The sequence below is a fragment of the Topomyia yanbarensis genome, chromosome 3 (genome assembly GCF_030247195.1).
Source record: "Topomyia yanbarensis strain Yona2022 chromosome 3, ASM3024719v1, whole genome shotgun sequence".
Lineage (NCBI taxonomy): Eukaryota > Metazoa > Arthropoda > Insecta > Diptera > Culicidae > Topomyia > Topomyia yanbarensis.
In genome coordinates this window covers 157,338,895-157,483,073 of record NC_080672.1, presented here as the reverse complement: position 1 = coordinate 157,483,073, position 144,179 = coordinate 157,338,895, and the positions used below count along the sequence as shown (strand labels likewise).

Sequence of the window (144,179 nt, the reverse complement as noted above, 5' to 3'; positions counted from 1 at the left end):
AACATTGTTTTATTTTTTCATATCGTCGATTTCAACCACCAAATATTATGTTGAAAAAGATCTCTGTTTGGTGCAAAGAAGAGAAGATGAACTGCTTCATTGTTTATTATCCAGAATAAATGTCACATTAAGCGGTGCTGCTGCACGCCAAAGAAAGATCTTACTCTGGAGTAAAGGCAAAATGGAAGAAAAATCGAGAGTGCAAAGAGAAATCGATCTTCAAGATCAAAGCCATAAATATTTATTCCGTTTGCCAAAAGTGCACCGCATTCGGAGTCTTATGTTGATTTGCCCCGATTTCCGCTGCTTTTCCCCCTTTAATAATCGAGTTTTTCGGTTTTCTCTTCGGATGGCTTTTATTGTCAATACACCATGTCCATTTTACTTTTCTTATAAAAGTAATATTAGAATTCGCTCAAACTTTCAACACTTGTTTTGAGGCCCCGAGCTCTGAATGTCACTACGAATTGGTACAGTAATATGTGTATGCAATATCATCTAGATAGCAATGACAATTCCTAATAAGGCTAGTTTCAAATGAAAGATTTCATAAGCCAATTTAGCAAATCCGAACGCGAAAACATTTTGTGAATTTACTAAATAACGCTTGAGATATTTCTCAACAAAATTATCTGTAAGTCCACCGTAAAGATGAAGAGATTTTTTTTCCAAAGTTCATACTTTCATAAACGTTGCGAGTTCTCAAAAGTTTGCTAGTATTTTATAGCATATAAATATACATATCACTATTTAATCCACCTACTATGACTATGACTCAAATTCGTGTACCTCTAATGTATTGATTTAATATTGTTTCATAACAATTTACACTATCGAATATAGGTATTATTTTGTAAACACAGTCGGGTCTCCTACTACGCGGATTCCTACAGCGCGGTACCCGCGTAATAGAAATCCCAAAGCTTATGGGATTTGGACTAGTTGGGGCTGTGGTCCAATATTTCGTCTGCGTTAACATTTAGCGCCATGCTTTCTTTGGCAAAGTTATTATGCTTACTTAGACCTACAATTTAAAGTAAATGGGTATACAAATAATTGAAAACTGGGTCGCCAAGGGTGCTTTCAACGAGAGTAAATAAATCAAGCCTCTCGTCGTGAATGTGACAATCATTGAATAGGTTTAACATGAAATATATCGAAACACGTTAGTGCGAATGCAAATGTTCAACTAATGTCAAAATCATTCTTTATCCCAATAACGAGAATATTTAGAAGGGTACTTCAGTAAAATTGCTCGAGAAACCAAAGACTACCATATGGTGACAGACTAGTTTGGGATACTCTCACTATGTGGCGATAGTGAGCGTACCATCTTTTCGCTTACGTTTTGTTATTTGTTGATGGCTTTTCATGATTCTGCTATCAATCGATTCAGACAATTGCGAGCATATTTTATTAGCCCACTATTGAAAAGTCCCTAAATCTGCAAAAATGGGGAAAACATTTACAATTTTCACAAATTTTCGTAAGACTTTCCCTAGCACAAACCTCAAATCGACACTCATAAGTGTCCTACACATTTCATCGCTTTATATAAAAGGAATGATTCCGACCGGATTCCTTCATTGCCAAGCCTACTCTGCTGACAGAACGAGTTAGTTGCTACTGGCAGGATAGATGTTACATCTTTCATTTGAAACAAGCCACGGAAGGGGAGCGTTTGTATATGTGTACTGGAAGGATGTTGTTCGCGGTTCCAAACGACGATGGCGGTACAGAAGCGAGATGGTGAATTGCTGGTTTATACCGTGCAGGCAAGACTCAAATCGTTCAATTGGATTCTTATCTGTATCACCAGACATATTAATCAGCAAACTGTCCTTATTGGGACGTATAAATAATGGAAAAAGAACCGAATTAGAAAATTTCTTTTACTTACTTGTATTAAATTTGCGCTTGTTAATTCGGTACCTTAACCATTATAATATAAGCAAATATTCTTCAGATAAAACATTTCTTTCAATGTATGCAAAATTTGAAAGAAATCGGTTAAGTAGTTTTTGAATGGCAGGTAACACCGCAAATCGTGTTTTTTACTGAGATGTTCTACAAAAATTTTCGTCGCCGAGTGGCTTGTCAATATTTTTGCACGAAAAAATTACAGAATGTTATTGAAACGATGCATTATGATACACAAAAGTTTTGGTAAATTCGCTTCACCCATTTAAAAAAAATTCGCAAAAAATGATTTTGTTTTCTTGCTGAAACCCTAATATGTTTTTCCACATATCGAATCGTTTCCGAGTTATCAGTGATCGAAAAATGTTCAATTTCATGAACTTCAAAAATTCAAAAACTAAACACTTGAAAAAAAATACCATATACAGTCAAAACAAAAACAACGTGTCAATTATTTGTTTTAAGTCCATAAAATGCTATGTCATTTAGGGATGGTCCCTAACCCCTTAATTGTCTATAATTTACTTATTTGATTCGAGACTTGAACCTGTGCTCACCCTCTAGTATAGTATGTACTACGGATAACTTCGGTGAACTAATGATATCTCATCACACTGCTAGGTGGATGAAATCGAGATTTTACTTGGGAACTGTTTCTACCGAACACTTATTTGTAGCCCTTCCTATGCTGCTATCTTTTATTTCGATTCAACATATTATGTATTAAATTTATTTGAAAGCTTCAATGCATTTTTAACGAAGAACTACACGAGAAGTTAGACGCGTTTGGGACAGATAAATTATGCTTGCACCCTTTATGCGGCGGGAATCGTCGGGCTCTGAAACAGCATAAAAAACATACTTCTTTTTCCTTTAATGTATCTTTAGTTGCAGAACAGGAAGAAAGAGAAATGTGATTTTGATTTGAACTTGGCGATAAATGGCGATCGTTTATTTTATTGATTTAGAGCTCGATCGGGCTCCAGATGATTGCCGCAAGAGAGAATAAATATTGAAACTGGTTCATCAGTTACCGTGAAATACCGAACGGTATACTCGGGAATGTTCACTGGCTTTCTCTGTAAATAAGCATTTATTGAGCAAGAAACGGAAAAGATCCTAACTTTACCTATAAATTTAATAAGTTCAATATTAGGGATGATGGTGGGAGGGGGCGGGGGTTGTGAACCGAGGCGAATTGCGAGCTCTAAAAGCTAAAATTTGTAGTAACTATCATTAAATATGTCTATTGACATGACGTAACTTTCTCATTGACAAACGTGGTGATAACTTAAGTTCTTGTTGTTATTGGTGCCCAGGGCCGTCGAGAGCGGCGGCGGGCCCCAAGGCTAGTGTTACTGACGGGCCCTTCTCAACTTACTTATTTGAATCTTGATTAGAGGACTTGTATATATTCATTCATATATCAAACTATTTTGCTGTTGCTAAAATTGCTATGGTTACGAGTTTTTCAATTAGCGGGTTCCCGGGTACTCTTTTGCCCGGATAAAAATGTACACAATGGTTAACAACCTTATTAGAGGTATATGGAGATAATCCGTGTATTCGCACCACGTTTGTGTCATCACCTTTATATATACAGAGGTACTGACTTCATGTTGCCACATTCAATGATATATTTAATTTTGCGCAATAAATGCTTCTACTTGATTATTAGTCTGAAAAATAATCAGTACACTATGTCCAACTATGAAATTGTAAGGTATAGACATTGATCATGTTTACCTCCATTTGCAAATTTGATATTTTTAACTTCTCCAACAGGTGATTTTAAGAGACACCTCGAAAAGTAAACAGGAATACAGTTTGACCACAGTACGGCCATTTTCCGCTTTGATCGTCATTCATTTTTATTCACGTACGACACAGTAGGTTGAAGTAGGGGAGACTGGGGCTAGTTGGCGGGGTTTTTTGGTTTCAATTTTTATCGCCAATTTTTTCAAAGTGTTTGATGCATTGTCTCCATTTTTAGAGACAAAAATATGTGACGCTGAAAACCCGCTAACTTACCCCGGCCCCGGGGTAAGTTGGCGGTATGTGAGTATACGCCAAAAACTAAGCAATCAAATGGAGATTCAATTACTTCAAGGGTCCTTTTGGAACGTGCTGAATGTCTTTTCGAGAAAACTGTATATTAACCGACATTTGCTATTATATTTCAGTTTCAATACCCCGGAATTTTGACTTTGACGCGTACTCCCTATACAAAAGAAAATTTTCGAAATTTTTTATGCCGCATATTTTATTAAAAATTATTTAAAAAATTACTTTTGTTTGTGGATAGATGTAATATCTAAACGGATGCTCTTTTCACGCGCTATCGAAAAATATAATCATTCGGGAAATAGATTTAAAATCACTTTAAATAACGCAAAGCATTTAAAATTTAGAACATTTACGTGGTATACTCGAAAACACAATATCACCCACAACTTCCACCAAACAAATCGTTTTGCAACAAAAACACATTGGATAACGGGTTTTACCTAACTTGAGGTACACAAGAAGAGCCAGCGCTATATGTCTAATTGAAACAGAGAAAAAGGGATTCCGCCAACTTACCTCAACCGCCAACTAGCCCCGGGCTCCCCTACGATATTTTGCTTCTGTGGTTTAGACAAAATGATACACGGGTAGATTTATCTGTTGGTAGCGGTGGAGCAGTTTTTAGCTTTTGTTGTTAGCAAGAATAAGGTAGCAAATTCAGCTCGTAATTCTCGTTTAACCCTACAACGGTTTCGTAACTTTTTCTATACGTAAACGGTTTTGTGGGGTACATTCGTACCCCAGAATTAAAACCACTCTAATATGCCTAGTTTTTATTGAATTTATAATTAAATTAGATAGTTTTATTCAAAAATAAGCCAATCAAAGCAGCCTTTTCAAAAATAATCGTGCTTTGCAAATTTTTTATTCACATTTTCATTTTTATACAATTTGTCCTAAAAATACGTCATTATCCCTTTTTAACCTTAATATTGCTATAACTTCGGAAGCTTCTAACCGATTTTTACTATCTATACGGCGTTGTAAATATTATTAAATTGCCTTTTGAACAAATAGTAAATAATTCAAAAACCGACCAAAAAGTGCATTTATTCCGATGCTTGTTTGAACACCAAATACAAATACAATACAAATAGTAAATATACAGCAATATGCAGTAACGAAGTTAAAATAGGCGATGAAGGAACAGATCAGTGCATTGTACGTTCCAGAACTTGGGCTACAGAAGATGAGGAATTGAGTGGTGCGTAGTACATATTATATACAAATCATATTTTGACATCAAAACCAAAAAATACTATTACGATCCAAGCGCCTTTTCTAGTTACTTTGCTATAGTAGCATTATTAAATCAAATAACAGATTTAATTGTTCAGCAGTGTTGAAGCCTATACAATTTCACGCAAGTTACTATGTATCGATATTTTGCTTATAAAAAAGATATAATAAATTTTCCGAATTATATACACATGATAAAACATTAACGTAAACGGTTTTGTGGGGTACATTTGTACCCCAGACAAATTTTAAGCAGACACTGCTAGGTAATTTAAGTGAAACAAATAGGTTGCACCAGCTTTAATGGAAGTTTAATAATCAAATTGATTTATGATAAAGTTTGCTTGCAGTTAAAATAAACCGTAACGGAATAACAGGGATTGCAAATAGCTCTGGGGTACAAATGTACCCCACAAAACCGTTATAGGATTAAAAATATAGAACAACCGAGAAAATTTTCTAATCATAGCTTTCATGAAGGTTTTTTTGGAAAGGAATGTGACGTTTTAATGTAGAAGTCGGTTTTAATACGCTGTTGGAATATGCAGTAATAGACAAAAAATGACACAGAACGCAGTAATAAGGAATTAAACGCAAATAAAACAACTGCGAGTACAGCGGGCAAACGACTGCTAGTACTGGTGACTGAATTGAACTGATTTGATTTCCTTATTTGGCACATAGCAATTGGCTTCTTATGGATATCACAAACATCTCTAGCGACGCCCAAAATTAGTGTTCCATCTTAACACAAAGCATTTTTGGCGAAAAATTATTTTAACGTGCTATAAAAATACAAATATACAAATAAAAATTTATTTCAATTACCGGTTAATTAAGGTCAGTCTACCTTCTCATCCCTCCCGGAGTCCAAGCTAAAATCGTTCCGCCATAGATCCCCGGCAAAAACTAGCCCCACTGTGGATAAATTGTGTTGCTATTGTTTTTTTGGAAATGTTCTTTGAGACCAGCTATTCGAGAAGTGAAACAATTACTAAAAGTGAAAAAGGTGCTCAATGTGGCAGGAGATAATATCCTACAATTGCACCATATAAAACATTAATGACAGTCATTCGTTACGCGAAACAACATACAACACGCCAACGAATGCGGCCACGTTAACTAAAGCATCCCCGTATATATAGACAACGGCTCTAAACAGGTGCGCTTACACGATTTATCTCTGCCCACTCCTGACATGGCGATAAAAAAAAGTTTATATCAAGGTACGGAGAAATGGATTTAATAACATTGAGGAACATTTTCCAGGGTAATTCTAATCCTTTTCCTGTGGTGAGAATGCTTGTGAACAAACTAATTCCTTTTTACAAAACCATTTTATGCATATTAACCGAACATGGAACATCTCATCAGACAACACCGGTTATGCACCCAGGGCAGATTCCTATGCGCAAATTCTCCAAAAAACACTGCACCACCTAAAACATTGTACAGAAGTAGCTAAGAAAAGTCCGCCTACTATAACCGCTAACAGCACATCGTTATCTTATGCCAAACCACAAAAAGCTTCAAAACCAAGATTTGTGGATCTTACAGAAACAAATATTCACTCAATAAAATACTCCCAGTGTCTGCAATCCAACAACCGGTACCACCAGTAAAGAAACGAACGCAGAAGAGGACGGATACGTCCGTGTGCTTGCATTTCTGTTTGGCGCTGTTCTCTTCGAAAATACATTGAATTGGCTTCTGAACGTTTTGTAAAGTATTCTGCCAATTCAAACAAAAAACCTCGGTTTTGTTGACCTAGTACATAAAGTAGACAACTCCTCTAAGAACGTTTGTTTTAACAAATGTTAAATATATCGTCGGTTGTCACGGTAAAGATGGACACGTCTATCGATACCAGGACACATGTTAGTGAACTCGGGTGATTCGTAGTTATACTGCCTAAGCTCGACCCTCATTAACAGAAGACAAAGATTAAGCCCGTACGATATTAAGCCTGTTCTAATGACCCTGCCACTTCTAGTTTTCCGATCTGTTTACTTCACATCCTTGCTCTCACTTGAGTACTATGGCTCTAATTTTCATAAATTTCCCTACCCAGTAATCTCTAGCTAATTGAATGTCGTTAAAATGTAAAAAGAAAATGTGACTAACATAGTCGAAATAAAAAAGGAAAAAAGTTAAATATAAAATAAAGCTCTGGTATCCACAATTTCGAATTCTCAAGTTATTAGATTAAAATGTCTTTCAAATTTTTCTCCGCTTTCATCATATGACAATTTAATAGGGTGAATAATTACAAAGAAATTACAATTCTTATTTTTCTTGCTCTTCTATGAATACCAGACGTTTTCACCCATCTTCCGGATAAAAATTCGGGCCCCCAAACGCGACCCGGGCCCCAGGGCAATTGCCCCGGCTGACCCCCCCTCTCATCGGGCCTGTTGGTGCCGTTCCAATCATATCGGTCCCATGTTCCAAAACATCAAGTTGAGAAAAACGCTATACAAGTTCTTTTGATTAAGATAAAACTATACCACCAGCATCCCGTTTTCCCGTATTTCCACTATAAAGACGCATTTTCGATAACTCATCACGAAATGCACCTTTTGTTATCGGGAAATTCATTTCTTTCTCATACATAAAGGTTATATCATCACTCTGAAAAAAGGTACAATGGGCTGCTATTGATTTTGTTTCGATCGAAGCTCCAATTCTGGAGTTACAGGTTGAAGAGTGCGGCCACATAGCAAATTTTCCATATAAATTGGCACTGCCATGATATCAAAATGATGCAAAACTCGTTAAAATCAAAAATTAAAATAATTTTGATGCCAAATGTCTTTCAAATACCTAAAACATTGAGATTTGATTATTGGAATAGGATTTTTATTAATTGTTTTTGACGGTATCCACAAACATTTATTTGTTCAACGGTAACGTCATTATGGTAGGCGCCACTCTAACCAACGGCTTCAAATGGGTAGGGTGATAATAGAAACATGCCCAACAATAGACTCATTACCCTATGTAATAGACAGTTTCACAATTATATTGCACAGTTTTGGATCATAGTTTTGAGAAATGAGAAAGGCACATTCGCACCACAAGTTGGATTAAAGCAGGATTTTTCATAATAGATAAGGCTAGTCTTTGATTGGCCAGAAAGCTTTTCCTGTACTTCTAAATGAACACAAATCTAAAAATTATTACGAAATCATTGATCTTATATATAATATTAGTTGAATATAAATTTCTGATGCAAACAAATATTTGAGTAATTTCGGCGAGGTTTTTCAATCAAATTCTCCTATGTGTGGAAGTCTACTTACAGTCGCGTGAGCGAAACAGAGCAGCTTTCCGTTCAAATTCTCAAATCAACCGAGCAATTTTTATGGAAATTTTCTCCATCACTTTAGGGAGAAGGTAGACGTTGATAAACAGTACAAGTGCCTCTTCATCAAGGACATCTTTCGTTCGTATTCATCATTTGTTATCGGAACAGAGTCTAACTCAATAGGAAATTTATGCACGGTTCGTCTTCACCACATAACTGCGCTTTTCATGTCTCCAATAGCCGAAAATTTATAGAAATATATTCTCGCCCGCATGAAGCACAAAGAGGGTGGTTGGACGTTTATCGGTAGTGGGATCTTTTCGAATAGACTCCAGGAAAACAATTTGATGTCTTTGTTGCTTAGTTTTCCTTCCCCAGTGCCTTATTCTGTACACAGGGTGACTGAAAATTTGTGTTCAATCTGGAAGTTATTCAAACGTTAAAGTTTTCTTGGAAAATAAGCTGCGAAGGTTGTATACAAGACATGACTACAGTTACATTGAAAATGCAGCATGAATAGCGAACACCATGCGCGAATTTATTTCATCGTATCATTTATCACGGCGCACACGCATTATGTTGTTACGTTCAATGTAGGGTAAACAGGTCTAATACGCCCCCTTAAGCAAAAATAGCTATATATCACCATTCCACACTATGATCTCCGCACGAACTACTCTAATATATTGTTATATTAGTTAGAAATTAGTACCCGTTTCATTTTTTATTAAAAACATCCTAATACAAGTATTATTAAACATTCTCAAAGATGCCTAAATTCTAGTTTTTTTCTTTCACCCAAGGCAAAATGCCCCCGGTAAAAGTGTAATATGCCCCACAACAAGAGGATGGTATACCCCACAACAATGGGTGTGGCGTTTTGACCGGTGATGAGCTGTTGTCAATGCATGAATAATTCTACACGCACACATAGCTTTAAGCCAAGCTAAAAACTAAGTTAGTAACTATAATATTCTAGTAAGCTACTTGAAATAGTTCTATCAAATCCGACTGTTTCTAATTGGTTGTAATGCTATTGGAAAAAGTAGGAGCTTACATCAAAGTAGCTCTTTTGAAACTTTTGAGTATATTGTTGTTTTGCAATATATTAAAAATACCAAACTAACATAGTATGTTAATTTCATGAAACGATACTGTTATCAGTCATTTTTACTTTTTAGATAATTCAGGAATCCTCGAATTGAAGAAGGGTATTTTGCCCCGGTGGGGCGTATTATACCCTTTTACCCTAATTGGTAAGGATACAGAATTGCGTTGCGTTGCATAGTGACGATAATTTCGGCGGATTGCACACTGACTTCATCTTGTTTAACTGATGATTATCTAATAAGAGTTGCTTAGGAAGTGGTAAGTAAAAATTCATGCCAATCCGACCCATATTAAAACCTCAACAGCATGATAGCCATCATAGCCGGCCGCCCCACCTCCATCGCTCAGGGAGAGGATAAAGGATAAGGTAGACGGGAAGTGTTGATGCTCCACCTACTTAACGGAGGGTAGACGACTCATCAGACTCTTACATCTAGGTGTCGCCGGAGTTGGTGGTTTGGAAGGGTATAAGGTCTAGGATTCGCGATGCGATGCGACCTGTACAGCATGGTTTATTAGGTAGTAGTTTCGTTGGTTTTCGAGTACACGATCACTCGAAAAAGGAAAGATTGTTTAGTGTTTGGTTCTTTTCAGACTCTGGGTAGCCGGCTACCGAGAGTATCCTATTTTTTCCAAATAAAAGCAATTTGAACTCCACACAGCCGGCCGTGAGAGTATTGCCTAGAAAAGTTAATCTTATTTGCATGATGGACCGGATCACTATTTATTGCGACAGTGTTCAGACAAATTTTGTTATTCCTTCTCTTCGATATATTTATTGAGTTGAAAACTACCGAGTGATAACACGTTGTACAAAGAGTTATAATAGCTCGAAATGTTATAAATCAAGGAAAGTATTCCCTATTTTCCATATCGGATTGTTTGTGAAATACACGCATACGAACGATAATATCGAACATTGAAATGGAATACAAAAGATCTTTAATCTGATGCACGGGCTTGCTAGCAATAACGGAACCTGAATTGTTCACTGGTAACGATACAGAGTTCAGCTTTATCAAACACAAAGTAATAGCAAGCGAATAATAATCTAATTCAATTCTTTTCCATTATATACTCTATTTTTTCGGTTTGCTTATAACTGTCTTGTGATTCAAGTCACGAAAATCTTATGAAACGATTCAAACCTTGTCACCAAAGCTCATGCACAAGGTGTAAACCAGCAATTTACCATCTCGCTTCTGTTGTATCATCATCGCTGGCAAACTAAAATTTACAAAATCGTACACACAGATGAACCCTCTTTAGCAGCTCATGTACATTGACTACATGTGAAACATGGCAAGCTCTTTTATCAACTTTGCGGTGTAGATGGAAGACTCACCTTTTGTACAATAAACGAGAATATTTTCTTCATCCTTTTTGATATGGCTTTCGCTTAGTGACAGGCTTACCACATTCACTGATATTCAAGAAGGTTTTCGAAAATTTCGAATTTATAGATTATTAGTAATTTAATGAATATTTGCTTTTAATGTTATTGTAAAGATACAGAATTGAACATTAACAAGTACAAAGTTACATAAAGTTAATAGAAGGAGTTTTCTAATTCCATTCTTTTTCCATTTTGTGTTTATCCTAATAAGGACGTTTTGCTGATAACTGTATTGTGATTCAGGTCGAGAATTCTATAAAAAGATTCAAACCTTGCTGCCACGATATAAACGAGCAATTCGTCTCACTTTTGTTGTGCCATCATTGCTGAGAACCGCGAATAACAAAATCCTTCCAGTACACATAGACAAACGACCCCCATAGAAAATCCTCCCGATTTTCCCACCGACTTTCTCGGTTTGCGTCGGTTTAATCGGCTGACTATACCACCAATTAATCGGTAGATTATTGTACCGACTTTTATGGGCCATAAGAGTTAAACTCTGTTAAACTCCCATAAGAGTCGGTGCACGACGCGACAACCGATTAAATATGACAGACGAAATCTGTTAATTGAGTCAGTCTATTTCAACTAATTCGGTCGATTAGTTGATAGTTTAAAGCTGGAACGAGTTTACACAGGTTAAATCTGGCGATTAATACATTGACGAAAATTGTTCACCGGTGAAGCCCAACTAGTCAGTTAATCAATCGGTCGACCTCGAAGCACCTGTCGACTGGGAAATGTATCAACTGTTAAACTTTCTATGGGGTTTCCTATCGTAACTCATGTCAAATGAGAGATGTAACAGCTATTCTGCCACCATTATTGCAACAATTAAATCTATACCGGGAGTTGAAAAATCTTTTCCGTCTGTACTTTTGCATAGAAACTTGTTTACCTGATCCTGATCAGAAACACACAACAGAAATATTTCAAAACCATATCTCCTATTGTTATTTGTTATAAATTTCTGTTTTTTTAACTACTAACGAGACCTAATTTATAACACAATATGTTATAAAAATTGTGATCTGTTATAATCTTGTTATTTCGTTCTGATCGGGATTCTGCACCAAAACAATAAGGATGTGTGAAAAAATCATTTGATGTACATATTTTTCATTCGGTATGACGAGCTGAAACTGACATTATGATGCGATTTGCGAAAAACCTGCATACAGAAAAGCAATGACCATCTGAATTACAGCCGAGCACATGCTCTATTTGATTTGCTACAAACAGATTTCTCACATTTCGCCTCCTAATGTTAGCGACAGCTCCAGCTCAGCTTTTCACCGTCACTCTATCAGCGACCTAATTCAATATTTTCCAGCTATTTACTGGGTTTTCAGTGTTTATTTATTTTATGCTGCTGCAAGCAAAAAAAATCTGCACCAATCCGTACCTTTTGTACAAAAATCTAGATATAGATTACTATACCGTACAGAATCTGTTCCAAAAATCTTTACCTTTCAAGATACTTGTACCACCACTGCCTGCAACCTGCAGCAGCAGCCGCAGCGATAATCTTACTCGCTCTGCTGCACAGAATCAGTGCATTAAAGTCTGCTCTGGTAAGATTCGTAATGTATGGAGAACCAGTGTTGGGAAAAAATCAAAATATCAATGTTCACAAAAGAATCTTTTCATCGCCGATTTTCTAATAAAAAGTTCACTGATATAAAATATCGCTAGGGAAAAAATCGTCAGTGAATTTCAAGAGTGCCGATATTTGGGAACATTATTCGGCTCAAGCAAATATCGGAAGAAGAAAAGATCGCTTGCGAACTTTTATATCGGCAAAAATATAGAAAAAAGTTCGCCTTATGAAAACATCTTACACAATCTTCGAACAATTGATTCCTGAGGGATTTCCAAAGTTTCCAAAAACCTGTAAATTAAGATGATACAAAAAACCTCGCGCTTCAATATTGCGGCGACAGCTCAATGAGATAAAGCGTCAGTCTACTTTTAGTCTCAATGAAGCTTCAGAAGACGGCATGTAAAAATATAAAACTTTTACCAATCGACATAATTAAAATAGGAAAGAGAAAAGATTTCTTTCTTCTTCATACTTAATTCGCAATGATGCTGATCTTAATGTGACGGAAATGGATCCATATAATTATCATGTTTTCTAATTTTATCGAAAATAATTGCACACTACCCTGAAGCAGCTCAATCATTTCATTCAAGATTACCAAAGAAGGTGGTTTGCATTAAGTTAACATTCCATCGTTCTGATACGCATTCCAATTTTGGACAGTAACTCCAGCAGATGCGTTTAGTATATCGTCCCAATTATAATCCTAATTACCAAATTTAAGTTGTACATATACCCAAGAAAAATCTTTAATAGAAGCTGATGCGATGCAAACTGAGTGACGAGTTATCAAATGATTCAGTGATGTGTGCTCCACCCAATCGGCATCTTCTGACAACTGCTTTTAAAACAGATATACATGCAATCAAACGAGTATGAAAACTTTACAATTTCGACGAGAACATTTCAAATGGGCCGATAAACAAAACGTAAACAATTCCGGTAAATACTTACTTCAAATGGACACTAACAAAGCTTTATACATACCTTAAATAAGCCGCTTCTGATGCCTGGCTGTTGGGGAAATAATGGATTATCGAAAAGGCACATAAGCAAAATAACTTGTTTTGCTTATGTTCCCTTTCACTTCCCCTCAAAAATTAACGGCTCATAAACACCAAACAACAAAACAGAAAAATTTGTTTATGGGTCCTTTTCTTAATGAAAAAGACTATACTTGAAAAGGGAACAAAAACATCGCAACACCAAGAAAGGGATCAAAATAAACGTCACATAATCATTTGCTGTAAACAAAAGGGCTCACCCGCACGCACTATAAGCTAACGTCTCGCCGAAAAGGGATTATGGGAGAGAGCACAAAACCAGTGCGATGTTTCAAAAGGGACCAAAACATTTATCTACAAAAAACGTTCAAAATACAATTTTTTTAATAAATCTGTTATATTATTCGGAAAAAATGGTTAATTTAACACGGCATTGAGTTGTTTGGTCCTTAAATCAAGCTCCTGTTCATAAATGGGAATATAAAATACGTGGTAATTTTTCGGACGCCATTTTCTCAACATGAGCATATTGTATATAATGCCTTTTGAAATGTTGACGTCGATTTTACCTTTTGTTTTCAAGAAAATGATCAACTTTTTAATTTTTTTTCCATATTCCCGGGATCCCGGGATTTCTCGGGAAATTTCATATTTATTTCCCGAATCCCGGGAAGCTGAAAACCGTCGGGAAATGGAAGCTCTAGGTATGGCCTAAAGCAGAGCTGCTAATTTTCAATAGGTTTGTTTAAACTGAAAGAAGGATCGAATCTCAAATCATTCCCAACTATGTTCAATTCGCAGTTTTCGGTTGCATCATTCATTCAAACAGCCGAGCTGCTCAATTATTTTCTATTTATTTTAAATTACATTGACCCTGTTTTTCAAGCAAAACTACTTTGAACATACATCTTACTATTCATGTTTCCTCGAAAACGCCAAACATGTCACCACTGGCTTCTACAGAGCAGATGACGGCTTTGGTTGGTGAATGAAGAAGCATTAAGTTGAAATGAAGTCGTAGTCATGATATGATAATCCTGCCAACCTGAAGGTGAATGATTGAGGGTGGCTTTGAATTTGAACCATGGTTGGGTGAATTGAACTGAAGGTTGGCATTTGAAAATGAAAATTCGCATCTCTGGCCAAATATAAAAAGTCGTTTTAATGAGTAGATGTTTGTCGGTTCTAGTCCTGATGCTACCCGTTAGTCATTTTTTGTCTAGTAAGGCTTAGTTCCCTACACATACAAGCAAACGGGATATCAATAACAGTGGGAAAATGGTACACAGCAAAATGCGTCAATGACGATGCTGAAAGGCCAGCTGGGAAAGGCACCCGAAATCATCACACTCATCATGAGTGTGAAGCTTATACATGCATTTTTTACGATTCAATAAGTGTATGTCATCATAGCATTAGTAGTAAATAAGTGATTTTAGCGAATAGAAGTTTTTCGGCTCTAATGTGGGAATCAGAGGGTCAGATTGTTTTCTAGAAGTTTCAGGCCATGAGTTATTTATATCAGTAGAGTAGAGAATGGACCAAAACAAAATGAAGCGCAGCAATGATAAAATTGTGTGTGAAGGGTGGGGGATGTAAGTTGTAGGAGAAAAGGAATCTTTGTGAGCTTCTTCAGCCGCAAATTGATACGAGGCCAAATACAGCAAACTCTCTTTGTATGTGAGTGTGCTCCATCGAATTTTAGAGCGTTGAGCTCACCTTAAACTGTGCACGAATATCTCCATGTTCAAAATGGTTTAGGGAGCATTCGAAAATTACGTAACGCAAAAATTGCCCAAAATTGACTCCCCCCATCCCCTATGTAACAAATTGTCACCAATTTATCTATACCCCCTCTCCCATTTGTCACAAATTGTCGAACCTCCCCCCCCTCAACGCGTTAAATAATTTATTAATAGTCCCTTGCTTTTGGGAGATTGTGAGCACAAAAACAGAAAATGTGAGCGCGCTATTTTGGAAGTATCATACTACCACATGACATCTCATTGATATAGTCATTTTGGTTTATGTAGCAGTTGTAGTTTTATGAATTTACTTAAAAATGATTTTTTCCTAAAATTTTAAAGCTTTTTAACATAAAAACGCCACTTGTTAAGACATGTCTTTCCGTACTGTTGTATTCAAAGTCGGTATTCTATCATCCTTGCCGAGTCAAGTACCAAATTCTGCTCACCCTGTATTATAGCTTGAAAAGCCACAGGCATCAAGTGGGAATTCCGCTTCTCGTTATATGAAAGCACGCACAATTCAACAGTCTCCCTTTCCATTGGAAACTTGATTATGTATATAAGTTTATTATCCTCGAGTGTGGAAGCTGATAAATATTTATGACCTGATAATGCAGAGATTTTTTGCTTCCTTACAAATAGTAAATGATGATGAGTGGTTTGTATGTGTGGAAAATTGTGGAAATCTGGTGGTAGGTTACTCAGTTTTCCTTGCCCTACTTTCTTTCTTTCTTTTACTCTCGAATAAATTATAGGGTGAATTTCAATCTGAATTTATGTTCTAGTGTAGTATGCCCAATTTGTGTTGAATTTATTATAAAATTGGATAATTTTATTCAACAATAGGGTTACCAACCGTCCTTATTTTAAAGGACATGTCCTTATTTTCGAGGTTTTTGGAAAGCGTCCTTATTTTAATTCAAATTCTTTAGTTTAAAACCTTGGCATATACAGGGTGGTTCAACATGATGTTTTTTAACAGGACATGTCATGTTATTGTAGTTTAGTATTGTTTGCCACCACAGTATGCTTACCATTTTCAAATTATTCAATTATATATCGAAAATCTGCGATCCGCGAGAAATGTGTTTCGTGCACTCCGACCATAATATGGTTGACATAATCGGCCAACTGACTCCACTATTCGCCATACAATCAAAGATTGTTGCAGTTCTAGTTACTGGATGATTAGCAAACAAATCGACCACATCCAGCACGCATTGAAGAAAACATAGCGGCGGTGACATTCCCAAGCATTAGAGACCAACAGAAACCGTCTAATTAGCCAGATATCACTTGAAATACTCGAATCCGTCATCGAAAATTGGACCAGTCGAATGGATTACCTCAAGCGCCAACAAGGTCAACATTTAAAAGAAAATGTTTTCAAACAATGGTAAAAAATGTTCTTTCGATTGACAAATAAACATTTCCCGATTTACTCCATTTTTTCAAATTTTTGCGAGATCAAAAAAACGTCATGATGTTAAATTCCTGTATTAAATTATTCAGATCAACTTTATTCCAAGAGAATCAATTTCAAATACTTCCAGCGATTGTTTTTGTTAATGAATACTCTCTGCGACTCATTCCAACCAAAAGTTCTTTTACTCAGAAGTAACCAGAATTTGTTGAATAGCTCGATATGAGGTTTGGCCAAAATGGTTATCTTCGTTCAATATTGGCACTACACCGTTCCAATTTGTCTCGATCAAGATTCAACGTCTCAGTTCAACTGCTGGAAAATAAGCTAGAATCCCGACTTTTTCAGAATTCTGGCTCAAGTGACAAATAATTATAGTTCCAATTCCGAATAGAATTGTCCTTAATTTGCTCTCAGTCCATTTGGTAACCCTATTCAACAATCATTCGTAAAGTAGGGAAAAGGGTATAATACACCCCACCGGGGCAAAATGCTCCTCTTCACTTCCCAGGACTCCTGAAATTATCTAAAAAGTAAAAATAGCTGATAAAAGTATCGTTTCATGAAATCGACGTACTAAGTTAGTTTGGTATTTTTAATAGGTTGCAAAACAACAATATACACAAAGTTGCGAAAGAGCTATATAGATGTAAGTTCCCACTTTTTACAACCAATTAGAAAGAATCAGATTTGATAGAACTATTTCGAGCAACTTACTAGAATATTATAGTTACTACCTTTGTTTTTAGCTTGGCTTAAAACTATGTGTACGTGTAGAATTATTCATGCATTCACACAGCTCACCACCGCACCGGCTAAAACGCCCCACTTATTTTCGTGAGGCATACTCAGCGATTGCTGTGAGGCATACTATTCTCTTGTTGTGGGGCATATTACACTGTAACCGGGGGCATTTTGCCCTGGATGAAAGAAAAAACTAGAATTTAGGAATCTTTGAAAAAAATTTAATAGTACTTGTATCAGGATATTTTTAATAAAAAATGAAACGGGTCTTAATTTCTAACTAATAAAACAATAAATTAGAGTAGTTGGTGCGGAAATGATTGTGACGATTGTTGAAATATAGCTTTTTTTGCTTAAGGAGGGCGTATTAGACCTGTTTACCCTAGCCTGTACAAAAATATTCGTGTTTTGTCCCTTTTATTATGTAATATTTCATTTTTGACATTAAAAATGTCTTACTCCACTATCTGGGGCTAGGTGTCATTCTAAAATCTAAACTATCTCCCATGTAACGAAACTATGTAAGGTTTGCACGCTTATAACTCCGATATTACTAGATGGATTTTATTCATTCATACACCAACCGATTCAGAAACACCTAACTTAAATATTGGTAATAATTTAATATCTCCACAATAAAAGTAGACTTTTGGAAATTGGTAAAATTAAAAAGTTCACGAAAAACGGGAAAATTACCATTCGTGAGGCAGATTTCTCAGACACAGCCGTCAAAAGAGGGCAGCTTAGTGACTCAATGAAAGACGAAAAGTCATAAATAGAAGCGACGCATGTCCGTTTAAATCAGTTGTTGCTCTTATCCCATACGAGCGACATCGTCTCCGGGCGATGCAATAAGCGCTATCGATTTTCGGCAACGTTGGCATTTGCACACACTCGCACCTAAGTGACTAAACCATATACGGTTAGTTTATAAATAGAGGTGACGCGTACCCGTTTGAATCAGTTTTTGTTCTTACGTCGAACGGGTGAGATCATGGCTGCAGCGTCTGGGCACTACAATAAGCGGTAGACGCTATGCATTTTCGGCAGCGGTGGCCGTGTGCGGATTTTTCGGGTACCAGCACGGTGTCACCTGTCACAGAATGATTTGCAAAGTGGGTGGGTGGGGTGGTTTGGATTTAATTCAATACGGTGTGTGCTGCTTAAGAGTCTTGCGTTTGAAAAAAATCTCGAGTACTTTTTCAAATGGACGTAAGTAACATTGATAGCCTCTCTTTGTTTACTTTCTCTTTCGTTTATTACGACGTCATTACAACACTTTGTACTAATTTTCCAGTACATATCGAAAGCCGACGGTTTTTACTACAATATTATGCAAAGAGTAGAGTAGTAAATGTTGAAATGACCGAGTAATGAACAGAAGAGAAAGACCTCAAAGAGAATCTCTCATTGTTACTTACGTCCATTTGAAAAAGTACTCGAGAAATATATTTATTTTATGCATGCGTGTGCGTTGTAACTTGTTAATCCATGTTTACGGCGCTTTATAGCTGCGTAGGGTAAAGAGCCTATTGGTTTTCATATGTTTCATATTTCGGTTATATATTTTTTATCGGTAAGGCATCTGAAAACGTGCTTCTGTAGTTATTGCACCGTTCAGCAGCGTAGTATTTTATGTAGGTGAGTACACTCAGGTTTTTTTACGCGGATTTTGAAATTTACGCGGTTTTCATTCACGCGTTTTTTTTTTAAATTTACGCGGTTTTCATTTTCACGGCCTGTATCCCCTGTGTGAAAAAACTTGAGTGTAATTGCATCGGAAACAATCACATTCCCAGCAGAACTTTTTGTTTTCTAATTTCAAACACTTTTGTTTCGTACTGCACACAATGGAAAATTTCAAAACAGAACTTACCGTCCCAGCAGCAGTTTAAGCGGGTGTTCTTTTTCGATTCAAATTTAAGCCATGTCTTAAGCGTTACTGGACTTAAAATTGTTTTTCCAGTTTATCCAGTCAGAGTATTTGTCCTACACTATGTATTTAAAACACAGTTCTAATTGCGTTTTAAAGTTTACAACAAATAGAACGGTTGGGTACACAAATTTTAATTTTAAAATAAATCTTTTTTTAAATTATGAAACAAACCGCTGTACTGAAGATATAATTATGTCAGTCCTATTACCACATAAAACACCTATATAACATAAAACGCTGCAGAATTGGTTTAATAATACAATGTTTACACTACAGAGTTATAACACGTTTTAATAATTAGCAACAAGAAAAATGTCACCAAGATAGCATAAAAACCCGTTTTAACTGGTAGTGCGAACGTTGCATAACAAAGTTTTTTTTTTCAAATAATTTCATTTTTTCCACCACTAATCGATCAAGAAATACTTAACCTTAAGATTGTTTACTTAAGTTCATTAGTACATTATTGAAAATTTAAATGGAAAATGAAATTTCATATTTCATGGAGAATCTGTATATTTCCGTTGGCGGGCGTGGGCTTCCTCATCACAGTTCTCAATATGGAACATTTCTTTTGAATATATTTTCTGGACAGACCAGCCTATTTTTACTAGATGGATCAGCCAAATAATGCCAATAATCTAGTGAGATACTTGATTAATTAAAAGATTACCGTTGAAAGACCTTCAATAAATTATGTTTTAATGGGGAGGGTATATAGCAAATTGTAACATATGAAAACAGGCGAGTGAGCTAGAACGTGAGTCGATATGTGTGATAGATAAAATTCATTTGCACGCTCTTGAAAAAGCTACATTTTTAATGTCACCGTGGTCGTGTCCTGTACACAACCCTTTAATTATTTTTTTTTTTGGAAAGGAATGTGACGTTTTAATGTAGAAGTCGGTTTTTATAACACAAGGCTTTAACATACGTAAACATTCCCTTTATTCCTTAATATTTCTTATATTGTAACGACATATAATTAGCAAGGGACTGGAAGGTGAAGTATTTTTCAAATATTAAGAGCAAGGATTTGAAGTAAGAAAGTTTAGAAAACGTGGAGTAGGGTCAATGAACAAGCTTAGAGTTTCCCGGTTACTTAGCTTTTTGTCTTCTGCAGCGCAGTAGTCAGGATCTTTTGGCATTAAATGCGAATCACCTGAGTCTGCGTCATGTCCGGACAAGCGTAAAGTCAATTTAATGACCTATGCTGTCGGAGCCGACCAATATATTTCTATAACTCCGGTAGTTTCTAACCAATTTTAACCATCTATACGGCGTTGTGAAGATTTTTAAATTGTTATTAATTGTTAATTATTAATCATTCGAAAACCGGTCAAAAAGTGTATTTATTCCGATGCTATTTTGAATACCAAACGCCAATACAAATTGTACCAATACAGCAATAAGCAGTAACGCTAATAAAACAGGAAGGCGTCGAAGGAACAGGCAGAACCGGTGCATTGTACGTGTATATCAGGTAAGTATGCTCCAGAGCCTGGGCTACAGAAGATAACGAATCGAGTGGTGCGTCTGTATACAAATCATATTCACGAATGTGTTTTGCCTCTTTCATCCGCAAAAGCAAAAATTCTAATAACAATCCAAGCGCATTTTCTAGTTACTTTGCTATAGTAGTTTTATTATATCAAATAACAGATTCTATTGTTCAGCAATGTTGAAGCTTATGATATTTTACACAAGTTATCGATATTTTGCAATTGAAAAAAGATATAATAAATTTTCCAAATTATGTACACATGACAAAACACTAACGTAAACGATTTTGTGAGGTACATTTGTACCCCAGACAAACTTTAAGCGGGCACTGTTAAATTTGTCAAGTGAAACAAATAGGTTGCACATACTTTAAAGGAAGTTTAATGATCAAATTGATTTATGATTAAGATAGCTTCTAGTTAAAATAAACTGTAACGGAAACGGAAACGGAAATACGAATTGCAAATAGCCATGAGTACAAATGTACCCCACAAAACTGTTCTAGGGTTAAAAGCCTCTAACTTGAAATATTTTAAAATTTGTATTATTTCCAATCCTTTTTTTTGTTAGGGGAAACTTTGCCACTACGACCACTATTCAGGTTATCTTTTGTGGCTGCCACTGTTTGCTCTACATGTTACAAAATGCCCGAATCAAATGTAGTTGGAAGCGAGTTGTTTCTTTGTCCACATGTGTCGTCCCAACCGGGTAGTACATTATTAATGTAGCTGAGGATCCGTTTGGGACAGGTATGCCATATCTTGTGAGGCGTCATAAGATGCCTTCCGAAGTATCGCTCCCTTCGAAAAAAAATAGTGCTGAACAATGGCAGAGAATATGTTCCGAGCTCTCGGGCTCGTAGTTACAAAATCGACAAATGTCATCTTGATTTTTGCCAATTTTTTTCAGATGATACTTAGCAGGACAATGTCCCGTAAATAAACCTGTGATTATACGTAAGTTTTTAGATCCATTAGTTTTTTGGCTCTCGTTGTATCTGGATGTATGAATTTCTTAGCTTGTCGAGCGCCTTCTACGTTACGCCAGTCGATTCCTTGGTGGCCAGGTACCCAGAATATCATTACTTTATTCCGAGTTGCCAGTTATTGTAGAGATGTAATGCACTCCCAAACCAGTTTGGACTCACATTTCGACGACCTTAATGCCAGCAGTGCTGCTTGGCTGTCCGAGAAGATTGCGATTTTTGCATGTCTGTATTTTCGTTTCCTACAGACCTCCGAGCAGGTGTATATTGCATATACCTCTGCCTGGAAAACTGTAGGCCACTTTCCCATTGACATCGCTTTTTAATTCTGGGTCCGTAGACTCCCGAGCCAGTCAGCTCACCCATTTTAGAATCATCCGTATAGAATGATATTGTACCTTGAGGTAGTATAGGACCCCGCACATTCCACATCTAATGTAATTTCCAATCCTTCTTAGAGGCTATTTATATAATTGATAATACAAAAAATTAAAGTAATAGTCATTGAGAGAAGTTTTCAATTTTACCATTTAATTTTAGTAATTTCCGTAAATGAATTATGATTGGATTGATTAAAACATAGTTTGTGTTAATTTTATAAAATAAGTTGACATTTTCAGAAAATTACTTCAAATTACCTGGAATCAGAATCGCCATTAAAGCACCCGAAATTATATTCGTCGACGAAAAAAGAGTAACGCATACATTGCGTTATAAACAAATAGTTCATGATATGATGCACAGAATTCATGGTATATTTTCATAACACGAAAAAACACATATTCCGAAAATCACTAGTCAGTTTTTTTTATTTCCGGGCCGGGTGATTGATAGTTAAATACTGTCTCCTAAATACTTTCAACAAAGTCCTTTTGCCTTTCTCATATAGGAAGGTTATGCAATCACTCTGAAAATCGTCAACCCGAGCAAATTCTCATGGGTTCAGACACCATAAAACCCCTTGAAAAGGCCATGAATATGGTCCGTGCCAAATTTCAGAACCATCAAAACAGTGCTGCATTCGGTAACCGAAAACAGAAAACCTTCATGCACAGTCGCAAGCACTCAGAGTCGACTCTCTGTCAGCATAAGTTCTCACACTGAGAGAGCAACACACAACTGAATTTCGCACAACGTGAGTACCGCTGCGAGATATATTCTGTCTTCTTGCTCTTTTGCTCACTTGGTCTCGACTCAATGTGACTGAAAGAAACCTGTCAGTGACAGTCATTTTTGATTATTGTCATTTTTTTATTTTGGCAGGGGAAGTTATTTGAAATAAAACATCTGCTTGATGCAGTTCATGAATTCAAATGCTATTCCGAAATTTGTTTCGTTGCTTACCGGAAACAATTCGAAGAAAACCAAAATACAATTGAGGCCGCTGGTATTTCGTTCAAAAACATTAACCAAGCTGAGTCATTCGTCTCACGAAACAACATTTAGCACACCGCCGAATGCGGCAACGTTAAATATAGCATTCCCGTATACATCGAAAACGACGCTGTAGAAGTTCGAGTGCATGATTTGGCTACGCGTACCCCGGACAGCGTGATTAAAAAATGCTTGCAAAAATTCGGAGAAGTAGACTCCGTTACACACGATACATGGAGGAACTTTTTCCCGGGCATTCCTAACGGTGTTCGTGTGGTGAGAATGCGTGTGACCAAGCCAATTCCCACGTACATAACCATCACCGTGTTATCAAGCGACGTTGTTCCCATTAATCAGACATCACTGGTCACGTACCCAGGGCAAATTCCTACATGCCAGTTCTGCACGAAGATGCTGCACCTCGGAAAACCCTGCGCAGATACTGTTAAGGAAAATTCCACCAATCCAATTAAAATTAGCACACAACCATCTTAAGCTAAGTCACAAACGGCTGCAAAACCAACTTCTCCGGATCAAGCAGCAACAAACATCAATTCTATCAATTCGATAGCGTCTACTTCTATCAATTCGATAGCGTCTAATCTAATTAATGTTGTCTAATGCCAACAACCAGCAACAACTACAATGATGCGAAAATAGATGAAAACGGAGACACAATAGCAACCAATACAATTAAGGCACAAACAAGACACAACCGATAGAGAACAGCATGCGAGTAGCACAGATGAGGACATGGACGAGTACGACAACGAAATCTTGGTTCAAGGGGATGGATGTGAGTCGTGACTTCATTCGTGTGATGTCCCGACTCATGGCAAACCATTACACGCTGGATGCACATCTCCGGCGTATTGAACTCGTGGATAGTGGTACCTACGCTTATGGTGACGCCTATCACGATATCGAGCACGTTGTATGGGCGTGCACAAAGTACAGTTCCGCCAGGTCCCTCGCATACACCTTCCTAAAAACCATCAATATACAAATTTAGCTGCCCCTTTTATTTTTTTATCGTCCTTAGAGTGTCCTCTTCCGCCTGTACCATACACCCATGATGCGACTCCTGTCGTCTCACATCATCACAAAATGCAAAATTCCCCCCTCCCCCATATAATTCTACGTCATTTATGGATGGTCACTATCTATGTTTTTGAAAATACCCATATGGAGACGCCCTGTAGATCATGAATCTTCTTACAAATTGGTAGCCTAAACAACATCATAATACAGCAAACGTAGCGATTTTTACTAATTTTGTCAACCATTTCTGCTATCCGATGTGATTGGCAACTATTATTAACGTGTACATTAACCCTTTAACGACCAACGCCTTCAAATGAGTTTACATATAAGTAGTTGAAAAACAGAATTATGGAATTGCAAAACTGATAGCAGAAATGGATTCAGCAAAACAAAATTAGTTAAAAACCCAATTTTGAGCCACATAATCCAATTTTTATAATTTTGTCACAGCTTTGTATGCACAAGTGCCACTGTGTGGCTGGACAAATCTAATCCAAACCAATTTCAAATGAAAGACCTAGCACCCAGACAGAACGCAATTAATTTGTTTTTGATTTTGATATTTAGTTTTCAAGATATGAATGTTTGAATGTACAAAACAAGGGTTTTTTTAATTTAACTGTCGAAATTGAGGACATAGATAAACACTTTATATATTTTTAGACAGCGCATACGAATATCCTTCGAACGAGGTATAGATTGGACGAAGAGCGAAAAAATAGCTTCTCTTTTTCCTTTTTTTATTTCGACTATATGTAGTCACATTTTCTTTTTTACATTTTAACGACTTTCAATTAGCTAGAGATTACTGGCTAGGGAAAGTTATGAAAATTTAGAGCCATAGTCCTCAAGTGAGAGCAAGGATGTGAAATATACAGATCGGAAAACTTGAAATGGCAGGGACATTAGAGCAGGCTTAATATCTTACGGGCTTAACTGTTGTCTTTTGTTCATGGGGATCGAGCTTAGGCAGCACAACTACGAATCACTCACTTTATCATTTCCCATAGCTAGAAGTAAGACCAAAAACTTGCAATCTATTGTTAACACCAAGACAGCTAATTTTAGGTCAATAGCATTTTCGGAAAATTTGATTGATGCTATATGCCCTTTCCTTTGATATTATTATATATTCCTGAGTATAAAAAACACGCGCTCAAGCACATTCAGAACACCCACAGGTGTCCCGCAAGGCAGTCATCTGGGCCCGCTTATTTTTATTCTGGTTATTAACGATATCTGTAGTCGGCTCAAGTCTGGGAAATTGCTGTACGCGGACGATCTCAAAATCTTCCGAACTATCGCTTCTGCACTTGATGCCGTAGTGCTTCAAGAAGATACCTGTACTAGAAAAACTCTAGAAAGAGAACTGCGGAGACTCCATTTTGGATCGATTGGATTCACGTTTAGCTGTCAAAAAACGAATCCAATCGAACATTGCCTATCCTTATAACATTGGACGTGTTGCCATACAATGCCGGGGCATACGTTGGCAAAAATGCTGTTTATCTCTCCGCAGTTCTCTTACTAGTTTTTCTAATCTGTACTATTCAAGAATGGTGCACGCTTAACGGAATGGAAGCCAACGTTAATAAATGCAAAGTAATCAGTTTCGGACGCTTGCTTACTCCAGGACGTTATGAATACAGCCTAAAAGGAAGAACAATTGAAAGCGTCGACTCGATCCGTGACTTGGGAGTGCTCTTCGATAGGAAGTTGAGCTTTTCCGACCATATCACCGCGACAACTGCTAAGGCTTTCGGAATGCTGGGCTTCTTAAAGCGGAACACGGCGGACTTCGATGATTTCTACACACTGAAAGCACTTTACTGTGCCCTGATCAGAAGTATTCTAGAGTATGCTGTGCAAGTGTGGGCATCATACCATGCCGTTCAAATTGACCGACTAGAACGTATACAAAGATGTTTTGTGCGATTCGCCCTCAGGAAACTTCCATGGAATGATCCAGTTGTGTTGCCTCCTTATGCCGATAGATGTCGTCGCTGTTGTGCTATCTTATGACAAACGCCATTTTGGGGTAAATTGAGTTAGATATGCCACATTACTCATCTAACGAATCTCTACAAGATAGCGTTTCCAGAATTTTTAAATTTTACTTGGTTACAGAAATATAGCGAGAAAAGTGATTAGAAATAGTGAGTTTTTTGCTTCAAATCATTATATCTTGGGATTGGCTCAAGTTATAATAAAATTTTAGTTGCTTTTATGTGTAAAAATGTCGTAGGAACACAATGGCATAATAATTTTCAAAAGAAAAATACATGTATTGGGAGAAAAACGCAGTTTTAGCTTTAAACTGGAAATATTGCCTATTTGGCAACACTGTAACTAAAAAAAACTATTTCTTCTAGATTTCCTTCAAAATGCATCTAACCGATTGTTTATAGACCAAATGAAGCCAAAGATATGAATAAAAGTTAATAATTGGTGGTTTTTTCTATGGAAAATTTTCCATGCACGGTTATGACACGCCATACAAATGTTGTCATAAATACACACCTATGACACGTGTGAGTGCGACTTTTGTTTATATTTTTAGTGAAAACTCGCAACATAGTCAACCGATCTTCGTAATATTTGAGAGATTAGTACAGAATAGGTAGAAGCATCAATTGTCTTCTCTGAATTGTTTCTACCATTTATAAGTTTCATGATATTCAATCTCAAACTTTAAAAATCCTTTTTCTCGAAATGTGCAAAATGGCGCTTGTCATAAGATAGCACAACAGCGACGATGTATGCTACTCGGTCTGCAGACTCTGGCGACTCGCCGTATCTTCCTGCAAAGAGTTTTTGTTTTCGACTTGCTGTCAGGTAATATCGACAGTCCCGATCTTCTCTCGGGCGTTAATTTGTATGCTCCTCCTCGAGTTCTTCGTAACCCCACTCTGTTGTGGAACCCTAGACACCGTACTTCATATGGACAAAATTATCCACTCGAAAGATGTTGCCGCAGATTTAACGAAGCTTTTTCAGTGTATGATTTTAACGTTTCCAAGCATAGATATAAGTTATTAATAAGAAATATATAGTTTGAAAATGTGTCTGTACGGTGTATACCGAAGATAAGAAATAAATAAATAAAGATATTGTGGTTTTGCTGATTAATCTCCCTACGAGTGAGATATTTTCATAAATTTTCTTCTAAGTGATTATATTGAAATGATGCCTTCAGTAAATTTGTAGCTCTTACTTTTGCGAATAACTTTACTGAAAACATCAAATATCTATTTTAAGTACTTGAAAAGTTATGGCTTGTTATTTGTGAATTACCCTGTCACTTATTTATTTTTCAATATAGTAATAATACATTAAAATAAGTCAAATATTATTTCGATAAAACGAATTTCGTATTTCATTTTCCTATTCACAACCACTAGAAATAACCACCGAACAATTCCAAGTTCTCTGGATGGAACTTGATCACTTATCGGCGCAAAAAAAAATTATTTGCACGAACCTTCTGACTTAAACCCGTCGGATCGATCTAGAACATATCCCGGAAAATGAGAAGCGAAATAAATAACTCCAAGCAGCGGCGTTGCCACGAGGAGGTTTTGGATTGATATAATTATTAATTAATTATTTCTAATATTATAATAATAATTATCTGATCAGTGCATTGATAATCTATTGTTTTAAACATCATGAGGTCTTTTGAACTAAAATGGGAATGGTATCCTGATCTGTAACTAATCTATTGGTCGTGATATCACAGTTGTCTAATCAAATTTCAAATGTCAATTCGAAATATCTGCATGAAAACATTTCAATAGAAACTCGGCCCGGAGTCCTCAAATCAATCATAATCCTCAGATTTCCTATCATATTGAACTCACTTTTGAAGAGATATACCGAAATATGGATTAAGATCATTTTTAATAGGAAGCGAAATTGGAATTGATTGAATGTCTATGAAACATGGAACTGCATAACTTTCAACATTTGCTGAACATGTTTTTATTTTGGGGATTCGTAGAGTTGAGACGAAAACATAATATGATTAATAACGAGAATAACACTTTCCGAAATTCAAAGGAAATTTTTAAAAAATTGTGTTTTCCGTTTGACTCTAGCAGGTTATGATCGATTTTTATGAGCAATTAATTTTTGTTCTAATATCAATTATATGATTAGGTGAAATAAATGTTCGAAAACAGTAATTTAAAGTAAAGAACACTTCGAAACCGCTAATTTCGGAGAATTTAACAACGTAAAACAGCTCTTTTCTGATAAAATAATTTGGCGGTCAATTCTTCTAGAAGCAGTTATGGAGAATTTACTGCTCAAACTAATTTAGTTCGAGAATTAATGTCTTCAGCAGTTCAATTTTCTAGAGTTCTATTATAAACCACTTTGTTGAAGACATGAAGGCTCCATATTTTCAGGGTATCAAAGTATTTTAGTCTATTTGTAATTACCTTTAAAATAAACTATTATGATTTCACAGTTTATGATAAATCTCTTTAACTGTTAACAATTTAAACAATAAACTTTACATTTTATCCAAAGCTTGCGTTTATCAAGCTCACAATAAATATTTATTTTAGAAAAAATAGGTTTCAGAACATTTCGTAAATATCATTTTATAGCTCGATATACCCCCTACATATAGTGTTCATGCCTTCAACAAAGTTGCCCTAGTAACAATTGTGGTTTTATAATAGTTTTATAGCCTCTCACAAAACTTAGATTGCTCTTGTAGCGTGCTATAAAACTTCAATTGTTACTTGGGTGTTTTAAATGACTGTCTCAACATATTCGCTACAGACACGAAGTCTTCTACTATTTTTTGAAAAATAAATTCTCCATAATTTTAAAACTTCAAAGATGGCGAATTCGAAATTATACCATTTTGACAGTAACACCGGTTATCAACAAACCCCCGCCAAACCGAATTTCTAGCCCCGATTTGATCAGCCCCAGGGTCTGTTTTCGATTTTATCATCTATTTGACCCAATTTTGCCAGCCCCATATGAAAATATGTTTTATGGGCTCTAGCAGACGAACAAGGCTGATTTCGAGTGAATCCTTTCTTGAGCATATTCTTCTTATTTTAAATATGCAAAAATTAAAAAAATCAATCTACTTTAAATTTTACGCTGGAAGACCCCTTTAAGGAAAATATATTAAATAATCATAACTAGTTATGAGACTACAGACTTAGTTTATCGAAGAGTTTCGCGAAAAAATGTTCACGTAATGATAATTTGGCAACAAGATTAGAAATAATAATTCAAATCAAAGATACTACTGGAAAGTCACTTTTAGAAAAAGTCGATATCGAAGTAAAGTTTGAACTATGCACGCATGCACTTCAGAGCCAGCGTGATATCAAGAGCAGCAATTTCAGTTTTTAGCTCTCAGTCGCGTTGGAAATTTGAGTGAACGCTATTGAGAGTATGCAGTGCATACTATGCACTTCAAATAGATCCTAAAAATCCCTTTAGGAAAATTCAGTTTTCCCTACACAGTAATTGATTGAAGTTGATTGATTGATTGGAGAAATGAGATATTTTATTAAAAGAGCATTACATTGTAGTGATAATCCATTTATTCGTCTATTTCATGAGCTATTTTTCCGCTTTTCAATTGATTTGGATCAGCCTTTGAGGTTTCTAGCACTGATGCTGATTTGAGTGTTATCAAAAACATCGCGAAACATCAAGTTATAAATGTTTTCAGTCGATATTATATCCATAGAGAGTGACAAGAGTTATAAGAAATGTCTCATCGCACTGCTAGATGGATTAAAAGCGTTTTTCCCTACTAGAAACTCAGTACTGTGCATAACATAAAGTTCTCTGCCATCTGATAGCGTATCATCTTGACTATTGTTATACATTCTCATATTCATACCCGTAATGCCAAACGAGAATACTATTCAATGTCCCTCCATCTATTACACTATAGCAGGGCAAGATATGCGAATGTGCAGAACTTTGGAAGAATATTTCAAGTGTCTCCCATAATCGTACATGCCTGTCAGCAAGAGACATTGTTATGGCCGTGACTTCAGGATATTGTAAGTGCAAAAAGAAATGAGACATCGCGCAAGCGAGCAGAGCATAACGGATAACACCAAACCAAGGCGCACTTCGTCAGGATATATGAGGAATAGCAGAGATATTGTTCACTATTACTTTTTGTTGGCTTTTATTTATGTGCTGTGACATGAAGAAACTTAAAGCCCCGCTTGAACAGCAGAGTTGTATCTGCAGAAGGTGAGGGAGAAACGTGGTTGTAAACCATTATTGATATCGCCTTGGAAACGATGATGCAACCAGTAAGCAACTCCACAGTGGCAACCCAACTAACGAATCAATGCTGCTCTTCATTCACATATCCCCGTTGTCGATTCTACTGTACTTTTGTAAAAACTCCTCTCCGTACAACTCGGCCCAGTGACACTCACACACTTTATGAGTGTCAAAAAATAGCCCGGAGCATTAAGCGCAGAACTGAAACTTCATACAAACAAAGTGATAACGATCCTTTATAGCAGGTTTATAATATCACTTCGTATATCATCCACATTTGATGTCGGTCTGGTTGCTTTTACCTTCAGCATTATAATGCGGGCATGCAATATTTGGGTTTAAGTATGCCCGGCGCTATGGAAACGACTCATCATTGCTTTCTTGATAGAGTAAAGACTCGTTTCTTCATCCCCTTGGTGTATTTTAGGTTGAGAAAATAAGGACATTAACCAAATTGAACCATATTATTGTTATTTTTTTAATAACCTGAAGCTGTTTACACATTCTTGTTTAGTTCCTAGACATAGCTTCATATACCTTTCTGATACATTTCCAGCGCAAAAATAAAAAAAAAATATTTTCATTTTTGCATATTTCACATCTTAAAGATAAGAAACATACGCTGAACAAAAGATTTACTCGAATTTGACTTGGGGGGGGGGGAGGTGGTGTAGACAATATCGGGGGCAGATAAAATCGAGTTTTTACTGTATTGACAATTCCATGAATTTAGATTTATTTGTCACAGAAAGTTATTAACGTTATACATATATTTTTTTTCGAGAGTTGTCCTACTGGAGCTGTAGAGCTAGATTCTCGGAAGGGCTCCCCGTCAGAATCACATACTACAATTTGCAGACGAGACAGGCAATGTCGCCCAATAAAACACTGAATTAGGCCAATTGTAGCGGGCCGTGATTCTGAATGTGATATTCATTGTACGGTTTAGGTATGTGCGGGCGTAGGGACTCGCGATCACGTGTATCATCGCGAAGAACTCGAGCATTTGTAGTTAACGTCTTCGATCGCTTGTGCGTTTGTAATTCTATTTTATAACCGTATGCCTTTCGCATATTCGCATGTGTTCTTGGATAATCGCGCACGGACTGTGAGTCTAATACTTTATTTTTTGGTGTACTTCTAAGATGCTAAAATAGTGTGAGATCTTCTATATCACTAGAGTGCCCGCTGATGTCGCCATGGAACGTGTTGTCTAGTGGATATGTGCTTTATTTTTTTGGTCCTACTGAATGTATGGACCTAAGTTATTAGGACAGGGAGTAATGGTTTCCGGACGTGACCGATTCATGAGCGCGCGAAAACGGACGTTTATAGGTTCGTGTTTGAGACAGCGTTTGAAACTTCGCGAACGCTAAAACGTTCTCCTTATTACCAGGGTGTTATTAAGTTTGCACGATCGCGAACGTAGGTGTGCGTTGTTAATCGCGAAGGGCTTAAGCGTTCGTACGTTAACGTATCTGTCACGTGTGCTCGCGTTCATGTGACTTCGCGTGTACAAGACTGGATTTTGTAACCGTGTGGCATTTTCTATATACGCGTGCGTTCTTGGATGGTCACGCGGACCTTCATTCTGATAGTTAGTTTTTAGTGTACAATTCACATTCTTACAGGGAGTAAGTTACCCCATATTACTAGAGTCCTCGGTCATGTCGCCATGTAACGTGGTGTCCAGTGGATATGAGAGCTTTCTTTTTTTAATTGATCCAATTGAAGGCATGGACATAGTCTGCTGATATCAAGGATAGAAACATCCGGAAGTGACCGATTCATGATCGTGCGAGTGCGGGAGTTTTTAGGTTCACGCTTGAGACCGCGTTTGAAAATTTATAGGAGCTGAGACATTCACTTTACCACTGGGATGTGATCATGTTTACTAGATCGCGGGTGTAGATGCCGGGGATGTTGGGCTCAAGCATTTGTATATTAACGTGTTTGTCACGTGTATGTGACTTCGCGTGTATAACTTCGATTTTATAATGACGGATTGTGTATTTTTGTTTGATCGCGCGCGGACCGTGAATCTGAAGCTTAATTTTTAGTGTATGATACAGATAGTAGTCCGTTTCCCCATATCACTTGAGTCCTAGGTCATGTCACCATAGAACGTGTTGTTTAGTGAATATGAGTGTCACTTTTTTGATTGGTTCAACTGAAGGCATTAGTCCAGGCTGGTAAAACTTTCGCACGTGACCGTTTCATGATCGCGCGAGTGGTGGGTTAATGTTTGAGACCGCGTATGGAAGTTTAAAGATGCCACGTTTACTTAATTACCGGGGTGTTTTTATGTAGGCGTAATCGCGGGCGTAAGTATATGTGGATTACTGCAATTGCATGGTCGCGTTTGTGGCCAGTTTTGTGTTATCGCGAAGGCCACGAGTGTTTGTACCTATATGAGTATAGATAGCGTATAGCAGAGATATACTAATAAAAGGAATCATAACATGCTGAATAAAGAAAAAAAAGATGCAAGGGGCCGTACACAAATGACGTAGCTTTTTTTCTGCGATTTTTGACCCCTCCCTCCCCCTTCGTAGCATTTGGTCACAAAATTCTAACCTCCCCCTCGTCACACTTCGTCACAAATTTGGTATTCCCTCCCTACCCCCCAAAATGCTACGTCATTTATGCATAGCCCCCAAAGAGCTTGACTAGAAGTGTATAAATTGAACAATACTATTTTGGTATACATAAATAATGGAAAAGCAAACTAATAGATGCACAGAAGAAACAGACCAATCAAGTAGAATAGAAAAACACATGTAACATGCAATCAAACTCGTCTAAATGCAGCAAATGTTGTATATTTATCATTACCGACAATTGCATGCTGTTAGACTTTCATCATGCTATGCTGGTCGGGAATGGATGACTCACGTGCGTCGATAAATTTATTTTACCCTAATTTATCCAGCCCGACTTTCCCCAATGAATAGAACTAAATGCTCAGATTGATCACCAGAAGTATTAGCCACTATTCTATCATATACGTCAGTTCTGCATCCATTCCCTGACCCAACTGTCACAAATACTCAGACGAATACATACATAGATACACATACGACTAGCACATAACAGTTGTACACTAGTACGAAAAACAACGATTATCACAAAGCTACAACTAATAGGTTTCTACTTGTTCTACTTTATTAAATTAATTTAATTATTAAATTAATTTAATTGGTATATGCACGATGACGAAGTCGACCGATAAATGGACACACAATGACTCCCTCCGTGAGCCCCGTCCACGAATACCACCAATAGAACAATATTTGCAAACATGGCACACAGCAAAAGTCAATCTACGTCGATACGCCAGTCGGCCACGCCACCGCCCATAGACCAGTGGTTTAGCGTTGGTATGCGCTGGTGCGGAGTATAAAAAGACATATAACATAAAAAAGGCGCATAAGCCCTCTCGGTCTCCTCGATGCACCACTATCGAGGTGTAATGCAGTACCCATCTTAAAGCAATTGATGCTTGATGATGTTTGCAATACCGTCAAACCCCTAAACCTTGGGGAGGGCGTTTAACGTTAACGTTATACACATATTACAGAAAAAGTTAAATGCAATGAAATTAATTTATATTTATGCACTTCAGAGGTAGCGTGATATCAAGAGCTACAATTTCAGTGCTTAATACTCAGTCGCGTTGGAAATTTGAGTAAACGCTATTGAGAGTATGAACTTCTAATCGATTCAAACAAAATTTTCGAATTTTTTGACTCAGCACATCATCACCCCTTTAGGAAGATTCAGTTTTCCCTACACAATGCATTGATTGAAGTATTTAGATATGTTATTAATAGAGCATTCGCAATAATTCGTATGTCTATTTTAAAGGCCATTTTACTGCTATTCCATTGCTTTGGTTTTGCCTTTGAATGCGCCCGAGCCATTCCTGTTCCTGTCGCATGGAGTCACCGCAAGCAGACAGCAAACAGGTGTCGATGTTGTTGGCTCCGTATATTTGAAACCGATCCATAAACGCGCCGCTGCTGTTTCTGCACAAAAGATATCCATATAGAATTAGTCAGCGACTTATCCAGACAAGCATCTTCGGTTAATTTCTCGTTGTGGTCGGCCTATTAACATCTATTTTGACAACAGCAAGAATTTCGAAGAAGCCAAAAATGAACTAGACGAAATACGCCGAATACGCGTCCGCTAGTACCGATGACTGAGGATCCGAACGATATTTCCTGCCTCAGTATCTCTCAGCGACCGGAAGAGTTCTGCCACCTGGTTAGAGACTGTAGTGAACATTATACAGAAGGGACAGAGAAGAAGACCACAAGGCAAAAAACTGCCAACTGCAAACTAAGAAAATAATAACCACGTTACATGAAGCCCACAATGTTCGGCCTTCAAGTCACGGTGGATGAACTTCAACCACTGTACTACACTTTCTGTGGCAATCTGTACTGGAGTCTAAATGCGATGTAGCTACCATCTCGGAGACATACCGTATCCCGGCTAGCGGTGGAAACTGGATACACTAGTTTACAAAATAAAAATGAAACTCTGAACTTCAATATTTCAACACCGTTTCTGATGTAAAATTGTCCAACAATGCCGCAACAGTCTCAGCCGACAGCGAAATAAAAGGAACAGGTATCTTCTAGGGAGATGGTCCGGTGTCGATGGCCAACCAACCCCACAGGAATATACCATAACAGCGGAAACTGAAGGAGGGATTGCGCTATACCTGCAAATGTGAGAAAGAGAAAGGATTGCTCGGGCTGTTTGATGCGTGAGACAGAAGCTGGAGATTTTGAGGATATCTGGAGAAGGTTTGGAATGGGACAAAAAATGGATAAGCAAGTATCAGTCACTCGCATAAGTAGGAGATAAGGAAGGAAATAGAAAAACTGGTATATTTTTCTACAGACATATTCTAATTTATATATACAAAAATCAAATAAATACACTAAATACGCGTCGATTTCTTACCTCATGTAAGGAATCGAAAGTCTTAGTGTAATGTTATAATCCATTTGATACAAACATTACGGTAAGGCAGGGCTGGTTGATGGAACGATGACCTCGCAACATGTCTGGCGCTGTACACGAAATGGGTCATCGGAAAGTCAATTGAGCTAACACCTACCTAAATCTTTGAACTAAGATATTTGCAGGGATATGTTAAAATACATGCAAACATCTTTTTTCTGTAAATCACTACCAGCTAGTGGGAGTTAGGATGGTTAACACACACACACACACCGTTTCTGATGTAAAATTGTGTGCTGAATCCGAAAATGAAGTTCAACGAAACTACATTAATTCCTACCCGCACCCCGTCTATTGGTATTCACACACATTCTCAAACAGAAGAGTGTGATGCGCGGTTTCGTGAGGAGATGTGCGAAATGAAAAAGCAAATTGGTGATATTCTGCAAGTTTTAACCGAAATATCTCATTCGCGCGCTAGTTATTCAGCAAGAGAGGACTCTCTTTCTGTTGTATCGATTCCTTTATCGTCAACGAGGTTGATGCAAGGTACCCGGAATGCTTCTAACTACACTCGTTCCTCTTTTACGGCCACTTCAAAATGTTGGTTATTTTTTACAAGAGTGAAAAATACTGTGACCGAGAAAGATATTGCTGTCATGGTTACTGATTCTCTCGGGTCTACCGTAGTGGTTGTGAAAAAATTGATACCTGAATGGAAGGAAACGTCTATGATGTCTTTCATCTCGTTCAAAGTGGGAGTTGATGCTTCACTAAAACGAATCGCTTTATGCTCATCAACCTGGCCGCGCGGAATTTGTTTCCGGGAGTTCCACGATGAATTTGGAGTTTGGGAGCCGAATGTCGAGCGTTAAATAAATATGACCGTGCAAGACCGTACTAATTTTGTTATCAGTTGTCAGTTGTGAGAAGTGTATTATTTTTATTTGTTGTATGTCGAATGTTCTTAGGTTAAGGTGTAATCTGTATGCGCAAGTCGCAAAGATGAAATCAAATAAATAAATGTCGTGATCAAATTGAAATTATTCACATTAGAACAGTATTCGAGTTACAGTAAAAAAATGAATTTCACCTTTAAAATAAAAAGTACGTTTAGTAAAATCCAAGTATCTTCGGTTGTAGTGCATCGATGTAAAATGAATTAAAGATAATTGAATGCACTTTCGGTCGATTGAACATCCTGTTTTAGCATGACTACTGGTTCTGACGTTATTCACGAGTTTATTGAACTTTTTCTTAATTTTTTCCCATTTTTACATTTCTTATAAAAGAAATGTATATAATTCGCTCAAACTTTCAAAATGTTTTCCGAGGCCTTGAGGGCCGAATCTTGTATACCAATCGACTCAGCTCGACGATTTGGGACAATGTCTGTTTGTGTCTGTGTGTGTTTGTAACGGACTAACTCTCATTCGTGTTTCTCAGCAATGGCTGAACCGATCTTATCTAAACCAATTTTAAATCAAAGTCCTATCACCCAGACAGAACGCTATTAATTTTTAGACTTAGACTATCTGCCAAAATTGACAACACAGGTAAACTCTTTTTATATCTTTTGACAGCTTATACGAATACCTTTCAAACTTGCTATAGATTGTTAAAATCGAACTATGATCAAAAGAGGTATTTAGCATTAAATACGGACAAAAGATTTTTATCATTTCCTATAGACAGACATAAGACCAAAAACATGTAATCTATTATTTCTTTTTGGTATTATTTTCATAAATTTTATTGGAAGTCATTATATTGAAATGATGCGTTCAGCAAATTTGTAGCTCATACTTGTGCCAATAACTTTACTGAAGACATCAAATATCTGTTTTGAATAATTAAAAAGTTATGGCTTGTTGTTTGTGGAATACCCTTTTTCGCCAATTTATTGTTCAATACAGTTTTTTTCTTTTTTTATTAACGACTAAGAGTGAGTCAATTTTCCTTTTTTATGTTTTTAACGACAATTAATTAGCAAGGGACTGGATAGTGAAGGATATTTTTCAATATTAAGAGCAATAGTACTCAAGGGAGCACAAGGAAAGTTTAGAAAAGCGTGGAAACTCAGAGTTTACCGGCGACTTAACCCTTTGTCTGCTACCGCAGGAGTCAGGATCTTTTGGCATTAGAAATACGAATCACCTGAGTCTGCGGAATGTCCGGACGAGCGTAAAGTAACTTTGTACTTTATGCTGTCGGAACCGACAAAAAGTTAAGTCACGGTAAATTTCCACACTAAGCTTTTTACGACATTAAAACTCATAGAATGAGCTAGTTTCTGCCCTTACTAATTGCCTGTTGAGGTGTTTTATTTGATCGGCATTTTGTGTTTGCATCAACAGTTGTGTCGTATGGTCACTGTGTGTTGATTGAATACGGCGTCGACAGTTTTCGCCCAAAGCTGCTGGATGGATCATAATGGTACTTTTTTTTCCTATTTTATTAACGACTAAGAGTGAGTCAATTTTCTTTTTTATGTTTTACGATATTCAATTAGCAAGGGACTGCAAAGTGAAGTATAGTTTAGTATAGTGAAGCGGCGGAAGTTCTTTCGAAACCCGATTTGTGGTTTCCCGGCGGCGTTCTAGCCAATGGCGCTACTTTGTTGGTCCCTTTGCCACTACCTCTGCAGCTCGGAGAGTATACTCGTAACCACTCTGTTGACAGCGTCCCACACATGCTCGTCGTGGCACATCTTTTCAACGATATTGTCCACTGTCACACCAGGCATACTCCTACGAACTTCTTCGAACCTAGGGCATTCAAATACCACGTGTTCCGGTAGCTCTTGCACGTCCACACACTCCGGGCAAAGGGGTGACGAAGAATGTCTAAACCGATGCAGGTACTTCCGGAAGCCATTAAGCGAAACCTGCTTGTCAACTTCGTTCGGTTCCGCTTTGAGTTCAGTGCAGCAGTCCAGGCCGGTACGCCATACCTCAGTATTGAGGATGAGACACCCGCCAGGAGACGTCTCGTGCTGGCTCTTGCTCCTCCGTGATTCGGCATGATCCTTACCAATGCATTAGTTGTCCTCGGAGCCTTCTCACATACATAGTCGACATGGCTGTTGTAATTTATCCGATCGTCGACCATCACACCCAGGTGCTTCAGCGCGCGCATCGATGGGATGGATTGTCCCCCGACACTGATCTCGACATGCTGGATTTTTTTACAGTTGCTGACCAGAACTACCTCGGTCTTGTGGTGAGCCAGTTGCAACTTGACGTCAGCCATCCAGGTTTCCACGATGTCTCTGTGTCAACATCTCCACCTCCTCAAGGGTCTCGCCGGTTATCGTCAGGACAACATCATCTGCAAAGCCGACGATCTCAACTCCCCTGGGCAGTTCCAGTGTTAACACTCCGTTGTACATTATATTCCAGAGCGTTGGGCCGAGTATGGCGCCCTGAGGTACTCCCGCCGAGACCCTAATCGACCTCTGCCCCATGTTCGTTTCGTAAACCAGTACTCGGTTGTGGAAGTAACTTTTCAGAACCTTACATAGATAGTCCGAAACCCGCATTCTGTGCAGCGCTACGGCGATACTCCCAGTTAGCACTGTTGAACGCGTTCTTTACGTCTAACGTTACCACGGCGCAGTAGCGATTACCCCTTCTCTTTTGCTTCAATGCATTATCCGCGTTCGCGATGACTGTGCGGATGGCGTCTACCTTTTCCCTTTCCGGAATCCGAACTGCATCTGCGATAGTCCGTTCTCACTTTCAGCGTAGGTCGTCAGTCTGTTTAGGATGACCCTTTCCAGGAACTTACCAAGAGTATCCAGCAGGCATAGAGGCCGATACGATGCTGGATCTCCTGATGGTTTCCCTGGTTTTGACAGCAACACCAGCTTCTGGATCTATCCGAGAAACAGCCATCGTCCAGGCATTTCTGTAGGACTTTCCTGAACATGTCCGAAAACGCTAGGATCGCAGTCTTCAGTGCCACGTTGGGGATACCATCCGGTCCGGGATCTTCCATCGCTTTCAGCCCTTTTGCCACAATAAGGAGCTCGTCGTTGGAAACTCGATTGTCGCCAGCACTTCCACCATCTGCATCAATGCTTTTTGTTGAACGTCTCTGGAAAAAACCTGATTTGCGGCGTTACCTGTCATTCAATAACTACTTAACCGATTTCTTTCAAACTTTGCATACACATTCTATGTTAAAAATATCTAACCCCTGCGTTGAGTTTTTGGAATAATTGTTCATTTAAGGGTGTGTTTACACATAAAAAGGAAGAAACTTTCGAGAAAAAATACTTTTTATTTAAAATGAGTAAAAAAAACTCCCTAATTGAAGATTTATCTCAAAAACTCAACGTAGAGGTTAAGTTATTTGTACACAAAATGTGTATGCAAAGTTTGAAAGAAATCGGTTCAGTAGTTTTGGAATGGCAGATTACACCGCAAATCATGTTTTTCCAGAGACGTTCTACAAAAAGCTTCGTCATCGCGTCGTTTGTCAATATGTTTGCATACAAAAATACAGCATGTTATGGAAATGCTATACTGCAATGTACAACGGTTTGGATTAATTCGTTTCACGCACAGTTCTAAAAAAAATCGCAAAAACAGTTTTTTTTCACGCTGAAATTCTTACACCCCCCCCCCCCCCCTTCAGGTAACCTGCACAAAAACCAGTTGAATTATTGACAATCGACCGATGTTTATGGTAATTATATTGCGAATTTTACTCCCATATAGACTCACAGCAAAATAATTTTGTCACACGAAAATATACGCATCTACTATAGTTTGGTTGTTACGGTGGCTAACAAAAACAACAATTAACGTTCAAATACCAAACATTTTTGGTACAAAAATATTGGCATTAGTGACAAAATAAACTGCATTTTGATTCTAAAATCTCTGAAAAAACAAGGAATATTCATATCAAATATATTAAAACTTTGATTCAAATTCAAGCATTCAGTTGAACTAAAAAAAATGGTTGCTTCTACAATAGCATTATTTGAAGTAAAAATACTGCTGTTACATTTTGAAATATTTCTTGAAAATGGTTAGACTGTGTTTGGTTTGATCTCCGCCATTTTGTTGCATCACACAAATAAAAAAAAAATGGACGCATCGGAGGTCGAGAGTAAAGAATTGGAGTTCAAGACGCTAGGTTTGGACGATTTGGGCGATATAAAAATGCAAAACCGAAAATCTGGAACCTACGTTCTAACTAAAACGAGGTGCAAAGATTTCGAGCGGGCTTCCAATTCTGCTCACAATCTAATGCAGTTAAAGTTAAAGTTAAAAAAACTGAAATCACTTAGTTTCTAAAATTCAGGATATATTTTTTTGAAAATCTTGAGCGAAATTGGGATTCGGTGCAAAATACGAGCACCTCAGGATACTGGAAAATACAAAAAATCAAGATATTAATATTAAATACACCTTTTATGAAAAAAAAAAAGTTTTTTGATTTAAATAGATTTTGTCATTGTTTTAAAATGAAAAGCATATTTCAACTAACAAATAACTTACTTTGTTTTAAAAAAGATATGGTGGATTCAAACAAAATTGTTATTGAATCTACACAAATTCCTATGAGGGCTTGTTAGTAGAAAAAACAATATTTTTTTTTAGAATCTAATAAACAAAATTTTTTAAATCTAAAATAATTGCAATTAGGCCCAGATTCAAAAATATATATTTTTGATTTCTAGGCGAATTATTATGGAATTTAATATACATTTTTCTGCGTGTATGATGCTCCTTAACGGTTTAAGGTGGAAATAACCCTAAAAATATCACAAAATTTTGAATACTTTTTAGATTCACCAGATAGGAAGTTACTTTGTTCCGCAAAAATACGTGTTTCCATATCGCAAACCAGTTGGGTTAGATTATAAGAACGTAGGAGTTAGGCTAAAAAGTTATAATGAAAAAAAAATAATCTTCAAAATAAAATGTTCCATAACTTGAAAGCTCTTAATGTTAGATATATAAAACTTTCAACAATGTCTTTTGTAAAAAAATACATTTGTTGCGACTTTGCTGAGAGCACAAAGCCTCTCTCTATCTTGATCAGTTTTGAAAATAAATTTCGTATGCCACTTATAGGTGAAATAATCACTGAACGGTATATTCCTATAGATGCACAAACATAAAAGCTAGAACTTCTCCAAACAAACTATACTTCTCAAGTTATAGTTTAGACCGGACCCCTACTAGGTGGTCATTTTTTCCTAGCCAACATCTGTCTTTCTTAAAATCAAAATAACCCAATGCAATAACAGGGCGACATGGGCCCAGAAACGTCTTGACCCGTCATATGTTGACTACTGTCAAAGTCTGTATATCTCCATAGCGGATGACAGAGATGACACCCCCTGGTTTAGACGCTATTAATTTTGAGCACGACGACATTTTAAAACACTGTGCTATTCACTTAACGATGTCTTTTCAAACAAGAACTGTGCATGTTTAAATGTATCGTCTTCGCTGCCTCGCCTCGGTGTATTCTTCAAGGTGCTTACTATTATTTCTTATACCGTAAGATTGAAAGCCATTTATTGCATGTTTGACACACTTAAGAACAACGGTTATCAATAGTCCGCATGTTACCATTCCAGCCAATTTGAAGAAAATCGTGAAATCGGATCTCATTCAGGAAATCTAAAAGAAACGAAATTGACAAATATATGCGTTTACCTTCTTATGTAAAATGAAGAACAAACCTAACTAATTGCATAGTTATTAGTTTCCTAAGAAGTTATTATCTGTTTTCGGAAGTACTGTCGTTAGCAAGCGACTAACAGATTTTGCCGTTGTCTCACCGTCTTCCCTATTGTGGAAGATGCCGAAATAGACTCCTAGAGCGATTGCTAGTGCAATTATTAGCGCTATTACGATAATGCAGCAAAGAGTTTGAAAGGCACATTGACAGCAGCTGCAATGAAACAAAAAAGTTAGTGTTTATATGAGAGCACTAAATCCTTGAAAAAGGTTTTTAGTTTCTACCAGCATGCGACTTTTTTGGTGCAGTCACAGCAGCATTTGAAAATCCCACACATTTTTGTTCATAGATTTACTTATGGCATATTCGTTTTTGACAGTGCACTACACCGGTGTAGTCGGTGCTACACTCACTCAAACTTGGGTGTAATCAGTCTATCTCTTTCTTTGCACTACACCGGTGTAGCACCAAGAAAAAACGAAAACGCCATTAGTGTACTGAATTCAAGCAAGCGTATTTGCGTGTAAGTTCCAACTGCAATCACTTTATTTATCTACTATTCAACAAAAAACGAGATTCCTATTCGATTCACCAAGTTCATTCAAATGAAGTCGGAGGTTTTCAAATACTGAATTCAAATCAAAGAATTTATCAACATGATAACACTTATCATATACGCATAAACGCAGTGAGTCATCCAATATATCGTCAAGGGAAGCCCGCAATACTTGGATGTTTTGTAACAATCGATATTTGTACTATCTCATGCCTTATTTGTTATCAGTTGAACTCAGAACACTATCGGTACCATCTATCAGCAGGTTAACCGAAGAATGGGGATTTTCGGCAGATTCAGTGTTGTCTGTTAATATTCGCTGTATTCGAACGAGGTTGATATATGATACAATACCTGCATGCCAATTTCCCGAAACCTTCTAATATGCAACACATTACTTGTTTTAAATATTTGAGCGCTTATATTTTCAAATATGACATTACCTGTTTAGCCTACTGTGCAACATAGAATTGTTTAAAGCGGCCCTTACACGTTCAATATTTTCGTCAATACCAGTATTGACGATATTGTTACAATATTTCAGTCCCGTTTGAAATCCACATCGTCAATAATTTTTTTTTCCATTACACGTACAATACTTTTGTCAATACACTCAAGTATTGACAAAAATATTGAACGTGTAAGGCCCGCTTAATAATGCAGTTTAACTAAATTTTACCAGCAGTTGGGTCAGAACCTTATGCTGATTTCGTTTTTAGAGCCGAGTCGCTCTAGGTTCGCTCTGAGCTGTCACTTTTGTATGAATTTTGTAAATATTAGAGCGAACCTAGGGCGACTCTGATCTAAAACCGAAATCAGCATTAGTATCAAACGCCTTGCTCAGTATCGCCTCAAGAAACATCGACATAAGATAGAATTTATCCAGGCTTGCTGGAGCATCTCTCGTGATGCCAAAATGAGGTGAGGTATCAACATTCTGAGGGGGACTTCACACACCTCTTCAATAGCAGAAAAAAAACTCTTCTCCCACTCAACAAGCAAACTCATCATCAGAGGTTATGACTTGTTCAATGACTAGAGGAAGTTATGTGCATCACACAGGAAAGGCGAGAGCGCAAAACTGATTGAAGATGGGTTGGAATTCCTCTTCCAAAATGCTGAGAGTGTGGAGCGCGAGAGTGATTATTTTCCTCTCCGGTTTTAATTTTGTAATTTTGTCTGCTGCGTAGGATGCGGATTAACTATAATTTTCGTGGTGTAGATCAGTGCATCGTGGAATACGAATATCATCATGTGGTGGAAATCCAAGAGGCTAGAGGACCCAAACTTGGCTCTACTGTGTCAAATGGCCTTAAGGTTGGACAGAGAATGCGCAAAATTCGCAAACGAAAAAAGCAGTTTTTTCCACACCGTATGTAAGATCTTCATAAAAATCAATCAGTGTATGTAGAATGTTGTTACAGTACTGCTGATTGATTTTTATGAAGATCTGACATATGGTGTGGAAAAAAACTGCTTTTTTGTTTGCGAATTTTACCCTTTCTCTGTCCAACCTTAAGCACTCCTTGTCCACAAGTTTCAATTGAGCGAGGATTCAGTGGCCTCGGGAAAATACTAACTAACGATCGGACAAAACTAAGCTCGGGAAATTTAAAATCAATCCTATTCATCAAACTCAATAACACCATCATAGAAGATATATATTTTAAATTTGATATCTAATACAACATGAAATCGCTTCCAAGTAAAATTTCTCTTTAGCGTGCTTTCTCAATTAAATTTAAAAAAATGGAGAACTCGGAACGCATCTCCATAAATAGTTTCGTTATAGGTTTTGTGCACTTAACGCGCAAAGTTGGTTTCAAAAAAATTTCTGGGTGGAGGAAAATAGTTTTTACTTAAAATTTTTCTCCACCGCGGATAAATATAGCATAATGCCAATTGTGTTATTATATTGGTTCTTAAGAGTGAAGTGAATCTACTGATTCCAATTTATACGCATTGTATCAATTGTAGGCCTAGAAATTAGTGATAAACCCACCATAATAGGGCCTATTTACCCTATATTCGAAGGAGAAGACGAAACTTCTTATTTTGATACTGATTTCACTAAATAATGAAATTGTTAAGCAAATATAATGAAATGATGAGTTCATGAAATATATTCGCCTATTCAATCAATTTCATTACAATAATTCAACATTTGTACAATATTTTCCTAAATTTTCATTGCAAAATATTAAAAATTGGGTAAGTGACAGTGAATCTTCAGAAGGAAATGCGATGTACACACTAACTTTAAACCTCCTATACCAATCGTTTAGAAATTTTGCAGAGTTCTTTCTCACATCATTAATCAGGTACCTACAGGAATGCTTTACAAAATTATTATTATTTTTAAAATAACATGATAACCGATTTTCAAAGTGCTATGAAAAATTCGAAAAAATGGAGGCTGCTCTCATTACTCCTTAATTTTCATTTATAGCAAAAACACTTTCTGAGATCTTTGGCACCAAAACATTAGCTACTTTGTTCAGTCTTAGCCGATTACTAGAAAGTTCTAGAAAGAGAAGTGCTATATTGGGACAATAATAGGAAAATTGTCATTTTTGCATTTTTCTCATGACAAACATGCAAATAGTTCAACATTCATCCAAAACCACGTCTTGGTTCTAATAATAATTCGGAAGAGCTTTTAATTCTGCTATAAATCAATTTGGGGGCAAGCAACATTTTTCAATCCTTTTTTGTGTTGCACTATAACCTATGCTAGTTCACTTGAAAAGTTGAAAATCACTATAGCACCGTGCAATTTTTTATGATGTAGTTTTGGCAACAAATTCTTAATCCACCTGGACAATGCGTAACGAATAAACGGTTTGCTTTAATAGAAGTATGTATGTCACGTTTTAGCTTACCCTCCTTCACCCATACGTCAAAAAACGTCGCAATTTTTGATACCTAACTACTTCTTCCTAAGCGAGAACTATATTTTAATAATAGATCACAGATCACAAATTTTGGCCCCTTAAGGAGGGTACTGTACTATTTTATCACTTACGAGTCCTACATTCGATGGATCTGTATAAATTGGCACCAACACGTTTGCTTCGTTCCTAAGAACCACTAATAAAACAATAAATGGCCTGAAAATGGTGGAATACTTCTGTTTGAGTGCAACGAAAACTAATTGGGTGCCCAAAACATCGCACTACCATTCAAGTCCAGGGATAGTACAAATATTTGGCAGACACTACTCTAACCAATGGTTTCAAATGGGTAGAGTAATAATAATAACAGGGCGAAAAGAGGCTCATTACTCTATACATATTTGAAAACTATTTAAACAGTTGAATTGCTTCATACAACGCTTAACTATACATTCATTCCAAAAACTAAAATACACATCAGAAATAAGCTTTGCACGCGCATCAACCCCATATAACAAAAACTCACAGCTACTAATCATTACCTCCTCTCAAGGCGTGTGAGGACATCACAAACTCCTCTTGAATCATCATGAGGTGTAGCCCACTCTCCTCCACGGAGCGAATATCCCATGCGTAATAAAATATTTCTCTGAATCAATTCGTTGAGCAATAGAGGAACTCTCTCATATTTCGGATCCTCACACACAACGGCAGAGATGCTCCCGTTGAATCATTCTTTTCTACCTCATCCTGAGGGAGGGATATTAGTCCTCATTGTGTGTTGAAGTGTTTATAACAAAATTTAAATTATAGCGTTTTCGTTTTTACAATGTCTTGTATTGCTACACCAACGGTGTGAGAGAAAAACTTTTTGAACGTGATCCTGTGTATGTGTATTAGACCGGCAACAATTTTGACTTTTTTTCGAAACACTGTTAAAACAAACGGTAATTGGCTTCACATACCATTTGTCAAATATGAGCTTTTTCCGAAAACTTTAGTTCACTCAAGAGTTTTCAAGTTTGTATGTGAAAATATATGAAAGATAAGCAAAAGAAACAATAAATTCAGTAAAAAATACCAGTATCATCTTGCGCATTCCATAACCTGCAGATATAAAGCTTAAGGTATAAGGATCAACATTGCCGAAGACTGCAAACTGATCCAATTTTGCAGTAAAAAGTTATTCTCATATAAAGGTATGTGTTGCCTCTCTTTCTCGCACATACTTGGAATAGGGAATTTCAAAGAAATCAGTAGGCCTTCAAAGTTAAATAAAAAAGGTACGCAGAGTTACTGTGGAATGATTAATTCGATTTAAAGTTTTTATTTCCGAGTTTCCATATATTTTACTACAGAAACTTGAAACTTCTTGCGGGTGAACTAGATCTATTGGAAAAAACTCGTAGTTTGCATATGATTTATGCATTCAATTACCATTTGAATTAGCAGTATTCCGATAAAAAAGTCAAAATTGTTACCGGTCTAATGTGTATAGACAAAGATAAACTAATGATTACTAAGTCCTATACAAAAGATTGAAAAACTATGGTTCAGAAACCGTCAACCGACGAGCCTAGTAAAATTGAGCTTTCGGTGCCCCCTCGTTGATAGGCGTCGATAGCGGTTCTCCATATTTAAATGCGTCGGCAAAATGCTATGGATACATAATGATGCTGTAAAACTTCTCTATATAAAATACAAATGTTTAGAATGTCGCATGTGAGATGAAACTGTTCAACAGGTTCGTACATTTACGGCGAAAAAACAAAGTTGTAACCCGTCTGGGTAACAATTTGGCACTGGTTGGAAATTTACCTATTTTTGCTTACTCTCTCCGTAGAGTGTAATTGTTTTGGCAACATTATGCTCACCGCTAGTCTGTGCCAGTCACATTTAGATGCAACTTTTTTGTTAATTTTAGCGTTTGGGAACGGTTTTGTTTGTGCAGATAGGTGTAGTAATTTTTGTTTGACATTTGGGTACAAATAGCATAGGGCTTAGGTAGGCTAACGCTCTCCTATTGCTGCAATACGTGTGCTGACTATGCTGCGCATCGAAGATGACAGCGAGGCGGTTTGACGTTGTGTTTTGGGCGTGAAGGTGGCCATCGAGTGATAGAGCAGATAATGATGAAGTCTTCCCATGAACATCCACAAGTTTGCACCTGTGTACGAATTTTCGTGCAAGCGTTCAACCTCAAACATGCTTTGCCTTTGTGTACATGTTTGCCTCGAACGCCGAACCCAAATGAACGATGTGCAAACTTAGGTTTAAACGCCGTGTACGCAGACCATGTGCATACACAAGAAAGGCACACACAAAATAGAATGAGTCAACGCTGTTGATGATGACTGAGAAAAAGAGAAAACTAAGGTCAAGAGCACATATGTGTACGAACACCGTATACGTACATGGTGCTCGATTATGCAGACGAACTTGTGCACTTGTTTCTTTGCGCATTCGAGCTGGCACGCGAAATGTGGGTTTAAGACAAGAGGGTGAATGTTTTGATGTTTCTTTGAACAATGAGTAAAGTAAACATAAGCTGGCTCTTCTAATTGTCAAAAGTGACAGCGAATGCGTCTTAAGCAACGTTCTCATTGTTACGAGCCATGTTGTTAACTTGTCTTTTTTTTTTTCTAAAGGTTCTTATTTGGCACGGCTCAATGCGTTACCACAACTGAGCCGTGGATCTTTTGAGTTTGCACGACTGTCACTAACCTGATAAGCAACATGACAACACTGACACACTGGAAACAAACAAAAATATATTTATATAGCTTAATCAGCGTGAGTTCAATGTTGTATTCATGTTAACTGCATAGTGAAGAAGGGAAGGGATATAATTAATGGGAGGGGGAGGATGTGTCGGGAATCATCTAACTTATTTTAGTATACGGGGTGGATGAAGGGAATGCAGGTGGAGGTTGGTCTGAGAGGACGAAGGGGGGGGGGGGGGGGGGTTGAGAGGTAGGAGGTGAAGGAGTAGATGGAGGATTCAACATCGAACTTCATATTATACCTTCCATTTGAGGCTAGGTTATTGAAAATTTGTTGAGTCATTACCGAAGTAGCTTTAAATCTGGAATATGCCCGGAACTCGTGACTTCCGGAATTATCGATAGTGAACAATATACTCCAATAATCTTTGCTTCGCCATCAGTGATCTAGGCCTGCGATTCGAAGTAATTTGATGATCATTTCAATAGATTTTAAACCTATGAGGTATAACGATTGTACCGGTTTATATGAGATATTCCTATGTGACCGCAATAACCACTCTATAACTCCAGAACCAAAAGTCAGAACCGAATGAAAGACAGTTAATGGGAGTATTATATCTTTCATTTGAGATTAAGCTAGTAAAAATCGGTTAAGAGTTTGCTGGGAAATAGGTGTGACATTAGCTCAGGAACTTGGCGAGTTCGCTAGGGGCATCAAGAACCGTCATAGGTGGCCAATGTGTACAAAACTACTTTGATTGGTCATTCGTGATCTAAACCCGAAAATCCAAGTAATGTTGAACCCATTTGAATGTGTATTATATCATTCGGACATCATAGGGTTATCAGTTTATATGGGAATTTGCTGTGTTGCCGCACTCTTCAACCCGTAACTCAGGAACCGGAAGTCCGATCAATTAAAAATTCAATAGCGACTTATGGGACCATTATACCGTTCATTTTAAAGTAAGTTTGTGTAAATCGGTTCAGCCATCTCTGAGAAAATCGAGTGCCATTATTTAACACACAAATACATACACACAGACATTTGGCGATCTCGACGAACTGAATCGAATGGTATATGACACTCGGCCCACCGGGCCTCTGTTGAAATGTTGATTTTTGGAGTGATTTCATAGCCTTTCTTTATATGAGAAAGGTGCAAAATCGGCAAAGTCCCAAAAAGTCAATTTAAATTATAATTAATGTTCTTGTAACCTTTATGATGTCATAAATTGAAAATAAAAGCTTGTAAAGCAAGGGTCCATTTTTGGCAACTGAAAAACATGTTACCAAAACGGAATCCTACTGCAATAGTAATCTCTGAATATATACATGTCGCAGCTGACATTATTGTGTTTTAGATAGTGACCAGATGTTTACGGGATGAACCCATTGAAAATGTACATTTCCAGATATTTACACAACTTTTGTTGGACTGAGAAACTTTCCGCAAAAATTCACGAGCAGACTCATAGTGGTCCACAAAAGTACCGATAGAATCAGAATAAATTGGCTCAATTTGCACATTTTTCGCACTGCTCAAAGATTATATTTCCCAACACAGCAAGTCACACAATATTATTATTCAAAAGATTATTTATTACAAAACGGCTTTTTGGGGCATGCGACACATTTTCCGGGAGGTCTAGCCACGCGGGACAAGTCTCTTACGTTCGTGACTGTCCCGCCTAATCTGGAACCTCTGGTCACTCTAGTTTTAGATAATGCTTAAAATAGCTAAAAATTTATTGCTAAAGAGGGGCAAAAATATTAATTATATGTTTACCTTAAAATTAAATCAAGTTTGGAAAAAATGTGAAAAAATCTCTTATACAAACAGTTAGAAATTGACGCAGTTGATATCTCTTTGGCGAAGTATAATTTTTAATAGTCGAAAAAATTATATGCTTACCAGCATGCAACGTTCGCTGCACAACTACAACAGCATTTAAATACACCACACATCTTCTGTTGCTAAAATTTTCCTCAAAATCGCCGTAGATACCATACGAACTTTACCGCACTATACCAACCGAATCCAAAGAGTTAACGAAACTGATCGAGCAACCCTTCTCTTTCAAATTAGCTATCTAATCCAAAATATTACGACTATTCAATTGATAAAAGACAGTTATTTGCAAGAGATACTAGCACAGGAAGCTGAAGTGGCTCAAACCCATATCAACGGTACAGGCGGGCCCTCATTCATATCAATCTATGATCACTATAAGCTATCAATCTACAGTGGGTGCCAATATTGGTCGCCAGTGATGTCTTTTTTTTTATTCGATTAACGGAAATAAATAATCGAAAAATCAACAATCGATTACAAGCTTTTGGCATAATCAAGTAAATCGATTAACAGCTAACAATTAATCGACAATATAATAATTAATGAAGGGTTAAATATGAAAATCGCAGAACAATCAATAAACCTCTCGAAAATTAATCGATTAACAGATAATCGATTATTTGCAAAAATCAGACATCACTAAGTATTCGTTTAGCTGCGTTTTTCAAACAGAGAGAGAATAAAAGGGATAGCATGTTGCGAATGAGACAGTTATATTTCAATAAAAGTAAATTGAAAGTAGTGAAGTGCATAGGCTGTTTTAGTGGTGCTTTTCATGTCAATATGACCATTGGTCTTATATATTTAACATTCCAGCACCCCGATCAGAATGAAATCACAAAATTGTTACAGAATGTGATATTTTGTTATGACGATTTTTTGTTACAGGTTGTGTTATAACCCTGGTCTCTTTAATGTGAAAGTCAGGTAAAATAGATTTTTCGTTTTCGAACATCAACTCAGAATTAAAAGCGTTTTTCGAAAATCCAAGAATACAGTTTCGACCCGTTTTTATAAACTCCCGGTTTTATGCACCCCCGATTTTATTAACTTTTTGTACCCGATTTTATCAACCTACCGTTAATTCATTCTTTTATGCCAGCAATTCAGGCCCACAGTCTTACATTTATATTTTTGGTCCTGCACTGTTAGATAGTAGTCAAAATGTAGGGTAGTTTACCCAATTTTGATGCTATTTAAGGTAATTGATAAACTAGAATCGCATTTTCCTCAAATTTTCAAAAAAAAGCAAAATTTTCATAATAAACTAACAAATTGTCACATATTATCCATGGAAAACATAACAATTGAAAGTGACGTTGTATGCAATACGAATTGAATACTTAATAATATTGTTTTTTATGTTGTGAGCATGCCAAACTGCAAACAAAATTTATTTTTGCGAACTGTCTATAAACACCGGTCCGGAGGATATAATATAGCGCATATTAGTCTCTAAGATTGTGATATCTGTTCTCTACTTTATCTACCCCTTTAAAACGATCTCCTGCCAGCGCGCTTGAATCTTCACTAAACAATCTTTGAATTGAATCAGCTAATAAGATTCCTGTTCTCGTTTGTTATCTTCTATGTCATCGAAGCGTATAAATCTATTCACTTGTAAGTAGGAACACACCAACCTGTCCGAACCAATGAGAACGGGCGAAGCCTGTCGAAAGCCACAGAACCAGGCTCAAACCGCCTATCTCTATAAAAATACGTGTGCCTGATTCAAACTCTTTAAAATCTGATACGGAATATTGTTTCATGACGAAAAACCCTAATAAATAGAGAACCTGTTTATCCCATTGTTGAAATTCTTCGCATAACTTTCCCACTAATAAAATAACCAAAAAAGTAAATAGTAAGTTTGTGGAAAGAGAAAGTTTCATTGACTTAGACATGGATACGATATTAATAACTAGAATAGTGAGATCGATCCTGTAAAACTATTCATCACTGTCGTTGCTTACAAAAACTTAAAACAGGGCAAATACATCCATTTCCGATTTTAGTAAAACTAAAAGTCGCCCGCTCAACAAGAAAGCTATCAGCGTACACGTTCGTAAACAAAATGAATAGACAGCATCGTGGATCGTGGCTAGACCAACAGGCTCAGAATTTTCTGATTTCTATCAGATTTTACCACTGAAAATTTTTTGTCAAATATTTTGTAAATTAAATTTTTCCTAATGAAGAACTGGACTAATTACATTAGAAACGTTGGATATGAACGTAATTTTAGAATGCAAAGCTTTAATTGATGTAGCGTTTCTCTCCAGATCGCTAAATTAATTTTCAACTTCAATCGCGTTTTTCTTGTCATTTTTGGAACATGGGCGTAGAATAATTGTGAACTACCAACGCCCTGTGTCTAATTAATTAAAGAATAAATTCTGCATTGCACTTTTAAGGAGATTAACTATTAAATTTCGCTGGCAGATTACATTGTCATTCATAATGAGTCTATCTGCAAAATTTCAGATCGATCCTATGCTTGGAAGTTGGATTAGACAACTGTCGGACGGTTCGGTTAAATACAATTTTTTGCGCTGATAGGGCATTAGGTTTGATTTTTCTGCCAACTAACAACTTGAGATAGTTCTCTGATTGCTTCTAATTATGTAGGATGATAAAATGAAGATAAAAAAATTCCCGATTTTATCAACTTCCTCGTTTTATCAACCAAAATTTTTCTGCTGGTTGATAAAAACGGGTCATTACTGTACTATAATCTCTTTGTAGTGTGGTCGGCGTTAAGTTAGATCGGACTAAATCGTAAAACACCATTAATTTTCGAGCGCTCGGTCGAGGCACAAGTGTTTTGTTTCCAGTACGTGCAGTGTATAGACGAATTTTTTATGTCATTAAACAAATATTCCATTATTACTTCTTTATTTTCTTGTTTAGTTCTGAGGAAAAATCAGGGCAAGACATAGCCATGACTTCCCCTGACGATAATTCATCTCAAGGTGTGATGGATGTCGAAACAAAATTGGCTCCCCGGCTCAAAGTATATCCAAGCTCGGTCACCGGAACCTTCGTGATCTTTTTTCGGACCAAAGACAAAAAGTGTTTTAATCTGTTGCAGAATTCTGACAAACCGGGATTCAGCCGTGCCAGAAATATCGAAAATTCGCCCTGATAAGCTTCGGGTGGTGGTAAATAGTTTGAATCGGGCAAATGATTTTGTTGGCTACGGGCTCTTTACGAAGAAGTACAGGGTGTATATTCTAGCTAACAGGGGTGAAGTCTGCGGAGTAGTCTCCGATTCGAGTTACAAGGACATAATTTGTTTGTTTAGAGAATCAAAAATGGGACCTTGACGTTTTTAATTTGTATTTGGTGGAATTATAATATAAGTGTTAGTAGTACTTACATATTTCATTTCAGTGGTAGCAAGTGTATCATTCCCTCTATTAAAACTCGATGCCTACGAAATTGCGGCTTACGACTGCTCATTTCTTCTGGCATTTGGACACCGCCAGTCAATTCCATAGATTCGAAATTTCTGTCACCCAATCTGCCATTTCCTTTGGAGCCCTGCTGGCGCGAATACCAACTATCTAAAGCAAAAAGACATTTAATATCACTTTATACATATTCCCTAATAATCAACAAATGCAGAAACACAAATGATGTCACCGTCAAGAATACCACCGACAACCTTAATTGACCCCCTTCGACACCAGTTTGGCTCTTACCAAGCCGTAATGCGGATGGCAGCGTGAAAGCTGCCGAAGTGAGTTCAGAATAGCTTGAAGCAACAGTAGATGTCGCTCCAAATAAATTTTATCCAAGTCTGACTTGGATAGTACCATCTAGGCTAGTTTGCATACTTTTTATAACTCACTGTTCTCCATTGAACCACACTGTGTAATTTCCATAAAATATACATCTCGGCTGCTTCGAAAAATTCCGGATAACAACCCAACAGAAACTTACAGAGTTATTTGCTTTATTTATAGTGCTCCCAACAATAAGCGATGAACGGCACATACATTTCCTAAGTAAGCGTTCAGAATACAACACATATGAGGACGTCATCAAAATTTAAAAATATACATATTTAAAACAGAATCCACACGTTTTTCTGCAGTACTAAATACATGCGACTTAAGTGAATTGATACTATACAACAGTATGCTAATATATTACAATTGAGAATACAGAAACTTTCCTTACACGATGGACAGTTTTTCAATATTCCATAGCAAGCATTCCAGGAATACTAATCCCCGAGCCGCAGCTGTACCACATTGGTATTCCGTTGGGTACAGCCCTTCTTCGCGGATCCCGCTTGCGTGGAATGATACACAGCTGCGATCTATACGATCCACAGATTCAAATTGGATCGAAACTCGATTCCAGTATATAACTCCATTCCATTCATACTCGAATACTTTGAATATTCGCAGCCGAGACGTGTCTCTGGAAGAAACATTCAATATAATGTCAGAAGTCCTCAAAATATACTGGTATATCTTTGTCAAACTTACCCCAATTGTTCCATTATGGCTCCATTATTCCGCACAATACGATAAAGTTGGTCAACCCTGCCAAAGGCCTGCTCAATCAGGACATTCAACTCAACCACCAAACTCATTAAGTGGGCTACCGACGAACAGTGGGAACTCAATTGTATTAAATTTATTTTATCGACTATCAGCTTGAATTCAAGATGAGCTAACAACAACCTAGGAGATCGTATCGTATGCTCGCGATATTGAATGCATTCCAGCCCTTCTATCCGGACATCGTCATCCTTACTATACCACGGTAGAGGTTTTTGGAGAATTATTTTGAAATACACGGTTCGCAGAACACCGTGTCGCAGCTTTAAATACGTTCGGCTTTCGTTAGTTGAATCCAAAAACCAACGGTAGCGTTCCGATTCCAGTTTGTTGCTTATCAACGAAATCACATTCGGTGTTCTCGGCAAATCACTTGGGTTGAACAACTTGCGTGGTATATCACTAAGTGTTGTGGATCTGGATAACAAAAGTAGAAATAGAAATAAAATGTTAAATGTTTACCGCAAACCTGTATGAATTGTTAATAGAGTAGAGCAAGGCAAAACAGTAGACGTAATGATGTGAACAATCTCTCGTCCTATGTTATGCACATTAGTTAGATTGGTGCACTACAATACATGTCCAAATTTGAGTATTATTGCCGCTGTAGTTAGTGAAACACAGCTTCATGAAGAAATGTTTTCGTCAGATACTTTCCTTCATATTTGTACAGCGAAAAAAATTGTGTTTTATGGAATAGAATGCTGATCACAAAGACTTTTTTTACTATCTTAAAAAAATTGAGTTTTGCAGGAGTATAAGTTTTTGTGAAACTTATACTCCTAGGGATATGGTCTATAAAAACGGAAACTTAATCAAATTTGGTCTACATATTTCAGTATTCAAACCATCGGAATGTACGTATAGAAGAAGCGGTGGTAAGCCCGACACTTATATAGCAACAAGATATAATTTGTAAGGTTTTGAAAAAATCAATTTCATTAAAAATTATTACTTGCCGAAAATGGAGAAAAATTTCAATGCAAGTAAGACCGATACCCCGAAAGGGCAAGACTCTGTGTGGTGTGTTAGCGGTGCGCCAGAAAACAAGCTATGAAATAGAAATTCAATTACTTCAGAAGTCCTTATAGAACGTACTTCTACTACCTACAATCAAACTGTATATTAACCCTTAAAGGCGCAAATCTTTTTTTTTTAATTTGGGAAAATTGTCTTATAGCTTCAATACGTTACTGTGATGATTTTCACAATGTTGTGCATTTGAGGGTTAGCCGACACTTGCCATTATATTTACTCCATATTCAAAAGCAAATGTGTGAGGTTTGTGGGAATGATAAAGTACCGATGTCGGATGAAGATACTTCGATAAGACATCATATTGAGTTATCAAATTTTATTATTTTTTTAGTTAAGATGCCTTTTATTGCAATGAGTAGCTGAGAATAAGTGTGACAAGACACACAAAAAAAGATTCTCTTACTTTGAAGAAAAATCCAGAAATAAAAACAACTGATGAATATTTTTGCACTGTAAATAGTATCATCAACTTACTCCGCATGTGTCACCCACAACTTACCTCAACAGCATATTTTATAATAAAATATTTAAAAACATGTTTTGATTGTGAACATGAGTAATATCATGCTCTATCAAAAAATATTATCATTCGTGGAATAGATTAAAAGTCACCTCACCTCAAATGACAAAATGTTTAAAATAAACCCTTTCATGCCCAACTTTTTCTAGCACATATAAGGTTTCAAAACTATTTTTCCTTAAAAGTGTTGGGGTCGAAAAACACCAAAAAGTTGTTTTGATAAAGATATTTGCTTTTCTTGCAGTACTAGAAGATGCTCTATTTTTACATTCCGATGCCCAATACAATTGTCCTAGAACTTGTACAATAGTCCAACTGCGTGGAAAAGGCAGACATAAACAGTCGAAATTAATATGCTAACTTTGTTTGCTAGTACTAAAAGATACAGACTGATGTTTGATATGGCAATATTTGTGACGTGATTAACATGAACAGTACGTACCACAGCCTAGTAAACATCAGAAATTTTTTATCTCTCTTCAGCTTATTGCTTCTTGGCCAAGTCTCCCCAACATTAGTTATTGCGTTCAATGTCGTGCAAATTTTTGTAATAACTAATTCAAGGTTCCGATTTATGTAAAATCATTTCACTAGTTCATAAAGAATAAAATAATGTATGAGTTCTTTGAAAGTAATTATTAGTCGAGTCGATATGTCCATACAAAATTTGATAAAAACTTTAATGCAAATTTATTAATTGCGGAATATTTTCTATAAGGAAAGGATTTAGCATTCCAAACTTTTAAAATTACCTTTAGAGACCGAACAAGTATAAAAACGCTTTTGAAAATTTTTTAGGACTAATAGATCATGTCATAGCCAATAATAGTATTCAGCTTTTGGTCAAGTCTCCCCATGTTCCCCTATACAAAGTTACTAGCTTAATTAATTCAGGAAATAACATTTGTATATCACTGATAGGTGAATTAAACACAGAACAGTATATTCCTGTAGATGCGCAATCCTAAAGGCAAGAACTGCTCCCAACAAACTATACTCCTAAAGTTAACGGTTTAGACGTTATTGTTTTGAGCACGAAAACGTTTTAAAATACTGTGCACGGTAGAGTTTACGTGAATTTCCGTTATGAACATAATAAGAAGATAGTGTGAATGAAACGTCACCAACGTTCTGTCATTCATATAGAATCTAAAATTATCTACACCATCTAAACAGCATGTCGATCTTACCCAACTGCGTTCATTTTTCGAAATACCATATTTATACTTTAGAGTGTCTCAAACTCATCGTCAACACACTAAGATGATGAAATGGAAAGTAAATAAGGCTGTAAAATTAAAAAAAAAATTCCAACCAAAATAACATCCAAGCGCACATCAGCTTTGCTTTCACATATTTTTTGACGTTTCATGAACCTACATGATATCGATGCACCTCCAAATGTCAAAATAATCGTACTAATATTATGTTACTAATAACTGTTTTGAAATTTGATTTCTGTGAAACTTCGCAGTGTACCGGACATACTACCATCACTATTACCTTAATCTGTCTGCCTCGCTCTTTTCACTCTACTCTACCGAACGCTGCATTTGAAGAATTTTGTTAGATCATTACTAACCTTTTATAGTAATCGCAAAGCAACCATATCGAAGGTGTATCCGGCAGATGGGCACTTTGCTGTTCCAGACAAGACAACGGCAATGGTTTCATGGCTCTGTTCAATATTTCACGAAGTCGTTCGTCCAGTGGCATGCCGTACACTGGAGTATTCTTGCTTGATTCTAGTAACCGTTCAAAATTGGATTTCCAACCATCCTTCACACTGGCAACATTGTTCTGTCTCACTGCAGCCATGGTGCGTCTGTTTTGACATCGGCAGTTGCCTTCAAAGTTGCAGCACGGTGTTGTTGTTTCCAATTGCTGCCGGCGGAGCTCATACATCACCTCGCTAGCTACGGTTGAGTTAAACTCCATGGAAGCACGGGATTTCTCTATCCGTTTCGGAAGATCAACTAAGGTTAATTTTACTTCTACCGGAGATGGTGGTATTCTTGCTGGTTCAGTAAAAGAATCGTCACTTATGATTATGCATGAATGGCTTTCTTCTTGATCCATATTCAGAGTTAAATGAGCAAACTCATTGTAATAGGTATTGTCAAATTTTAACGTGCTACCTCGCCTGTTATTCTGCGCGTTGGGTGATGTCACTAGCGAAATGTTGGATTCATTTGCTAGCATGTCATGCTCTTCCACGATGAATATGGAAGGATCGATAAGCATTGTATGTCCAAGTTTACTTTGCTCTGCTTCACAATCATTTTCAATTATCGTCATGCGCTCATTTTTAATGATTATGGACTCCACTTCAGCTGGTTTTATAACCTTTTGTATCGACGACTGAATGTCGCGTTCTCTTTCAATCGTATCCAACACGTCCTGATGGAAGGCTACTCGACGAATTGATTTCGACGCTTGGTTTCTGTCTTCGTCCATTTGAACTGCACAATCTTTCGATAGGTCATGAGCAGCTGTTGTTTTGCGTTTCTTCATTGGGTAATCGTCCGTAAGCGAAACGTTTAATGGGTCATTTTTCTGTTTTATTAGTACGGATTTTGAGATGCACGATAGATGCCGCTTTTGAGCGATTTGTTCAAGTTCATCGACGTCGACAAAATCAATCGTTTTGTAACCTGCGGTCGTTCGATTTTGGCCAGCAATGATGGATTGCTCAATATCATCGACATTGGTGAACATCGGGTTTTCGCTTTTGTTGTTTTGAGCAATCGCTTCGTGAGCTACATGAGCAACTTCTTCGTTTTTATCACCCTTTAAATTTTCCTGGCTCGCTTCGGCATCGTAAAACTCGTCTTCGCTAGATTCGTAGTCAGTCGAAACTAACCGCGTAACTATTGCTTTCATTTCACTAGTAGCCAAAGCTCTCGAATCACATGGTTTCATCTGTGAAAAACAAGAAAAAAAAATTAAGTAAATTCATTGATATAGATAGTTATAGAAAACATACTTGTTTACTGGTAATTTGCCTGTGACCTTGATCCTCGCACTCTATCGGTAGTATACCAGACTCGTCTAAATTCATCGACTTTCGATCAAAAATAGACCCCCGACTTCGTCGAACAGACATTGAACCAGCCTTTTTTGGTGTTTCTTGTATGACAGAGTTAGTCACTACTAGCGGAAGCTGAACAATCGATGGCTCAGTGAGCTCATTTAATTCTAAACTGCACACGTTATCCGGTACAGCAAAAGTCGTAGATCGTGTCAGTCTAGGAACATCGCCTAATCCAGATATCTCACTCAATTCAAGCATTGAAACAGGAGCACCCGCTGTTCGTCTGCCCACACTCGAAATATCTATTAACGCATTATTACCTTCTGAATGAAGCAATCGTGGCGAAGCTTTCAAAGTTTGATTTGAAAATTTGGTCATCCTGTAGTAAGGCATCACGGCTGCGCTTCGGAGCACACAGTCGTCCGGCAACTGAGGAATGGTAAACATAAAATCTGATTTATCATCATCTTCGTGATCTACATCCGACGGAGTTTCAACATATACGGCCGAGTCCGCCTGTTCCTGGTTGATATCGCGATTGAATGACTCTTCAACTATGTTGTCAACCTGTACGATAGTTCTTCGAAGAGGCTGTGCGCATATCCGTGGTGACGGAATGACTGGTATTTCCGTAGTATTAACCAAGGAACTTTCCATGTCTTGCGGTACGAGAACCGTCTGTCGTTGGGTTCTATTTCTAAGCGTTGCATGTTCTGGCGATTTGCTTGTCAATGAAGAGACACCTGTAAAAAATTAATAAACATTACAGTACTTTTGATTTGGACCTTTTACGTGTAGCTAGGCTAAAGTGTCTATTTTGGCTATACTAGGGAGTTTGTTTCGTTCCTAAGCATCAATATAGCAAAAACAGCCTTAATGGTAAAATATTGTATTGTATTTCTATTTGTTTATTTGGGTTTTAACCATTAGGTCATTCGCTCGTAATGGTAAAATACTTCTGTTTGAGCGCAACGAACACTCGAATCGAAGGCCGCAATTATCGCACTACAACTTGAACCAATGCGTTGAACAAATACAGCAGACGCTGCTCTAACCTACGGCTTCAAATGGGTAGGGTAATAATAGAAACAAAATAAAAATACGCCTACTTTCCAAAAAGAATGCGAAATATATATATATATATATATATATATATATATATATATATATATATATATATATATATATATATATATATATATATATATATATATATATATATATATATATATATATATATATATATATATATATATATATATATATATATATATATATATATATATATATATATATATATATATATATATATATATATATATATATATATATATATATATATATATATATATATATATATATATATATATATATATATATATATATATATATATATATATATATATATATATATATATATATATATATAATTCATTCACCCGCTATGAAGTATGGTTTAGCCAGGGTAGCATTAGATAACCAGTTTTCTAATATATTCTGAAACGAGTTGTAGTCGAATGATGGGGGTCGATACACACCAATAACGTTATACAGGTGCTCCGAAGTTTTATTCCTAAATGGACGTAATGCAAACCATCGAGTTGTCCAACTGGAGCTGTAGAACTAGGTTCTCGGAAGGGCTCCCCGTCAGAATCACATGCAATTTGCAGACGAGACAGGCAATGTCGCCCAATAAAACACTGCTTTAGGCCAATTGTAGCGAGCCGTGATTCTGAATGTGATATTCATTGTACGGTTCAGGTATGTGCGGGCGTAGGGACTAGCGATCGCGTGTATCAACGCGAAGAGCTCGAGCATTTGTACGTTAACGTGTTCCATCGCGTGTGTGTTTGTATATCGCGTGTATGTAACTTCGCGTGTATAAATTCTATTTTATAACCGTGTGCCTTTCGCATATTCGCGTGTGTTCTTGGATAATCGTGCGCGGACCGTGGTGTACGGCTAAGATGCTAAAAGAGAATGAGATCTTCCATATCACTAGAGTTCCCGGTGATGTCGCCATGGAACGTGTTGTCTAGTGGATATGAGCTTTATTTTTTGATTGGTCCTACTGAATATATGGACCTTAGTTATTAGGACAGAGAGTAATAGTTTCCGGACGTGACCGATTCATGAGCGTTTGTAGTTTCGCGTTCGAGACAGCGTTTGAAACTTTGTAAGTGCTATAACGTTCTCCTTATTACCGGGGTGTTATTAAGTTTGCGCGATCGCAAACGTAGGCGTGCGTTGTTAATCGCGAAGGGCTTAAGCGTTCGTATGTTAACGTGCCTGTCACGTGTGCTCGCGTTCATGTGACTTCGCGTGTACAAGACTGGATTTTGTAACCGTGTGGCCGTTCCTATATACGCGTGTGTTCTTGGATGGTCACGCGGACCTTCATTCTGATGTAAGTTTTCGGTGTACAATTCACATTCTGACAAAGAGTAAGTTACCCCATATCACTAGAGTCCTCGGTCATGTCGCCATGTAACGTGGTGTCCAGTGGATATGAGAGCTTTCTTTTTTTAATTGGTCCAATTGAAGGCATGAACCTAGTCTGCTGATATCAAGGATAGAAACATCCGGAAGTGACCGATTCATGATCGTGCAACCACGGGAGTTTTTAGGTTCACGCTTGAGACCGCGTTTGAGAATTTGTAGGAGCTGAGACATTCACTTTATCACCGGGATGTTATCATGTTTACGAGATCGCGGGTGCAGGTGCCGTGGATGATCGCGAAGGGCTCAAGCATTTGTATATTAACGTGTTTGTCACGTGTATGTGACTTCGAGTGTATAATTTCGATTTTATAATGATGTAGTGTGTATTCTTGACTGACCGCGCGCGAACCGTGAGACTGATGCTTCATTTTTAGTGTATGGTACAGATGGTAGAAGAGAGTCCATTTCCCCATATCACTGGAGTTCCAAGTCATGTCGCCATGAAACGTGTTGTTTAGTGAATATGAGCGTCACTTTTTTGATTGGCCCAACTGAAGACATTAGTCCAGACTGCTAGGACCGAGGTAAAACTTCAGGACGTGATCGTTTCATGATCGCGCGAGTGGTGGGTCAATGTTTGAGACCGCATTTGAAAGTTTAACGATGCTACGTTTACTTAATTACCGGGGTTTTTTCATGTAGGTAAAATCGCAGGCGTAAGTAGGGTGATGAGCCTATTTTCACCCTATTATGCAACGATCCGCACTATAAATTGAATAACTTCTAATTGAAGTGATGTTGTCAATATCGTTTCACACAATAACGAATCAGTAAACTATTTCGTACACCTCTATATATTACATAATTAACAAACACCACGCAATATTTAGTATAAATGACAATAAAATTTCTATTCTGACTGCATGAATTCAATTATCGCCACATTTGTGTTCATATTTTCACCACATCGAATAAAGACTTGGTTGGATCGCACTAAATAATACTTCGTTGCGTCGATGATACCAAGTATGGACGCATTCGTATGATTTCTAAAACGAATCATTCTACTTTTACCACCCTTTCAAAACAAACATAAACATCACACATATTAATAGACCAGATCAGCTGTTAGCCGAAAAAGTTCCCAGAATAGTTCTTACAGTAAATTACCTTGTGGGGGCTAACAACTGGTAACATCAAATATTGCATTGTCACTAGTTTAATTTCATGGCAAATAAAAATAAATTGCTGGCTATCAGTAATCACTCAAATGAAATAAATGATGATTTATACCTAAAATTTCATTACAGTTCATATTCTAGCTTATTTTATTGTTTGGCAGTGCGCTGATTCATTGTTGTGTGCTGGATGCAGACATATTGTTTTGATTTGTGGTAGTGTATCTGTCAGAACCTGATTATAATAGGTGCCTCCGTATTTCGGAATCACCTATTATAAGACTATGTCCAACCTGGCGATTGACGAGTGCTTTTAGAGTGAATTAATTGTAGATGGATTCTCCAGTTAAAATAAAGGTATGTTTCAGTGAATCGTTTAATATATTTGTGAAGGTGTAGTGAGATACGAAGCGGTAATTGGCCGCTAAATTCAAAAGTTTTGCTAAGCACTCTTTCGCTATGAGAATGGAGCGAAGTTGTGGATATCTCAAGAAGGTAGTTTTATTTTAGTTAAAAGTTAGTGTTTAGCGATGGTTTTGTACAAATGTGTTATTAATTAATTAACTTCCGTTTGACCAATTCAATATTACCATTTTCTTGTGTTTTTAATTCGAAGCCAAGAGGTTCGATATATGGTGAGAATAGGCTCTACTGCTATAATAGACACAACACCCTATGTGTGGATTATTGTAATTGCATGGTCGCGTTTGTGGTCAGGTTTGTGTTATCGCGAAGGCACCGAGCGTTTGTACCTATATGAGTATAGATTGCGTATAGTAGAGATATACTAATAAAAGGAATCATAACATACCGAATAAAGAAAAAATGTAAAGAACTTGATTAGAAGTGTATAAATTGACCGATACTATTTTGGTATACATCAATAATAGAAAAGCAAATTAATAGATGTACAAAAGAAACAGACTAGCGAAGTAGAATGGAAAAACACATGTAACACATGTGCAAAAACTCGTCTAAATGCAGCAAATGTTGTATATTTACCATTGACGACAATTTCATGCTCTTAGACTTTCATCATGCTATGCTGGCCGGGAATGGATGACTCACGTGCGTCAGTAAATTCATTGTACCCTAATTTATCCAATCCGACTATCCCGAATGAATAGAACCAAATGCACAAATTGATCACCAGAAGTATTAGCCACTATTCTATCATGTACGCCAGCTCTGCATCCATTCCCTGACCCAACTACCACAAATACTCAGACGAACACATACATAGATAGGCATACAACTAGCACATAACAATTGTACACTAATACGAAAAACTATGTATGCGCAGGTGCAGAGTATAAAGAAACCTTGAACATAAAAAGGCACATAAGCCATCTAGGTCTCCTCGATGCACCACTATCGAGGCGTAATGCAATAACCATCTTAAAACAGTCGTTCTTTAGCGCTGATGCTCGCAATTTGCCTGATGATGTTTGCAATACCGTCAAACCCCTCAACCTTGGGGAGGGAATATGCTATATTGCATTTTTTTATAAGAAATATTGAGTGATTTTAGAACAATAATATGAAAATTGCCATCGATTTCATTTCATGCTGAATTGGACTACATAGTTTTCTTCAACTTTGTTTCAAACTGAATTAGCTAGTGCCGAAACACTTTGGAGTGCTCTTGTTCAATAACACAATAATTGTGTTTCTCAAGCAAGTAAACCTGAATTTTGCGTATCGGCGGGCTGAAATCTTTTTGCACTATTTCAACCAAGAATAGAACCTCTGGGAACTGCTCCCATGTCGTAAGAGGCGACTAACAACATGCTAGGAGTTCCTAGGCCGAGGTTTTGTTCCGTACCGAAGACTTAATCTGGGCGGACCTTAAGGTTTTCCATATTACCCTCTTTCCAGTCTGTATTTAGTGAATCACTGACATATACCTTTTCTGATTCGCCTTTCTTGATTGTGTACCAACGTTTTAAGTTTCTTCTGGCGGTTGTATATTAGCCGTAAATGACGAAATCTAATTCTACACTAAGTAACAGAATATATTAATATACCGGCACTTCCACGCCAAGGTTTAACTTCCAAAGCTTTGGCTTAAAAACCGTTTTTAAAAAATGGAAACTTTCATGCAGGAAATTTATTGAATTGGCCTAAGATGGAGCTGTCGAATTTCACAAAAAGCTTTTTATGTTGCAAGTGATCTGTAGTTGTGTTAAATTAGGTATTTTTCTATTATATTTGGAACCGTCTACCGACAAATCTACATTTACGAATACCTCCAAAAGTGACTTCTTGAGGTCTCATGAAGGCCTGATACTAGCTTTATGATACTTTTGCTTTTCTAAACAGTAATAAAAATCTCAACATTCAAGAACTTCACTTTGTCAGAAAATGTAGGGCCATCGGAAGCTAAAACTTCGTAAAATCGCACTCCTGGTCCTTTTTTCAGTGCAGTACTCTACGTCACTCGTTCAAATTTGCACCGCTCTTATGGTAGTCGGTATTTGCTAGTATTACTGTTCTCCCATCCATTCTGGTAGTCAAACGGTGGGATAGCAAAATTCTTACAAGTTTCCTATCTCATGCCTCCACGCGATTCTAAGTCTATTGATGACATTTGGTCCTTAGACCGCAGAATGAGAGGGTGCGAACAGAATGAGAGGGTGCGAACAGATCTAGTCGAGAAAACATTGCCGTAAAAATGAATAGTTGATCGGAAATTAGCCCCAATACGACTAATCTGACTAGTATCTATGAACACGGCTCAATACGTATTGAAAATTCGCCGCGTCTGTTTTTATGAACCTAATTTAAAGCTCCGTTATTGCTAACAAGCCCGTGCATCAGATTAACAATCCTTTATATTTCCCTTCAGTGTTCGGTATTATCGCTCGTATACTTGTATTCCACAAACAATCCGATATGGAAAATAAGAAATACTTTCCTTGATTTATAACATCTCGCGCTATTTTTGCCAGTATAATATGCTGTCACTTGGTAGTTTTCAAGCCAATAAATATATCGTAGAGAAGAAGTAGCGAGTTCTGTCCAAATACTGTTGCAATAAATAGTGATCCGGCCCAATTACGCAGATAAGATTAGCTTTTCCAGGCAATACTCCCACGATCGGCTGTGTGGAGTTCAAATTGTTTTTGTTTAGGGAACATAGTATACTCTCGGTAGCCGGCTGCCCAGAGTTTAAAAATAACCAAAAACTAAACAAGATCATCTCTTTTTCGAGTGATCGTGCACTCGAAAACTAACTAAACAACTACCTAATAAAATATGCTTTACAGGTCGCATCGTTTGCTTGGAGCGAATCCTAGACCTGATACCCTTCCAAACCACCAACTCCGCGACACCTATGGAAGAGTCTGATGAATCGTCGTCCTTCCGTTAAGTAGGTGGAGCATCAACACTTCCTGTCTACCTTATCCTTTATCCTTCCCCGTGAACGATGGAGATGGGGGCGGCCGGCAATGATGGCTATCATGCTGTTGAGGTTTTAATATGGGTCGGATTGGTATGAATTCCTACTTACCACTTCCTAAGCAACTCTTATTAGATAATCAGCAGTCAAACATGATGAAGTCAGTGTGCAATCCGCCAAAATCATCGTCACAACGCAACGCGCAACGCAACGCAACGCAACGCAACAAGTAAACCTGAATTTTGCGTAGAATTATTCATTATTTTCAAAAGAACTATCATTAAAAAAGTTGGAACTTCGCGCGGACGATGTAGTCAAACTAGGAAAAATGTCAAAAATATCTAATTATTCAAACAGCTTACATTCGAAATGACGCAATTATGCGTAAGTTATCTTTCGCCGATCTAGTGGTATTTGGATTAAACTTAATCAGGGTCCAAGAGTTTTCACTGGACGGATTAGTAATGGTGACATGATTTTTTTCAATTTTGAAGTGAGAAAATCGCGGACATTTTTTTCTTTATATCTAAGTTCTATGAAACTGATATTTATTAAAATACATAGGTCAATTTACGCCAAAATGTGACTCTGACCTCGGTTTATTAAAAGCAAAGGATATTTGAGTCGAAATAACTTGAATCGCCAATGTCTGAAGATTTTGTTTCCAAGCGTCATATGTTTTCCTTCCGCTTTTTGGCGACGATACTGAAGCTATCCGTTGGCAAACATTCGTTCAATTCTATTAACACCATCCTGTTTTTTAAAACGTGCACTATGAGGCACAACCTGCGCAATATTAGAAATAATGCAGGTACTACATCTGCATTATTTCTAGTATTGCGCAGGTTGTGCGTCATAGTGCACGTTTTAAAAACAGGTAGTTTTTTTTCTTCGAAACCAGGTGGAACAGTTGTCAGTCCGGGTACGGGTCAGGTGGATAGTTTGGGTAATGGCTGAGCTGGTCCTTGCGGACTACATGCACTCCAGTGGAAAAGAAAATAAATGGGCGGGGGAGGGTTTGAAAGGTTATTCGATCGCAGTGTCAAGACGTCTAGTATGTCAATCTGTCAATCATGCGTATGGTAACGTGTTTGTCACGGGCCCTAGCGAGAATGTAACTTTGCGTATATAAATTCAATTTTGTAACCGTGCAGGCATTTGCATATTTATGTGTGTTCTGTAATAATCGCGCGGCTCGTGAATATGGTACTACTTAATTTTTGGTGTTCGTTTCAGATATGAGTGTAATGTTTTTTTTAATTGGTCCAACTGAAGACATGAATGTAGGATGCTAATAACGAGGGCAGGGACTGCCGGACGGGACCGATTCATGATCGAGCGAGCGAAGGATTGAAGCTTGAAATCGCGTTTGAAAATTTATAAGTGCTAAAACGTTCATTTAATTGCCCAGGTGTTTTAATGTCGGTGGAATCGCGGGTGTAAGTATGTGTGGATGATTGCAATTGTATGTTCGCGTTTGTGCGTTTTGGATGAAAGAGATTGTGAGTGTTTATGAGAGAATATGCAATTGATTGTGTTAGTGAGTGTTAGTATAAATCTAACTTAAGATAAAGCAATAAAAGGAAAAAGAACATGCCGAATAAAAAAATGTGAAAAGAGATTAAGTAAGAGCGCATAAACTGACTCATATTTTTTGGTATACATGATTAGTGGAAAAGTAACCTAATAGAAGGAAAAAATGGTCAATGAAGTAGAAGAAAAGAACGAAAAGGATGTGTGGGCTATTCTGGCATCACTGCCGTTGCAAACAAGACATCAGAGAAAATGAGACCGCAATTACACAGCGACGCGTACGCACGTTCAGAACGTTTTTATAAGTGACTCGATAAACATATGATTACGGCCTAAAAGCCAACTGTCAAAATTCTCTTTGAAAGGAAATTCCGGACAAACCGTTACTCGTCAATCACAGATGTTGATAGTAAACAAAAGAGAAAAGTTTTCTCTTTCATTAAGGCCATCGTAACTCGCGCCGCAAAACAGTACGAAAAAGTTAGTTTTTCGAGAAAATAGACGATAAAATTAACTAAAATCCCAAAACAAAAAACATACGTCCCTGCAGAATTTATTCAGCTATCATCTGGTTAAAATTTACCGTGAAAATTCTCCCGATTTTCCGAATGCATTACCTTAGACCGGAAAAACTTTTGCCTTTTTTGCATTTCCACGCTAATATCTTCGAAAATAAAGCGATGACATACTCTTTTTAGTATTTCAGTGTGTTTCTATTTCTCTAAAGCACACATTGGAACTTTAGTTTGATGGAATTTTCCGACTTTTCCATGAAAATTTTACGATTTTCCTAATTTTATTCATAACCTATCTATGCATTGTGCATACGCTCTAATTGATTCAAAAAATATACTGGAGCATTCTACGTAATATTTACATCTAATGTATATTCCGTTTTCACGAAAAGTCTAAGATTTTCATTGGGAAATTCCATATTTTCCATCGATTGCATATCAAATCGTAAACTCCGCGGATGCTTGTTTGTATGCGTATACATGAACCGGCAGTAGATGGAAAACACAAATAATAAACGTTAGTAGGCGTTTGCGTTAGTTTCACAAGTTGCAGCATTTCAGGGATTACATCTTGACTACGATGTTGCGAACAATGAATAACAAATATTTGTTTTCCATTCAAATATAGGTACTTAGTTGATTGTAACATTAATTTCAACATAATTACTGAATTGAATTGTGCTTTTCATAAATAGCATCAGTTTTTTTTCTGAGCTAGAACATGGTTTTGATATTGGTGTACAATTGATGAAATTTTTGAAGACAACGTCCTAAACATGAACAAAACTAATTGAAAGAGATCAAATGTGACGTTGTAAAACATTATACTAACATGATAGCATATTTCGACTGGCTAAAAATCCCCTTTAGGAATCCGGAAGAAAATCGTGTGAGTCAGTGAGCTAATTTCATATGCAAGTGATCTACCCTAATTTTCCAAATCTATCATATAAATCACACATTATGAGAAATTCCAGCATCGTCAAAGAGTTGTGAGTTGGTGTGATATTGCGGACATTGATAAAAAAAACATGCTCATAAGTTATTTCACTTTTTGGAAATCAACCAGAATAGGTTGGCAAAGCTGTATTATTGTGCAATATGATGCCACACTATGCCACCATTTTCTTCTGATACAGAACTCCTATCCCTCACCTTCCCGCGATACCAGTTCCTACATTTTGACAGCGGTTGGGGTTGGAGCCTGACTCAGATTTGTTTCGGATAGAAGCGGCATTAGTGACCACGGTGGGATTTGTGGTCGTATGCTGACAGGGAAGGGGAGCAAACGACGCGCGCGGTCTACCCAAGCTAAACTAAGCTAAGCTTTTTGGAAATCAACCAGAATAGTTTCTAATGTACACTCGCTAACCAATAAATAATATAAAACGATTTTCAGTAAGCATTGCCGCCCTGAGCATAACCAATCAATAGATATTATGAATATTTAGAGGAACTAAGCACGGCGAAGACTTCAATGTCCCAACAATGCTATGTGGCGGTGACAGTATACCGATGACCCATAGTAAATTATACTGCCAACGATCGCACATTTGTCCCTTTTTCTATGGGGTTTCTTATCTTTATGGGAGTGATTTGCGATTATGGTTAGTATATGTGTATATAAAAGCTATTCTGCTCTACCTAAGTATCAGTGATTTGTAAGTTATGCTACGTAGATTCGCCAACATTGTTTGAAAAAAGCCATACGATTTTTTACTGATAGCGTATAAGTACAATACTTCGTATAAAAGGCACTATTTGATATAGCAATTAGATATGAATATGTATTTCAACCTGTGAACATACACTTTGGTGCGCTATGCCCCACTACCGTGCAACAGATCATAGACATCGTGAAAGAATCAATCAGACGTAAAAGCATAAGATTTCCATAGTGAAAAACAACAAGCCGAGAAAAACGCTGTTCAAGATTTACATTTTCTTTGAGCCAAATGGATGGGACAACCATGGTTTGGTATTTTTTCGATATTTTCTAAACAAACCTGGTAATCTTATTTGTGCATTGTGATTCAGTGGTGATACAGAATACAATCCAACAGATAACTCATTTTCAACAAAAATTCATATGGGACTCTTATGCTTTTATGGGCAGTAAAGCTCAACGCAGACACTATGATATAGGCACCGGTGCCGGTTACAGATGGATTCAAAATAGATCATTTACCTACATTCTCTAAATATGATTTTGTAGTATCAAAGGCTGTGATTTTTCATTAGGATTTTAAACCGGTTCTACACTGTATCCAACCCATTTTCGGAATTTTGTTCTGATTCTTATATCGGGGCAGTAGATTGCACTGGTTTTGCACTTTCTAGCAAAAGTGGGAATGAAACGCGTCTATTGGCTTGCTCTACGGCTAGTGTGCAATCCACCGCCCCGGGCTTTTTCAATGATTAGTAATTAGTAATCATAACAGTGAACCTATTCTTCTGACATAGAATCATATCTGCATTAAATTCGAGCATTTCAGAATATAGTTTACCGGACCAGCACTAACTTATCTTCTGTTCCACCCAGTCTAGGTTATCTATAGGTTGCCCTTACCACAAGTCTATGGATACCAAGCAGAATATCTAGTTATAAGAAATGGTTCAGAATGACCGCCAGTGTCTGATTGATTTGAATTGAGTTATGTGATGACATCTTCCAAGCAAAAGTTTATGAAGTCTAGGATGTCTTCGATTGATTTATTGTAGTTGTGTATCACAAATAATAGTTAGTACATTATTAATTGTGGTGCACAACTGGATATTGTTTTGCCTTTCTCATATAGAAAGGTTATGCAATCGGTCGGAATTTCGACTTTCTAACCGCGGCCCGCAGAGCCGAATCTCTTATATCATTCGACTCAGTTGTTCGAGATAGGTAAAAGTGTGTTTTTTTACTTGGTGGTAAAGCTTTTATGCCGACCCAGCAAACGTTCGACCATACTACCGATTTCGTCCATCGTGTGTTAGAGCGAGGGACTTTGAACAGAGAAGATAATTCTGAACACTACTCCTCTAAACTCCTCCAAGGAGTCCGACATTTGCCTGATCCCCCGGATTCCTAATTGCTAATGCACTTCACATGATTCCAGGTCTAGCTGTTCGCGCTAGATTTCGCTGGTCTCATAACCGCCATAACAGTCCTGCACGGCATGATATTCTACATGTCCTCCTCCCTACGTTGACTAGTTGGATGCCGTGGTCGATCGAGCGATTCCGGTTGAAGGGTGGCTTCCGGTACACTGGTGCCCCGACGACCCTATACTGGTGGTTTGCTGTGTGCGGTGCTACTCGGCGTAGTCCCCGACGGTGGAGCTAGCCTACCTCGGCGGAGAGTTCCTCGACGAAAGAATGTCTCCCGCAACCGTTGACGGACGCGTTATTCTTCTTTCGATGCAGTCCGGCAGAATGCCGAGGTCAGTCCAGCGATTCCGGGTGGAGGATTGCGACCGGTTCACTGGTGCCCCGACGATTCAAGCCGGCGATTCGCTACGGACTACTCGGAATAGTCCCCGACGGTGGATATTTCCTGCTTCGACGAAGAGTAAAAGTGTGTGCGTGTGTATGTGTGTGTATATGTGTGTGTATGTATGTATGTATGTATGCATGTGTCAAACAATATCACCAATTTTTCTCAGAGATGGCTGGACCGATTTGCAAATACTTAGTCTCAAATGAAAGGTACAACCTTCCTATCGGTTGCTATTGATTTTTTTTTAATTGATCCGACTTCCGGTTCCAGAGTTACGGGTTGAAGAGGACGATCACACAGCAAATTCCCTTATAAACTGGTACCATCATAATGTCCAAATGACGCAATACATATTAAAATGTGTGCAACATTACTTGGATTTGCGTGTCTAGATCACTAAAGACCCATCGAAGTCGCTTTGACCGCATTGGCCACCTATGACGGTTCTTGATGCCCCCGGGGAACTTCCCAAGTCTCTAAGTTAATGTCATACCTATTTCTCAGCTAATTATTTACCGATTTTTCCAAACTTGGTCTCAAAAGAAAGTTACTACGTTCCAATTGAATTTTGAATTGAAAAGTTACAACGCTGCTATTGAATTTCTAATTGAGCCGACATCCGGTTTCAGAATTACAGGGTGATGAGTACGAACACACAGTAAATCCCGATTTCAACGTATTCGGCGATGGATGTAAATTTTTTCCAAAAGGCGAAAATTTTTCCAATATGTGACCACAACTGCTTGGATTTGTAGTTCTAGGTCAATAACAGTCATTCAAAGCCTCTTTGGCCACATTGGCAACCATCGACGGTTCCAAAAGCCGCAGCGGAAGTATTCAAAGTCAAAATAACAGTTACATCAATTTCTCAGTGATTACCGGACCGATTTGACCAAACTTAATCCCCAATGAACAATCTTCCGTCCCCAAAGACTGTTATTAAATTTTATTTTGATCCGACTTCCGGTTGCGGTGTTACGGGTTGTGGAACGTGGTCACAGACAAAACTCCCATTCAAACCGATAGCGCTATGAATGCAAAAAGGATTTTTTTCCCTAAAATAGGAGCCAAACATCTTGCATTTGTAGTTCTAGGTTAGTGACGGCCCATAGAAATCTTGTTGGCCACATCAAGATCCATCCGAAAATATTTAAAATCGTGATCTTCCATTCCTACGAAACTTTGCCCGTTTCACCGACATGGAAGACTGAACATTTTTCACAATTAGAAAGATTTTTTCGACTCAAGCGGAATTTTTTAAAAGGGCGTAGACATTTCTACGCGCCATAATTTCAAAAATGTTTAGTTCGATTACTATATTTTATACTGCAAAACTTTCTAAGAATGAGCTACAGAGAATAAACATTTCTGTACGAAAAAAATATACACTGAAAAAAATGTTGTGTCATTTTCCACAAAACCAAAAAAATTGCGCTAAAAATTTAAATTGCAAATAAAACTATTTTTTTCTAATTTTTTATTATTGTCATCGAAAACCTAAAGAGAAAAGAAATATTTTGAACGTGATTGTGTGATGAAAAACTTATCGCCAAAAAAGTTTTTCTAACAATAACTTTATACATGTTTTTTTAAATTTCATGCTAATTGACATATGCAACTGTAATTTTATTTCAGAATATAATTCTAAATATCGTTTTAAATTATAATGCATTTAACAAAAATCTTCCAAAATGCGATAGTTTTCGAGGTGTTTGGAATTTTGTTCTAACAAAAACAGCTAATTCGTGTGATTACGCCTTTTTTAATAGATATTTGCGTTACCCCATCATTAAATGTCAAAAATCCAATGCTTATCGTTTTAAAGACGTAAAAGAAACCTTTTCAGTGTATTTGGATCATGGATAAGCCTTCAAAAAAATTTTCCTAACTACAACTTTTGACATATTTCCATGATTCATACTATTTGCATTCAAAAATACAATTTTCTTTTTGAATATGATTCTTAACACCATATTAAATCAAAATGCTCATAACAAAATTTTTCTGAAATGTAGTAGTTCTAGAAATGTTTCAAATTTTGTTTTAACTTCACAATTATTTTATTTCATTGAGACCATTTCGCGTTTGTCCATCAACAACAATAGGTTTTTCAAATGGCCCATAACATTTCCTGTAACTTCTCCTTTGAATTCAAGGCGATATTGAAACCCATTTGAAAGCTACATGAAAAAAAGCATGATCGTATGATCGAACTATTTAGTTTAATCATCAGATCAGATCGAACTATTTAGTTTAATCATCCAGATCAGATGAATAGAATTTTGATTGTTTTCGTATCGCTTTCAAATGGTTTACAATATCGCCTTGATGTCAAAAAGAAAGTTACAGGAAATGTAATGGGCCTTTTGAAAAACCGATTGTTGTTGATGGAGATACGCGAATAACTTCTGAAAAGGTAGTAATATAACAAAAGAATTGTGATTTTAAAACAAAATTTTAAAATATCTCGAGAACTACTGCATCTACATTACAGAATTTTTTTGTTATTAGCATTTTGATTTAAAATTGCGTTAAGAATCATATTCAAAAAATGTATTTTTGACTGCAAATTGTAATAATTATGAAAATATGTTAAAAGTTGTTGTAAGAAAAACTTTTTTATTGAAAGCTGCTCCATGATCCAAATACACTGAAAAAATTTCTTTTGCCTCTTTGAAACGATAAACATTAGATTTTTTATATTTTATGATGGGGTAAGGCAAATAACTTTTTAAAAGGACATAACCAGTCGAATTAACTGTTTCTGTTGAAACAAAATTCCAAATATCTCGAAAACTATCGCATTTTGGAAGATTTTTGTTAAATGCATTTTGATTTAAAATGATACTTAGAATTATATTGTGTAAAAAAATTTGTATGCCAATTAGTATGAAATTTAAAAACATGTATAAAGTTATTGTTCTCTATCATACAATCATATTTATTTTTTTTCTCTTTAGGTTTTGGTTGACAAAATATAAAAAAATAACAGAAACTCGTTCTTAGAAATTTTTGCTGTATAAAATACAGTAATCGAACTAAAAATTGACATTTATGCACGTAGAAATGTCTACGCCCTTTTGAAAAATTGCTTTTGTGTCAAAATATTGCAATTGTCAAAGAAAATCATGGAGATTCATAAACCGAACACAACTTCAAAGTTTCGTTCGAATCAACGATGGTCACACGAAAAAAATCCGTTCATAAATTCATGAACAAAAGGTCACGATTTCATGAACTGGACGATTCACGAAAACCGTGACAAAGTTCCTGAAATTATGAATAATAAACCTCGTATTCATGAAACTATTTGTATTTTCTAAAAACAAGCTCGCCCCGAATATATACATTGCGTTATATTAGAATGTTTGGGTGGGTTACTGTTCATGATTTGGGAATACACAGTCGACAGTCAAACGTTGTTCATGATTTCAAGAGCTTATTCGCGATTCTTGTGCATTCTCATGACGTTAGCAGGATTAAAGTTCATGATTTCAAGATCTTAGTCGCGATGTTCGTAATTTTCATCCACGTTATCGTGATATTTTAGTCATAAATAGAGTGATTCATGTCACGAGTTCATGATCTTTGTCACGATTTTAAATATTTTTGTCACGAGTTGTGTAATTTGTGCTCATCATTTCAGGATCTTAGTAGCGATTTTTGTAACTTCTGTTCATGTTATCGTGATATTTTAGTCATGAATAGAACAATTCATGTTCATGATTTCAGAATCTTGGTCACGATTTTAGATATTTTTGTTACTAGTTGTGTGATTTGTGTTCATGATTTCAGCATCTTAGTCACGATTTTTGTAATTTCTGTTCATGTTATCATGATAATTTATTTTAGAGCTTACTTTCAAAGAGTAATGTAACTAATGTTCATGATATCAGCAGTTTTATCATTGTGTTCGTAAATTCTCTTCGCCTTATCGTGATCTATTATTTTTTGGTTACTACTGGTTTTTTTACTCGGAATAATGTGACAATATGAACTGGATCATTAAAATACGACTCATTCGTGATATCTGGTTTTGTGAATTATATCACGCACACTATTTGAGGTTCTCAGTGCAGTTTTCGTTTTCTGTCCGGACATCACAATGAACCTCATCAAATGAATAACGACGTTCTAGGTTTTAATATTTTTTTATATCTACTGCTCGTACCTATTACTGGTCGCTAGCAACTGGGTATTTCATTAAAAAGTGTATGGAACAAAAATGATTGCATGAATAATACTCCAACTTTTGTGATAGAGTTCACGTAAAAATTTCATTACCATGTTGCATAAAATTGTAAATGATTAGGGATATCTTCTAAATATCACAAGCACGCAAATAAATACTAGATAGTTCGTAAATCATGTACTAAGAATCATGAACCAGTTCACGAACACATGAATATTTTATGATTTCGTGAACTTTTTCACGAAAACGAATGATAAGTTGTGACTATTATACTAGGTATCATGAACCGGTTTACGAAAACATGAATAATATTTCATGATGTCGTGAACTATTTTACGAGCACGGATTTTGAATCGTAACTAATATATTAGGAATCATGAACCAGTTCACGAATGCATGAATAATATTTGATGATTTTGTGAACCATTTCACGAGCACGGATATTGGATTGGGACTAATATACCAGGAATCATGAATTAGTTCACGAGAATTGAATGGGTTCATGAATAAAATTCCGAATTTCGTGAAATAGTTCACGAAAAAATAGCCAGAATATTTCGATGTTGTGAACTATTGTTCCTATAACTATGAAAAAAATCATGAGTCAACCTTTGGTTTTATGAATAATGTTCATAAAGTTGTGAACTAGTTCTTGGCGGAAACCGTGACCGAAGTATTCAAATAAAATCAAATATTTCCACAAATGAAAGCGTTGTGCGGGCGTTACTGAAAAGAAATTGAACATAATTATAAAAGCCATGATTTTTAGTCAAGGTCCTGTTTTCGTAACGTAAAGAATTCAATTCACGACTTTGGGAACAATTTTTTTTCGTGTATATTTTGTGGTCGGCCGGTTTCTTGTGGAATCCTTCAATACAATCAGGCCACTTGGATAAGCACCCCAAGTAAATTTATCCTTTGTTAGCACTTCGTTTAGCCTACCCATTTGCCTTATGAATCGAACTAAATTTTGAGATATTTGAAGGCAAGGACTTAGACTACCGTTCTATCAGCCAGCTGAAGCTGAAGCTGAGCTGAATTACGCTTCATTGAAAAAACTACCAGCTCTGTTTTCCGCGTAGATAAATCGATTCCCCTTCTTTAAAGCCCTTTTTGAAAAATTATTCAAGCTGTCTTGCAGTGGTTGTTGCAATTTTAGAGTACATGGGTTGACAATACAATCAATTACATTATCAATGTCATTAGCATGTGTGTGATTTTCTGGCAGTAAATTGTATAATTAATAATTTAATTTTGGTGAAAGACCACATTGATGTAGATTCAACGAGATTGTAAATCAATGTAAACTGAGTTGAACTTTCCTTTACAATTATTCGTTTCCTTGACCCTCCGAAAACCAAGCTGGGTATCTGATAGCAAGCCATTCGCGTCAATTCAATTTTCGAGACGTCGTGCAATTTTCTGATGCAGGATAGCATTTCAATCGGTCGATACGAGTTATGATCGGAGTGTGGTTTTACCGGATTTGGAATGGCGATAATTCTCACTTATCTCTTGTCACGCGGGACAATGTTCTGCTCAAGAAACTTGTTGAATAAATCCAGCAAGCGTCTTTGAGCTTGAGCTTGTGCGACCACCCCTGGCTGCTACTCCGTTATCGATCGGGACTAGCTGAAGTTGCACAGGGAATCAGTAGATAATTATGCTTGGGATTAGCGAAACATCTTTCAATGTGCAACTCCTGGTAATCCTAAAGTGTTTCTGATCAATACCGACGCCGGCCAGGCCCGAACGTAGATCACAGAAGGAAAGGGAAGGAATGGTTAGTCCGATACTTGCTTTTGCTAGAGGCCGTATATACTACTGCGCACTCCACAAGTATCACGGGAGGAGGATATTTTTGTTAGTAGAGAATAGAAGATGGATATACTTCTTCTTTACCGACGCCAGAGAGGTGATTCCACTACTTGGACTAGATTATCTATCCACCAATTTCATGGACCGAGGACCAACGGTTTTACTTCCCTTCCGGAGGAAGACGTGACCACAGATTTTTTCACCTTAGAAAAATCTCAACGACCTCGGCTGGAATTGAACCCAGGCCAACTGGAATGAGTGGCGGTCACGCTTACCACTCAACCACCGATGCCGTCTTAAATCCAGCAAGCGTCTGTGGCAAAATCAAAAAGACTGTTCCCCAAGTTGAATTTAATTCAGTTGTATGAGAGGAGCGCAATTGAAAATTCCATCATTATCAAGGGCTAATCAATAGATTCGTTACTTGTGGGAGCATCACAAATGTTATTCTACGCAGGAGCAGAATCTAGACAAACTTTCATTTCAAAATTAAATATACATCGCTTCCTAATAACTTCGTTTTCACTAGTACCGTTTCGATCTCTCTTTCTTCTGGTTGTGATCCAAAGAGTACTCAGTGATGTTTCTCTAGACAAATCATCAATGAAGCGGCTCTAATAACTAAACTTCTTGGCTCGACGTAGACTGACATATCTTTTTTGCAATATCGCACATTTTTCAAAATTCATGCGTCTACCCCCTTGTTCCAAAAATTCTTTGTAAGCAATATGTCTAACTTCATACGCATCAGAGCACTCCTTGTTCCACCAAGAATTAGGAGCAAGGAGCATTTATTCTCAGGTAATACGATTATCGAAAAACGTCGATCAGTAGTATTGGTTTTAAAAACAATTTTTCTTGGATTCCAGTTAGCATGCAAAGTTGTTCGCTGTCACTTTTCCCGTAGCCTGTTGCACGTTTACCTCACCTTCTCACCTAGTTACTACCAAAGACGAATCACCTTAGAACTCTAAGCACTTTGGTTGGGAGGTCGTTTTTTTATTGTCATGCCAGGATTCCCCAACAAAGGAATTTCTCTCGGTACCGGTGTTTGTTTCGTAAGCCTCGTAAGTATTTTTGTCACGTTTTAGTCGAACAGTCCTCGGCGGCGAATCTACCCCACTGTGAATTCCTCGGCGGTAGATTTCTCCCGATGCTGATGTTCGTTTCCGTGAGCGATTTACCTCCCCACTTTGTCCCGATCTACTCGATCTATTCCCTAGTGGTGGATCTAGCCTACTCAACAGACCAGTAGGTGCTAAGGTCCATCCAGCGATTCCGGGTGCAACGTAGCTTGCGGCGCCCGAACGACCCACTGCTATTTATTGACCGCGGTCTAATCCCCGGCGGTGGATCTAGCCTACTCACGAGCTACCCGGTAGGGTGTCGAGGTCGGTCTAGCGATTCCGGTAAAGCCTAACGTCCGGTTCGCTGGCGCCACGACGACCCCAACCCGGTGCTACGGCGCGTACTACTCAACTGGTGTCCGGTGATGGACCTAGTTTACACCGCCGAAAAGTTCCCCGGATGCGGAATTTCTCCCGAAACCCTATTTCAGGTTTCCCAGTGGCGTTCTAGCCAATGGAGCTAGTTTGTTTGTCCCTCGTATACTCGTAACCACTCTATTGTTATCGTTTTATATATGCTCTTCATGGTACATCTCTTGGACGATATTATCGACTGTCACACTAGGCATATCCTTTCGGACTTCTTTGCGCCTAGGGCATTCGAAGACCGCGTGTTCCGGTGTCTCTTGCATGTTCACACACTCCAAGCAAATGGGTGACGAAGCGTGTCCAAACCGATGCAGGTACTTCCGGAAGCATCCGTGTCCGTACAAAAACTGCATCAAATGGAAGTGTACCCAAGCAGACATATTTGGGATGAGTCGGTGGGTCCTCCTTCCTTTCTCTGCGTTGTTCCCCTCTTGCTGCCACTTATCCAACGAGTCCGCTCGGACCAGTCTCCTTGCATTACGTGCATTTGTCCGCTAGTAGCATTCCACGTCCTCAAGTAGATGGGAATCATCCTGACAATTACGCATACCGCCTCCGACGACATCGTTCTCTACGCACTCGCGACACGAACAGCTATTTGGCGAAACATGCTTATTAACTTCATCCGGTTCCTCTTTGAGTTCAGCGCAGCAGCCCAGGCCGGAACGCCATAATGAGACACCCGCCAGGAGACATCTCGTGTTGCCTCTTGCTCCTCCGTGATTCGACATGATCCTTGCCTTAGTTGTCCTCGTAGCCTTCTCACATACATAGTTGAAATAGCTGTTATAATTTAATCAATCATCGACCATCACACCCAGGAGCTTCAGCGCACGATGGGATGGATTGTCTCCCGACGCTGATCTCGACACGCTGGATTTTTTACGGTTGCTGACCAGCACTACCTCGGTTTTGTGGTGAACTAGCTGCAACTTGACGTCAACCATCCAGGTTTCCACGATGCCTATTGTCTCTGTCGTCAACATATCCACCTCCTCAAGGGTCTCACCGGTTATCGCTAGGGCAACAACATCTGCCAATGTGACGATCTCAACTCCCCTGGGCAGTTGCAGTGTTAACACTCCATTGTACATTATATTCCGTTGGGCTAAGTATAGACCCACTGTGACCCTAATCGACCTCTTCCCCATTTTCGTTTCGTAGACCAGTACTCGGTTCTGAAAATAACTTTTCAGAACCTTGCACAGATAATCCAGAACCCGCATTCTGTGCAGCGCTATGGCAATCGCCCCCTGCCCCAGCTGGCACTATTGAAAGCGTTCTTCACACTGATCGTAACCACGGCTTAGTAGCGATTACCTTTTCTCTTCTGCTTCGATGATTTCTGTGCGCTCGCGATGACTGTGCGGATGGCTTTTATTTTCCAGGAGTTTATTAAGAGTATCCAGCAGGCATATAGGCCGATACGATAATGGATCTCGTGGTGGTTTCCCTGGTTTTGGCAGCAACACCAGTTTCTGGATCTTCCACCTATCCGGAAAGTAGTCATCGTCCAGGCATTTCTGTGGGACTATCCTGAACATGTCCGGAAATGCCCGTATCGCGGTCTTCAGCGCCACGTTAGGGATACCATCGTATCCGGAAGCTTTCTTCGCTTTCAGCCCTTTTGCCACTATAAGGAGCTCGTCGTTCGGGACTCGATAATCACCAGCATTTCCACCGTCTGCATCAACGTATGCTGTAGGCGGCCATGCGGTTAGGTCGTGCTTCGAGACAAGACTCTCCACGATAATTTTCAGTTTGTCAGCGCGCGTTTCTCTTGGCGTCATTGGACCTTTGATACTGGCCATAACGACACAGTCAGCATTGCCCCACGGGTTGGCGTTTACTTATCTGCACAGCTCCTTGTAGCAGGTGGACTTACTTAGCACTATGTCTGGCAAAAAAGAACAAATGGCGTCCATGTTCTTAGACGTAAAACGAAAATTCAACTCAGTTTACATTGATGTTCTCTCGGTGAATCTACATCAATGTGCTGTGGGCATCAAAATTCAATAATTATTTATACAATTTACTGCCAGACAATCACATACATGTTAATGATATTGATAATTGTAAAATCAACATATGTACTCTAAAATTACAACAACCACTTCAAGACAGATTGAATAATTTCCGGCTTATATGGAAACATATTATATGACCGGACGATTCATTCTATCTTTCCGAAACCATATATCTGAAATTTCATAGTAGTCTATAGGGGTAATATACCTTACATTTCACCAAAGTTTGTGAAAATCAGCCCAACCATCTCCGAGAAACTGATGTGAGTTTTTTAATTTTGAAAGATGGCCATCTCTCCGCGCACTTCCAAAACCGTTTTTGACGGTCAATGTGGCCAACAAGATTTCTATGGGCCGTCACTAACCTAGAACTACAAATGCAAGATGTTTGGCTCCTATTTTAGGGAAAAAAAATCCTTTTTGCATTCATAGCGCTATCGGTTTGAATGGGAGTTTTGTCTGTGACCACGTTCCACAACCCGTAACACCGCAACCGGAAGTCGGATCAAAATAAAATTTAATAACAGTCTTTGGGGACGGAAGATTGTTCATTGGGGATTAAGTTTGGTCAAATCGGTCCGGTAATCACTGAGAAATTGATGTAACTGTTATTTTGACTTTGAATACTTCCGCTGCGGCTTTTGGAACCGTCGATGGTTGCCAATGTGGCCAAAGAGGCTTTGGATGACTGTTATTGACCTAGAACTACAAATCCAAGCAGTTGTGGTCACATATTGGAAAAATTTTCGCCTTTTGGAAAAAATTTACATCCATCGCCGAATACGTTGAAATCGGGATTTACTGTGTGTTCGTACTCATCACCCTGTAATTCTGAAACCGGATGTCGGCTCAATTAGAAATTCAATAGCAGCGTTGTAACTTTTCAATTCAAAATTCAATTGGAACGTAGTAACTTTCTTTTGAGACCAAGTTTGGAAAAATCGGTAAATAATTAGCTGAGAAATAGGTATGACATTAACTTAGAGACTTGGGAAGTTCCCCGGGGGCATCAAGAACCGTCATAGGTGGCCAATGCGGTCAAAGCGACTTCGATGGGTCTTTAGTGATCTAGACACGCAAATCCAAGTAATGTTGCACACATTTTAATATGTATTGCGTCATTTGGACATTATGATGGTACCAGTTTATAAGGGAATTTGCTGTGTGATCGTCCTCTTCAACCCGTAACTCTGGAACCGGAAGTCGGATCAATTAAAAAAAAATCAATAGCAACCGATAGGAAGGTTGTACCTTTCATTTGAGACTAAGTATTTGCAAATCGGTCCAGCCATCTCTGAGAAAAATTGGTGATATTGTTTGACACATGCATACATACATACATACATACACACACATATACACACACATACACACGCACACACTTTTACTCTTCGTCGAAGCAGGAAATATCCACCGTCGGGGACTATTCCGAGTAGTCCGTAGCGAATCGCCGGCTTGAATCGTCGGGGCACCAGTGAACCGGTCGCAATCCTCCACCCGGAATCGCTGGACTGACCTCGGCATTCTGCCGGACTGCATCGAAAGAAGAATAACGCGTCCGTCAACGGTTGCGGGAGACATTCTTTCGTCGAGGAACTCTCCGCCGAGGTAGGCTAGCTCCACCGTCGGGGACTACGCCGAGTAGCACCGCACACAGCAAACCACCAGTATAGGGTCGTCGGGGCACCAGTGTACCGGAAGCCACCCTTCAACCGGAATCGCTCGATCGACCACGGCATCCAACTAGTCAACGTAGGGAGGAGGACATGTAGAATATCATGCCGTGCAGGACTGTTATGGCGGTTATGAGACCAGCGAAATCTAGCGCGAACAGCTAGACCTGGAATCATGTGAAGTGCATTAGCAATTAGGAATCCGGGGGATCAGGCAAATGTCGGACTCCTTGGAGGAGTTTAGAGGAGTAGTGTTCAGAATTATCTTCTCTGTTCAAAGTCCCTCGCTCTAACACACGATCGACGAAATCGGTAGTATGGTCGAACGTTTGCTGGGTCGGCATAAAAGCTTTACCACCAAGTAAAAAAACACACTTTTACCTATCTCGAACAACTGAGTCGAATGATATAAGAGATTCGGCTCTGCGGGCCGCGGTTAGAAAGTCGAAATTCCGACCGATTGCATAACCTTTCTATATGAGAAAGGCAAAACAATATCCAGTTGTGCACCACAATTAATAATGTACTAACTATTATTTGTGATACACAACTACAATAAATCAATCGAAGACATCCTAGACTTCATAAACTTTTGCTTGGAAGATGTCATCACATAACTCAATTCAAATCAATCAGACACTGGCGGTCATTCTGAACCATTTCTTATAACTAGATATTCTGCTTGGTATCCATAGACTTGTGGTAAGGGCAACCTATAGATAACCTAGACTGGGTGGAACAGAAGATAAGTTAGTGCTGGTCCGGTAAACTATATTCTGAAATGCTCGAATTTAATGCAGATATGATTCTATGTCAGAAGAATAGGTTCACTGTTATGATTACTAATTACTAATCATTGAAAAAGCCCGGGGCGGTGGATTGCACACTAGCCGTAGAGCAAGCCAATAGACGCGTTTCATTCCCACTTTTGCTAGAAAGTGCAAAACCAGTGCAATCTACTGCCCCGATATAAGAATCAGAACAAAATTCCGAAAATGGGTTGGATACAGTGTAGAACCGGTTTAAAATCCTAATGAAAAATCACAGCCTTTGATACTACAAAATCATATTTAGAGAATGTAGGTAAATGATCTATTTTGAATCCATCTGTAACCGGCACCGGTGCCTATATCATAGTGTCTTTGCGTTGAGCTTTACTGCCCATAAAAGCATAAGAGTCCCATATGAATTTTTGTTGAAAATGAGTTATCTGTTGGATTGTATTCTGTATCACCACTGAATCACAATGCACAAATAAGATTACCAGGTTTGTTTAGAAAATATCGAAAAAATACCAAACCATGGTTGTCCCATCCATTTGGCTCAAAGAAAATGTAAATCTTGAACAGCGTTTTTCTCGGCTTGTTGTTTTTCACTATGGAAATCTTATGCTTTTACGTCTGATTGATTCTTTCACGATGTCTATGATCTGTTGCACGGTAGTGGGGCATAGCGCACCAAAGTGTATGTTCACAGGTTGAAATACATATTCATATCTAATTGCTATATCAAATAGTGCCTTTTATACGAAGTATTGTACTTATACGCTATCAGTAAAAAATCGTATGGCTTTTTTCAAACAATGTTGGCGAATCTACGTAGCATAACTTACAAATCACTGATACTTAGGTAGAGCAGAATAGCTTTTATATACACATATACTAACCATAATCGCAAATCACTCCCATAAAGATAAGAAACCCCATAGAAAAAGGGACAAATGTGCGATCGTTGGCAGTATAATTTACTATGGGTCATCGGTATACTGTCACCGCCACATAGCATTGTTGGGACATTGAAGTCTTCGCCGTGCTTAGTTCCTCTAAATATGCATAATATCTATTGATTGGTTATGCTCAGGGCGGCAATGCTTACTGAAAATCGTTTTATATTATTTATTGGTTAGCGAGTGTACATTAGAAACTATTCTGGTTGATTTCCAAAAAGCTTAGCTTAGTTTAGCTTGGGTAGACCGCGCGCGTCGTTTGCTCCCCTTCCCTGTCAGCATACGACCACAAATCCCACCGTGGTCACTAATGCCGCTTCTATCCGAAACAAATCTGAGTCAGGCTCCAACCCCAACCGCTGTCAAAATGTAGGAACTGGTATCGCGGGAAGGTGAGGGATAGGAGTTCTGTATCAGAAGAAAATGGTGGCATAGTGTGGCATCATATTGCACAATAATACAGCTTTGCCAACCTATTCTGGTTGATTTCCAAAAAGTGAAATAACTTATGAGCATGTTTTTTTATCAATGTCCGCAATATCACACCAACTCACAACTCTTTGACGATGCTGGAATTTCTCATAATGTGTGATTTATATGATAGATTTGGAAAATTAGGGTAGATCACTTGCATATGAAATTAGCTCACTGACTCACACGATTTTCTTCCGGATTCCTAAAGGGGATTTTTAGCCAGTCGAAATATGCTATCATGTTAGTATAATGTTTTACAACGTCACATTTGATCTCTTTCAATTAGTTTTGTTCATGTTTAGGACGTTGTCTTCAAAAATTTCATCAATTGTACACCAATATCAAAACCATGTTCTAGCTCAGAAAAAAAACTGATGCTATTTATGAAAAGCACAATTCAATTCAGTAATTATGTTGAAATTAATGTTACAATCAACTAAGTACCTATATTTGAATGGAAAACAAATATTTGTTATTCATTGTTCGCAACATCGTAGTCAAGATGTAATCCCTGAAATGCTGCAACTTGTGAAACTAACGCAAACGCCTACTAACGTTTATTATTTGTGTTTTCCATCTACTGCCGGTTCATGTATACGCATACAAACAAGCATCCGCGGAGTTTACGATTTGATATGCAATCGATGGAAAATATGGAATTTCCCAATGAAAATCTTAGACTTTTCGTGAAAACGGAATATACATTAGATGTAAATATTACGTAGAATGCTCCAGTATATTTTTTGAATCAATTAGAGCGTATGCACAATGCATAGATAGGTTATGAATAAAATTAGGAAAATCGTAAAATTTTCATGGAAAAGTCGGAAAATTCCATCAAACTAAAGTTCCAATGTGTGCTTTAGAGAAATAGAAACACACTGAAATACTAAAAAGAGTATGTCATCGCTTTATTTTCGAAGATATTAGCGTGGAAATGCAAAAAAGGCAAAAGTTTTTCCGGTCTAAGGTAATGCATTCGGAAAATCGGGAGAATTTTCACTGAAAATTTTAACCAGATGATAGCTGAATAAATTCTGCAGGGACGTATGTTTTTGTTTTGGGATTTTAGTTAATTTTATCGTCTATTTTCTCGAAAAACTAACTTTTTCCTACTGTTTTGCGGCGCGAGTTACGATGGCCTTAACTGCTGTGAACTGTGATCGAGCAGTAACAGTTTGCCCGGAATTTCAATTCAAAGAGAATTTTGACAGTTGGCTTTTAAGCCGTAATCATATGTTTATCGTAATATCCCTATCGCTAAGTAATATAAACTTCCTTTTTCGAGTCCGATTGCCACATTGGTGACCCGCGACGTCGCATATCGATAAAAAACGTGAAGATTACGAGATTTCGGTGATTTGTTGGTAGACGCCGTGTTTAACCTACAAAAAAATGCCGGACGAAGCAAACAATGTTACTGCAACCGCTGCATCCATCGCAATAAAACTACCGGATTTTTGGAAAACCGATCGCGCTTTGCGGTTTGCGCAAGCAGAGGCACAATTCCACCTAGCAAAAATTGTAAACGACGAAACTATATTCTACCATATCATCGCTAAAGTGGTCCAAACCGTAATTTGCCACATAGCTGATTTGATGGCTAATCCTGCTAATGAAAAATACAAAGCCGTGAAGGATCGTTTAATCGCATGTTTCGCTCTATCGGCTCAAAACCGGTTCGAACAGCTGCTCGGATCCCATGACCTCGGCGAAATGCGACAAACGCACTTGCTGGCAAAAATGAGAGTTATCTACCGGTTTAGGAGTAGACGACAGCCTATTGAAAATTATCTTCGTTCAGCGCCTCCCGGCCAGTATGCGACCGATTCTGACTTGCCACGATGGCACTATCGATGAATGGAATTTGTGAAAGTCGCCGTATGGTTGTTTTTGATAAGACAAACGGTACTCGTTTTCTGGTGGACACCGGTTCAGATGTCTCAATACTTCCAGCTACGAGATCGAGATCGATCACACGGGAACAGCAAGCAGAACCTGCACGCAGCCAACGGAACCCAAATTAGGACACTCGGGACGAAATTCGAATTTCACCTGGAACTCTCATCACCGAAGTAACGTTGCCGATTGTTGGAGCCGATTTTTTGGCAAAATTTGGAATTCTCGTCGATTTAAAAAACCAACATCTAATAGATGGTCAAACCGGTCTTTTGGAGGTATGATTACCGCTCCGCAGCACACCATCACGCTAGTAAATTCCGGCCACCCGTACTACGATTTGCCCCAAGAATACCGAGAAATCACTATGCCTTCCAAAATGTGCTCTTCAACACGAAGTGACGTCACCCATCACATTATTACAAGAGGACCACCGGTGGCGTCAAAAGCTCGACGGATGCACCCAGGCAAGGTGGAAGCCGCTAAACAAGAATTCCGACAAATGTATGACCTGGAAATATGCAGAGCTTCGAGCAGCAGCTGGGCGAGTCCATTACACTGCGTCCTCAAAAATAATGGACAGTTTCGTTTCGTTGGTGATTATCGACGTCTAAATGATGTCACCGAACCCGACCGTTACCTAGTTCCGCACATATACGATTTGTTGCATTCGCTTAGCGATAAGTCAGCTTTCACGACACTCGATCTAGAGCGCGCATACCACCAGGTTGCGGTAGAAGAAGCAGACATACCCAAACAGCGGTCATCACACCGTTTGGATTGGTTGAGTTCACACGCACGCAATTTGGGTTATGTAACGCAAGCCAGACATTCCAACGTTATATGCACAAAATTCTAGGTTATCTAGATTTTGTTGTCGTATTCATAGATGATACCTGCATCGCTTCTAAATCTTTTGCAGAACATCTGGAACATCTGCGGATAGTATTCGATCGCCTGCGTCAACATGGACTTGTCATAAATTTAGATAAATGCGGGGTGTACCCCATATGGCATAATAGACGTTTGGCATAACGTGTTTGGCATAAAGACGTTTGGCATATTGGACGTTTGGGATAATGCTTATTGAGAAGTAGGGACATTTGGCATAATGGACGTTTGGCATAATACCTATTGGGAGGTAAAGGAATATTTGGCATAATGGACATTTGACATAATACTTATTGGGGAGCGAATCCAAAATTATCATAATCAACTTTTGTCATATATACGATGTTTTATTTCGTAATTTGGAATCAACTCAAAAAAAATATTTTTTTCATATTGTATGAATTACGCAATCTATAAGTATTTAGATGGATCATCGCAAAAAAACGACTAAATATAGGTACATTTACACACATTATTCTTAATGGGTTAAAAGATTCCTTTGGATTACGTGGTGTAAATTCAGCAAGTAAGACTTCCGTTATTCGATAACTTGAATAAAGAGAAACATGTACAGTATTACAGCAGAATACAGATGTATAATTGTGTTATTTGTAAAGAAGGCTGTATTGCTATGCTTTGCATATAATATTTAATTACTATTATGCACAGAATTGTGGTGCATCCTACTTTACATTATATATGGGGCATTCCACATAAAATTTACCACCCCAATTTTTTTAACATTTTTTTCGATTTGGCTGTCTAAAATATTTGACACGTATTTTTTTCTTGTTATGAATTTTTCAATCGAACCCTGTGCGCGCAAAGCATACCGCCACACTCTTCGCTCACACACGGGTTTGGCTGTAAGAGTTTCTGCACGTCAGCGCGTGCGAAGCGCATGGAGGAACCTTTCGTGCGCGCAATATGTATACTATTCTGTGCATATTAATAAATAAATAGTATATGAAAAGTATAGTGATTCGCCGTTCTTTACAAAGAACGCTATTATACTTCTGTATTCTACTGTAGTACTGTACAATGTCCCGATCACCAAATTTTCTGGCAGAGACCGCTCTGCTAGATTTTTGTCAGTCTTGGTTTGGCAGCCCTGTCAGATTTTTACGCCTATCCTGTCGGGTTAGTGGAGCTAGGGCGAACACGGTTTCGCTCGCGTTACCTGGCAAATTTTGACAGGAACCGAGCAAAACTCTGGCATAACTCGGACATAAACTGTGCAAAGATCCTGGCAATTCCTACCTGGTAGAATTTAGCACGAATAGAGCAAAACATCTGTCAAAGATGTGGCAGGAAGCGTACAGAGATCTTGGTCGTACAATCCTGGCTGGATTATGGGTAAAAGTGAGCAGCATCGGTTGGTTTAACCGCTTCTGTCAGAAACGGTTGTTGCATTTGAGCGAATTCTTTGCCAGAATTCTCGCGCAAATCGCGCAAAATGCTCGCAGAAACTCTGCCAGCATCATTTTCGCTTTGCTCAACTGTTGCTAACTTTCTGCTTGCCACGGTGACTGGGGTACAGTTTACATGTTACTCATTATTCAAGTTATCGAATTACGGAAATTTCACTTGCTAAATTCACATCACGTAATCCAAAGCACCCTTTTAACATATTAAAATATGTTCAAATGTGCCTATCTCTAATCATTTTTCTTTGCGATCCATCTAACTACTTACAGATTGCGTGATTCATATAATATAAAAAATATTTTTTTCTGTTGATAACAAAACAAGTAACAAAATAAAACATCATATATATGACGAAAGCTGATTATGATAATTTTGGATTCACTCCCCAATAAGTATTATGCCAAATGTCCCTTTGACCCCCAATAGGTATTATGCCAAATGTCCTTTATGCCCAACGTCCGTGATGCCAAATGTCCCTTAACCCCCAATAGGTATTATGCCAAACGTCCATAATACCAAATGTTCCTACCTCTCAATAAGAATTATGCCAAATGTCCATTATGCCAAACGTCTTTATGCCAAACCCGTTATACCAAACGTCCATTATGCCATATGGGGTACACCCTAGTGGACTGATGCTGCGTCATCAAGCTTTCAACTATGCAAGGAATCATTGGCTGAAACGATCCTGTAACACTACCCAGACTCATCTAAGCCACTCGCTTTGGAAAGTATTTGTTACTATTTTGGTACCCATTTAATTTATGGATATCCCATTGGGGTGTATTTCATTCCCCACTCGATTTTTTCAAATCCTCCCATGTTGCTAAGCTGTCGTTCGTAAGTTGTTCATATAATGATCAATTTAAATAAATTTTCCTAACATCGCGGAATCGAAAAGATTAAATCTTTAAAATGACAGTTTTGCAATCTTGTCGCTATCTGTTTTTTCACCACAATAACCACTCAAGATAAAAAAAAATAAAAATATTTTCAAACAACTTTTCATGTTCTAAAGTAGGTAAAATCTCCCAGAACACAATTAGCTGCATAGCAGGTCTTCTAAAAATAAGTTTGGTCGGTGTGGTACGAGTTTTTCTATTTTCCGGGAAATGGTATTCCGGAAATGGTTTTTCCGGGAAATGATACATTCCGGGAAACAGTTTTCCGGGATACATTCCGGGAAATGGTTTTCCGGGAAATGGTTCATTCCGGGAAACGATATTCCGGGATATGGTACATTTCGGGAAATAGTTTTCCGGGATGTGGTATTCCGGGGGATGGTATTCCGGGAAATGACGTACAACCATTCAAACACATCACTGAAATTCGAATCAAAAAGAATGGACGGTTGGTCTCAGCAGATCCACTGTGATATCTCCACTGGTAAGCTACGTCCTTTTGTCCCTAAAGCATTTTGTCAAGCCGTCATGGAACTACTTCATGGAGCTTCCCATCCAGGGGTACGATGTACTAGGAAATTGATTTCTGAGCGTTTTGTGTGGCCATCCATGAATCGTGATATTGCTCACTTTGTCAAGCACTGCATAAGCTGCCAAAAATCAAAGGCTTCCGTCATACCGTATCTCCGTTAGGACAATTCGTTCTCCCAAAAACACGTTTTCAGCACGTACATATAGATCTTATGGGACCCTTGCCACCGTCACAGAGTTATCGCTACCTTTTGACAACGATTGACCGGTTTACGAGATGGCCTGAAGCTGTTCAACTCCTAGACATGACAGCAGCTTCAGTAGCCCAAGAGTTCTGCACAACATGGATTTCCAGATTCGGTGTTCCGGAAAATTTAACCACTGGTCAAGGATGGCAATTTGAGAGCGATATGTTTCGCGAATTAACACAAATTTTGGGTGTCCCCCATATTCGCACAACCGCTTATCATCCGCAAGTAAATGGTATCGTGGAACGCTTTCACCGCACGCTTAAAGCATCGATTATGTGTGTAAACTCTAAAAATTGGTGCAACGAACTCCCTATGATTTTGCTTGGTCTCAGAACAGCATACAGAGATGATCTACAGTGCTCTGTTGCAGAAATAGCTTAGGGCCAATCGTTGCGAATACCTGGCGAATTTTTCCAGCCGACACCTTCAAACGTCAACCGTACGAAGTTAGCCCAAATGCTACACCAGACCTTTGATAATATCTAACCCCAAGGTATGAAATTACATGGGAAGCGACCAATTTTTGTTGATGGCGATTTTAAAAACATGTACACATGTATTTGCACATGTAGACTCTGTGAAACGAGCATCACAACAGCCTTATGAAGGTCCTTTTAAAGTAGTTGGACGAGACATGAAGTTTATGGACGTGATTATTTCTGGAAAACAACAGCGTATTTCTATAGACCGTGTTAAGGCCGCTTTTATTTGTAACCCGGATTTGAGCCAGCACCCTCCAGACGATCATCACACTAAAGTTACAACATCTGGACATCGTGTCCGACTCCTGGTGTAACTGGGAGGGCCCTGTGGACTATTCTGGCATCACTGCCGTTCCAAACGAGACATCAGAGAAAATGAGACCGCGATTACACAGCGACGCGTACGCACGTTCAGAACATTTTTATAAGTGAATAAATATCCCTATCGCTAAGTAAAATAAACTTCTTTTTTCGAGTCCGATTGCCACAGATGTATTTAAAATTGCTTATATTTGGGAACATAGCCACTTTATTTGCCGGTTTGGTTCGCGTGTATGATGGTTCTTCTAGATTACTAGGTAAATTTTGAGCCTTTGAATTTTGGAAAGCTCACTTAAATTTTAAATTTAAACATTGTGTAATTGAATGATGTTTACTTTAGATTTGGTTTTGATTTGGTATAATTCCAACACTTTAGCTAATTCATTTAAGTTTTAAACATTGTGCAAATTGAATATTTAACTTCAATCATGTGTAATGAACCAACAACCATAAGATACTGCATCGGTCTGGATCTAGTTGAATTGACAGCAAAAATAACTCAATCTGCTGGTCGTCAGGGTATCCCTTCGCCTCTATCCACCATCTGAAGCACGCGCCGAATTGCTATTAGATTCTAAGGACCAACAGAATCCAAGGTCTCCAAGCTATAAATCCCTAAGCATAAAAATTGCAGTCTGGAATCCACCGCCAAGCCCACGGACAGATTTAGTACGCAAAGTTAGGTATAAGATAACGAGTTAGCATTTATATCATACTTTTTGTACCCTAATATTTTCAATTTTTTTTAATAAATTCCGTTTTTACTATATTTTGCTTGGAATTTTAATTTTTCAAAGTATGCTACGTATACGGGTCATAGTTTAGTTACACAGATTTTTCAAATTTTAGAATGACATTTTGAATTTCAAAATAAGCAAAATGTAATACAAAAAGTCTGACTGAGAAAATCTGGGCTGCGACGAAAGTATTGCGACGTGTTTCATAATCGCCAATAAGATTTGTTTCATGACAAAGTAATAAAATTCCGCCTTCCAAACCCTTTTGAAGAATCGCCCTTTCATTTTTCAGCCTACTGAAATCTACAATTTAAAAAAAAATCAGAACCAACTTTTTCTTGACATACTTTGAGCGGCTTAGTGGGATGTCACAATTAACACTCTTAACATAGATGATTTCCGAAAGAAATCTGTCTTAAGAGGCTTCTAAAATCGCCCTTGTGATTTTTAACCCTACAATCTAAATTCCAACACTGGGAGTGTCCAAAAAATTATGAATTTTTGAAAACACAATCGGTTCACTCCTGAATCTTAGTCCTAGCCCCATCAGAGAACTTACTCTAAATTTGAAGCAAATCGGACAAGCCTAGCTACCGGAACAACGTGCTGAAGTTTGCATAGGATTTTTCGACAATTTACGTGGAGAAAACCCACTAGCTCGAATTTTCACCACTAAGTGGCACTATATGTATCCGATTGTCACGGCAAATGAAAAAGAAAGATAATTTAATTGCCTACAACTGCAAGTCAGTCCGGCTTTGTTAGAAGTTATTAAACTTTTAACAATGTGATGTCTAAGTCAGTTTTGCATGAAGCCTAGCAGCGCATGGTTGTGTATTAGTACTCCATTCCCATCAATCATACATTTTTGTGAAATAATCGCTAGGTTCAGCTCAATAGTATGTTTAGAAGAATTTTAGTGTATAATACGAGTCATGTTTTAGTAAGAAAATTTTAGTTACATCTGTGCTGCCCGCTAGAGTGCTCCAACACTAACTTTTCATTAAAGCGATTAGAAGAGTAAAATGTCCACACATTTCTTATAGTAAAGCAAATCAATCAACTCAATCTGCTATTTTCGGATCATGTAGCAAACCTTATTAGATTTCTGAGTGCATTCAATATTAACCAAGAGAAAATGTATACTCACCATCAACTACATTCTCCGGCAGTTCGTGGGTGCTTTTTTCACCTACTGATGGCGAAAATTTTTTTCGGCGAACGTTCACATCGACAATCATATCTTCCAAACCTAGTGCTGTCATCACTGTGAATGGATGCCCGACAGCAGTCTGCTCCATGTCATCCTCACTATAGATCGTCTTCCGGGAGTTTGTTTGCCTTGACGGCTGCAATTCAGATTGAGCACAGGTTTTGTTCATTTCTTCCGCTGATTTCTTCTCCGTTTCTTTCTGCACGTTTACCGTAATTTCTGCCATCGCAACCTGAGGCAGTATCGAAGAACTAGTTGCAGTCGGTACATCGGTGGTCGAGTTGATCGCTAGTTTGTTTCTGCTTGGTACCACGAGATGGTGAGTCGAAAAAGTTTCATCGATGTCATCGTTGCAGAAGATTGTACCACGCTTTTTGTCAATTAGGCTTTGATCAAATGTTAGTAGTTGCTCGGCTTGTATTGAGTGTGGCACACTTTTCAATGTAGGGTCGCTTTCATCCAATTCTTTAGCATCGTACATTGTTTGGCGAGTTTTGTCTGGTGTTGATCGACCACCAGACGATCCACAAGTAGATGATTTCTGGAAATACCCTTCGATATAGCTTGTTTGGCAGGACTTATTAAGGGCATGCTGAGAAACCGCAGTGTAACTCAGTTCCATTTTCAACGAGTTTTCTTTAGGCGATTGTTCCATGTCCACTTGCTGAAAGATGTTTGATTGTTTCACAGGATTTGTGAGTTCTTCGACTTCCACAAAGCTTACTGGGCAAGATTTTTGAGGTAAAGGTAATTCGAAGTCATTTGCCGTACTATTCACCGGAGAGGCTTGCGAGTAAGTCTGTTCAACTATTGCTGATGTTCGAATATTAGAAGAAAGTGTCTGACCCATGTCCACATCTCGCAAAACGGTTTGATATGATTTTGGTGAGGGAAGCTTTTCGCTAAGATCACTTGTTTCATCCATATTTTCAACAACAAAATTCGTATGGCGGGATTTATAAACTAAATTGACAGTTTTGCCTTGATCATTTGGTTTACAACAGTCAGAAACAACCGTTTCGTCCATACCCACGGGGCTGAAAGTACTTAACCGTGTTTCACAGGGATTTTTGTGCAACATCAAGAGTTTTGAAGGACTAACTGTTTGTTCAATATTTTCTACAGTGAAGCATGTTGGTCTTGTTTGACCAAGTGTCTTGTCGAGTACCGTAATTCTATCAGACATTCGAACAATGGGAATTTTTTCGTCATTATCGCAAATACTATGGCTTGTTTGGGTTAACTTCCGAACGGGTGTTATTTGTGGTCGATCATAATTACTATTTGGCACAATTACTGAAGATGTTACACACAAATCGCTCCTAGTCTCGTTCATATCTTCACAACTGTAATCTGTACCTCTACGAGAGAAAATATTTGACTGCAGCTGTTGCGGACGCGCTTCTTTCTTAAGATTTTCAGTAGTAATTTCATCCATACTTTCGCGAGCAGTAAATGTTTGACGCGCTTTCTGTTGAAGCTGCGGAGCAGTGGGAGAATCTTCTGTTTTGCTCTCGTCCATTTCGCTGCCACAACTAGCGGTCTTATGTGGCGCCCTATCTGCTTGATATGATGTCGCAAAGTCAATAGTTTCATCCATTACTTGTCCAATAGAAGAATACTGCGAAGTTCTGCCGTATTCCTTTTCGACTAGTGACGAGAGTTCCATTTCGGCAACATTTTCAACGGTTTTCCTACTACCACCCTGTTTGTTCTTTTTTGCAGAATTTTTTGGGAGAAGCAGTGTGGCAAGAGACTGTTCTGTTTTACTTTCATCCATTTCGCTGCCTAAATTAGTGGTTATACGCTGTGCCTGATCTACAGATTTCCGTCTCGCAGAGTCATTGGTTTCTTCCATAATTTGACCAATAGAAGAAATCACGTTTGGGCGCAAAGCTTTGTCACATTGCAGCTCGGCTGGTGACGAGTAGTCCATTTCGCTAATAGGCGGTATTGCTTTCCTACAGTTATCTTTCGTGTGCTTCTCGACAGACTGTTGGGGTGAAAACATTGTTTTACTTTCGTCCATTTCGCTACCAAAGCTAAGAGTCTTACGCTGCGCCTGATCTACAGAATTCGGTCTGGTGAAGTCAATAGTTTCGTCAATACTTTGCACATCAGAAGAGATCACCTTCAATCGTGAATTTCTTTCACACTCTTTTCCGACTACTAGCGAGTATTCCATTTCGCCAGCATACGTAATTGTTTTCCTAGTGTTAGCTTGTGAGTGTTCTTTGTCAGACGTTTCAATCGCTATAAAATCCCCATCTGTCCTTCTAGAATGCCCGTACTTTCGAAGGTCTTCCAGAGACCCAGAACGTGGCTCTAACTTGCAATCATCTAGATTTTCATTTAATAGTATTGTTGGTCTAAAAGGCACTTCGACTATCTGTTCCGGAGTAGTCTGGTTGATATCATCTCTCATACAAATCGTCGTTCTTTTTGTGCCAGCGTCATCAGGTTCACCTGCAGGACTTTGCATAGAAACGTCAAACAAATTATAATCGGTTTTTCGCGCGACTAGCTGCAATGGACTTGTTGCGCACGTAAGATCAATGACTTCTTGTGCATAAATAGTTTGACGTGGCTGTTTCTGTGATTTCTTGGCGTCCTTCGGTGTATCCAAATCTAGTGTCACATCTAACGGAAGGTTTGTCGTCTTTCTTGAGTTGCTATTTAGAGACCATATGTTTTCCTGAGTATCCACACACATTTCTTCTTTATCACAGGAGGCTTTTTCGCTATCTTTTTTAGCCGTTATACCGGGCCTAGTATTATAGTTTAGTGGTCTCGGTGGCATCCGGTGAAGTTTAGGCCGATTAGCCTCTTGTTTCGGATCCGATTCAATCACTAAATCCAACCCAACGCTATTCCTGCAAAAAACTAAGTCAGATAGGTTCATGTTTATTTTTTCTATTGGAGGAGGCGCCGATTGTTTAACGTGGGACTCATCCATTTCATCTTCATAGACAGTCGGTCTCAATTGAGGCCTCGGAGGTGTGTTTGCTGCACTTTCGGGAATCGTCAAATAACCTTGGTTTTCATTCGGTATATTTTCTTCACAAATAACCGTTCGTCTGCTAGTGGTTGGAATGCTCCTAGGAGGTGATTGTACATCCAAGTGCATGTTACTAACATTGAGAAGAGTTTTTTCCGCGTTCTGGGAGCATAGAATGCTAGTTGGGTTGGTGTCAGGTAGAGTCGAATGCTTTTCTAACCCTCGTCGTTTACATGAGAGGGATTCAATTAACTCCGAAGATGAACACTCACTTTCATCCATAGGAATTACGGATGGAATAAATGGTCTTGCTCGGCTGAGACTATTTGACGGGATCTGTTCATCACACGATTCCTCCAATAACAAAATGTCACCTACTGCTGTAGTGCCGTTCTGGCATTGTTCTTCGACAATCATAGAAGTCTCCATTGGTTCCTGCTTATTTTCCTGTAAATAAAAATTCTCCCCACTTATTTAAAATTTAATAAAAATTCTGTATGCACTACCTCAATCACATCTCGGGAACTCTCAAGCGAAATAGGCCTCGATCCCGGTCCTAGCATTTTAGCTACTGTCTGAGTAATTGCAATGGTAGAATCAATGTCTTCTTCAGCACCTCCTCCTTCGTCAGAAAAGCGCGAATTATACGCGGTAGGAGGCAGTCCTTGCTGAAGAAGCTTGAGTTTTAGTGCTGCGGTCGGATGAGAGTTCCATGCTTCCGATATATCGAATTGACTATTTCCAAACGTATTCCGCTGAGCCAAAAATTCTCCTTCTGCTACTTGAGAGCTCCAGCCAGCTGAGTGATCCGTATTGACGGCCAACGACCGCTTCTCTACTGTCGAAGAACGTGGTTCGGTTTGAATCAATTTATTTCGCCATGAATTAGGAATGCTCGACGTTTGAAAAAGAATTTTAATTGGTTCTTCTTGAGTAACACTGGCACTTGCCTCCGGAGGACCAAAAAAGTTTATATCGGTATCATTTGGCACCCGATTTTCACTAAAACCGTTTCGATTATGAACCGGAACATCATCTATTGTTACGAAAATGTTTTGTTTCGGGTGATAGTAAATAGTTTTTCGCGGTGAACTTTTTCCTTCACACTTGACGGGACTAACATCCATAGCAATCGAATCCGCTATTTTCAAAGATTGTTTTTGTCGCATAACAGGGCGTTGTATTGCTGGTTCTAGAAACAGTCGATCTGTAACATTTAGCACACTGGAGTTGACCGACACTTCCCCACGCATTCTACGTCTCTCCTCCTCACTAGCCGAAACCGACAGATTCCAAATGCTGCTATTGTTTGGACTAATACGACGATCTTCAACATTTTCTTTGTCCTTTCGATCACATTCACTGGTTCCAAGTAGAGAATTATCCAACTTGGTCATATTCTGTGTCGTGTCGTTGATCGTTAGATGACTCGGAGTTCCATCGGTCGATAGTTCATACGAATTGCACCAAATAGTAGCCGTTTCATCAGAAGCAAAGAACTCCCTATAAAAGGCGCTTTTAATTTACGGAACAGAAGAAAACAATAATATACTCACTTGACTGATTTTTTCGGCTTAAATCCGATCCGTTTTGCTGATTTCAGGGTAGCAGTAGTTTCACTTGGACTTGCTTCTAAACTTCCCGGATCGACCGAAGGACGTTTCTTCAGAATCTGAAACAAGCGGTGAATGTTTATTGTCAAACCGATTCCCACTTATATGCTGTAACGGACTTACCGACGATCGCTTGCCTTTCGAGCTCATTTTAGCAAGTTTGTATATAACGATTCAAACAACAGTGTGCAATTCGTGTCTTTTCTACACTTTTAACACTATTCTAACATTTATTTCAGAAATATAAAGGTCTTTTCCAAATAAAACAAGCAATCTAAAACAGATCAGATCCAATGATTAAATTTTATACTTCGGTTTTTCTTGTATCGCTTTTGTTTGTTATGCGACGAACCGATTCAATTGAAAAATAACCGCTTTTCTTATAAATATCACAAGAAAGTTATAACCGAGTAGGCAGCATTCAAGCAAGCAAATATCAATCAACATCGAGAAAGTGTTGCCAAAATGCAAGACTAGTGTAAGCGACATCTTTATTTGAATATTAGCGGGAACGACAAAAGAGATAGAGGTCGCATGTCGCTGCTAACACTGAAAATTTATTATCTCGCTCTCACATACCCAGTTAAGCTCAGCCGGAAATGAACCGGAATTTTGGCTGGTTCCAGTTCCGCATTCCGGCTGCAGTGACACAACCGATTCTACCCACTGAAAGGTCCAAAAAATTGTTTCAAAATCGTTCAACACGGATCCAACGTTGAACGGTTATTTGGACGTTGCCCAATTGAGTAGTTTATGTCGTTTCTGCTTACGTTATATGATAGGGTGCGCTTTTCCATATTTTAAACATCTTGCGGCAATATACATGAAACTAGAGCTTCTTTATGACGACACATAGATGTCCGTACCATAAAATATCCTCATCCCAGTAAATTACATTCGTAATGAGATTTGGAATATGAGCTGATTTATGATGGAATTCCAACCGAAGGTAACAACCCATCCTGAATGAATCGGTTTTCGAATCGGTTGTTACATTTGCGCTTAAATTCTAAAAGAAAACATTCCGAATGCGATGAGCAGGGAATCTGCTGTCAAAACGAGTGAAACAGAGAGTTGTGAGAGAAAGAGTTTCAACTTTTCTTGGTGGAAACCAATGAGTAAAATGTATGGACGCAAACAGTTTTTTTAGATTTTATATGAAAATTTTCAAGTAAGTATCTAAATAAACTTCTACAACATATTTTTTCTGCATCAAATGTGTATTCATTTTACAACCACAATATTATAGTTTCTCCAAAATCCCAAGTTGTAATATCTTTCCCATACATTTAAATTCACCATAGCCACCACTGAAGCAGTGCCATCTCTTAAATATTTCCATGAAAGTATTACCTAATTTGGTCCAACGAACGTCCTTCATTGGACGATTTTGAAATCAACCGTTCTTAGAGGGTAGTTAGAACTAGAACCAGCCAGAATACCAGTTTATTTCCGGCTGAACTTTACTGGGTATGATAGACCCATTAGTTTGACACCTATTGCCCCGGGTCACACATGTCAAAGTAATGGGATATAACATGCTAGAGCGAGACCCCATATTTCAATCCGTGAATACATGGAGACAGTAGCGCTTTGCTCTCTCTAGTAGATATAATCCGTTATAATCTCTTTTGGAACGACACTCTATGATTTGTTGATGAAGTTGAAAAACTCTAAAAAGAGACCCAGTAAAGTTCAGCCGGAAATGAACTGGAATTCTGGCTGGTTCCAGCTCGTATAGGGCTCCAGTGACACAACCTTAGAATGCGTGGGGAAGTGTCTAACTAGAATCGGTTGTGTCACTGGAGCCGGAATGCGAACTGGAACCAGCCAGAATTCCGGTTTATTTCCTGCTGAGCTTAACTGGGGAACTGCGGAGACTCCATTTTGGATCGATTGGATTCGCGTTTAACTGTCAAAAACGAATCCAATCGAACACCGCCTATCCCGAGGGACCAGCACTAGCAGTTTTGAGTGCGTCATATTGAAAATACCCGCGTATTTTAAATGTAATCACAGAGAACAGACGTCCATCTTCAGCATTCAACTTGTGTAAAATCTCTAACGGTTTCGAAGGTAGATGGGATATCCAAATCAGGTGCGCTACTGTCGTCATGTTTTTTTGTGGCTGAGTTCGACAGAATTGACAGCGGTTATTCCTCTACCCAGTCAAACTAGTCCGGAACCGGTTCGGACTTCCAGCATGAATTCCAGCTCAAATGCATTAACCAATAGAGTCGGAATCGGTTGTTTTCTTTGAGCAAGGTTCCATATACTGAATCCATTCAGGATTTCGAACCGGTTCCGGAATGGATTTGACGGATAGTTGGTATAGGTTGATGTGGCGGCGCTAGTGTTTATTAATTTAAATGTTTACACACGTTTTTTAAATATTTTTGTTCGATCATGGATGTCTGTTCTCTGTGATGTAACTAAAGTAACTGATAAAACTAATTGAAACTACTTCTGTTTGTACTTACAAAAGATCTGTATTTAAAAACTTTCCGGTAATTAAATTACAACGAGGGGCAAGCAGTAAATCTTCAATACGACGCAGTGTTAAAAGTCTTACTTAATTTGTTACTTTAAGTACCATTAAGTACCATAAAATATATTAAGTACTACCAATATTTAAAAAGTGCATCACAAATTGACTTAATTTAATTACCAGAAAGTGTTTAAGTACAGATCTGTTGTACTTTAAACACAGAGAACAGACATATAAACTAGAACAAACTTTCTCGAAAAATTTAAATGAAAAACTTTACTTGTATGTCAGTTCTCAGTGCATTAAGTACGCAAAATACTCGAAGTACCGCTTTTATGTACTTGAAATACTTTAAGTACTTTCATAAAGAAATTAATTACATTAAGTATCATATTAAGTACAACAGAAGTAATTAGTTTTATCAGTTACTTTAATTACATTTAAAATACGCAGGTATTTTCAACACAGACTAACAGACAAAACACTCAAAAACAAAGCTTCACCCGCTTTAACGGTCATTTTAAATATATTTGTAGTTGGGACTGTGGCCACATTTGAAACTATGGCGCCACTGCCATATGAACAAGCATAGGGGGGATAGACCACTAGTGAAAAATTGTTCCCAAACCTGAGGGGTAACCCACCAGTAAATAAGTGTTTGGGACTGTGAATAAAAGGTGGAGCTAGTGTTCTGGGAAAATTGTCGGATCGATGTTTTTTGAGGGAACTCCGTCATAGTGTTATGTCTGTTAGTCTGTGTTTTCAATACCACGCACTCAAACCTGCTAGTGCTGGCCCCGAGTGCGTCGTATTGAAAATACCAATACATCTTGACGGTAATAATTTTTTTTGCGTAGTTAAAGCACAGACTAACAGACATAACACTCAAAAACAAAGTTTCGCCCGCTTTAACGGTCATTTTAAATATATTTGTAGTTGGGACTGTGGCCACATTTGAAATTATGGCGCCACTGACATATGAACAAGCATATGTGGGATAGACCACTAGTGAAAAATTGCTCCCAAACCTAAGGGGCAACCCACCAGTAAATGAGTGTTTGGGACCGTGAATAAAAGGTGGAGCTAGTGTTCTGGGAAAATTGTCGGAACGATGTTTTTTTAGAGAATTCCCTCATAGTGTTATGTCTGTTAGTCTGTGCTTAAATTAAGAAGGCGCTGTACTTAAAATCGTTTAAGTAATTAAAGTACAATGAATTTGACGAGTACTTTCTTAAATCTTTGCGGTACTTAATGTAGTTTATGGTACTTAAAGTAACTAATTAAGTAAGAATTTTGGCACTGCGTGGTATTGAATATTTAGTGCTTGCCTTTCGGCTGGCCCCTCGAATTAGAATCAATTTTGTGATACACTTTTTAAATATTGGCGGTACCTAATGTGCTTTATGGTACTTAACGATACTTAAAGTAATAAATTAAGTAATACTATGTTCTCACTACAGAGTTAAAACATGTTATGATAATTGGCAACAAGAAAAACATCATCAAGATAGCGTTAAAACACGTTTTAACTCGTAGCACAGAGAACAGACATCCATGATCGAACAAAAATATTTAAAAAAAACGTGTGTAAACATTTGAATTAATATACGATAAACACTAGCGCCGCCACACCAACCTATACCAACTATCCGTCAAATCCATTCTTGGACCGGTTCGAAATCCTGAATGGATTCAGTATGGAATCTTGCTCAAAGAAAACAACCGATTCCGACTCTATCGGTTGATGCGTTTGAGCTGGAATTCATGCTGGAAGTCCGAACCTGTTCCGGACTAGTTTGACTGGGTAGAGGAATAACCACTGTCAATTCTGTTGAACTCAGCAACAAAAAAACATGACGACAGTAGCGCACCTGGTTTGGATATCCCAACTACCTTCGAAAGTGTTAAGCTACCAGTACACTGTTTGTAATAACGTAAAATATTTGACATCTTTTGTGAAATAAATTTGAACTGCTGTGTACTGACTCTTCAAATATTTGATCAGACACAGTTTGCCAAATTTTTCATTTGTGTTTGTCAAAGCGATTATTTGTCTATTTGTCAAACAGTGTACTGACCAGTTTGTCAAAACTTCAAACAGCGTAACGCTGCAGTTTGTCAAACTTGTCGATGGAGAAGTTTGTCAAACTTGTTGATGGAGAAGTTTGTCAAACTTGTTAATGGAGAAATTTGTCAAACTTGTTGATGGAGAAGTTTGACAAACGTGCTTTGCTCATTCAGGATAGCAAAATACGGCGCACGCGAAACTGATTTGTTTTGACAAAATTTGTTGTCAAAACGAAAAAAAGTTAAGGTTTGAAATTCGGCTGATTGATTCATTGTTTTATTTACGTGACTTTAAATAATTCATTCGCAACGTTAAAAAAAATTCGGCGCTATTTTGATATTGTTGGTATTTGTCTTTCCAGGAAAATCATGCCTCAAATAAATCGGAAAGGTACAGACTATTTGAATTCAATTGTTTGATACATGCTGAAATGTAAGCAAATGCCATTTCTTTTGAATCCTTTCCGATAGTTCACCAAGAATCAGCTGCTCTTGAAAAGCATACAGCAGTTTAGTATACTGCCAGTCTTGCGTGGTATTATTGTCGAATGTATCTAGTTGAGTTCTACATCCTGGTCGGACCGTAGCCTGTGTTGACTATTGTTATTTTATCATAAAGTACTGAATGAGCTCATGGAAGTCGAGATGACGAAGAGTCTGTCGAAAGCGATTCCATCGAATCCATCAGACGGAACCTGCGTCTGGCGCTGGATATTTACGCTACTAATGTTGGTGTGCCAAATACTACCCAATAAACGGATACCCTATTCTCACTACTTGCCAAAAACATGCTCAGGACAAATTGCTCAAGTTGCCCGGTGTTGTGCTTGGTAGCTTTAACAATTTGGGAACGAGAAAGTTATTTTAGCTTCGGCAAATCGCCTCTCCTTCGTCCGTCTCCAGATCTCTCAAAACCTCTGTCGAACCATTTGTGATTGTTTTTGTTGCTCATGTGGTGCACCCCGCTTTGCTGATGCTTGAATGTTTGGCTGTAGATTTTACACGCGTACATCTTTTCCTTCACGTCGGTATTAGAAGCCTTGCATTTGGCCACATATGTGTTATACTTTTTACCACAATCGAACAGTTTCCTGGTGGCATGCAACTTTTCGTGTAGCCGGAAACTTTTATCTGGTTGTGTTGGGTTCACAGGTGCACCGTCAGATTGTAGGATTGAGTGAACCCTCGGTCGCAGTATTTGCACATGTACGGAGTTTTCCCGGGTGTGCAACCTGTTGTGTATCTTCAGCGTTATCGATTGAGTGAATGTTTTCGAACAGTGGGGACACACTTGAAGGGGTTTTCACCTGTAACAGTAAACAGTATTTAATTGGAATTTACAGAAAAGTAAATAAGTAAAACTTTAACCTACTCGTGTGCCATCGAATGTGCGTCGTCATTAGGTACTTGTCCGCAAAATCTTTATTACAATATGGACATCGGTTCCGAATGGGTAATGAACGATCCTTCTTTAGCGACAAACCATCAGATCCCTTTCTTCCTTCGAACTATTTTGTTTCATCTTGCGATCCAGATCCATAAATCGACGAAAACGCTCTGCTAATCACCCATTTCAACTTTTACCTCTCCCATCCCGCTAATAACGTAAATCTTCCCATTCTCTCCCTTGATGCGCAACGTTTTTGGTTCCAAAGGAAAATGTTTAATTCATCAGCATCTTCCACTGCGTTTTCGATATCTGATCACTCATCGCCCGCGTCCTCCTGTAGTAACTCTGGATCCACTTTGATGTCAACTTCTTCCGCGCTAGGCCGAAGCTGAAAGCAGCTTTCGGAAATAATTACCTGCTGTATGATGGTTCGGCGGCGTTTGTAACATGTAATGTAGTTAGATTGCACTAGCGAGGCAATGGAGAAAACCTGATTTGTTCCTTTCGTTCTTCCGTAACGGCAAGCACGCGCCGAAAGAGTGCTCTATATAGGCCAGCACAGAAAACGCACCTGTCGGAGCTGTGGGAGGAATGTGGCCACTTAACTGTAAATGTGAGAAAGTACATAAACAAGTGAGCGAGAAATGCAACTAAAATCCATACCGTGTTCATCGCCGTTTAATATGTCCAACAATACAAGAGGATTAAATATTTTTTAAATTCCCGTTCTAATCATTTTTTGTCCAATTGAAGTCTGCCTAAACTGTTTTTGGGGTAGACATTGTCGCTGTGGAGTTCTATGCAATTCCCTTCACACACACTAATTGGGGTTCTGTTTTCCTCTAGCTGACATATATAAAACTCAGCCAATTTAAACGTTCGAAATAGCTCGCCTGAAGTATTTATAATGGTGTTGAAATGCTCTATGTCGCTGTAACTTATTCAGTACTGTGTAGATATCTGACGTTTGAAATACGCACACCAAGATCTCGCAATTTTATGCTACCGCCCTCCCCTTAAGACCAGGAGTGGTTTGTTTTCCTCCCAATCCAAACGTCAAAACGGCACAGTACCAACGCAGCTGGATAAGTCTATACCGGTTGGTCAGGTTACATCATAAAAAAATCCGACCGAAAAACTACTTTGGATTTGTTTTCCTACACCTGTGACTGGTGGAAGAAAACAAATCGTTGAACACACAAATGCAGTTACAGATTGCCAAGTACTCTATAAAATGAAAACAAATAAAATGAAAATTTCAATCATATATGAACAGCATGCTTTGATCGAACAGCGCTTCCAAATTAATTTTTCTTCCACAATTCGACCTGTCAACACGAAGGGTAGACAAATTTGATTGCGTGGTGAGTCATAAAATGATTTCCCTTTTGTATGGGACCTTGGCGTATTTAATTCGTATTTGATCACACTCTGCATAATCACGAACAAAGGAGTGCGATATAGTTGCTTCGACCATTCATAAAAATAAAACAAATTTTCTAGAAAATCATTTGGCATCCCTGCGCTAACACAAATATTTCATGTGTTTGAACTCTTAAAAATTCATGAAGTTCAAACAGCACAAAATTTTTTTTCGCGTTGCGATTTGTTTGACGTATACGCCGGTTTGACTATATTTGACAAACAGTGTACTGATTCATCAAACTTGTTTTATTATGTTTGTCAAACAATATTAGGCGTAACGTCCGGTAACGCATCAATGCAAATATTTGATGAAAAAAGTTTGTTAAACAGTTGATCTCGTGTACTGACCTTGTCAAATTTGTTTGTCAAACACGTTTATTTGATCAAATTTTGCTTCATCAAATATTTCACGTTATGACAAACAGTGTGCTGGTAGCTTTAGAAATTTTACACAAGTTGAATGCTGAAGATGGACGTCTGTTCTCTGTACTCGTAGTGTGAACGTGGTTTAAGACTTTTAGCATTAGGGCATGTTCAGGAGCGTTTTATTTTGTATAGGAGTTTCAAAGTAGAACTGGAACTGAAACATTCACATCCCCAGCAGAGCGTTTTGTTTTATAATTTCGAACAGTTTTGTTTCAAAATTTAAAACTGTTATACGACTCCGTTCTATCTGTTGCTGATTTTAAAACACGTTTAGAACTGTGTTTTAAATACATGCAAAGTTTTCAGCACAGACACTTAGACCCGATAGACTGGGGAAAAATAAATTTGAATGCAGTAACACTGAAGGAATGGTGAGACATGAATTTTAAACTGAATAGAACATCCGCTAAAACTGCTGCTGGTTACAGAAAGTTCCAGTTTTAAAATTTTCAGTTTTATATTATAGAACTGTCAAAATTATAAATCTAAAACTAAAACACTCCTGAACATGCTCTTACGTCGTAATGAAGATTTATTGCTTGCCCCTCGACGTTTGTTAATCTCAACGATTTCTCTGACGTCACCGAAAACTGTCAATTCGCGGAGTAGCAAGCCTCGTTTCTGTGAACTGTGAAGTTTAATTGAAAAATTGGGACTTCTGGCACTCATTATTGGGTACTTTTTTTAACCATGTAGAAATGCCAATTGAGTTCTACAAGATGACGACACCAATGAACTCGTAATGAATGAAATTTATGTTTGACAATTCTCGGTGGTTTGTTTACTTTGTCAGTTGCGTGAGTGCGAGTACAACGGGTGCTCATCTGTTACATTCGAACTCACGTAACTTCCATGTAAACAAACCACCGAGTAATGTCAAACGAAGTTCATCCGGCTCATTTTGTGGGGTTATGTCGGTTGGTGTAAAGCCTAATTTAAAAAATATACCTGGTATCAGTATAGTTACTATATTCATAGTTACGCGGAGACACTGAGCGGAGCCAATAGAACGTCATGTTTATTAGGGTATTGTGATCATGCTGATCATTATTTTACTCTTTCCTTGTGTTATCGAGCATAGAGCAATGAAAATAAATAATACTTTTTCTGTAATACTGAGAGATGTTGGCACAAGTATGAAACCACATCATATCTTCGAATTCGTTTCAGAATACGTACATGTAAAGTTCTTACTCACGACGTCAACAATAAAACTATTAAACTAGAGCTTGAACATTTGCATGGGGTGCCAGTGTCTTCTTCCCACGTATATAGCACCCCTATCCCATTTCAATTGAACTGACATAAGTCAACATCTCAGCGGGCACACAAGTTATGGGCCCCACTGACAGTTCAAATTGTTCTGCTCGTTTTGCTCGAAGCTCGATCTTCACTAGTCGGACATGGTATGGCATGAAATGCCAGATTTGAAGATTTGTCTTCATTTTGAAGACATTTGAAATGTTGTGAAGACGGGTTTTTCAGTTAAAAGACATTTTTTTTCGGATGTCTGACTGATTTCTGGCAAAATTCTGGCTCATAATCAATAACCGAATCAGAATCCTGGCCATTGAAGACAAATGAAGACATTTTTCTAATGAAATGTGAAGACATTTGAAACCACGTATATGGCACCCCTATCACATTTGTATTGAACTGACATAAGTCAACATCTCAGCGGGCACACAAATTATGGGCCCCACTGACAGTTCAAATTGTTCTGCTTGTTTTGTTCGAAGCTCGATTTTTACTTGTCAGATACCGTACGGCATGACTCAATTTTTAGACATTTGTTAAAAAGCGAAAATATTGGATCGCTAATTGAAGAAATGTTTTGTTTCGGAATGTCAATGAATAATAAAAACTCTACACCATGGTGCACCAACAAAATAAAAGAACTCGACTATCTCAAATTGTGCCGAATGAAATTGATTCTGTTTATTGTGGATCGACCCTAATACTATGTTCACATTAGCGCTGATATCACTTGATATAACGAGATGATATGGATATCATGTCAAAGTGTTCACATTAATGCGAGGTGATATCGTTTGACAATTGACATGACAACTCAAGTGTCATAAATTTTCAATCATAACAATTTGAAAGATTTAACAATTTGTAATAAGAAATAGTCTGCATTATTGTGCGCACATATGTTTAAATTCGATTAATAATGTTTTTGTTCGTGCTACGCGTCTCGTGAGCAAATGTCAAAATCCCACACGGAAAAAGGCAACATATTTTGCAACTTCATTTCACAAGAGGTATATACAAAGCTTTAACAGGGAGACAAACGTTCCTGCATTGGATTATACTCTAATTACCAGACCGTAGGAAGTGAGCAAGTTTCATTGTTCCTGGTTTCCCAAGTGCTAGAAGAAATCTAATGTGTATTGACTGAGGGAATCGAAATACAAACAATTCCAGCCAACATCGTTATCATTTTAATAAACTGTTGTGGAATCGTAAGCTGTTGTGAAATCTGCGTATCAAAAGAACTACAGAAAGGCCCTAAAATACATGATGGCTTGCCGAAGTCTCTGGGAAAAATGGGATTGAAGCCAAAAATGGCGCACTGGCTTTGCCCTTTCGTCATAAGACTAATGATTGCGTATGCTTCAATTTTGTGAGGGCTCAGAGAGGAAAGCAAAAAGGCTTGTCTGTAACTATCAAAGGTATAAAGAGTGGCTTGTTTAGTTATCACAGGGGCAATAAAATCGGCCCCAACGATTGCATTGGCATCAATGTTAAAACTAGTGCCATTATATGCCTACATTAAAATGGATACAGCACGTAGTGTCTTATTAATACATATTGTATCTATCGGTATTAACCGAGGGATACTGCGAGGCTTTTCAAAATCCTGTAGCTAGTCTCGGGACTGTTGTACTTAAATACATTCACTAACATCATGCCGAAGTCTTTGATCTACCATTCGAGGTTGTAATATCTGACTGAACACAACAGAATATGTACCGATTACTCAAAAAGATGCTGCGGCGTGGGAGTAGGATGTGTGGTCCTTACTGTAGATTTTACAAGGCTCTAGTTTCTACACCGTTTGTCTTTTAAGCAATTGAGATGAAAGTGTCTACTTAGAAACGACCCAAGGAGTAAGCAGTAGATAATTTTGCCAGATAGCTAGACTATGTTAAGAGCTATGGGTTCACGTAGCTTCGATTCTAAACTCGTCCATGGCTGTCGGTTAATATTGATGGATCTAACCAATAGGGGATTTGCCTATCATATCATAGGTCCAAATCTACGCTTTGGATTTCGTACCAGCTTAAGGAAAAAATCGTGGAATCGTGAAAGCAACAGCTGAAGGGCAAACACTTTGATGCCCTATCACCTCGTTCTTGTCGTCTTTATTCTCACAGTAGTCGCTAACACCACCTGTCATATCACAAGGATCTGTCTTCCGTTATTCCAATGCATTATTAGGACGTATATCCATTGTTGTTAAACTGATGTAAATACGCTTCTGCGTTCCCAAAATATTTCTAAGCGTACGGTTGCTTCTACTAAATTTTTATGTTCATTCCAATTCATCCAAACCACCTGCAAATAATCGGAAATTTATTCAAGTTTCATATGTCACACTTGTTGATGAGGTCAATCTCGCATGAGCTTGGCATTATTAAAACCTGATATTAAAAAATCTTTAAGGTTCAACTGAGAAAACTTCAAAACCCGACCCCCTCTGAAACAGCTTAGTCTAAATTAAAATGATGAAATAAATTTGAATTAAGAAGTTCAAAGTATAATTAACCCTCCGGAATATGGCTCACTGAACGAGCAGCCGCTGATAGAAAAATTATCACAAAATCGTGTTTTTTTCAAAGACATTCTACCAAGCTTCATCACCGAGTCGATATTATTGCATAAACAAATTACAGAATGTTATTGAAATGATACGTTATAATACACAAACGTTTTTGTCAATTTGCTTCACCCAAAGTTCTAAAATAATTCTCAAAATAAGTGATTTTCTTTTCCTGCTGAAACCTGTAAACCCCCCCCCCCCCCGCCCCCCTTAAGGCAAAATCATCTTGCAAGACGTACTTCGCGACGAGAACTGCATCATTACACCATATTATTCCCATGCTACATCAGTAATAACAACAGCAAAGAATAACTACAGTCGTGATTCGCTGGTTGGTCCACAGCCTTGTCCAACTAAGGAATTTGATTCACTAGTTGCACCGACTGACAAATGTCAGAAACTCTCCAACGGAGATGTTGGCAGTGTAAATGCATCTATTTACATCTCTAATAATTGTCAGATTGTCAAAGTAAATTTGACATAAGATTTTGACATTCAGATGCTTTTTAGTTGGACAATGGTCCAACTAGCGGAGGTCCAACTAATAAGCGGTCCAGTTAAAAGTGTCCAAACAGCGAATCACGACTGTATCACATCATCTGTAAATAGACCTGGAAGGCAAATAAAAATAAGTAATTTTGTGTATTGTAACCTTTTAGTTTTGAGATATTCAAAATGTAAAAAAAAGAATGTGGCACCGCCAAGCTAACGCATTTGTGCGTTTTAAATAAACGAACTAAAAACTAGTAATGCTTTATTCATTGATTGGCTTACATTCGAACCGATTGCAAAAAAGTGGCAGATGTCCAAAACGAAATCTTCAATCAAAAATAAATCCAGTCTTCCCATGAACATGAACATGTTTGCAAACGTGTACAAAATTTTGTGTGCGAGATCAACATCAAACGCTTTGTGCCGATATACATATTCGTCTAATGCCGTTTTTGAATCTTATTCTAACCCCATCTACTGCCATAATGTATGAACTGATGACAGCAATTAGAGTTGCAGCCTGACTCAAGTTCGGGTTTAAGCAAAAACGACATGAAACACCGAACCTAAGCGAACGGTGCACTGTTGTACAAAGTTCGGTTAAACATCCGTGTAGGTACACCAGGTGCGTACGTTGTGAAGCTACGCGCAAAGCAAAAAGAGACCACGCTAGCGATGATTAGGGTAGAGAAGAGAAAACAGGTGTCACGAATCAGTGTGTACGTACACTCTGTACACACATTCGAGTTCGACTGTGCAAGCGAACATGTGCACGTATTTTTGTACAAATTGGCGTATTCCGGTTTGTACGCGAAATGTGTATTTTAAATAAGCACAGTAACTGAGAAACCTTCGTGCGCGATGTTCATTTGGGAAGGCTGCAAAAATCTTTTCGCCAATCAAAAAGCCAGGTGGCGAATGCGGGTGAATCTGTTACTTCCAAAATTATCTACTCAAATGCAACTACTGTATCTATTTGGTTGGCTATTTTCGGCAAATTTGAGACTAAGAGAAACGAGAATGATCGCATGGTCGTTCTAGGCGAGGATTTGTGAAGATTTTTTTGCCGGCGTCGGCGGTAAAACATGATGATGAGTTATGTTCTACCATAGACCATGCGGTAGACTTGGGTGCAACGCCCAACTCCTACTCTGCAGAAGGCAAAGAATTCTCCACATTTCCTTTCGATCATGCCCATATGAGCCTGCCTAGTTCCAGTTTTCCGTTCTAAGTTTATAACTGATTCGCTCTAGAATACCTATCCGTCTTTCAATTTCATTGCTTTCGTTTCTCTTAGTCTCAAATTTGCAGAAAATAGTCAACAAAATCGATACAGCAGAACCTTGCGACAATTAAAACATAGTAACACGTAAATGCAACTAACAGGAAGCTCTTACTACCAACTGGGAACTGGTGGTAAAATGAACACGTTAAGCAAAGTCATTATTTTCTAACTAATAAGTGATTGAGATACTACAATCACCTTATATGTTGCTTGTTAGACATGTTTTGTACATATTTGATGAAAATACTTTGACATAAACACAAGTTTTCAAACATTATTCTTGATTTCAAAACATGTCCAAAAAGAGACACGTTTATAGCGTGTGGGTAAAATGAACATGTGCTGGTGGTAAAATGAACACCTTCTAGTGACCTGCAAAATGTTCTGTATGTATGCAATGCTTAGAGTTCAAAAGCATTTTTTCGAGCAATGTTGATGTCCCAGCGGCTCATGAGAATTGCATACACAGGGCATTTTGTAGGCAAAAAAACTTGTCACGGAAAAATTAAATTTTCATGTAATACTAACCAATTTACAATTCTGTGACATCGAAACACATCTACAAACTTGGTGTTATCCATAGGTGTTTAAATTTTAAGGATCTGTTGGAGAACAATGAAGATATAGCAACTTGAACTTAGCGATTAATTTTGAGGCTTGGTACTTGGAGCAGCAAGATGGTTCATATTACCCCCACTACAACCTGTTCATTTTACCCCCTAAGACATTTTATTTTTAAACAGTCGTTCCGATTGAGCCAATTTTTCCTGATCCCTACTTATTGCTGTGAAATATCTGCAAGAGGTTCAATTACTGTCATGTAAGGCCATTTTCATAATAAAATTAAAATTTCACCTCAAAAAACCTTATATTCTACATGCCGAATTTAACATCAGCGACAAAGATGAATGCCGATTTTTGTTTTCATCATATTTATTTCACAGCCGACAGCTTTTTATCGAAAGAAATGATTTCAATATCCTTTGAATTCTTGGCAGATTACGTTTCTGTGAAGTTTGTTCTAAATTTCACTAACATTGACTTGGTTTGGCCACCTGTTCATTTTACCCCCTGTTCATTTTACCCACAGTTCCCCTATTTATATTAGAAATTTATCTCCATATGCATCCTGTGCTTTTGACCACCGAGAATGTCGTTATTTTTGCCATTCTCATATAAAGAAAGGTTATACAATCATTGTAAAAATCGACTTTTTAAACGAGGCCCGGATGGCCGTGCATCATATACCATTCGATTCAATTCGTCGAGATCGGAAAATGTCTGTGTGTGTATGCATGTGTGTGAGTCATTTAAACTCACACAATTTCCTCAGAGATGGCTGAACCGATTTTCACAAACTTAGTTTCAAATAAAAGGTATAGCGCTCCCATAAGCTGCTAGTGAATTTTTAGTTGATCCGACTTTCGGTTTCGGAATTACGGATTGAAGAGTGAATTCTGGTAATACCATGATGTCCGAACGATGTAATACATATTAAAATGGGTCACCATTACTTGGATATGCGGGTGTAGATCAGTAATAACCAATTAAAGCTTTGACTACATTGGCCACCTATGACGGTTCTAGATGCCCCCGGGGAACTCGCCAAGTTCCTAAGCTAATGCAACACCAATTTCCCAATTCTTGACCGATTTTTTTTCAAACTTGATTTCAAATAAAAGTTTCAGTAATCCCATTGACTGTTACTGAATTTCATTCGGTTCTGACTTTTAGTACCGGAGTTACAGGTTGGTTAGTAAGGTTACACTGGAATTCCCCATACAAACGTAATACCTCATTGGTCACCAAATTACATTGATTAGCAGGTTTAGATTACTGATTGCCAATCAAATATTCTTTGAATATGTTGTCTACTATCGACAGTTCCGGAAGTCCCGGATTCCGGGCATATTCCACAACAAAATCACATCAATTCTTCGGTCATGACTGAACCGATTTTCTCAAACCAAGTCTCGAATGGAAGGTATAATATGCAGTTGGGTACTGTATCGCCCCCCCCCTACCTTACCCTTCCACCAACCCCTTTCCTCATACACCCTCCCCCTTGGACAACCCTCACATCCGCATTTCCTTCAATTTAATAATACCGTGGCTGTTATAAAAAACTTTCGTAAACAATTTGTGGTGTTTGTGCATAAAGAATCCTTCCTAAACATTTTGCAAACATTACCTTTCTTCCCCCACCAGCTGATCAAGACGGCTAAACAAAATCTCAGACCGCCGATAGCTGGTTGTGATGGTTCAAGTTTTCGATTTGGCCCTGTCCCTTTTAGAAAATTTTAGAACTGGAATATTGGTTGAGAAAGGTACAATTACACCGCTAGGTTTATTAAAACAGGTTTTTCATTTGAAGACCGATGAAATCTCTATAACAAACTAGCTTCAGTTTTTGTAAGGAAATGGATGAGAGCAGATGCAAAAGCTCCAGTCACGACAGTTACGTCTGAAGCTTTACTTTCTTTTCATTTTACCGCGATTTTTTACTATTTTTTCGGTAATTGTCTGGTAAGTCTTTAGTTTAGTGTTTTTTTTTGCCAAATTAAAGTATTTCGGCCGGAATAAGCCGAATTCTAGAGCGGATATTGAATTTTGTTTTCAAATCAGTTAAACTGATAAAGATGTGTTTAATAACACTAGTAATAGTGACAGTGTCTGCAAAACCGCTGTCTGAAGTTTAAACAAACCTGTGATCCCCTCGTTTGCCCGGTTAACTCAAACGTAGGGGTTACGGCTAGTTTTAAACGGCATTCAAAAAAGTGAAATGTCGTTGTCACATTAGCCAGCGGCATTTTTCGTGATTGTTACAGAATCTCACATTTACACAATATGTATAACAGCATTCTTCAGCCTCATGAGTGCTGTCCGACGTTGCTAGCACTGCTAGCTTGAGACCCCCATGTTTGAGTAAACCGGGCGAGTGGATTACGGATTTGTTTCTAATTCCGATGGCGAGTTTGCCAACAGCTCGTCCTGGTTGGTATTCCAGTATTCTGGCTGTAGTCCGCTTCGGATCCTTGGACACCATGTGGCCAAGCCGCATCACACTGTCTTTGCTGCATAACATCACTTGGCAGAGCAATATTGCACTGTTACTAGCACAAACTGTGAACCTCTTTTTCACATTTTAGAACTTTGAGATGTTTGTTGTGGTTTTTTCACGAAAAACATCAAGTCAACGCTTGCCGCGATCCAATGAATTTTCGAAATGACATTTATAAATGAGTGCGTTCAATGCCTCTATCCGTGTTGCTAGTCACTACTTTTGACAATTTGACTTGATTTCGTTCATGATATCCCGTATATCACGCAAAGAAGATGATATGAGATGACATTTAAAATGTATGGGATATCAAGTGATATGGTATGTAATATCACCGGATATCAAGATTATCCGCATATCACTTGATATCAGTGCCAATGTGAACATAGTATAACGCGACGTTTTAGATGTTCTCACTGCCCAGTAAAGCTCAGCCGGAATTGAACTGGAATTCTGGCTGGTTCCAGTTCGTACACGGGCTCCAGTGACACAACCGATTCTAACTAGAATCGGTTGTGTCACTGGAGCCGGAATACGAACTGGAACCAGCCAGAATTCCGGTTCATTTCCGGCTGAGCTTAACTGGGGAGACGTCCAAAAATTTGTTTCAAAATCGTTCAAACGAGTCCAACGATGGACGTTCGTTGAACGGTTATTTGGACGTTGTCCAAATTGGTCCAACGAACGTCCGTCATTGGACGATTTTGAAACCAAACGTTCTTAGAGGGCAGTGACACAACAGATTCTTACTAGAATCGGTTGTGTCACTGGAGCCGGAATGCGAACTGGAACTAGCCAGAATACCGGTTCATTTCCGGCTGAGCTTAACTGGGAAGACATTTTTATAAAATGTTACGACATTTGAAAATTATACCTTCCCTCTAAGAACGGTTGGTTTCAAAATCGTCCAATGAAGGACGTTCGTTGGACCAATTTGGACAACGTCCAAATAACCGTTCAACGAATGTCCATCGTTGGACCCGTGTTGAACGATTTTGAAACAATTTTTTGGACGTCTCAGTGGGTTGGTATGAGTATCCCCCGTATCCCCGGTATCCCAGTAAAGTTCAGCCGGAAAAGAACTGGAATTCTGGCTGGCTCCAGTACGCATTCCGGCTCCAGTGACACAACCGATTCTAGTAAAAATCTGTTGTGTCATTGGAGCCGGAATACGAACTGGAACCAGCCAGAATTCCAGTTCATTTCCGGCTGAGTTTAACTGGGATCCCTCCTGAAATGATTGAAGACATATCTTCACATCTGGCATCGCTGGTTATGTAACAACAGGCTATCCAAGCTACACGCTTTTCGAATAATTTGTTTTTAATAGAATTTAAGAAAATCAATATCGCGTATTTCATAAAAATGTTGCAACTTAGAGCAATATGGAGTCTTTCACGCGGCTCATATCGTAAAATTTCTACTGCTCTAAGCTCACTGAACGCTGAGACAGCAATCGTTTCAGGCAGTGGTAAACTTACGGTACCGATTCCGGATGGCGTAGACAAACCGGTCAACCCTAAACTGCAGTCCATTGTGGACAATATTGCAATACTGAATCTATTGGAGGTTTCAGAACTCAGTGCTCTTCTCAAGAAACGTCTTAATCTTCCTGATACAGCTCTCATGCCAGCTGGTTTCACTGGTGGATTCCGCTCAGCAGTAGCCCCTGTTGATGAAGAGGAAGCTCCGCCAAAAGTGGTTAAAACTACTTTCAAAGTGAAATTGGTAAAGTTCGACGAAAAGCAAAAGGTAGCCCTCATCAAGGAAGTTAAAAATCTTTTGGATGGTATGAATTTGGTTCAGGCAAAGAAATTTGTGGAAAGTGCACCAACAATGGTCAAGGAGGATATTCCAAAAGACGAAGCAGAAAAGCTGAAAGAAGCCTTTACCAAAGTGGGGGCTATTATCGAGATAGAGTAGTGAGATTTATTAATACAAATATAAAAATCCGAGTCGATAGTTTTAAGTGTATTTTTGAATTCCGAACTCCAGTGTATCTAATTTCTACAGGCAATTAGCCATCAGAGGAGCAAGATTTTCGAAGTCAATTTTTTCGGTAATGTGTTTGGTTTTAATATTGCCTTCCTGCATAGCAACGGCCACATACTGCCCATCGTCCTTCCAGCCGTTTTTCTTTACCCATCCACGGAGAACGTTATCTGAAATGCAAAAAAACGATTATTTCAAAACCACTTGCTTACTCATTGCTCAATTTATGAAATACCATCTACATCCCCCAACAAACGCACTAAATACTCCTTTTCGATTGATTGAAAGGTAATTCCAACAACGTGGCAAACAAATTTGCGTATACAATCATAGAACCCAGATATCTTTTTGAAAAATTGCGGATTCTGTGCTACTCGAGACCAGAACAAAGTAAAATCACATTTCTCTAGGATGTCGGCCAAATAGATAATCTCCTTGACAGTGTCGTCGTTCATTTGAGCCGGAAGAAGTAAGCATTTACACAAAACAAAATCTGTATGCGGAAAGTTGGTCAATGATTTCAAAAGAATCGTGTATGTGATATCCAGATTCATCATTTGCGGATTGAATTGATACAGCTTTAGGCAAGCCAAATTCGCTTCAAGATCGTATTGATTGTCTCTGGCTTGTTCCTCGACGTAAGATTCAATAACCTTAAGATGTTCTGGATTATATCTGGAATATAACGATGCATTAGCAAACTATATAGGTTAGGTTCAATGTTTTTGACCGTGAATACCTTTCGATACTTTTAAGCATTTCTTTAATCGGCATCACTTTACCATCTTCCATTTTTACGTAGTGGACCATTTTGGTAAAGAGAAATATGTGATAAATCGACAATTTAAATGTAACAATATAACATTCGTCACACGAATATACTCAAAGCAAAAAAAATCAGAATATACTCAAAGCAAAAAAAACAGTCGGTAAACTGGACCCTGACAAGACGAGACAACTGGTTTCTTATTTTTGGTTTTCTTGCTTTTTTGTGCCCTGCTGCAGAATACTAACTGGATCCAGCCGGAATTCCGGTTCATTTTCGACTGAACTTTACTGGGTGGCAGTGCAGCCAATTTCTTTTCCATATTTAGATATGTTACTATAAAACGCAATGCCCGTTTTATTAACAAATATTGCGCCAAAATTTATCCGGTACTAATTGATTCAAGATTCTGTCATAAGACAACATGTTTCTAGCAAATCACCAGTATAAAATTATTTCAGAATGGGTAAAATAAGTGCCACATATTTCATATCCGAAAAAATGAAAACTAGAAAAACTCTAGAAAGAGAACTGCGGAGACTCCATTTTGGATCGATTGGATTCGCGTTTAGCTGTCAAAAAACGAATCCAATCGAACATTGCCTATCCTTCCCAGTTAAGCTCAGCCGGAAACGAACTGGAATTCTGGCTGGTCCCAGTTCGTATTCCGGCTCCAGTGACACAACCGATTCTAGTTAGAATCGGTTGTGTCACTGGAGCCCGAATGCCAACTGGAACCAGCCAGAATTCCAGTTCATTTCCGGCTGAACTTTACTGGGTTATAACATTGGACGTGTTGCCATACAATTCCGGGGCATACGTTGCCAAAAATGCTGTTTTTCTCTCCGCAGTTCTCTTACTAGTGTTTTTCTAATGAAAACACCTGTTTTGTCAATTTCTTGGAGTATGTTGACTGTGTCACTAGTGCCCAGTAAAAAAACTCTAGTAAGAGAACTGCGGAGAGAAAAACAGCATTTTGGCAACGTATGCCCTGGCATTGTATGGCAACACGTCCAATGTTATAAGGATAGGCAATGTTCGATTGGATTCGTTTTTTGACAGCTAAACGCAAATCCCATCGATCTAAAATGGAATCTCCGCAGTTCTCTTTCTAGAGTTTTTCTAGTGTCCAGTTAAACTCATTCCGGAACCGGTTCGGATTTCTTAATGAAGTCATTATGGATTCCAAATCAAATGCAACAACCGATTCCGACTCAGAATCGGTTGTTGCATTTGATTTGGCATCCATACTGACTCCATTCAAATTCCGAATGGTTTGACCGGGTGGCATTGAATAAAATAGAATATGGATACCCAGTAAAGTTCAGCCGAAAATGAACTGGAATTCTGGCTGGTTCCAGTTCGCATTCCGGCTCCAATGACAACCGATTCTAACTAGAATCGGTTGTGTCACTGGAGCCGGAATACGAAATGGAACCAGCCAGAATTCCGGTTCATTTCCTGCTGAGCTTAACTGGGTATTGTTGCGACCGCAAGAACATAACTAATATTCATAAGTCCATTCGATTCACCCTTCTGCCATCTTGTCATGTGAACGACTCATTACAGATCAGTATGCAGATACACACTATTTATTTAACAGATTAACATACACACTCAATGGCATCTTCCTAGCTCGGCAAATAATTTAGCTGAGATATGTCAGTAATATCAAAAATTGCTGACATTTCAGTGTTTTCTGAACATTTCCGAAAATCGTTAATTGATTTTACTGAACGATCGTCATCTAAAGCTAAAACGAGAGTTCGGAAACTAAATTACTGAGAACACCAGCAATTTTGTCAAGAACCGAGATCAGCATAACTCATTGCCGTAAAACGGTATACTGGTTGTCATTCATTAGATCCGCCATATTTTTTTTTCGTTTCCTTAAGATTTCTCGAAAGTGTGTTTGAAAATTAACAGTTCAAAGAAGAACTGTGCATGCTATACAGCACTTGGAAATCGAGAAGGAGTCTATAAAGAGTCGTATTCTCCAATTATTGAGTAAGTTAACATATCAATACTTTCTTAATTTTTAGATATCCTGAAACTGACTTGACCTTGAGTTCTCAATAAAAAATTACTAACAGTGGAAATGAAAAGTGCTCGATGTTATTGTTTAAATTGGGTCATTAAATGAGAAAAAAAAACTTTTTCATTACATACATCGATGAAGCTGATTTTCGTGATTGCAACAATGTATTTTTCCAACTCAGAAGGCGTATAAATAAATTTTAAATTTAAAATAAAGAAATATGTTGACAGTCTGGATTTGACACTATCAGAAGGATTTGACATTTCGAATTTCACGACAAATGATGCTCTGTCAGAAAAAATGAACACATGTTTTCCCAGTTTTTCCGCAGGGTTATTTTTATTTGACATAAACACCATACAATGAATATAGTTTTTTTTTCATTTTGGGTGTTGTCTTGATGGGCCAGATGGAAAAAAAGAGATTATAACTACTGGAGGTCGCATGTCGCTGTTAACACTGAAAATTTATCATCTCACTCTTACACTCTTACATAGGCCCATTAGTTTGACACATATTGCCCCGGGTATACACCTGTCAAAGTAATGGGATACAATATGCTAGAGCGAGACCCCATGTTTCAGTCCGTGAATTGAATTCTTTGCGACCGGTCTCACGAACACTAATGATGTTTCCTGGTTGAAAACAAACCCATTTACTTTTGCCGTCTTTGTTTATTATTTTCCACCAGCTGGTGATGTAGTGTTTGTGTCATGTGACGTGTACGTACATGAGCCGTAGAAAAGTCTATGCATGGAGACAGTAGCGCTTTGCTCCCTCCCAGTTAAACTCATTCCGGAACCGGTTCGGATTTCTGAATGGAGTCTTTATGGATTCCAAATCAAATGCAACAACCAAGGGGTGAGTCGCTTAGCACAAATAGAATTGTGCTCACAATTCAAAACGGGTGGTAGCTTGTGCCGCAATGTGCCTCGATGTGCCACGATGTGCCATGGTGTTCAGTAAAACAAAAGCAATGGTTGCTATGATCATTTAACTACACTTTGTTGACAGTTTTTGAGTTGTCAGAAGTGTGCCTCAGTGTGCCACACATTGTGGTAACGAGTGAAATGATCGTGTATTACTGTGAATCGTAATCTTATATCGTGCTATCGGAAGTGATACAGTGTGAATGGCACATTGTTCTAAGCGACTCACCCCTTGGCAACAACCGATTCCGACTCAAAATCGGTTGTTGCAATTGATTTGGAATCCATACTGACTCCATTCAGGATTCCGAATCAAATTCCGAATGGTTTGACCGGGCTCTAGTAGTTATAATCTCTTTTGATGTAAACAACCGCAGATTTCCTATGTGTGGTTGCCAGGTTTATATAAGATTTATTTTAAAAAACAAAAAAAACGTTTTTACGTATTATAACGAATTTTTTTTTAAAGATGTTGTAAACTTAAAATTAAACTTAAAATTTATCGAATGGAATGGAAAACTGTATATAGCTTAATGACCCAATTCCGAAAGTCGGTATTAAATTTCAAAGAAAAATATTCAATAGCCAAACATAGTAAACATTTTCTTTTTAGATTTACCGTAAATACTAGGGGCAGATCACTTGTGATGCATTTTTAAACATCAGCGAAATTAAATGCATCTATTTCCATCAAAATAGAAATTCATAATGTATTTTGCGTTGCGTGCAAAAACCGTGTTAATGGCGAAATCCGCGCAAAATAAAAACTGCCAAAATTCTTCTAAGTTCTTTGCATTCATTTTTGCAAAAACCGCGTTAATTGGAAAATCCGCGTAAAAAACCGCGTTAATTGGAAAATCCGCGTAAAAAAACTCGTAAAAAACGCGCAAAAACCGCGCAAAAAAATGGGGGGTACCAATGGGAATTCTATTTTTCTATCCGAGCATTTGGATTTCGTATTGGACATTCAACTACTCATCAACTTGTGAGAGTAACTAACAAGATAAAGGCAAATCATTCGTAACCCAACTTTGTACCGGGAAACAAGTGCTTTTGTTCTCTCCGGTGTGGTTTAGTTTTTTCGGTGGTACGAAGGTGCTTGCTGTGGCAGAGGCTGCAGTAAAGCATTAGTAATAAACAGTCCCGCGAGTGATAATTATAACCTGCGATATCGGTGCAGTGAAGTTACTAAACAGTTTTCTTGCCTGAAAGACGGCTTTGTTTAGACGAGCTATATCAGCTCTATTGTGTGAAGGTCACGCGGGTGACGGATAAAACAAACGAAGGATCAATTCACCTACCAGCTCGTCAGGAACCAACTGGTGAAGTGTTTTGTTTTTTACTTTTCTTATCGATTTTTTTTCTTCTTTTTATTGCTTTTGATTTTTTATTTTGATTTAAGTTAAACAGTGCGGTCGAGCGTGTTGCTCCCGCAACAAAATGGAACAAACAGAAGGATCACCCTCCGAAGACGAATATTATGGGGAAGAAGAACATATATCTGATACTGAGACAGATAATGTTATGGTCGATCCACTTCCCCCCAATGTCTCACAGCCCCCCCGAGTCAAGGTTTACCAGGATGGATCCGCTGGTCCTTGGGTGGTATACTTTCGGCCCAAAAATAAACCGTTAAACAGCATAACTGTTGCACGGGAGCTGACAAAACGTTACTCGGCCGTAACCGAGATTAAAAAGGTTCAGTCAGATAAACTGCGCGTAGTCGTTACTGACTTGAAGCAGGCCAATGATATCGTTAGCAATAGCCTCTTTACGCTGGAGTATCGCGTCTACATCCCTTCTCGTGATGTGGAGATCGACGGTGTGGTAAGTGATGCGGGTCTAACTGTCGATGATCTGATGAATGATGGGGCTGGCCGCTTTAAGGACCCTAACCTTCAATCAGTTAAGATTTTGGAGTGCAAGCAATTGCACTCAAAGTCCATCGAAGATGGTAATTACTATCCATCAGACTCGTTTCGCGTAACCTTCGCCGGATCTGCACTTCCGAGCTACGTTGAAGTGGGAGGAGCTCGTCTACCTGTACGCCTGTTTGTACCGCGGGTCATGAATTGTTCCAATTGCAAGCAGCTAGGTCACACGGCCACCTACTGTAGCAACAAGCAACGGTGCGGTAAATGTGGGGAACGCCATGCGGATGATACTTGCAGTAGGCCCGCTGAGAAGTGTGTTTACTGTGGGGAGAATCCGCATGCACTTTTGACATGCCCAACGTACAAACTTCGCGCGGATAAACTGAAGCGATCCGCCAAAGATCGCTCCAGACGCTCTTACGCAGAAATGCTTAAAAGAGCTGTCCCACTTATCTCCGAAAACCCATTCGCTCTCTTGCCAACTGACGATAACGCCTCTAACGACCCTTGCGAGGGGCATTCTTTGGCTCCGCTTGGAAACTCTAGGAAAAGACCTAATCAAAACTCACCTGAACTTCCTCGTAAGGGTCCTAGGTTGTCCCAAACAAGGGTACAAAATAAAAATAATTCATCAACTGGAAGTGCTGGTACAAATCCGAAGATAATACCTCCTGGTTTTGGGAAATTGAGATACAACCAGGAGTTCCCAGCACTCCCTGGGGCACCAAAAATCCCAAGTGCTCCAATTTTAGAGTCAGAAACTCACCCTAAAACGGGATTCCTTAAATTTTCTGACATTGTGGACTGGATATTCACAACTTTCAACATTACCGATCCTATGAAAAACTTGCTGGTTGCTATTCTACCAACAGTAAGAACATTTTTAAAACAGTTGACTGAACAATGGCCCCTCCTTACAGCGATCGTATCCTTCGATGGCTAACTTATTAGACGGAATCAGGGATCTGATCACTGTTTTACAGTGGAACTGCAGAAGTATTATCCCCAAAATCGATTCATTAAAACACTTGCTAAATTACAATCATTGTGATGCATTTTCCCTATGTGAAACATGGCTAACTTCTAATATAAACCTCAACTTCCACGATTTTAACATTATCCGCTTGGATCGAGAAGACTCATATGGGGGGGTACTTTTAGGGATCAAAAAGTGCTACTCCTTCAATCGAATCAACCTCCCTTCGACGCCAGGCATTGAAGTTGTCGCTTGTCAAACAACAATCAAAGGCAAAGATCTTTGCATTGCTTCTATTTACATTCCTCCTAGGGCCATGATGGGATATCGAAGATTCTCCAACGTGATTGAACACCTTCCCTCGCCCCTCCTGCTTCTTGGAGACTTTAACTCTCACGGTACGGGGTGGGGCTGTCTATACGACGATAATCGATCTTCGACAATTCAAGACCTTTGTGACAACTTCAATATGACAATTCTGAACACAGGGGAAATGACACGGATCCCTAGACCACCAGCGCAAGCAAGTGCACTGGACATATCTTTATGCTCGACATCACTACGGTTAGATTGCAAGTGGAAGGTAATATCTGATCCCCACGGTAGTGACCACTTACCAATTGTAATTGCAATCACCACTGGTTCAAGACCATCGGCACCAATCAATGTTCCCTATGACCTCACACGAAACATTGATTGGAAGAGCTACGCTGCTGCGATATCCAAAACTATCGATTCAACACAGGTACTTCCCCCGGAGGAAGAATATAAGTTTTTGTCCAACTCGATTCTCGATAGCGCGATTCAAACTCAGACGAAACGAGTACCCGACGTGAACACCCAAAAACGTTCTCCCAACCCGTGGTGGGACAAAGAGTGCTCAAACGTGTACGCGGAGAAAGCTGTCGCGTATAAAACCTTCCGGAACGACGGGTTAGTTGCTAGTTATCGAGTGTACGCGATATTAGAAAAGCGAATGAAAAATTTAATGAAAGCTAAGAAACGCAGTTACTGGCGCCGGTTTGTCGACGGGTTAACAAGAGAAACATCGATGAGCACTCTTTGGGGCACGGCCCGACGTATGCGAAACCGAAACAGTACTAACGAGAGCGTGGAATATTCAAACCGTTGGATATTCGATTTCGCCAAGAATATTTGTCCGGATTCCGCCCCGGCTCAGAAAATCTACCGCGCCGCGTCGCCTTACAATACCGCGAACGAAACACCGTTTACGATGGTGGAGTTCTCACTTGCTCTCTTATCATGTAACAATAAAGCCCCGGGGCCAGATAGAATCAAATTCAACTTGTTGAAGAATCTGCCAGACTCTGCCAAAAGACGCTTGTTGAATTTATTTAATAGGTTTCTTGAGGGTAACATTGTCCCACATGACTGGAGACAGGTGAGGGTCATCGCCATCCAAAAACCAGGAAAACCAGCCTCCGACCACAATTCGTATCGTCCGATTGCAATGCTGTCCTGTATCCGGAAGTTATTCGAAAAAATGATCTTGTTTCGCCTCGATAATTGGGTCGAAACAAATGGCTTACTGTCAGATACACAATTTGGCTTCCGCAAAGGCAAAGGGACGAACGATTGCCTTGCGTTGCTCTCAACAGAAATTCAAATGGCATATGCTAACAAAGAGCAGATGGCATCAGTATTCTTGGATATTAAGGGGGCTTTCGATTCAGTTTCGATCAACATTCTTTATGAGAAGTTGCACCAGCATGGTCTTTCGCCAATTTTAAATAACTTTTTGCTAAACCTGTTGTCTGAAAAACAAATGCATTTCTCGCATGGCGATTTATCGACATCACGATTTAGCTACATGGGTCTTCCCCAGGGCTCATGTCTAAGCCCTCTCCTCTACAATTTTTACGTGAATGACATTGACGAATGTCTTGTCAATTCCTGCACGCTAAGGCAGCTTGCAGATGACGGTGTGGTCTCTATTACAGGTCCTAAAGCCGTCGACTTGCAAGGACCACTGCAAGATACCTTGGACAATTTGTCTGCTTGGGCTCTCCAGCTGGGTATCGAGTTCTCCACGGAGAAAACTGAGCTAGTCGTATTTTCTAGAAAGCGTGAACCAGCGCAACTACAGCTTCAATTAATGGATCAAACTATTGCTCAGGCTTCAACATTCAAATATCTCGGGGTATGGTTCGACTCTAAAGGTACCTGGGGATGTCACATTAGGTATCTGAAACAGAAGTGCCAACAAAGGATCAACTTTTTCCGTACAATAACTGGAACATGGTGGGGTGCCCATCCAGGAGACCTAATCAGGCTGTACCAAACAACGATATTATCAGTGTTGGAGTATGGATGTTTCTGCTTTCGCTCCGCTGCGAACATACATTTCATCAAACTGGAGCGAATCCAGTATCGTTGCTTGCGTATTGCCTTGGGTTGCATGCACTCGACCCATACGATGAGTCTCGAAGTGCTGGCGGGCGTTCTACCTCTGAAAAATCGATTTTGGGACCTCTCATATCGATTACTCATTCGATGCGATATTCTGAACCCATTGGTGATTGCAAATTGCGAAAGGCTTGTCGAGCTTAATTCTCAGACTCGATTCATGTCCTTGTACTTCGATTACATGGCACAGAACATCAATTCATCTACGTATAACGTCAACCGTGCTCATCTCTTAGATACTTCTGATCACACTGTATTTTTCGATACATCCATGAAGGAAGAGATTTGTGGAATTCCGGATCATATTCGCCCACAAGTGGTCCCAAATATTTTCTATAACAAATACCATCAAGTCGACTGCGCCAAAATGTTCTACACTGACGGATCAATTCTCAACGGGTCCACAGGCTTCGGTATCTTCAACGAAAATCTTGCTGCCTCATTCAAACTCAATGATCCTGCTTCAATTTACGTCGCAGAATTAGCTGCCATTCAGTATACTCTCGGGATCATTGACACCCTGCCCTCAGACCATTACTTCATCGTTTCGGATAGTCTCAGCTCCATTGAGGCCATCCGTGCGGCGAAGCCTGGAAAGCACTCACCGTATTTCCTGGGGAAAATACGGGAATATCTGAGTGCTTTATCTGAAAAATCTTACCAGATTACCTTGGTTTGGGTCCCGTCACATTGTTCTATTGCGGGCAATGAGAAGGCGGACTCTTTAGCCAAGGTGGGCGCATTAGAAGGCGACACTTACGAAAGACCAATTTGCTTCAACGAATTTTTCAGTATCTCTCGTCAGAGGATGCTCGATAGTTGGCAAACCTCATGGAGCAATGGGCATCTGGGACGGTGGCTACATTCCATTATCCCGAAGGTATCAACGAATGCTTGGTTTAAGGGGTTGGATGTGAACCGGGACTTTATTCGTACGATGTCAAGGATCATGTCCAACCATTACTCGTTTGACGCGCATCTCCGTCGTATAGGGCTTGCTGAAAGTAATCATTGTGTTTGTGAGAACGGCTACCACGACATCGAGCATGTTGTTTGGCTGTGCGCAGAGTACTGTGTTGCCAGGTCCCAACTAATAGATTCCCTTCGGGCCCGAGGTAGATCACCCTATGTGCCAGTCCGGGACGTCCTGGCAAGCCGTGACCACCCCTATATTTTTCTTATCTATATCTTTTTGAAAACCATTGATGTCCAAGTTTAATACATTTTCCCCTCTCTCATTCACAGTAGAATCTCACCAACCTATCCCTGTATCTACAATATGGCATTGCTTCACGAGTCTTCGGTGCATACCCTTCTTGATAACCGTCTACCCAGAACATCATAACATACCTCACATGCAGATGATATAGAGAACATCATGACAGTATCAGAGTGCCAATAATTATCCGAAATATCGACCCTCCCCTCGCCCCTGCGATTACAGGCTGGAAACTACAACACTACAACAAAGTGTGCATATCCGCCACAATGATCAATCAGCAAACGACGATGTCAATTACACAATATGTATCCCACTTCCTACCTTTTTCCTTTACTTACATAAGAGGGGAGCAAGCCGCCCCTAAATACGGCTTTCCTTTCCCCCACTAACATGTGACATGTAATTAAAAAAAAAATGAATTATCGGCCTCGTTAAGCTAAAGCATTTGGGCCTAAATAAACGTATTTAAGATAAAAAAAAGATAAAGGCAAATTCAGAGGGTTATTCCACTGGAGCTGCTCTTCTAGACATCGAAATAGCTTTCGACAGTGTTTGGCAAAAAGGTTTGATTGGCAAAAAGTGGGATTTCAAGTTTCCAATTTATATAATAAAGATAATTAAAAATTATCTTACTAACCGTACAGGTTTCTTATCAGAATTGGAAATCTAATAAGCTACCCGTTAAAGCAGGTGTCCCTCGAGGGTCAAGCGTCGCACCAATGCTATACAATATTTTTACCTATGATCTTCCAAATCTACCTATAGGCTGTAAAAAATCACTTTTAGTGATGATACTAGTATCTCAGCCACTGGTAGGAATCTTCGTATTATCTGCAGTCGACTGCAACGAAGTTTGAATATTTTCAATGATTCCCTGAAAAAATGGAAAATTTCCACTAATGCGACAAAAACACAATTGATTGTGTTTCCGCATAAGCCAAGAGCTTCTTCTCTTAAACGAAGTCATAAACATATTAAATTTAATGGTTTAAATTTAACGTGGTCAGATAAGTTAAATACTTGGGTTTGATTTACGATAAAAAGCTCACTTTTAAGGATCATATGGAAGGAATCCAAACAAAATGCAACAAATATGTAAAATGTTTATACCCTCTTATAAACACGAATTCTAGGCTCTGCCTAAAGAACAAACTATTAATTTATAAACAAATATTTAGACCGGCAATGCTATATGCAGTGCCAATCTGGGCAAGTGTTTGTGCTACTAAGAAGAAAACGCTTCAAAGGATTTAGAATAATATTCTGAAAATGATTTTGAAGCGTCTTACCTGGTTTAGCACAAACGAGTTGCACACACACTTATTTTTTTGCCGAAGTCAGCAAAACAAAATGCCGAAAATCAAACAGCCGACTGTTCAGCAATAGTCTCGGTAAATGAAAACTCACATCTAAATAACTGAAATCTCGGTAATTTGATTTTACTCAGAACTGTCAAACTTTGCCGAAGGCTCAGTTTAATTTCAATTGATATTTACGGTAAATCTAAAAAGAAAATGTTTACTACACACAGAAAAAAATGTTGGTAAAAATAAGAGTTTTTCACTCTTAGCAAAAAACAACCAACGCATACTCTTAGTTTAAAAATCAAACTTTTGTTTTGAATACTATTCTTCATTTGCTTAAAAGGAAAACTTTTACTTTGATTATTATTCTTGATTAATTAAAAAGTTTTACTTTCAACCTAATAGTTGGCGTTGGTTGTTTTTTGCTAAGAGCGGAACACTCTTACTTTTACCAATATTTTTTTTCTGTGTATGTTTGGCTATTGAATATTTTTCTTTGAAATCTAATATTGCGCACTTCCCACCAACCTGGACTCCGCACTTTCAAAGTGCGAGTGATCGCAAAACTGCGAGCTGTCAAAACACATGTATTTCAAGTGATGGAGATGATACTGTCATAGACAGACCAGTCGAACTAACCAGTCTATGAGCAGAATTTAAAAGTGATTGGTAAGTGCGCCGTGCGGTTGGAATCCAGTTTTTAGTGGCACAAGCAATACCGACTTTCGGAATTTAAACAATAACATCGATTTCCACTGTTAGTTATTTTTTATTGAGAACTCAAGCACAAACTAACAGACATAACACTATGAGGGAATTCCCTCAAAAAACGTCGATCCGACAATTTTCCCAGAACACTAGCTCCACCTTTTATTCATGGTCCCAAACATTCATTTACTGGTGGGTTACCCCTCAGGTTTGGGAGCAATTTTTCACTAGTGTTCTATCCCCCATATGCTTGTTCATATGTCAGTGGCGCCATAATTTCAAATGTGGCCACAGTCCCAACTACAAATATATTTAAATTGACCGTTAAAGTGGACGAAGCTTTGTTTTTAAGTGTTATGTCTGTTAGTCTGTGACTCAAGGTCAAGTCAGTTTCAGGATATCTAAAAATTAAGAAAGTATTGATATGTTAACTTACTCAATAATTGGAGAATACGACTCTTTATTGACTCCTCCTGGATTTGCAAGTGCTTTTCAAGAAATCTTACGCCGCGTGTGAAACGAAAAAAAAATGGCGGATCTAATGAATGACAACCAGTATACCGTTTTACGGCAATGAGTTATGCTGATCTCGGTTCTTGACAAAATTGCCGGTGTTCTCGGTAATTTAGTTTCCGAACTCTCGTTAAAACGCTTTAGATGACGATCGTTCAGTAAAATCAATTAACGATTTTCGGAAATGTTCAGAAAACACTGAAATGTCAGCAATTTTTGGGTATTACTGACATATCTCAGCTAAATTATTTGCCGAGCTAGGAAGATGCCATTGAGTGTGTACGTCTCTTTCTTCTCTCTCTTCCATTCTCACCGCACTTTCCTGGATGAACACATAAAAATATTTTGCATTTTGATGGTTTATGATTGGATCTTTTATTTGAGGGTGATTTAGATAATTGCCCAAATTTTTCAAGCGAGAATTTCGGTAAACCGAAAGTCGCCATCTAGAATTTTAAAATGACGGCAAACATCGACGTTTGTCTGCTACTCGTCAAAACCATTCCGAAAATACTCATGTTGATTGAGTTGTAGAGAATCTCGCGAAACCGGAAGCCGCCTTTTGGGATTTGAAAATGGCGCCAAAAATCAATTTTCATGGAAAACCTTGCCGGGAAGGTGCCGATTTATTTATTTCTGGCACCTACTCGTCAAGACCATTCCAAAAATACCCATATCGATTGGGTGACAGCGAATTTCGCTAACCCGGAAGTCGCCATCTTGGATTGCAAAATGGCGTCAAAAATCAATTTCTGGCACCTACTCTTCAAGACCATTCCAAAAATACCCATATTGATTGGGTTATAGCGAAGTTCGCTAAACCGGAAGTCGCCATCTTTGATTTCAAAATTACGTCAAAAATCAATTTCTGGCACCTACTCTTCAAGACCATTCCGAAAATACCCATATTGATTGGGTTATAGCGAATTTCGCTAAACCGGAAATCGCCATCTATGATTTCAAAATTACGTCAAAAATAAATTTCTGGCCCCTACTCTTAAAGACCATTCCAAAAATACCCATATTGATTGGGTTATAGTGAATTTCGCTAAAACCGGAAGTCGCCATCTTTGATTTCAAAATGGCGTCAAAAATCAATTTCTTGAACCTACTCTTCAAGACCATTCCGAAAAATACCCATATCGTTGGGGTGCGGGCCATAAGGAATCTTCCAGACCCGTCTCTTCCATCTTTCCGAAAATCTTCCGAAGTCTTTTGCATTCAAAAGGACTTCAAAAAAAACTTCAAAAAAACTTCCAAAACTAAGTCTTTTGCTGAGTTTTTTTTCGCGCGGATTTTCGAATTAACGCGGTATTTTTTTTACGTGGATTTTCCAATTAACCCTTAAAGGCGCAAAACAATTTTTTTCAAATTTTCTGAAAATTGTCTAACAGTTACTATGATAATTTTGAGATGGTTTTTGCAATGTTGTTTTAAAACAACATTGCGCATTTAAGGGTTAACGCGGTTTTTTACGCGGTACGGATCCCCCGCGTACAAAAACCTGGGTGTATGTGACATAATTCTAGTTAGAATTATTTTTTCAAATAATTTACTAATAGAAGAGAGCAAGCTTATTGGTCGATAGCTAGATGCTTCTGCTGGGTTTTTATCTGGCTTCAAAATAGGAATAATCTTGGCATTTTTCCATCTTTCAGGGAAGTATGCTAATTCAAAACATTTGTTGAATATTTTGACCAAGTATCTCATGGTGATTTCGGGAAGGTTTTTAAGAAGAATGTTGAAAATTCCATCATATTTTTTAACTTTTTTATGATGGATTTGATCTCATCATAGTTTGTTTCAACAATATCGTCTAGAAACAATACTTGATTTGAAACATTTTCATATTTTTGTAAGACTTCGGTTTCAATAGGACTCATAACGTGGAGATTAAAATTATGGACGCTTTCAAACTGCTGAGCAAGTTTTTTAACATTTTCTTCGTTTGTAAGAAGTATGTGGTCACCTTCCTTCAAAGCAGGAATTGGTTTCTGAGGTTTCTTAAGAACCTTAGAAAGTTTCCAGAAAGGTTTAGAATTTGGCTTAATTTGTTCAACCTCTTTCGCGAAATTTTCATTTCTTAGGAGTGTGAATCTATGCTTAATTTCTTTTTGTGGATCCTGATAGATACATTTCATAGCAGGATAACGAGAACGTTGATATTGACGTCTTCAAACATTCTTCAAGCGAATCAGAAGTTGAAGATCGTCGTCAATAATAGGAGTATTAAATTTTTTCTGTGTTGTTGGTGCTGATAAATTTCTAGCATCAACTATAGATATACTTAAATTTTGTATATGCCGTATCAATGTCAGCTTTATTTTGTAAATCAAGGTCATGATTAAAATTATTCTCAATATAAGTTTTGTACCTTTGCCAATTCGCTTTGTGATAATTGAACACTGAGCTTATGGGATTGGAAACAGCTTCTTGAGAAAGTGAAAAGTTACTGGAAGATGATCAGAATCAAAGTCAGCATGTGTAATCAATTCGCTACAAAGGTAACTTTGATCTGTCAAAACCAAATCAATTGTTGATGGATTCCTTACAGACGAATAGCACGTAGGACCATTCGGGAACAAAATTGAATAATAACCAGCAGAGCAATCATTAAAAAGTAGTTTACCGTTGGAATTGCTTTGAGCATTATTCCAGGCCCGGAGTTTGGCGTTAAAATCACCGATTATGAAGAATTTCGACCAATTTCTTGTAAATTTTTGTAAGTCTCCTTTCAAGAAATTAATTTGCTCGCCAGTGCACTGAAAAGGCAAACAGGCTGCAGCAATAAAAATGATACCCAAACTCTCGATCACCTTGGTGTCAAGAGACGGCGTAACGGAATGTTTGATCCTGCGATTAACCGCTATTGCGATTCCTCCGCCGAATCCAACAATTCGATCAAATCGATGAATAACAAAATTAGAGTTACTCTTCAATTTGATATTTGGTTTTAAAAAAGTTTCGGTCACAACGGCTATATGAAGGGCCAGCGGATAGCTTTGGTAGTATGTGTAGTACTACCCACTCGAAAATAACCGAGTAAGTAATTACCCACTCTAAATTTTTAACCATCCCAAAAAATTAGATATGCAACGCATGTATCTCGCATCACACACATTTGAAAATATCGATGTACCACAATTCCATTGGCATAAACGAAAGTGATTTAATGTGAATGTAATGTAAGCGTGTTTCGCCGCCCCTGGCTATATGCATATTATGTATCCTCAAGAAGTTGAAAAAATCGTCTTCGCACGTTTTTAATGAACGAGCATTCCAATTTATTAAATTTACATGATTATTTAAAATCATTATTAAACTTCAATTTCATTACCATTTCGAAATTTTTTGAAAAGTTTCAAACATAGAGGTAAAATTTAACATAGCAAGCATCATAGGTAACATAGATTCTTGCAAGAATTTTAATTTTTATTCCGTTACGCTACCTAGATCTATTGGACTAAAGGAAGCGTTGGATGCAAAATAGTTTGTAGGCGTGGTAGGGGTAGCCGTTATTTTGGCCTTGTTACCTACTACTGAAGCATAAGATGAGATGACACACCATTGTAGGATGGTGTGATGGAGATAGGCAGAGGACTTGTTTTCTTGAAGTGTACCTGAAGAAGTAAGTAAATTTTTTATTTGTTGTTTTTGTTGCCTAGAACGAGAATTTATATTTTTTTCTCGAATAGGACAAGCCCAGAAATTCGATTTATGGTTTTCGCTACAATTAACGCATTTGAAACTTTTTTTTGGTTTTTTTGCACCGGGCATGTATCTTTTGTGTGTGTGATTTATCACCACAGATCATACATTTGGAATCCAAATGACAATTTTTGTGCCGTGCCCAAAGCCTTGGCATCTACGACACTGGGTTTGATTTTGAATTTTGGCCCTATGTCGTCTATAATGTTCCCACTTTACTCGCACGTAGAATAAACGTGCTTTTTCTAATACTTTCAAATTATTAACCTCAGTTCGATTAAAATGAATTAAATAAAGCTCCTGGATAATTCCAGAGCATACTGGCGTAATATCGCCGCTAGCCTTTCTCTTCATAAGAATAACTTGCGAAGGAGAAAAGCCAAGTAAATTTTTCAATTCGTTGGATATTTCATCCAAACTTTGACCTTGTGGTAGCCCTTTCAAGACCGCCTTGAATGGTCTAGCTGTCTTGAAATCTTATGAATAAAATTTATATAACTTCTCCGAAAGCTCAGTTCGAAAGGCTTTGAAGTCGGAGATCATCTCTGTTATCGGCGGAGGTGATTGCGTTTTCTTCTCATTGGCATTTTGCACGATTCGAGGAAATTTACAAATTTCGTCAGCTTCACATTCGGCTAAAACATCGAATGAGTTGCTGCAATCAATTGAATTTTCGGGTGGAGGACCCTTTTCCATTTAGTTTTAATATTTGGCACACGGCCTTTCTGGGAGGACCCAGACATGTTGGAAGAATTAAATCTTTCTTTAGGATGAATTATTTTTGCAAAATGTTTTAGTCTTGAACAGGACTGACTCAGTAGAAAAAGTGGGTAGTCTTGAGAAAGGCTGATTGTCGAAAAAATATAGGTAGTCTTGAGAAAGACTGACCGGTTTTCGCTGAAAACTACCCACTGTCACGTCCAAAAAATTGTTTCAAAATCGTTCAACACGAGTCCAACGATGGACGTTCGTTGAACGGTTATTTGGACGTTGTCCAAATTGGTCCAACGAACGTCCTTCATTGGACGATTTTGAAACCAACCGTTCTTAGAGGGTACCCGGTCAAACCATTCGGAATTTGATTCGGAATCCTGAATGGAGTCAGTATGGATTCCAAATCAAATGCAACAACCGATTCTAAGTCGGAATCGGTTGTTGCATTTGATTTGAAATCCATAATGACTCCATTAAGAAATCCGAACTGGTTCCGGAATGAGTTTAACTGGGTACCCACTGAGACGTCCAAAAAATTGTTTCAAAATCGTTCAACACGGGTCCAACGATGGACGTTTGTTGAACGGTTATTTGGACGTTGTCCAAATTGGTCCAACGAACGTCCTTCATTGGACGATTTTGAAACCAACCGTTCTTAGAGGGTAGTTGCTAGTGGTCAAATAGCCGAAAACCGGTTTTCATCCAAGAGAACCCACTGAGACGTCCAAAAAATTGTTTCAAAATCGTTCAACACGGGTCCAATGATGGACGTTTGTTGAACGGTTATTTGGACGTTGTCCAAATTGGTCCAACGAACGTCCTTCATTGGACGATTTTGAAACCAACCGTTCTCAGAGGGTAGTTGCTAGTGCCCACTGAGAAGTCCAAAAAACTGTTTCAAAATCGTTCAACACGGGTCCAACGATGGACGTTTGTTGAACGGTTATTTGGACGTTGTCCAAATTGTTCCATCGAACGTCCTTCATTGGACGATTTTGAAACCAACCGTTCTTAGAGGGTGGTCAAATAGCCGAAAACCGGTTTTCATCCAAGAGAACCCACTGAGACGTCCAAAAAATTGTTTCAAAATCGTTCAACACGGGTCCAATGATGGACGTTTGTTGAACGGTTATTTGGACGTTGTCCAAATTGGTCCAGCGAACGTCCTTCATTGGACAATTTTGAAACCAACCGTTCTTAGAGGGAAGAAATTGGCTGTACACTGAGCGGAATCGCTATATCCATATTATATGATATTCATATAACTCAGCACTATTGGAATTTCCAATGATTGCTACATTAGACTTTCAAAAGTATATCAAACTTATATGGTTATCATGTTGAATGTTGCATTCCTCACAAATTCAATTTTATCAGATTTCCATATAATATTTAAATTCCAGTGTTAGACCCAAATCTATCAGCGCACTATATAATAACTATCTGATAATTATCATATTAAAACATTAGGTGGTCCAATGAAATGTATAAGGCACTTTGTTAAATGTATAGGGAATGTTTAACGTATTAAAGCATATGATGGTTTATTAAATCTATAAAAAATGTTAGTTATTTTGATAGAGAGCTTTTTCCACGTAATATTTATATGAATCTGGACTGATTGTTTTCGGATGTGCTCCAAAATTATGGTATTTATAGTATTTATTATTTTTTCTAATTAAAATAATGCAGTCATTCTGCACTGAAACAACTATAATCTAAATAAAAGATAAATATTTAATGGTTTAATTCAGAACATATTTGTATAGTTACATTAGGGTGAAAATGGTGAGATGGAACTTTTGATTGAAGGAAATTTTTGTAGTTTTTTGAGGCTCTAAAGCTTTTGCAGACTACTCGTCCTGAAAATTCAAAAAGTAAATACAGAATGCTAAATTAGGATTATCGCCAGTAGTACCGTTTTGTCATTTTCGAGCATACGTGAACTGCGTAATATATATCTGGTGCACTTTTGCTCAATAACCCTCTCATAGGTAGAATGGAAACAAAATTCAGTTTGCTTCTGAAACCGAACATGTCCAAACCTTAATGCGCTGTGTCGGGAGAACGAATGACGAGGGGATCGAACCAAACTTATCATCCATCGTGGCGGGCATCAATTGGGTCATTAAGCTATATATAGTTTTCCGTTCCATTCGATAAATTTTAGGTCCAATATACATAATATAACATGATTTCAAAAAAAAATTTCGTTGTAATACGTAAAAACGATTTTTTTGTTTTTAAAAATAAATCTAATGTAAACTTGGCAACCATACATAGGAAAACAGCGGTTGTTTACATCTGGCCTATCAGGACAACACCCAAAATGAAAAAAAACTATATGCAATGTATGGTGTTTATGTCAAATAAAAATGACCCTGTGGAAAAACCGAGAAAACATGCCTTATTTTTTTCTGACAGGGCATCATTTGTCGTGAAATTCGATATGTCAAACCCTTCCTGTAGTGTCAAATCCAGACTGTCAACATATTTCTTTATTTTAAATTTTAATATTATTTTCACGTTTCGTGAGTTGGAAAAAAATATTGTTGCAATCACGAAAATCAGCTTTATCGATGTAAGTAATAAAAAACGACTTTTTTTTCTCATTTAATGACCCAATTGAATTTTGATTTTTTAAGTTCACACAGGGACGACAATTTTTTCAAGCTCTCGTTCTCAGTACATTACAATACATTATAGCAGATGTGGCAACATTTCTCAACTAAAAACTAAACTAAAAATAATTAACCTAACAGCAAACGGTGATGAATTCGTATCGAAGTCGAAGTACTCGGCAAACTCATGGAAGCGACGAACCATCGCTATAATCGGACTATTGGCAGCATAGTTAGTGTTACACATTTCGATGTGTAGCTATGTCCGAGGGCGAAGAACTCGGGTTAAAGCGTAGAGGTTGATTTGTCCAAGAAGAACGGGTACATCGTACTCAGCCAACATAAGCTTTACTATGAAAATGGCCTGGGAAGTGAGTCTGCGCTCTTGCAAAGAATGTAATAGCCTGCAACGGTTCTCATATGGTGGTAGGTTCAACGGGTCATTGAGGGCAATTGACGCAAAGCATATCGTATAAATTTGCGCTGGACAGATTGAATCATATGCATGATAGGGGCACCAGACAATGTTTGCAAATATGCTCACAAGTGCTTATGTAATTTTTACTAGCAGAAAACAGCACCTCGTTGATAAGCGATTCGAAATATTTTGACTGCGAAATGATTCCCCGGTGGTTTCCGATGTTACTTTTGTCACCTTTCTTGTGTACCGGAAACATGACTGACAACGGGAAATTTTTGCTGCTGAAGTGACACATTAAAAAGGTGCGTCAGTGGGATCGCTAAAACATCGGAACATTTTTTCAGAACAGATGACGGGATAGCACTTAGTCCTGGAGCATAAGACGATTACATGACATTTTTTTGGTTAGGGGAAACTTTGCCACTGGGACCACTATTCAGGTTATCTTTTGTGGCCCCTGTTTGCTCTACATGTTACAAATTGCGCGAATCCAATGTAGTTGGAAGCGAGTTGTTTGTTTGTCCACATGTTTCGTCCCAACTACATTATTAATTTAGCTGAGGATCCGTTTGGGACAGGTATGCCATATCTCGTGAGGCGTCATAAGATGCCTTCCGAATTATCGCTCCCTTCGAAGAAATAGTACTGCACACTGGCAGAGAATATGTTCCGAGTTCTCGGGCTCGTAGTTACAAAATCGACAAATGTCATCTTGACTTTTGCCAATATTTTCTTGATGATACTTAGCAGGACTATGTCCCGTAAATAAACCTGTGATTATACGTAAGTCTTTACGTTTTAGATCCATTAGTTTTTTGGCTATCGTTGTATCTGGATGTATGAATTTCTTAGCTTGTCGAGCGCCTTCTACGTTACGCCAGTCGTTTAGTAGTTGGTCTCTTGCCCAAGCCGAAAGTCTAGTTTAATAACACAGGTAGATATACCTAGAAATGGTTCTGGTCTAACAAACATGTTTGATGAACCACGCCTGGCTAATTCGTCACCCACTTCGTTACCATCGATTCCTTGGTGGCGGCCAGATGCCCAGAATATCATTACTTTATTCCGAGTTGCCAGTTGTTATAAAAATGTGATGCACTCCCAAACCAGTTTGGACTCACATTTCGACGACCTTAATGCCAACAGTGCTGTTTGGATGTCCGAAAAGATTGCGATTTTTGCATGTCTGTAGTTTCGTTTCCTACAGACCTCCGAGCAGGTGTATATTGCATATTGTAGCAGTTAAATTATTTGATTAGATGTTAACTCAATTTGAACATCTTCAACACACACATTATACTAAGTTAAAGTTAAGCGTGTATGAATCCACCACAAGGGCCGCCTGCCAGCTTGAAAGTGAAACATCATCAACAAACTTTCTGCAGTAACTATATCCATTCTACCTGTCAGTTGCGAAGAGAGTGTTTCCGCTTACTAAAAAAAGGAATCACAATAAAAAGTAATGGTGTAAGGTGCAGCCGTGATTCCTGCTTCGTGCGCTTAAACCGGCTGAAAAAATACTCGTGCGGGACAGAACGCACAAATTACAAAACGATTTTACTTTGGAAAGGGTCGCACGGAAAAAAATACGCGATTCCGACAGTCACACGAGTGTTGATCCGGTCAAAACTCAAGGTAAGCAGGAGGAGATGAAACAATCGTTCCGACGCTAATTGCCTTCTTCTTGGCAGCGTACAAGCAGGAACACAACGTCCGTTCACACAAGGCCTGTTGATCTAATCAGGGTTGATTCCGGATCGTACCGGATTGCACTGGGAAGGTAGGTTGGATACTCACGGCACTAATTAGAGCATACAAGTAAAGCTATGCACTTCTCCACCAGATAAGAATCCTGAAGGTATCAGTACCAGCAAGCAGTGATCTGCGAACGAAAAGCGATACGCTTTTAACCAGCCTAGCAAACACGAAACGGAAAACGCCTTCCAAGAGAAGTGAGTAAATCACAGCGATTATAGATTTTATGACGACACGTGGTATATTGTAGGGCTCCTTTTCCGACACTTAAAGTGTCCTACTACAAGCATCGGGACTCAGATACCGGCTCATCAGAAGTTCAATCAAGGCGTCGGTCGAACAGGAACAATTCGCAGGCAGATCAGTTGGTGGAAGGAATCTGGTCACCGCAGCTGTGCACCTGGACGCAGGTGAGCAGCCTGAGTACAAGCGGGTAATAGGAGACCGTGACGCAATAGGTCCCACGGTCGAGCTCAAGGGGATTTTGTCACTAACGAGGGCACGCCGGATGGAACGGAAGGTGGCGAGACACACGGTTCATATCGTGAGATGCCGCAGCGGATGGCGGGGCTGTGAGTACTAGCTTTTAAGAAGTGAATAGAATCAGTAGGCTGGAAGGGCAGAGCAGCAGGGATAGGTGGATAGAAGAAGTCAGAGAAAAAAGAGGAATGTGTGAAGAGAGATGAATAAAGGGGTAGGATGTTCAAAATGACACGTGTAGGTTTTGGTTTTATGAGCAGTCGGCCCAGTTGAGGCAAGTTGTCGCCGAGGCTGTAGCAAGACGATATTACATTGGCGCCCAACCAAAACGAACCTTAGATAATTTGTTAACCCAATTTGGCAAAAAAATTATAGATTTAGTTTTGATAAGTTCTTGTTGGCTTTAGTTGATAAATTGGCTTTTTGAAGACCTTAATCGTTATGGAGATAAATCCATTACATTTGAGTGAGGAAGAATTAAATTATGAGTTGGCGTTGCGCAAAATTAAGGGTCCGGCACAATCCACCCGGCGAGACAAATGTTCTCGTTTGCAACAAGCCATGGAGCAAGACATGAGAACGGGTTGCTTTCACACCGACTCCTCTCACGTGATGGAAGACTCCCGCAATATAGAAGCTTGTCAATCCCGAGTAAAACTTCTTCTCACACCGATTGACACTGCCATAAAGAAGCATGACATCGGATTTTTAGAAAATGTTAAATCGCGACTGCGTCATTACAGAAACCGTTTAATACGCGTTCACCCGCCTCCGATTGAGTTACGACAAGAATATGAAAGCTTGCAAGCGCTGATTGCGGCTCTTTTAGAGGAAGTATACGTCGCGTTAAACCCGTCAATAGTTAGTCCAGTGAGGGAACGTAGTGAAAACACAACAGTGCATAGTGACAGAGTGGACCAAAGGAGCAACAGTTCCGACCATCGTTCAGAAGTCAGCATTCCCAATGTTTTTCCGGAGAGCACTAGGACAGCACCAGCGACCGGAACAGTTCCCAAAAACTCGTCAACCCAAACGACACGATTCGAGCAACAAGCAGGACCGACGAGAATCCAGAACGGACTACCAATTGCTTCCTCTACAACAGGCAAAGGACGGGGTCGGGGAGTTCCAACAAGATGGAACCTTACAGTACCTAGGTATCAGCGAAACGAGGACGATTCAAACGAGTGGGGAGCGAACCCCTACAGTGACATCTCGCATGGACTGCCGCCACCAGCATATCGTTCCGTAGACTCTCCAAGGGACGGAGGAGGAAGCAACAATTCCACAGAATACAACCGACTGCGGGATGAGTTACTAAATCATCTGCTGAGGCGTGAACGAAACCAACAGGATGGACCGAGAAATCCAAAAGCGATCCACAATTGGCCATTCAAATTCCGTGGCGAAAAAGACACGACGTCACTCAATACGTTCTTGGACCGCGTGGAATGTTTCGCTCGTTCTGAAGGGGTGGAGGAGGAAATTTTGCTTAGATCAATCAAACACCTGTTGTTAGAAGACGCGCTGGATTGGTATGGACGAGCTTTTGCACAGGGATCACTACTGTCGTGGAGGCATTTTAAGGAGGAGATCCGACGGGAATTCTTACCTGGTAGCTACGCGCAAATTCTACGCATCGAAGCGAATTTCCGATTCCAAGGAACAAACGAATCGTTCGCAAAATTTTATCGTGACATTTCAGCACTTTTCCGTTTCGTTAGTCCACCGATGGCGGAAGATGAGAAATTCTTCATCGTGAAGAAAAATATGAATGCAGAGTACGCGGCAATAGTAGCGGCTGCCAGACCAGGAACATTACTGGAATTGGCTGAGGTTTGCAACGGGTTTGACGAAACAAGGTTATTACTAAACCGGCAGCGACGTGTACCATTCCCGCACAATACTCTACTGGAGCCAAACTTTGCGACCCCCGTTACCTCGCAAAGAACATACTCGGGTACGGTCACTCCACAGAGATTCGGTAGAGTACACGCGATAGGGCTACATGAAGCACAAGAAGTCCAATCACACAGTGATCTAATAGACTTTGCACGTAGCGAGCAGGAAGATCAAGAGTGGGCACAACAGCTGGAAAACCTTTGTCAACAGGTGAACGCGCTGAAAGGGCGATTTGAAAGGAGAGAGCAACGTCGACCCTCAAATTCACAAGGATTCCAGTACCATCAGTCGACGCAGGAGCGACACGGAACACCGAACACAGTAAGCAACATACCACAATCGCTGTCGCCAAATCAACCGCGGTCACAGCAGCAACCCCAGCAGACTCCTATTCATATTCAAGAACCACACGGAGAATTAAGGCGTTCAACGCTATCGTGCTGGAACTGTGATGAAGATGGACACCGGTTTATGGACTGCCCGAAACCCCAAGCAGTGTTGTTTTGCTACCGTTGTGGCCGGAAAGGTTTCTCGCTTCGCAATTGTCCCATTTGCTCAACTGGTCAGGGAAACGTACAGGCGAGGAGTCAGTAACAGAGGGACCAGCATCCTCGCAAAACTTCTACAGTCCCTCACTATTTCCCGAACTACAACACATCAATTCGATAATCATAAACATGGATGGAGACAATAGACCTCACGCAAACATTTCGGTACTCGGAAGACAGCTGACGGGTTTGCTAGACAGCGGCGCGAACTGTTCGTTGATTGGAGGAAGTACAGTAGCGATCGTTGAAGAACTCAACTTGAAAAAGGGCTTCCTGCGTGGTGGGATCCAAACTGCCGACGGTACCAAGCACAACATCGCCGAGTTCGTTAAGCTTCCCGTCGCCTACAATGGTCGTAACGAAACGATACCGATGCTACTCGTTCCCTCGCTCCCGGATTGTGTAATTCTGGGCATGAACTTCTGGGAGAAGTTTGGAGTAAAAGCCGTATGCAACAAGGTGGATGTAGCGCTGGAAGAGGAGATAAGTTGCTCTGAACCGATGAGAGAGCTGACCAGAAAACAGCAGCGGGAATTAGACGCGGTAGTGGCCACTTTCCCAGTAAGCAAAAACGGAGTGATCGGACGCACCGACAAATACACACATCGGATCGATATCGGGGACGCCAAGCCCAGAAAGCAGCGATGCTATCATATGTCCAAATATGTCCTAGACGAAGTGAACAAGGAGATAGATCGGATGTTAGCCCTGGACGTCATCGAAGAAGCGCTGTTCTCCCCTTGGAACAATCCACTCGTAGCTGTGAAGAAAAAGACAGGCCAGTACAGAGTATGCCTGGATGCACGTCACCTGAACTCGATAATGGTGAACGAAGGACACCCGATTCCGCAAATCGCTTCGATCATCAGCAACCTCAGCGGCTGTTACTACATATCTTCGATCGATTTGAAAGACGCCTTTTGGCAGATGCCGCTCGAGAAAGCCTCTCGCCCGACAACAGCGTTCACAGTACCGGGTCGAGGCCACTTCCAGTTTAAGGTCGTGCCGTTTGGTCTGTGTACCGCAAGCCAAGCGCTAGCCCGTTTGATGACGCATCTCTTCGCGGATCTGGAACCTCAGGTGTTTCACTACCTTGATGACATCATCATCTGCTCGCGGAGCTTCGATGAGCATCTGGCAATGCTGCGGAAGGTAGCTGAGCGATTACGACTAGCGAACCTCACAATATCCCCGGACAAATCGAAGTTTTGCCGCCAGGAGTTAAAATACTTGGGGTACGTGCTGAACGAAGACGGATGGAAGGTAGATGACGAGAAGATCAGCTGCATCGTGAACTTTCCGACGCCACAAAACAGAAAAGACGTGCAACGCTTTCTGGGGTTGTGTAATTGGTACAGGAGATTCATCGAAGATTTCGCCAGAATCGCCGTACCGCTGACCGAACTGACGAAAACAAAGAACAAGTTTCGGTGGACACCAGCTGCGGAGGATGCATTTGTCAAGTTGAAGTCAATGCTAGTATCAGCACCAGTTCTTGCGATGCCGGATTATGCCAAACCGTTCAATATAGCTTGTGATGCCAGCGACGTCGCTATCGGTGCCGTCCTAACCCAGGAAGTACATGGAACCGAACACCCGATAGCGTTCTTTTCTCAAAAGCTGTCATCGTCCGAGCGGAATTATTCCGTAACGGAACGGGAATGTTTAGCGGCGATAAGAGCGATTGAAAAGTTCCGTGGATACGTGGAGGGCGTTAGGTTCACGGTATTTTGCGACCATGCGGCGTTGTCATATCTGCGGTCAATAAAGAATCCGACGGCGCTAATGTGCAGGTGGATACTGCGATTGAATGCCTTCGACTTTGAAATCAAATACCGGAAGGGTTCGTGCAACGTGGTACCAGATGCTCTATCAAGGATTGTGGCGTCGATGACTTTCTCCATTAGCACAAGCGACGACAACTGGTACAACAGACTGGCAGCAAGCGTAGAAAAGCAACCAGACAAGTTCCCGGACTTCCGCACCGTCAGCAAAGAACTGTTTAAAAATTGCAGGTACAG

At 38.6% G+C, this 144,179-nt stretch overlaps 3 protein-coding genes and 2 long non-coding RNA genes across 5 annotated transcripts; 2 read left to right on the top strand and 3 right to left on the bottom strand.

Annotated features, from left to right (window-relative positions):
* Positions 1–42,190: 42,190 nt before the first annotated feature.
* Positions 42,191–50,642, bottom strand: LOC131693584 (uncharacterized). The gene is made up of 3 exons (XR_009306285.1): positions 50,465–50,642; positions 42,375–42,586; positions 42,191–42,312 (listed from the first exon to the last, which is right to left on the bottom strand). It is a non-coding gene; the product is annotated as an uncharacterized LOC131693584 (long non-coding RNA).
* A 3,830-nt stretch (positions 50,643–54,472) lies between these two features.
* Positions 54,473–99,134, bottom strand: LOC131693580 (uncharacterized). The gene is made up of 8 exons (XM_058981506.1): positions 98,921–99,134; positions 98,741–98,856; positions 97,691–98,687; positions 94,124–97,631; positions 59,523–60,313; positions 58,119–59,458; positions 54,904–55,395; positions 54,473–54,835 (listed from the first exon to the last, which is right to left on the bottom strand). The coding sequence occupies exons 1-8, from the start codon at positions 98,945–98,947 to the stop codon at positions 54,586–54,588; spliced, it is 7,521 nt and encodes a 2,506-aa protein (XP_058837489.1). The 5' UTR covers positions 98,948–99,134; the 3' UTR covers positions 54,473–54,585.
* A 17,386-nt stretch (positions 99,135–116,520) lies between these two features.
* On the top strand, positions 116,521–117,229 carry LOC131693583 (large ribosomal subunit protein bL12m). Its single transcript, XM_058981508.1, has one exon. The coding sequence runs from the start codon at positions 116,626–116,628 to the stop codon at positions 117,181–117,183; it is 558 nt and encodes a 185-aa protein (XP_058837491.1). The 5' UTR covers positions 116,521–116,625; the 3' UTR covers positions 117,184–117,229.
* On the bottom strand, positions 117,211–118,178 carry LOC131693582 (eukaryotic translation initiation factor 3 subunit K). Its single transcript, XM_058981507.1, has 3 exons — positions 117,992–118,178; positions 117,488–117,927; positions 117,211–117,422 (listed from the first exon to the last, which is right to left on the bottom strand). The coding sequence occupies exons 1-3, from the start codon at positions 118,060–118,062 to the stop codon at positions 117,268–117,270; spliced, it is 666 nt and encodes a 221-aa protein (XP_058837490.1). The 5' UTR covers positions 118,063–118,178; the 3' UTR covers positions 117,211–117,267.
* Positions 118,179–138,712: 20,534 nt separating this feature from the next.
* Positions 138,713–139,992, top strand: LOC131693586 (uncharacterized). The gene is made up of 4 exons (XR_009306287.1): positions 138,713–139,108; positions 139,165–139,253; positions 139,317–139,425; positions 139,479–139,992. It is a non-coding gene; the product is annotated as an uncharacterized LOC131693586 (long non-coding RNA).
* Positions 139,993–144,179: the final 4,187 nt, after the last annotated feature.

Bases quoted from the DNA above. Each gene is read 5' to 3' on its own strand.
- LOC131693580 (XM_058981506.1), bottom strand. From the start codon at position 98,947: ATGAGCTCGAAAGGCAAGCGATCGTCG. The intron at 60,314-94,123 runs GTGAGTATACAT...AATTTTTTACAG, and splicing joins GCCGGAGAATGTAGTTGATG to GTGTCTCTTCATTGACAAGC. The intron at 59,459-59,522 runs GTATGTTTTCTA...TGTTTTTCACAG, and splicing joins GGCAAATTACCAGTAAACAA to ATGAAACCATGTGATTCGAG.
- LOC131693583 (XM_058981508.1), top strand. From the start codon at position 116,626: ATGTTGCAACTTAGAGCAATATGGAGTCTTTCACGCGGCTCATATCGT.
- LOC131693582 (XM_058981507.1), bottom strand. From the start codon at position 118,062: ATGGTCCACTACGTAAAAATGGAAGATGGTAAAGTGATGCCGATTAAA. The intron at 117,928-117,991 runs GTATTCACGGTC...GTTATATTCCAG, and splicing joins ATGCTTAAAAGTATCGAAAG to ATATAATCCAGAACATCTTA. The intron at 117,423-117,487 runs GTATTTCATAAA...TTTGCATTTCAG, and splicing joins TTTGTTGGGGGATGTAGATG to ATAACGTTCTCCGTGGATGG.